Source organism: Euprymna scolopes, chromosome 8 (genome assembly GCF_053919585.1).
Source record: "Euprymna scolopes isolate OS-2025 chromosome 8, ASM5391958v1, whole genome shotgun sequence".
Lineage (NCBI taxonomy): Eukaryota > Metazoa > Mollusca > Cephalopoda > Sepiida > Sepiolidae > Euprymna > Euprymna scolopes.
This window is the reverse complement of record NC_136489.1, coordinates 3,021,644-3,165,822: the sequence shown is the minus strand read 5'-3', so window position 1 is coordinate 3,165,822 and position 144,179 is coordinate 3,021,644. Positions and strand designations below refer to the sequence as shown.

General features: G+C 33.1%; 3 protein-coding genes across 9 annotated transcripts in view; 1 reads left to right on the top strand and 2 right to left on the bottom strand.

Annotated features, from left to right (window-relative positions):
* Nucleotides 1-32,383: 32,383 nt before the first annotated feature.
* LOC145283486 (RING finger protein 145-like) lies at nucleotides 32,384-105,358 on the bottom strand. Of its 4 annotated transcripts, XM_080132309.1 has the most exons (5): nucleotides 105,221-105,355; nucleotides 104,556-104,604; nucleotides 92,201-92,298; nucleotides 64,369-64,700; nucleotides 32,384-43,279 (listed from the first exon to the last, which is right to left on the bottom strand). In XM_080132309.1, exons 4-5 carry the CDS (start codon nucleotides 64,562-64,564, stop codon nucleotides 41,286-41,288), a joined length of 2,190 nt encoding a protein of 729 aa, XP_079988435.1. In that variant the 5' UTR covers nucleotides 64,565-64,700; nucleotides 92,201-92,298; nucleotides 104,556-104,604; nucleotides 105,221-105,355; the 3' UTR covers nucleotides 32,384-41,285. The 4 variants fall into 4 exon arrangements, with proteins under 4 accessions (XP_079988435.1, XP_079988436.1, XP_079988437.1 ...); XM_080132310.1 differs by lacking the exon at nucleotides 104,556-104,604 and having other exon boundaries at nucleotides 105,221-105,350; XM_080132311.1 differs by lacking the exons at nucleotides 92,201-92,298; nucleotides 104,556-104,604 and having other exon boundaries at nucleotides 105,221-105,358.
* Nucleotides 105,359-105,681: 323 nt separating this feature from the next.
* LOC145283488 (leucine-rich repeat-containing protein 51-like) lies at nucleotides 105,682-110,942 on the top strand. Its single transcript, XM_080132312.1, has one exon. The coding sequence runs from the start codon at nucleotides 106,181-106,183 to the stop codon at nucleotides 106,937-106,939; it is 759 nt and encodes a 252-aa protein (XP_079988438.1). The 5' UTR covers nucleotides 105,682-106,180; the 3' UTR covers nucleotides 106,940-110,942.
* Nucleotides 110,943-126,675: 15,733 nt separating this feature from the next.
* LOC145283482 (short-chain dehydrogenase/reductase 3-like) overlaps nucleotides 126,676-144,179 on the bottom strand; it is a 77,126-nt gene continuing 59,622 nt past the window's right edge. For all 4 annotated transcript variants that reach the window (XM_080132303.1, XM_080132300.1, XM_080132302.1 and 1 more), the window contains exons 3-6: nucleotides 140,488-140,628; nucleotides 137,473-137,714; nucleotides 131,686-131,811; nucleotides 126,676-127,003 (exon numbers count right to left, since the gene is read on the bottom strand). In XM_080132303.1, coding sequence (XP_079988429.1) covers nucleotides 126,862-127,003; nucleotides 131,686-131,811; nucleotides 137,473-137,714; nucleotides 140,488-140,628 — 651 coding nt within the window. In that variant the 3' untranslated portion in view covers nucleotides 126,676-126,861. The remainder of the gene's footprint in view (nucleotides 127,004-131,685; nucleotides 131,812-137,472; nucleotides 137,715-140,487; nucleotides 140,629-144,179) is intronic.

Genomic DNA, 144,179 nt, shown 5'->3' with positions numbered 1-144,179 from the left:
CGACACTTTGCCGCCGTTCCATCTCAGTTTTGAAGATTATCATATATATATATATATATATATATATATATATATATATATATATATATTATTTTTTTTATTATTTATTCAATTTTCACCCCAAACAAGGCACAGTGCCACTTTAAAGCAGGGGGCTACTATCAGGGATTTAATTAGCGGGGTCATTATGAAGGGAGATGAGTAGAAAGATGTTTGTTGACATTACACTTGAACTTCTGCATATCGTTGCAGTTGGGAAAACAGAATCCCGGAAGGGAGTTCCAAAGACCCGCAGTTCTGGGGAAGAAACTATTGGAGTAAAAGGCTTTCTTGCACCTAGGGATCTCTACTGTAAAGGGATGAGACTTAGTAGCTTGTCGGGTTTGTCGGGGGTAGTTACGTCGGGGAGGTACAAGTGTTTGCAGTTCGTCAGAGCATTCACCATTGAAGTATTTGTAGAACAGGCAGAGGGATGCAACATCTCGTCGATGGGACAGAGGCTGAAGCCTAGATGACAGTTCAGGACCTATCAGGTTGGCGACTCTCTTTTGAACCCTGTCCATGAGTGAGAGACAAGAAGCAGATGCACCAGCCCAGATGTGACAACAGTACTCCATACATGAGCGAATGGTTGCCTTATAGAGGTATAGGATACTGGCAGGCGTAAGTAGTTTTCTAGCACGGTAGAGGGAGCCAACCTTCCTTGCAGCAGCCTTGGCAATGCTCTCAATGTATCTATTCCAGTTCATATTCCCTGTAAACGTTAGGCCGAGGAGTTTAAAAGAAGTACTTTCAGGTAATGTATTCTTAGCCATTGCTATTGGTGGTAGAGAAGGTTTCTTGTAGTTATTGAAGGAAACAAGCTTAGTCTTAGTAGCATTGAATGTGACCAACCATTTTTGTCCCCATTCCACTACGGATTGGAGGTCATCCTCTAGCGTTTCTGCCATTTCCTTGGATATGTGTTCATTTGTTTTCCCCTCATATCTGTTATAGAGAGTGGTGTCATCGGCAAATATACCCATCTCCGAAACAATTTTATCAGGGAGGTCGTTTATGAATATCAGGAATAATAGAGGTCCAAGGATAGACCCCTGAGGTACTCCCGCATTTATGTCGTATTGTTTGGATGTACGACCGTCGAGGACAACTTTGATTTTTCTATTACTTAAGAAGGATTTAATTACATTATATATGTGTGTGTGTGTGTGTGTGTGTGTGTGTGTGTGTGTGTGTGTGTGTGTGTGTGTGTGTGTGTGTGTGTGTGTGTGTGTGTACAAACGCAAACATACATATACACACACACATATATATGCTTATTAGTTAGTGTTTTTATTTGCCGGGAACTACCGGTCCGATCTGGCGGAAATTATGTATGGACTTTTGTTATGATCAGATGCAACAACTAAGGAGTATGGCATTCGCTCGATGCACACTTCATAGGTATGAGAATTAGTGAAAAAATAAACACAAATTCAACCATCAATTTCACAAAAAGTATTTGTTCTTAGTCAATGCCTTATAACTTTTTCGCGTTTTTCACGGGTCCAAGGCGTTATATATATATATATATATATATATATATATATATATATATATATATATATATATATATATATATAATACTTGTTTATTGTTATATAAACATGCTCACATCCCGCTGCTACAAATAGCCACTTGTTTCAATCAAACAACAGATATCATCAGGCAGCGACTTGACTATTCAAAAGTTCAATGAATAATGGATTTTTATTTTAGGTAGGAACTCTTTAGAAGTTGGAGTTAAAAAACTTAAAACACAGAACTTTAATTAAATAAAAAAGTAAAAAGGGAGAGGCAATTTAAATAAAGTTAAAAGATTACAATGGGGAGAGAGTGATTGAGAAGAGAAAAAAAGGAATAGAGACAGAAATAGAGAAAGAAAATAGAGAGAAAACAAAATAGATAGAAAAAGAAGAGAGAAAATATATATATATATATACATATATATATATATACATAAATATATATATATATATATATATATATATATATATATATATATATATATATATATATATACACACATATATATATATATGATATGGAGAAGAAAAGAAAAAAGATATAAATGGTTATTATAAAAAGAATAAGAACTAGAAGGAAAAGGAAAAAATAATGAGATCTAGTTAAATAGAGAAAGAGAGAAAGTAAGAATTTGACAGTATATAGAAAAAGAAAAAGAAAAAGAAAAAGATCTGCGTGTCAACCAATTTATGAACAATTATACAATTCAGTAATGAAACATATTATTACAAATACAAACAGAAGATACAATCCAAGCGTCAGAAATGAACGTGTCAAAAAATGTATTCAGCTAGCATATTTATCCTCTTACATACGTCCACGAGTAAAATCAACGCAATTCAAACATACGTCTACCATTAATTAGGCCCTTTATGCTAAATGATATAAGTTTAAAGTTTTCGCGTTTTTATTAGATAAATATATGAATAAAAGAAGAAAATAATGATAAAACAGTATTAAAATTATTATTAATAACAATAAACATAATAGTAATGATAATAATAATAATAATAATAATAATAATAATAATAATAATAATAATAATAATAATAATAATAAAAACAGAATAAAATTAATATTTATTATCTTTTTAATATAACATATTTAGCCATAAGAGGGGATTAAATAAATTAAATAGGTCCAATAATTATAAATAAAAAACTACTAATATTTATGTATATAAAAAGAATACAATACAAATATGTATATACACACACACACATATATATCCATATATACACACACATACACACACATATATATATATACATATATATATATATATATATATACATATACATGCACATAAGTAAAGGTGTAACTATACTATTAAGTTGGAAGTTTAAGCTATTTAAGTATAGATATAAAGTCATATTAAATCACAAAATAATACATTCAAGACCAGATTACTAATAACACAGATACAAGTACACTTACCTATAAATATATAAATATATTCAGGCAAAAGAAGTAATTAAATCAACGAAATACTCAAAAGTAGCGACGCACAGGTAGATAGTACCCAAATTAAAAATAATAAGATACATATGTATATACCCACAGAGAACCAACCGACATACAAATAAGCATATATATATATATATATATATATAATCTTATGTATACACATACATACAAAAAATACACAAATATATGCACACAATCATATACTAATAAACAACAACGCACACACACATATATATACTCACACATAAATATGTATAATTTACATAAATTATATATATAGAAATACATAAGAATACAAATAATTTGGCAAGAGTACAGATAGATGCATACACACATAGAAACAAACAAATGGATTGAATAAACATGGGAGGGTATACCAAATAATATAGAAATATATAGATCTAAGTACACACGGTCATAAAATAAATACATAGACACATACATATACACATAGACACACAGGTATATAAGATAGGAGAAGTAAAGAATGAAATCAGGAGAGGAGAAAGTATATTAATAGTATTTTAATAAATTATAGAAATCAGTGACAATTTTTAATTTATTTAAATTTTATATCTAAACTAAATTACTTAAAAGATGGTTTTTATGATGTTTGCAATTAATTGAATTTTCGTGCTTCTTATTTAGTAATTTATCTCTTTCTCTAAAAGTAAGTATAAATAATTTCTCATAAAGACATAGGTAGCAAGGCGAGTTTAAAGATGAACAGGTTTTCGCTTTCTTTAAAATTTTCCAATTTACTATTGGGGAGTAACCTTGCTCTACTAGTTCATTGTAATATTTAGACAAGGAAGTTCTATTTTTGTACTCATTATTTTCAAAAGAGCACTTGTGACCGGTAAATCTTTCTTTAAAATTGTTATTTGTCATTCCTATGTAATATTTTTTTCATTCGGATTTTCCTTAGTAGAAATAGTTGCTTGGTACACTACAGAAGTAATTTGACAATTTCCTTTAAGAGGGCATTTTGATTTAATTCTACAGTTACAACTTTCGGTAGCAATGGGTGTGCTATTTTTGTTTAATATTTTGTTATTATGTTTTTTAATTATTTTTTCAAGGTTTTCATTACAGCTATAACTAAGTTTTATTGTATTTTTGTTGAAAATTTTATGTAGTATGTTATTAATAGGGAAGTGCTTTTTAATTAAGTTTAAGAATTTCATTCCTAGATTTGTTTTAAGTTTCAGATTAAAAGGGGGATTGTACCACAGGATTTTTCTCTTACGGTTTCTATTTTTATTTGTGTTTGGGTGTGTTGGTTCTATGAACTCGATTTGGGTGTTTTTGTATCCACTATCCTTAAGGGCCCTGTTATAGAAATATTTATGTTTATTAAATGTTTCAAGATTGGAAGAATTGTCACTGATTCTTTTACTAATTGATTTGGGGATATGCCTAATGATAGATTTTGGGTGATTTGATAGGGGGTGTACATAAATTGGGTTTGAGTTTTCCTTCCTATATGGTTGGTAGATGCCTTTCCTTAAATCAAAGTTCACATCCAAAAAATTTACAGTTTTAACATCTGATATAATATCCACTTTTAATTTAATTCTACGGAATTCATTTAAGATAATCTTTTTGTTTTTTTTACATTTAGGGCCGTTGGATTCCTTGATGATCATCAGTCCATCATCACGATACAAGCCTATATCCATGACATTGATGTCTTTGGTTAAGTTGTATAGTATGAATAGACCTACTAATTTATGTACACCCCCTATCAAATCACCCAAAATCTATCATTAGGCATATCCCCAAATCCATTAGTAAAAGAATCAGTGACAATTCTTCCAATCTTGAAACATTTAATAAACATAAATATTTCTATAACAGGGCCCTTAAGGATAGTGGATACAAAAACACCCAAATTGAGTTCATAGAACCAACACACCCAAACACAAATACAAATAGAAACCGTAAGAGAAAAATCCTGTGGTACAATCCCCCTTTTAATCTGAAACTTAAAACAAATCTAGGAATGAAATTCTTAAACTTAATTAAAAAGCACTTCCCTATTAATAACATACTGTTATATAGTTATTATTATTATTATTATTATTAGACGATACCACTTGTGCGCGTATGTTACGTGAGTTCTTATTAGTAATGATATGAGTCTTAGTGAGAGTTCTTGTCTTATTACATATGATGTTGTATCTTAGAGAGAGAGATGTTGTTGTAATGACATTTTATACACAGACATATAATAACAATACAATTTACCTTTTTGTAGAAATCACAACACAAAGATGAGCTTTATCCAAAACACATGGTGAATTTATTTAATACGACCGGTCGGGATTTCCTCATTAAGAACTCAAAGTTTCACATCTTAGTTTCTGAAGTGACGTCTCGCTTCAGACGTCCGCCTGTCTCTGTCTCCCCTGACTGTCTCTCCTGACTGTCTCTCTGACTGTCTCTCTGACTGTCTCTCTGACTGTCTCTCCACCAACTAACTCGCACCTGCTATATTGAGAACTCCATGCATCCCGGCCACGTGAGCAAAATTCACGTGTCTCAACATGCGCGACTTTGCACGTTTTCGACATTGATTTCCCAATAACCTATTTTCCTTGTTTGTTTCCACAAAGGAATTTAACCTACATATCTAATTTATTTAACTCATATTTTATTATCCACATTCTTTTAACAATTGAATAGTTTATTTATTATTTATTTCATCCGAATTAACATTTTACTGGACATTCCATTTAAACCTATTGTTCTTTAAAACTTATGTCCAGGGTTCGATTTCTGCTTTCTCTTATTTCCATTTTAACTAATCTCTCTATTTTTATACTTACATGAACAGGGGACAGCCCTTATCATGTAACAATACTACATAAAATTTTCAACAAAAATACAATAAAACTTAGTTATAGCTGTAATGAAAACCTTGAAAAAATAATTAAAAAACATAATAACAAAATATTAAACAAAAATAGCACACCCATTGCTACCGAAAGTTGTAACTGTAGAATTAAATCAAAATGCCCTCTTAAAGGAAATTGTCAAATTACTTCTGTAGTGTACCAAGCAACTATTTCTACTAAGGAAAATCCGAATGAAAAAAATATTACATAGGAATGACAAATAACAATTTTAAAGAAAGATTTACCGGTCACAAGTGCTCTTTTGAAAATAATGAGTACAAAAATAGAACTTCCTTGTCTAAATATTACAATGAACTAGTAGAGCAAGGTTACTCCCCAATAGTAAATTGGAAAATTTTAAAGAAAGCGAAAACCTGTTCATCTTTAAACTCGCCTTGCTACCTATGTCTTTATGAGAAATTATTTATACTTACTTTTAGAGAAAGAGATAAATTACTAAATAAGAAGCACGAAAATTCAATTAATTGCAAACATCATAAAAACCATCTTTTAAGTAATTTAGTTTAGATATAAAATTTAAATAAATTAAAAATTGTCACTGATTTCTATAATTTATTAAAATACTATTAATATACTTTCTCCTCTCCTGATTTCATTCTTTACTTCTCCTATCTTATATACCTGTGTGTCTATGTGTATATGTATGTGTCTATGTATTTATTTTATGACCGTGTGTACTTAGATCTACATATTTCTATATTATTTGGTATACCCTCCCATGTTTATTCAATCCATTTGTTTGTTTCTATGTGTGTATGCATCTATCTGTACTCTTGCCAAATTATTTGTATTCTTATGTATTTCTATATATATAATTTATGTAAATTATACATATTTATGTGTGAGTATATATATATATGTGTGTGTGCGTTGTTGTTTATTAGTATATGATTGTGTGCATATATTTGTGCATTTTTTGTATGTATGTGTATACATAAGATTATATATATATATATATATATATATATATATATATATATATATATATATATATATATATATATATATGCTTATTGGTATGTCGGTTGGTTCTCTGTGGGTATATACATATGTATCTTATTATTTTTAATTTGGGTACTATCTACCTGTGCGTCGCTACTTTTGAGTATTTCGTTGATTTAATTACTTCTTTTGCCTGAATATATTTATATATTTATAGGTAAGTGTACTTGTATCTGTGTTATTAGTAATCTGGTCTTGAATGTATTATTTTGTGATTTAATATGACTTTATATCTATACTTAAATAGCTTAAACTTCCAACTTAATAGTATAGTTACACCTTTACTTATGTGCATGTATATGTATATATATATATATATGTATATATATATATATATGTGTGTGTATGTGTGTGTATATATGGATATATATGTGTGTGTGTGTATATACATATTTGTATTGTATTCTTTTTATATACATAAATATTAGTAGTTTTTTATTTATAATTATTGGACCTATTTAATTTATTTAATCCCCTCTTATGGCTAAATATGTTATATTAAAAAGATAATAAATATTAATTTTATTCTGTTTTTATTATTATTATTATTATTATTATTATTATTATTATTATTATCATTACTATTATGTTTATTGTTATTAATAATAATTTTAATATTGTTTTATCATTATTTTCTTCTTTTATTCATATATTTATCTAATAAAAACGCGAAAACTTTAAACTTATATCATTTAGCATAAAGGGCCTAATTAATGGTAGACGTATGTTTGAATTGCGTTGATTTTACTCGTGGACGTATGTAAGAGGATAAATATGCTAGCTGAATACATTTTTTGACACGTTCATTTCTGACGCTTGGATTGTATCTTCTGTTTGTATTTGTAATAATATGTTTCATTACTGAATTGTATAATTGTTCATAAATTGGTTGACACGCAGATCTTTTTCTTTTTCTTTTTCTTTTTCTATATACTGTCAAATTCTTACTTTCTCTCTTTCTCTATTTAACTAGATCTCATTATTTTTTCCTTTTCCTTCTAGTTCTTATTCTTTTTATAATAACCATTTATATCTTTTTTCTTTTCTTCTCCATATCATATATATATATATATGTGTGTGTGTGTATATATATATATATATATATATATATATATATTTATGTATATATATATATATGTATATATATATATATATATATATATTTTCTCTCTTCTTTTTCTATCTATTTTGTTTTCTCTCTATTTTCTTTCTCTATTTCTGTCTCTATTCCTTTTTTTCTCTTCTCAATCACTCTCTCCCCATTGTAATCTTTTAACTTTATTTAAATTGCCTCTCCCTTTTTACTTTTTTATTTAATTAAAGTTCTGTGTTTTAAGTTTTTTAACTCCAACTTCTAAAGAGTTCCTACCTAAAATAAAAATCCATTATTCATTGAACTTTTGAATAGTCAAGTCGCTGCCTGATGATATCTGTTGTTTGATTGAAACAAGTGGCTATTTGTAGCAGCGGGATGTGAGCATGTTTATATAACAATAAACAAGTATTATCAGCTCTTTTTATTGAGCACTATCTAACAACCTCGTTGAATTCATTAGTCCATTACTTTTGAATATAAAAAAACCCGAGTATATATATATATATATATATATATATATATATATATATATATATATATATATATATATAGTAACTTATGGCAATTAAGCTACACGGAATATTCGTTAGGATTCATCAGGCTAATGCGAGGAATTGTGCTTGTCATATATATATATATATAAATTTGTTTTTCTTTGTGTGTATTGATATTCATATTAAACCCCCTGTTTTCTATTTATTTAAAAAGAAATACAATTTTGTCATATGGGTTTTGGGATTGCATTCGCTAGCAAATATTCTTTTAAACATTCATTTTAATTAATTCCCTATTAGTTTTTTTCCGGTTTTCTCATGAGATTATCATTTTTAGTTTACTATTACGCGTAATTATATTCATGCAGATATTCTACATGATTTATACTTGCATAATATTGCGTAAAATGTTTACAAGAAACACAAAATTGTTTCCATATATATTTATGTATACGTATATATTTTTGTTTATCTATCTATATATCTATCTATAAAAGTGAACGTGTATGTGTGTTGTGTGTCTGTCTGTGTGTCTGTGTGTCTGTCTGTCTGTGTACATTTCCCTACGCAATAACTCTGTCAATTTTCAGTCTACAGACTCGAGATTCGAATAAGGAGTATTGAGATTTGGGAAAATCTTTTTGATTGGTTTTTGGCCAGAAATTTGGCTGGTAAGGGGTCAAAGATCAAATATTTGACCTTTGAAAACTCTACCACCAAACTCTTCCGCCAATTTTGGGTATAAACCCTTGAAATTTTAGATATAGATTACTTGGACATGGATCTAACTTAATAATTTGATTTGATCCCCAAACAATAAATGTTAAGGGGTCATTATAGGGATCAAATTCTAAAGAATTTACCTTTTTTTTATTTTATTTTCTCAGCACACACCTCCAAACACCCGGACAACACCAGGCAACGCCGGGAACCCATGCTAGTATTTCTATGAAAGTGAAAGTGTCTGTGTGTCTGGGTACATTTCCCTACGCAATAATTCTGCCAATTTTTAGTCTACAGACTCGAAACGATTTGACCTTTGAGAACTCTGCCAAACTCCTCCGCTAATTTTGGATCTAAACACTTGAAAATTTTAGATATAGTTTCCTTGGACATGAATCTAACTTAATAACTTTATTTGAACCCCAAACAATAAATGGTAAGGTGTCATAATAGGGGTCGAATTTAAAAAATTGACCGCTTTTTTTTCAACATACCCCTCCAAACACCCAGGCAACGCCGGTCATAAATACTAGTATATATATATATATATATATATATATATATATATATATATATATATATATATATATATATTGGTCGTTATTTTTGTTGTTCATGTCCGTTAGAAGCGCTGAGTGAAATATGAAGAATAAAATACATATTAAATACGTTAGAAGCCAAAACTGCAACGCGAAATTCTTTATAAAATAAACGCGTGTTTATTTTTTAAGAAATATATTTCGGAGAACTTCCTTTTTCTACTCGACATCATGGCGAAGAAAAGGAGAAAAAAAGAAAAAAGATTGGCAAAGGAGTATTACTAGCGAAATAATGGATATCCTGGGAGGAATGTCAATCCACCCTTTGCCATATCAATCAGTATGACAACTTCTATCACATGAGATGCATGCCTTTAACACACAATCTTGCTCCATTGCATAGTCGTGAAGCATCAAGATCCCGGAGAAATATAGCTGAGCATTTAACTTTCAGCTTAATTTTTCTGTAAATAACAGGCATTTCTAATGATTTCTTCTTTTTTTTAATCCTGTACAGCATGTTCACCATTGATAGTAGAATCAAGAAAACTGAAAGTTTGTTCCTCGCTTGGAATTTCATTTCATTAAACAGTTGCTGGTTATTGACATTATCAGTTATTAAAGAATTGTCCTCTCCACTGTCAGTTATTCAGGATGCGTTTTCGGTTTTCAGTTTTATTTGAGTAAAATTTGATACTAAGTTTTAGCAATTAATTCTTTTGTTTTCAATATTTTATCGGCCATTTTTCTTTCATTTACTTCTGACATACTTTCTGTCTCTCTCTCTCTCTCTCTCTCTCTCTATATATATATATATATATATATATATATATATATATATATATATATATATATATATATTCTGCAGTTTACAATCCGTTTCTCCGTGAGACTTGCTCGGCGGACAACCTAAGCCGTCGGTTATACTGAGCGCATGAAATTCATTTAGAAAAACGACCATGAAAACAACCTACTCTAATCAGTTTATAGCTTTTACTATTTTTTTTTTTTTTTTCAACGAAAACCGTCGGTCGATACCAAGCGAACAGACCTCATTACAAAAACAACCAAAAAACTACTAATTAATTCGTAAGTTTTGCTATTTTTGATTATTTACTTTAACTTTTCCTACTATTTTTTAATGTTTTTTAAGGTATTTTTTACATTAACTCCACCTCCTCAATTTTCTTTAAATCGATAAATTTTCATAAGTTTCCGATTTTAAAAGAATTCGATTAAATTTTTTGAAGACAAGTAATTTTCTGCATATCAACACGCATGCACGACTTCTTTGTGGTAGGCGTGTTTCTGTGTCCGTGTGTTTGTGTGTTCGTTATCTACCTAAATTTAGCCATATCGCAGTAATTGTAAATATCGTAAATTCACGTAAAAATAAAGAGGACCAATGTGTTTTATTTCATATATTAAAGGTCTGGTGTGTTTTGTCGGCATGATGTAAGAAAAGGGAACACAGCAATGTACTCATAGGGGAAAAATAGGTATCATTGCGACGTCATATTTGAATGATAGGTTAGCGTGTTATATACTGGGTGATATGGCCGTGACGTCTATTTTGTTAGCACCATCTATATTCTAACTATCCGAGATTTTTGAATATCTCAATAGATAGAGAGATAGTTCGTTTGTGCATATATGCATATGTTGTAAGTCGTCTAGTGAATGGAATGACCGCTGTTCATTTATCTATGAATAACGAGACGTTTTGTTATAAAACAATTTGATTTATTTAATAACAACATATACACATCATACGGCGGTGGAGGAGAGTGTGGCGGGAGGGTGTGGTTGCGACCGTGACAGGCAGTTGAGCGTCGTCTGTTCTTCCCTCTGCTGTCACACTCTATCTCTGGCTGTCTTGACTTGTTTATGATCGCTTTTTATGAATTTTCCCGTTAATCAATTTACGTAATCGACCCACAGTCTGACCCTGTTGATGTTTGCATTTGGTCTTACTTGCGGCCGAATTACGTCATCTTATTCCCGGGTTTCATTTTTGTCGGTCAGGGTTTAAGTTCATCCGAACTTTGCTCCATTCAAAATCTGACCCATAAACCGACTTGCGTCATAGGACGAGGTCATCCAATTCCAGTTCATTCGCCCCTCCCCTCTTATTGTACAAGCGTTCGTTTATGATAAGGATGCCGTTAATCGCGAATATAAGAATGGGCAGAGCTTAGCCAATCACAATGAGCGGAATAAGGATAGGGAGACTTTATTATTTGTGAATCGAAAAGTGGAAAGAGTATGTTATGTGTATATATGTGATAACTTGAACTTGTCCCGGAGTCAATTGGTAGTGGTGAGCGCACTGAATATCCAGAGAGAGAAACAGGAACTCTTTCCTTAATATGTGTAACGATTGTGATCGTGTTGCTTATCGGACATAATGTAGTATTTAATTAGTACGAGTGAATGTGGTAGAAATGGTGGTCGTAAGCTACATAAGATAGTGGCTATCAGGGTAGATATCTGACCCATAAACCGACTTGCGTCATAGGACGAGGTCATCCAATTCCAGTTCATTCGCCCCTCCCCTCTTATTGTACAAGCGTTCGTTTATGATAAGGATGCCGTTAATCGCGAATATAAGAATGGGCAGAGCTTAGCCAATCACAATGAGCGGAATAAGGATAGGGAGACTTTATTATTTGTGAATCGAAAAGTGGAAAGAGTATGTTATGTGTATATATGTGATAACTTGAACTTGTCCCGGAGTCAATTGGTAGTGGTGAGCGCACTGAATATCCAGAGAGAGAAACAGGAACTCTTTCCTTAATATGTGTAACGATTGTGATCGTGTTGCTTATCGGACATAATGTAGTATTTCATTAGTACGAGTGAATGTGGTAGAAATGGTGGTCGTAAGCTACATAAGATAGTGGCTATCAGGGTAGATGTATTGAATTTGTATGTGGCATCTCTTGTTGAAAACCTGCGATACTTTGGTCCAAAGGGGAATTCCTGCAATCAAAACATTATATATGGAGATAAGTTTTCCAAATTATCACAACTAATTAAGCTCAATAAAAATAGATTTTCATGTTCAGAGCATATATATTATTAGTCAACATTACAAAACCAAATAACTCCTAATATTTTTATATTTTTTTTCATATTTTTCTTATGTTTCATTTTATCAACATCCTTTTCCATTCTAATGGGAAAAACAAACTATTTTCTGATGATGATGATACTTTTCTCTCTGGTGTTTGGTGGACCCCCACTATTCAATGAAACACGTGTAAGATGTACTATATAAAAATAATAATTAAATATTATGAGTGAGAATTAAATACATTTGCTTTTGGAATGTGACTAACAATATATAAGTTTTAGGCAGGTGGAAAACAGGCAAACGGAACAGAGTTCCACAGTCGTGCAGTTCTAAGAAAGAAGCTTTGTTCATGGAATCCGCGTTTTGATATAGGCACAGATATAGAGTGGGGGAAATTTTTCACAGTGGATTCAGCTAGACGGGTGTTTCTCGTGAAAGATTGGCGAGGGGGGACCAGATATTGGAGTTAAGACGAGCATCTGCCATGGAAATAACGATAAAACAAAGATAGGCTCGCAACGTCTCTTCAGTGGGAGAGAGGTTGCAGGGTAGAGAAAAGGGCACCCCCCCACTAAGCCACGAAGTCTATTTTGTACTCTGTCAAGGCATGATAGGCTGTTTTTAGCAGCTTCTGCCCAGATATGGCAACAGTATTCCATCCTTGGACATACTTGGCTTTTATATAGATAGAGAATTGCATCAGTAGTGAGATATCTTCTGGAGCGGTAGAAGGATCCCACCATCTTTCCAGCGACCTTGGCAACAGACTTGATGTACGTGTTCCATTTCAGATCAGGAGTAAAGGTCAAACCCAGAAGCTTGTCAAAACATGGAGCCTCCCCAAGATAAGAGCCATCGATTTCAATTGATGTCAGATGGGGATCAGAGCGTTGATGATGTAAAGATAGAAGCTTGGTTTTGGATGCATTAAAAGTTGCCAGCCACCTCTTCCCCCCACTGTACGATGCGCTCAAGATCAGAGGAGAAAGAATCCGAGAGAACTTTATCATTTACGGCCTTTGATGTGTTGCCGTAGATGGTCGTGTCATCAGCATAGATGTCAACGAATGATTTAAGTATGTGTTTTGGGAGGTCATTGATGTAGATCAGGAAGAGAGTTGGGCCTAGGATTGACCCCTGAGGGACTCCAGCATTTATATTGCAGGCCTCCGATTTTTATCCATCTACCACTACTCTTATGAGCCTATCGGAGAGAAATGATTTAATGATTGAGAAAACATTTCCAGTTATACCGTAGCTGGCATTTAATGATTGAGAAAACATTTCCAGTTACACCGTAGCTGGAAATCTTGTGAAGTAGACCCTTATGCCATACCTTGTCGAAGGCCTTTGATATGTCAAGAGCAATTGCCCTAGAAAGGAAGCCTTTGTCAAGGGATTCACTAATCCTATGAGATATAACCGTTAGCACATCTGCTGTAGATCTTGCAGAGCGGAAACCGTATTGCATGTCACTAAGAAGGTTGTTTCTGCTGAGGTGGTTGACTACTTCTATATTTAATATGGATTCCAACAGCTTACTCATGACACACAGGAGACTTATTGGTCTGTACTGAGAGGGAGATGACTTATCACCTGAATTCTTAAATACAGGGCATACTGATGAGGTTTTCCAGGGTGTTGGAAAGCACTTCTTAAGGCAACGCTTAACAGTTTTGTAAGTATGGGGGCAAGTTCTAGTTGGAGCTTTTTCAGCACTATAACTGGAATGCCGTCAGGGCCAGTTGCTTTACTGGAATCAAGGTTCTTGATTAGTTTAGCGACCTCATGCACAGATATTTGTATGTTGCATAGCGTGTTGTCTGTTATAGGGGGAAATACAGGGAGTTGATGGCCTTCGTCGCATAGGGTAGAATTAGCTGCAAAGTTCTTTGCAAGTAGTTTGGCCTTGTCTGACGCTGACGAGATGACCTCTGGTCCATTGATAATGGTTGGGATAGAACACACACTTCTGTTCAGGATCCTATTTGTTATTTGCCAAAACTGGTGGGATCCAAGCCGCTGATCAGCTACCTTGGATTTAACAGACTGGGCATATAGCTCTCTTGCATTTTTTATTACTCTTTTACAGTGGTTTCTGGCAGACCTGAAAGCAGCTTTAGTCTCAGTGCATCTATTACGTTGGTAGCTATGGAAAAAGTGATTTCTGTGCGCGATAGCAGCAGCACATTCTGGGGAGAACCATGGCTGGCTGTTAGGTTTTTGTTGGAATTTTTTAGATGGTAAATTGGTCTATGCCTACAATTAACCATTCGGTCAGGTCTGATACTATAGAGACACTTCCTTTTTAAACATGGAGTGCAGAGGTAAATCAGATATGAATGTACAGAAACTATCCCAGTCAGCCATAGAGTATCGGTATACAGTACGGTGGAGGGGTACGTCTGGGGGCTTCTTACATTTCGTTTTTATCTTAACTGATATGACGGAGTGGTCGGAGGATCCTAGAGGAGAATGAACGGAATATGAACATAGCTCAGGGGAAGTTGAGAGAAAAAGGTCTAAGAGGCTTGCATATTGACCGGGTGTATCGGGCACACGGGTGGGTTCGCGAACAATCTGAATGAGGTCATAAGCAATGGCAAAATCATGACAAAACCTCCCCTCATCATCTGTCTTATTTGAATGGGTCAGCCATTCCACGTTATGGACGTTGAAGTCACCACAGATGTGGATGTTAGCCGAGGGATGTGAAGACAGTATGTGGTCTATTTTCTCAGATATGCTCTTAAAGATAGTAACTCCGCTGTTGTGGGGCCTATAGAGGGCAAATATAAATACAGTGGTGTTAGCAAGTGCAACCCTGAATCACATATAGGGTAAATTAGGATCTTCTCTAGAGATATCCCTGCCACACGGGAAGCCATCCTTAATGTAGGCACATATTCCATGCCCATGGCGATCTTGGGTGTCAGATTTAGCTGTTAAATTGGAGTATCCATTAATTATGAACTCATCTAGGGAAGTGGTCGGCCCTATTCCAGTTTCACATAGAAATAATATGTTCGGTTTCGTCTCCTGTAATTGGGTTTCAACCTCTGGAAGGTTGGAATGTAGACCCCTGATGTTGGAGAAGGAGACCTGGTAGTAGGGGTCTACGTTGGAAGATGGGGTTCTGAGTTTAATCGAGTTTTTATTCTTATTATTTATTTTATTTCATGTTGAGGTTTTGGGATTTATTTTATTTCATGTTGAGGTTTTGGGATTTGTGGAATAGGTCGGCATACTTGGTTAGAGCAGTACAGAGAGGGAAAGTAAGAGAGAAAAAGACAGGAAAATTTTTTTTTGTAGCACACGAAAAGGTAAAGCCGTAACAATTACCCACTAGTATGGCATCGAGAGGCCCCACCAGAGACTACTGCATGGTCCAGATCCACTCACCAAATGGCAATACAGCAGTCCCAGTACTTTGCGCCTGCTGATAGGACAGCCTCCTTAGTGGTTAATCCAATGTTCGGGTCCCTGACTATCAGGCAGATAACGTCAGCCCAGACAAAACGTTTACCTCCAGCACCCTTACTAGTGACATGGCCACAAGGACAGACAAAGACAGAAAAATTTCCGACATCTCAGACTACTGTTCACCAAGTACTACCGACCTTTAAGCAGCTTTTTCTTCACCCTTTAGCAGAAAAATCACTCATTGAATGAGGACTGAATAACAAAATAGGAGAAGCGAGAGTTACTGGAGCTGCCGATAACACATCCACTGTATTATCTACTCTCCATTTAAAAAAAAAAAAAAAAACGGGGGGTGGGGGATGGGGACAAGTGATTTATTTATATATCTAAGTATTAAGTCCGGTTCTAAGTTAACAATTCAGGACACTTTTGATGATAATCTCCCCTCCCATATTAATGGGTGGAAGTTTGTCGTTATCTATCGAGTTTAAATCATTAGAGTTTCATCTTATAATTAATTAAAATCCAATAATTAACTATTATCAATTTGTAAAGTCGGCTTAATATTAATTTACATTCGAGTTTAGATAATTATTCAAGGTTTTACTTTAGGAGGTTCGTTTTCATGAGTAACTGTTTCTTTGCACTGTATTATATTTCGAATGTACTTGAACATAAGGCTAACTATATTAGATGGTTTTATTGGCCAGCAAGGAAGCAATTATTTTCAATACAGGCAAGCTTTAGGATTAGTTTTAAAAAAAAAAAAAAAAATACTTAAGGTTTTGCACTAGAGATTCCGTCCGCCGTCTTTTTGTCAACTGGTAGCTAGCATATGTCTTTCTAGAGCGAAAGAAGATTTCTACTTCCGGATAACTGGTCGAGTTCCTATCTATTTATAGAATAAAAGTCGTTACGTTCGGATGTGTAAAATATTTCATTTACATTTTTGTTTTTATTGTTAAAAAGTTCTAACCTTTTTTTTTTTTTTGCTTAAAAGCTAAAGTAATTACGTGTTTACTATTTAATATCCCATTTTGCTGTTTCAGATTATTTTATTAAAGTAAGTAAAGCTTCATTATTTTTCAAAACTGTTTTTTTTTTCTTTGTTTTTCGATATTTTGTCGATATTATTTAGTAAGAGTGTTTAGCAGAAAAGCCAACAAGTGACTACCCGAAAAAATAAATATTCAAGAAATAAATGCTACCATATTTTAGTGGTGAATGCTCTGACGAACTGCAATCACTTGTGCCCCCACGACGTGAGCACCCTCGACAAACCCGACAGGCTGCTAAATCCCACCCCCACACTGTAGAGATCCCTAGATGTAAAAGATCTTTTTACTCCAGTAGTTTCTTCCCCAGAACCGCTAGACTCTGGAATTCCATTCCAGGTCCCTGCTTCCCCAACAGTACTGACGTGCAGAAGTTTAAGTGTAACGTGAACCGACACCTTGCTGCCCAAATCCCTACATAGTACCCCAGTAGTTGTTGCCCCTGATAGTAGCCCCCTACACCAAAGTGGCAATTTGCCTTGTTTGGGGTGAAAATGTAATAAAAAAAAAAAATAAATAAAAAAAGTCAATAAAAGTTCAGTTTATGTTTTTTTTTTGTTTTGAAATAGTTTTTAATGCTCTTTACTTGAAATAATTTCAACGAACCGAAATTAAAACGAAATTTGAGGCGATAACTACTTAAATGAATTTTTATATAAACTACACATGCCATAATCGAATATTCCTCAAGCACAAAATAACGGAAAACATTAAAATATGTTTATAAATATTCCTTACGTTGACGGAACTCTCTTAAATTGTTAACACAGAATGCTCAGGTGCCCCTCCTTCAAATTGAAAACGGGGCTCTCCATTTCAAAGTCGCTGCCATTTTGATTTTTTTTCTTTTTAAACCAGTTCGTGAATCAAAAAAAAAATGTTTTTTACAAACTACTTAAAAATACAAACCAATGAACTTTTCTACCATAAAAGTAACTTTTATTGACTATGGTAACATTTATTTCTTGTATATTTATATTATTATATATAACATTTTCTCTTTGTAATGAACATCATTTTGTTGGTCACTCTTGGCTACGAATGGAAACAAAGTTGATATAAAAAAATATATTTTTGCGAAAATTATCTTTACTTCCATCATATTTTGCTTAGGGTAAAATTTTTGAGTATCAAAACCTATCTCTTTACAACCTCCTCCTTTTCATAACCTTTCATACTTTCATCAATCACAGTCCATTTTCTGTAGACTGTTTTTGAACACAGTCAACGACAGGTACTTCTGCTAGTATATATACATATATATATATATATATATATTGCAATCATGAAGGGAAGAACTTTTATTATTCATGATTAAACGTAAAATACATAAAACATGTTTTTAAAAAAAAAGGGGGGGTGCAGGAAATGAGAAATTCGCCAAGTAAATCAGCTCAACAGTCCAAAAATGTTATTTTGCTTTAAATGTGCGTGTTATGTTCTCTATAAAAACCTTAATGCCATCCTATTGAGAAGATGTTCTACCAACCGCCATCATAATATTAATGTAACTAACAATTTTATGTGTAGTTGCAGTGGCAATTACGTGAGTCGTACAACGTTGAGATTGGATGGGAGAGTCTAACAGCACGTACATACCAAAATCAGAAAATTGCATATACCAAGCAACTGACACATACAGGTACTTGCCAACACATATGGGTCTTCGATAACTGACCATCTCTTTAAAAAACCTCATGTGCAGCGAACTTCAGCACAAACTCTTTTTCAATTTTCAGTCGTACTCACTGCACATTGGATGGAATGTCTCTAAGCGTGGTTAACCTCTAGCATCTTCGAAAATACCATAACGTTACTTTATTTTAATCGCTTCCCTGTGTTTGGAGTTTGTTTTTTTGTTTTTCACTCATGAACAGAACGCAACATAACTTTATTTTAATAATTTACATATTTTCGATTTTCCTTTTTAAATCCCTCGATACAGCTTTGAAGTGAGGGGGAAACCAGTCAGCTGATTCCCTCTTTATTTTTCTTTCCTCCTCTTCTCCCTTTTTTAAATGTGTTTTACAGATTTTACTTTTAATTATGAATAATAAGTTTTCCCTTCATGATTGCCATACTTAAATTTTGTACCTCTCAAAAAATCATGAAAAAAAAAATTATATATTATATATAGTAAGTTATATAAAAATATATATGACAACTAAGCTACACAGAATATTCCCCATTTCATTCTCGTGAGAAATCGTCAGGCATAAGCGGAATATTCTGTGTAGCTTAATCGCCATATAGATTTTATAACTTACTACCTAGCTCTACCTACGTATTGAGCACTGCCGAAGTAAATACTAAAAATTTACTCATAAAATTATATCTTCATATATTAATTTATGTGATTAAATGAAGTAGTCATATATATATATATATATATATATATATATATATATATATATATATATATATATATATATCATCATCATCAGCAGCATGCAGTCCTTCATAGCTGAAGATGACTAATCAGGGAGTCTCGGTGCTTTATCTTATAGTGTTGTAGCATTCCACGCTCAGTGTGGAAAGTTTCTCCACAAGTAGTGCATGGGTAGTTACCAGGGTTGTTGCCTTTGGTAATGTTTTGTTCAGTGTGTGCATTTGGATTCTTAATCCGGCAGAGGATGTGATGCGTCAAGTGTCTTAGGTATAAGTTAGTGTTAAGTTCATGCTTGCATGCCTTCCTGCTTCCAGCTTACACTGCTGACTAACCTTGCGGTGAAAAGGGAGCAGATATGCATAAGTCTTCCCTGCCAGTACATAGCCTCTCCATCATCAAGACTCCTGGAGTGCTTTCACATTGGCCAAACATGGTAACTGGGTGCCTTATGGCCCCAGGCTAAACTTGTAGGAGATCTCGGAATAGTAGGGGATCCCAGAGGTAGTGCGTTACGGACCACCAATGTGTGGACACGCCTTGGCACACTACCAACCCCTACCCCACTGTCTTGTGGGTGCCCTTGGTTGGGCGAAAACTAGGAGAACCAACCCCAAAATCAAACACCACTGCTTTGTTGGCTTTATCACAGCAAAAGGCTAAGAGATGGGAACTGACTTCAAATCCTACTGTTGCCTTGCAGTTTTCCTTAAAAGGCTATGGAATTCATTCAGAAAAAAAAAGGCATAGTAGCGGACACGATAGGGTGACTGTTTACCTCACTGAGATTAATTTTGGCCAGAAGCTGCGGCCTCCTCTGCTGCCAGTCGTCGCGGGTTCGCTCCACTGGATATGAGCATTGGAGGTTTAGAGTGTGTCTATCTGATGTGCCAAAGATACTGTACCTAAACTGCGCAAGCAAGTTTGGAGCCAAGGTGGAAAGTTCTGTGGCGATGGAGTGAGACTATGCTAACACCGAGGGATAAAGCACTGAGGCCCCAATTAGTCATCGTCAAGACTGACGGACTGCATGATGATGATGATATTGATGATGATGTCCAGACCTGGCCTTTATTTCTGCCTTTCCTTTGTGAAGGCTATTTCGCAAGCAACTTAAGTCTGCTGCTAATTCTTCCCAATTTTTTTGTGTTCATATTCATTGCCTTTAGGTGGCGTTTTGTCACATCCTTGTAGCTGAGTTTCTGCCCACCCCCACCGATCTTTCTGTGCGCATTTTTTAATTCTCTTAATACAATAGCAATTTTAGATTGACATTATTTTCCATTCTGGCTACACGTCCAGTTCATCGCAGTTGTGTGGTGGCGGGTACGTCTTCTATGCTGTCCATGTTATATATATATATATATATATATATATATATATATATATATATATATATATATATATATATATATATATATATATATGGTATGGTAGTTTTCTTAATACATTAGTGGTAAATAAGTATATAGGTATTTAAGGTTGTATGCAATTCGAAAAAAAAAAAAACAGTGAATTAAGGGGGAATAACTCGGCCTTTTTCTTTTACTGGAGAAGATGATTTTATAGTGTGATTGTTTTTCCGTTATTTTTTATAAATCAGTTATTTTTCTAGTTTTAATAACTAATTTGTATTTAACGTAGAAGATATTTTACATGTAAAATAATGTGAATTGATTAATTTAATCCAAGTAGGGTGAATGTAAGCACAAATTCGCTTTCGTATCACTCCAAACATAAAATCAAAAAATGTTAACAAAATAAAGATGTCAAGGGAGATAACTACCATTTTAATTCTTAAGGGGAAATAACTCGTTAAGAGTTATATTTCTTGTTTCTTTAAATCTGATTTCTTCACAAACATTCAGACTTAATTTAGGTTGATATTTCTTTTCTTTTTTTTCACATAGGCATCACCACTTATCAAGGCTAAGAGGCCACTCGAGTATAATGGTTAAAGAGTTTACAGTAGTCAATTGGACAATATAGTAATCGTTAGTAATGGAAATTTGGTAAATTTGTTAACTTAAGGGGAACGGCTCATCAAGAACTTATTTACGTTAGACTTGAAGACAATCATATTGTAGTGAGCTGGAAAGCAGGAAACAGAATACAATTCCACAGGCGTGCACTTCTAAGAAAGAAACTTTGTTCATGGAATCTACATTTAGGTTTAGGCACAGATAAAGAGGGGGGGCGACTATTTAAAAAAAAGTCAGGTTTGTATTACTGTACACATAGATTCAAAAAAATTGTCAAAAAACAAATATAAAACAAATAAATGTTATCAAAGGCAAGTTAAGTTACTTTTCTACCTAACTGGATAATTTTTTAGTGTTTTTATTTAATGTAACATGTTCATTCAGTTTGAAAAACATACAGTCTTTACTGATGTATTGGAAAATTAAAAAAGGCACCAGACTTTCTGTTAAACACAGTAAGTTTGGGAAAATGAGTTAAAATAAATAACCATAAAAAATACTGTTAAAACCCACTGAATATATGTCAGCCTATGTCACGGTAACATATACTGAGTGAGTTTCTAACAGTACTTTGTATAGTTTTTTATTTTTAACTCATTTTTCCAAATATGTTAAACAGAGTGTTCGGCACCATTTTTAATTTTCAAATACATCGGTAAAGACTATGTTTTTCATCCAGTTAGGTAGAAAAGTAACTTATCTTGCTTTTGATAACAATTATTTGTTATATATTTGTTTTTTGACAACTTTCTTCAATCTACACTCGTGAGCAACAAAAATGGGCCAAACAAATTTTATACATTTTATTGTACTAAATGATATATTGAGCAAAAACAATTGAACAAGGAAACTTAAACGAAACTAATAACACAGAACAAGACATTTACTTTAATAAATGCTTAGGATGGAATCGCATTCCCTTTCGATTTCTTTAAAAGATCAATCCTTTTAGACATGCTCTCAACCAAAGTGGAACACTGAAGAGGAGATGCTATTCCATTTGCTTTGCACAGCTTCCCACAGTTTGTCATTGTTTGAAAAAGTTCTTCCATCCAATGCACGAGATATTATGGACCAAATATTCTCGATCGGGTTTAAATAGGACTTTGACCTGGCCAAAATATCACATTAATTGAATTATCAGAAAACCATTTTTTTGTAACTTTAGCAGTGTGTGCAGGGGCAATATTGTGTTAAAAAAGAATGTTCTGGGATATTCCCAGCTTCTGAATACTTAGTAACAGTCCTGTTTCTAATATTCGAATGTATTCCTTGCATTGAGTGACTTCTCACATCTAATATGTTCCCCAACTCCTGCTGCAGTAAAAGTTCCCCATACCATTTATCTTTACATCATCAACGCTCTGATCCCCATCTGGTATCAATTGAAATGAATGCCTCTCGTCTTGGGGAGGCGTCATGTTTTGACAAGCTTCTGGGCTTGACCTCTACTCCTGATCTTAAATGGAATATGTACATCAAATCTGTTGCCAAGGCCGCTGGGAAAATGGTGGGATCCTTCTATCGATCCAATAGATATCTCACTGCTGATGCAATTCTCTATCTATATAAGAGCCAGGTACGTTCAAGGATGGAGTACTGTTGCCACATCTGGGCAGGAGCTGCTAGAAAGGACTTATCCTGCCTTGATAGAGTTCAAAATAGACTTTGTAGCCTCATAGATGTCCTTTTCTCTTCCCTGCAACCTTTTTCATAGAAGAGACGTTGCGAGTTTGTCTCTGCTTTATTGTTATTTTCATGGCAAGTGCTCGGCTGAGCTCCAATCTATGGTCTCCCCTCACCAGACTTTCACAAGAAACACCCGTCTAGCAGAAAACACTATCACTAATTCCCCCCACTCTTTATCTGTGCCTAAACCTAAAAGTAGATTCCCCTTCTCAGGTACATGCTATTATAAAAAACCTAGACACCTCAAAAGCATGTGGACCAGATCTCATCCCGGCTGTGCTATTAAAAAAATGCTCTGCCGAGGTTGCTCCAGTTCTCTCCAAACTTTACAATAAATGCCTTAACGAATCTTGTTTTCCCGACTGCTGGAAAACCGCCTCTGTGGTACCAGTCTTCAAGAATTCTGGTGAAAGAACTGACCCACTAAATTATCGCCCCATTAGCCTCCTCCCGCTTTTCGCCAAAATATTTGAGTCCTTAGTTAATCAAGCCCTAGTCCAGCACCTAACAGCTGCTAAACTCCTGACTGACAAACAATATGGATTCAGGCAAGCCCGTTCAACAGCAGATATCTTAACTGTAGTTTCTGAACGTATATACCGTTCATTGGATAAAACAGGGGAGGGTAGAGCGGTGGCCCTTGATATATCTAAGGCTTTTGACAGGGTATGGCACGATGGTCTTCTAAGGAAAATTAGATCATATGGAATCACTGGAAGAATTCATAACGTAATTAAATCCTTCTTAAGTAATAGAAAAATCAAAATTGTCCTCGACGGACATACATCCAAACAATATGACATAAATGCGGGAGTACCTCAGGGGTCTATCCTTGGACCTCTATTATTCCTGATATTCATAAACGACCTCCCTGATAATATTGTTTCGGAGATGGGTATATTTGCCGATGACACCACTCTCTATAACAGATATGAGGGGAAAACAAATGAACACATATCCAAGAAAATGGCAGAAACACTAGAGGATGACCTCCAATCCGTAGTGGAATGGGGACAAAAATGGTTGGTCACATTCAATGCTGCTAAGACTAAGCTTGTTTCCTTCAATAACTACAAGAAACCTTCTCTACCACCAATAGCAATGGCCAAGAACACATTGCCTGAAAGTACTTCTTTTAAACTCCTCGGCCTAACGTTTACAGGGAATATGAACTGGAATAGATACATTGAAAGCATTGCCAAGGCTGCTGCAAGGAAGGTTGGCTCCCTCTACCGTGCTAGAAAACTACTTACGCCTGCCAGTATCCTATACCTCTATAAGGCAACCATTCGCCCATGTATGGAGTACTGTTGTCACATCTGGGCTGGTGCATCTGCTGCTTGTCTCTCGCTCCTGGACAGGGTTCAAAAAAGAGTCGCAAACCTGATAGGTCCTGAACTGTCATCTAGGCTTCAACCTCTGTCCCATCGACGAGATGTTGCATCCCTCTGCCTGTTCTACAAATACTTTAATGGTGAATGCTCTGACGAACTGCAAACACTTGTACCTCCCCGACATAACAACCCCCGACAAGCTACTCATCCCTTTAAAGTAGAGATCCCCAGGTGCAAGAAAGCCTTTTACTCCAATAGTTTCTTCCCCAGAACTGCGGGTCTTTGGAACTCCCTTCCAGGATTCTGCTTTCCCAACTGCAATGATATGCAGAAGTTCAAGTGTAATGTTAACAAACATCTTTCTACTCTTCTCCCTTCATAATGACCCCGCTAATTAATTCCCTAATAGTAGCCCCCTGCTTCAAAGTGGCATTGTGCCTTGTTTGGGGTGAAAATTGAATAAAAAAAAATAAAAAAATAAATAAAAAAAAATGAGCAAAGCTTCTTTCTTAGAACTGCATGCCTGTGGAATTGTCTCCCATTTTCCTGCTTTCCACCTGACTACAATATGGTTGTCTTCAAGTCTAACGTAAACAAGTTTTTAATGAACTGTTCCATTAAGTTAACAAATTTACCAAATTTTCATTACTAACGATTACTATATTGTCCAATTTCTACTGTACACTCTTTAAACCTTATCCTCGTGTGGCCTCTTAGGCATCACCACTTATCAAGGCTATGTAAAAAATAAAATTAAAAAAAAAAATACCGTTAGCTCTCCATTCCCGTGTTTAACTGTCGTTTTTATGCAACTTGGTGAAAATCTTTCTCCAGTTCTTCGATTGCACCATTCGGGAACATCAGGAGCATCAATAACAAAACGAAATCTTAATTCATCTGACCAGAAAACATTCCTGAACCAGTCTATCTTTCTTGCCATAATATGAGAAAAATCTCTTTCTTAGATAAAAATTGCTTCTTTGAACACCTTTTAGAAGAAAATCCCATTTCTTTCTTTCGTCTAGATATTGTATATCTAGAAAGAGAATTCCCAGCCCATTTTGAATTCTTTGCTATGGTTTGCTTTGCATAAGTTTTCTTTCAATTCTTCAAAACAGTTAATTAAAGCCTGTGGTCGTCCTTCAAAGTGAATGCTCTAGGGCGACCAAATCCAGATTTCCCTTTTACCAAGCATTCGACTTCTAACCTTTGACCAATTCGCTTCACTACAGAAAGAGATGTTTTTACATTTTCTTTTCTTAAAATATCAAAAATCTGCTTGTAAGTCATTTTGGACTTCCTTAATCCTGCAATTCGATTCTTTATATCCTCGCCAAGATGTGGTCCTACCATATTTAGCATTAATTTTTCCACTTATTATTACATGCTATAATAATAATGATCTGTAAAATAGACATTTTCAGTTAAAATTATCAAAATTCATGGAAAAATAATGAAAAATAAATTTCTTCCTTCTTTCACTCTTGGCCCATATTATTGTTTTTGCCCATGAGTGTATGTGTAAAGTAAAACAAACCTAAAAAGTATGTGTAAAGTAAAACAAACCTAAAAAGTATGTGTAAAGTAAAACAAACCTAAAAAGTATGTGTAAAGTAAAGAAAACCTAAAAAGTATGTGTAAAATAAAGAAAACCTAAAAAGTATGTGTAAAATAAAGAAAACCTAAAAAGTATGTGTAAAATAAAGAAAACCTAAAAAGTATGTGTAAAATAAAGAAAACCTAAAAAGTATGTGTAAAATAAAGAAAACCTAAAAAGTATGTGTAAAATAAAGAAAACCTAAAAAGTATGTGTAAAATAAAGAAAACCTAAAAAGTATGTGTAAAATAAAGAAAACCTAAAAAGTATGTGTAAAATAAAGAAAACCTAAAAAGTATGTGTAAAATAAAGCAAACCTAAAAAGTATGTGTAAAGTAAAGCAAACCTAAAAAGTATGTGTAAAGTAAAACAAACCTAAAAAGTATGTGTAAAGTAAAACAAACCTAAAAAGTATGTGTACAGTAAAACAAACCTAAAAAGTATGTGTAAAGTAAAACAAACCTAAAAAGTATGTGTAAAGTAAAGCAAACCTAAAAAGTATGTGTAAAGTAAAGCAAACCTAAAAAGTATGTGTAAAGTAAAACAAACCTAAAAAGTATGTGTAAAGTAAAGCAAACCTAAAAAGTATGTGTAAAGTAAAACAAACCTAAAAAGTATGTGTAAAGTAAAACAAACCTAAAAAGTATGTGTAAAGTAAAACAAACCTAAAAAGTATGTGTAAAGTAAAGCAAACCTAAAAAGTATGTGTAAAGTAAAGCAAACCTAAAAAGTATGTGTAAAGTAAAACAAACCTAAAAAGTATGTGTAAAGTAAAACAAACCTAAAAAGTATGTGTAAAGTAAAAAAACCTAAAAAGTATGTGTAAAGTAAAACAAACCTAAAAAGTATGTGTAAAGTAAAGCAAACCTAAAAAGTATGTGTAAAGTAAAGCAAACCTAAAAAGTATGTGTAAAGTAAAGCAAACCTAAAAAGTATGTGTAAAGTAAAGCAAACCTAAAAAGTATGTGTAAAGTAAAGCAAACCTAAAAAGTATGTGTAAAGTAAAGCAAACTTAAAAAGTATGTGTAAAGTAAAGCAAACTTAAAAAGTATGTGTAAAGTAAAACAAACCTAAAAAGTATGTGTAAAGTAAAGCAAACCTAAAAAGTATGTGTAAAGTAAAGCAAACCTAAAAAGTATGTGTAAAGTAAAGCAAACTTAAAAAGTATGTGTAAAGTAAAGCAAACCTAAAAAGTATGTGTAAAGTAAAGCAAACCTAAAAAGTATGTGTAAAGTAAAGCAAACCTAAAAAGTATGTGTAAAGTAAAGCAAACTTAAAAAGTATGTGTAAAGTAAAGCAAACTTAAAAAGTATGTGTAAAGTAAAGCAAACCTAAAAAGTATGTGTAAAGTAAAACAAACCTAAAAAGTATGTGTAAAGTAAAGCAAACTTAAAAAGTATGTGTAAAGTAAAGCAAACCTAAAAAGTATGTGTAAAGTAAAACAAACCTAAAAAGTATGTGTAAAGTAAAGCAAACTTAAAAAGTATGTGTAAAGTAAAGCAAACCTAAAAAGTATGTGTAAAGTAAAGCAAACCTAAAAAGTATGTGTAAAGTAAAGCAAACTTAAAAAGTATGTGTAAAGTAAAACAAACCTAAAAAGTATGTGTAAAGTAAAGCAAACTTAAAAAGTATGTGTAAAGTAAAGCAAACCTAAAAAGTATGTGTAAAGTAAAGCAAACCTAAAAAGTATGTGTAAAGTAAAGCAAACCTAAAAAGTATGTGTAAAGTAAAGCAAACCTAAAAAGTATGTGTAAAGTAAAGCAAACCTAAAAAGTATGTGTAAAGTAAAGCAAACCTAAAAAGTATGTGTAAAGTAAAGCAAACTTAAAAAGTATGTGTAAAGTAAAGCAAACCTAAAAAGTATGTGTAAAGTAAAGCAAACCTAAAAAGTATGTGTAAAGTAAAGCAAACCTAAAAAGTATGTGTAAAGTAAAGCAAACTTAAAAAGTATGTGTAAAGTAAAGCAAACCTAAAAAGTATGTGTAAAGTAAAGCAAACCTAAAAAGTATGTGTAAAGTAAAGCAAACCTAAAAAGTATGTGTAAAGTGAAGCAAACCTAAAAAGTATGTGTAAAGTAAAGCAAACTTAAAAAGTATGTGTAAAGTAAAGCAAACCTAAAAAGTATGTGTAAAGTAAAGCAAATCTAAAAAGTATGTGTAAAGTAAAGCAAACTTAAAAAGTATGTGTAAAGTAAAGCAAACCTAAAAAGTATGTGTAAAGTAAAGCAAACCTAAAAAGTATGTGTAAAGTAAAGCAAACCTAAAAAGTATGTGTAAAGTAAAACAAACCCAAAAAGTATGTGTAAAGTAAAGCAAACCTAAAAAGTATGTGTAAAGTAAAGCAAACTTAAAAAGTATGTGTAAAGTAAAACAAACCTAAAAAGTATGTGTAAAGTAAAGCAAACTTAAAAAGTATGTGTAAAGTAAAACAAACCTAAAAAGTATGTGTAAAGTAAAGCAAACCTAAAAAGTATGTGTAAAGTAAAGCAAACTTAAAAAGTATGTGTAAAGTAAAACAAACCTAAAAAGTATGTGTAAAGTAAAACAAACCTAAAAAGTATGTGTAAAGTAAAGCAAACTTAAAAAGTATGTGTAAAGTAAAGCAAACTTAAAAAGTATGTGTAAAGTAAAGCAAACCTAAAAAGTATGTGTAAAGTAAAGCAAACCTAAAAAGTATGTGTAAAGTAAAGCAAACTTAAAAAGTATGTGTAAAGTAAAACAAACCTAAAAAGTATGTGTAAAGTAAAACAAACCTAAAAAGTATGTGTAAAGTAAAGCAAACCTAAAAAGTATGTGTAAAGTAAAACAAACCTAAAAAGTATGTGTAAAGTAAAGCAAACTTAAAAAGTATGTGTAAAGTAAAGCAAACCTAAAAAGTATGTGTAAAGTAAAACAAACCTAAAAAGTATGTGTAAAGTAAAGCAAACTTAAAAAGTATGTGTAAAGTAAAGCAAACCTAAAAAGTATGTGTAAAGTAAAGCAAACCTAAAAAGTATGTGTAAAGTAAAGCAAACTTAAAAAGTATGTGTAAAGTAAAACAAACCTAAAAAGTATGTGTAAAGTAAAGCAAACTTAAAAAGTATGTGTAAAGTAAAGCAAACCTAAAAAGTATGTGTAAAGTAAAGCAAACCTAAAAAGTATGTGTAAAGTAAAGCAAACCTAAAAAGTATGTGTAAAGTAAAGCAAACCTAAAAAGTATGTGTAAAGTAAAGCAAACCTAAAAAGTATGTGTAAAGTAAAGCAAACCTAAAAAGTATGTGTAAAGTAAAGCAAACTTAAAAAGTATGTGTAAAGTAAAGCAAACCTAAAAAGTATGTGTAAAGTAAAGCAAACCTAAAAAGTATGTGTAAAGTAAAGCAAACCTAAAAAGTATGTGTAAAGTAAAGCAAACTTAAAAAGTATGTGTAAAGTAAAGCAAACCTAAAAAGTATGTGTAAAGTAAAGCAAACCTAAAAAGTATGTGTAAAGTAAAGCAAACCTAAAAAGTATGTGTAAAGTGAAGCAAACCTAAAAAGTATGTGTAAAGTAAAGCAAACTTAAAAAGTATGTGTAAAGTAAAGCAAACCTAAAAAGTATGTGTAAAGTAAAGCAAATCTAAAAAGTATGTGTAAAGTAAAGCAAACTTAAAAAGTATGTGTAAAGTAAAGCAAACCTAAAAAGTATGTGTAAAGTAAAGCAAACCTAAAAAGTATGTGTAAAGTAAAGCAAACCTAAAAAGTATGTGTAAAGTAAAACAAACCCAAAAAGTATGTGTAAAGTAAAGCAAACCTAAAAAGTATGTGTAAAGTAAAGCAAACTTAAAAAGTATGTGTAAAGTAAAACAAACCTAAAAAGTATGTGTAAAGTAAAGCAAACTTAAAAAGTATGTGTAAAGTAAAACAAACCTAAAAAGTATGTGTAAAGTAAAGCAAACCTAAAAAGTATGTGTAAAGTAAAGCAAACTTAAAAAGTATGTGTAAAGTAAAACAAACCTAAAAAGTATGTGTAAAGTAAAACAAACCTAAAAAGTATGTGTAAAGTAAAGCAAACTTAAAAAGTATGTGTAAAGTAAAGCAAACTTAAAAAGTATGTGTAAAGTAAAGCAAACCTAAAAAGTATGTGTAAAGTAAAGCAAACCTAAAAAGTATGTGTAAAGTAAAGCAAACTTAAAAAGTATGTGTAAAGTAAAACAAACCTAAAAAGTATGTGTAAAGTAAAACAAACCTAAAAAGTATGTGTAAAGTAAAGCAAACCTAAAAAGTATGTGTAAAGTAAAACAAACCTAAAAAGTATGTGTAAAGTAAAGCAAACTTAAAAAGTATGTGTAAAGTAAAGCAAACCTAAAAAGTATGTGTAAAGTAAAGCAAACTTAAAAAGTATGTGTAAAGTAAAGCAAACTTAAAAAGTATGTGTAAAGTAAAACAAACCTAAAAAGTATGTGTAAAGTAAAACAAACCTAAAAAGTATGTGTAAAGTAAAACAAACCTAAAAAGTATGTGTAAAGTAAAGCAAACTTAAAAAGTATGTGTAAAGTAAAACCTAAAAAGTATGTGTAAAGTAAAACAAACCTAAAAAGTATGTGTAAAGTAAAGCAAACCTAAAAAGTATGTGTAAAGTAAAGCAAACCTAAAAAGTATGTGTAAAGTAAAACAAACCTAAAAAGTATGTGTAAAGTAAAGCAAACTTAAAAAGTATGTGTAAAGTAAAGCAAACCTAAAAAGTATGTGTAAAGTAAAGCAAACCTAAAAAGTATGTGTAAAGTAAAGCAAACTTAAAAAGTATGTGTAAAGTAAAACAAACCTAAAAAGTATGTGTAAAGTAAAACAAACCTAAAAAGTATGTGTAAAGTAAAGCAAACCTAAAAAGTATGTGTAAAGTAAAGCAAACCTAAAAAGTATGTGTAAAGTAAAACAAAAAGTTGACTTCAAATAAACTATTTGTGATTGCGTAAACAATAATTCTCTTCCAATATTATTGTTAACCTAGACAGAGATATTTTAGTTCGGAAGCTAATTTCTAAAAGTTGTCCAACACATGCCAGCATCTAAAAATGGACATGATGATGATGAAAAACAATGCAGGGCAGCTATATACTCTTTAAAATAAACGTTTGAAAGCAATTATTGAACAAAACTCACATAAAAAAGTCAGAAATGACGGGAGGCACTTAATGCCAGTATTTTAATTTGGCCTGATCATTTAAATCAAAATATTAAAAGGTACAAAATGGCTCAATATGAGGTCAATACATGTCAATAAATTTGGTTTTTGAAATTAATCATTTTTTTTTCAAAGAAGCTATCTTTTTACAATTACCTGTGTTATAGTTTATTTTAATTGAAAATTGTGGATTTTTTAATATTGCTTTTTCATCTATTTACTGTTGTCTTGTATCAAACAGAATTTTTAACCAAATTACATATGCACTGCCTTAAAAAATAAATAAAAATAAAAATTCAAGTTAGCTAAATACAAGTATAAAAATAAAATCTCAAAATAGAGAGAGCATACACAAGGGAGATAATCCATAAGAAAGGGGACTATTTGATGTGATTTCAACCAAATAGCTCAATTTCACATATTAATCACTTCTACATTTTAACTCCGAAATCAAAAGAGGCCTCTTCTTGGAGTTAACACTTGATCTCTATATGAGATATATAGATATTCAAGCATTTCCAAACGTTGAGTTAATAAAGAAATGAAGATTATTTTTCATCTCATTAATTAACCAGTTAACTGTGTTATAGTTTATCTTTGTTGTGCTTTCTATTAGTCTTGACAGATTCCAGGATACGTATTCTTCTAATTTGGTGGAGGATCCAGATTAGTGCTGCTAATATAGACAACATCACTGGAAAATTCCTTATATATGCCAGTATGGGGTAGTCATACTGCGGGGATCTTATTCGGGTTGCAAACATATGCGATATACATGATATATATATATGTGTGTGTGTGTGTGTGCATGTGCATACTTACCGAGATAAATATCGTGATGGCGTAGCAGATCAATTGCAAATCTTTCAAATAAAAAAAAAAGCTTGAAAACCAGTTTTACAGGATGAAATATTTTTATTGCGTTAACTCATGCCTGTTTTTTTTTTTTTTTTTTTTTGCTCATCAGAAGAAAGAGAAATCAATCATAATGGCAAACAAATTAGAAAATGCCTTTATAGAAAACACATTTCTTGTCATCGATTGGCGGATGCAACAATTGTTGAAGGGAAAACGCTTAAGTGAACACACATAGTAAAGAAAAGAACAGCAAAATGAGGAAATCATTTTGCCGTCACAAACTCATGAAGGTCAGCAAAAATTTTAAAGTTTAAATTTTGTTTCCAAATTGGATTAAACTCTTTTTCTCCTTGCACTTAAAACATTTCTTGCATTCCCAAAAACGTCTCTATTCTTCCTATTACATAAACATTCTTACAACCTTTTCGAGAATCTTTTTCCATCACTCAACATTCTACAAATTATTGTAACTCTTCACCATGACATTTTCCTTAGTTTCTTTTTACTCCCACCTTCTAATATGCACTCTCTATGCTTAACCGAAATACTCTCCCCAAGTAATCACATGTAAACACACATCTAACGTTGTCTTACCACTAACCCTCACTCATTCTCACCTTCACCACGACCAGCATTATAGATAGCCCTTTCACTAAAGTTACATAACCTGCTGATGCGGCTAAGACATGCACTATTATCAGCATCTAACCCTTCCCTCTTTCTATAAGGGTCACATGACCATTCAAAGATAGTAATTTTGCAACATTGTTCAAAATGAAAACAGAACGGATACTTATTTTATACCCAAGGAAATAAAGCTTGCAAAAACAATGGCTGAATCATTTTCTGTATATATGTAGCAATGTTAGGGTTGTATAAATAAAACTTATATAGACACTATTTCATTTATACACATCAGCTGATTATATATATGTATACATACACAGATTTTTTTTTAGCATTTACTTCAACAATGCTTAAGATGCAATTAGGGGTTATTAGTAAAGTATAAAAATATTACAGGGATGAAACATGGACACATCTGCGTAGCTCAACTGCCATAAGTATAATTTCATACTTTACTGTAGAGCTCTATTCATATATTAAACATTGTTAAAATAAATTCTGAAAACCTATACACAATATCATATCACCTTGTAATATACATAAAATAATGTATATGTAATAAGCCTGATAATTTCTTGCGGGAATGAAATGCAAACACCGCAGTAAATTTTCATTTTATATATACATACATATGATTACTACTTCTTGACAGAAATTTGCCATCTCTTCAGTTAAGTGTTGTGCGTCTATGTGCATCTAGGTGACTTTTTAATCCAGCTTTAGTCCTACATGAAAGTACACACACACACATATACATATACACACACATACATAGAAACATACACTATATATTCACATCTATATAACACACACTACCAATTTCTGACCAACTTAAAGAATATGGTTATTTATCATATTAACCAAAGGCTAAAAATAAACTTTAAAATAATTTGAATCAATATTTCATTATCATTGTTACAGTCGCAACTTGCTTTGTTAAATCTGATCTCCAAAATAGAATGTTACTTGTTTTGTTGATGAATAAAACTTTGATATAAATCAGTTTTCTAAACAGTTGATCTCAGCAAACAATTCTCATGATTAGAATAGTAAAATAATCAGAGTAAAATAAAGTTGAAACTTGGCAAATACCACGATTGCCCTTTTTTAAGGAAACAAAAAGTGCAGGTTCTTTGATACGACTGAAATGTAGATGACAATTCATGTTTTCCCTTGGTCTAGAAGCACAATTAAACCATAATACTTGACTATTTGCATTTGAACTTGACTTCAAACCAAAAATTATTTTTTTTTACTTGATAATTTAATGGTTTAAAAATCACTTCTAAATTTCGAGGGTCCACAAAGACATATACACACACAATCAGCCATCTTAATTTATCATTAATTGATAAAAAAATATTTTTAAATGGCATTTGTTTACCTCCTGATTGTTCAACATTTGAAAAGTGATTAAAAACTCATTTTTGGCTTAATTTAGAATCAAGTATTACAGCTCAATTGTGCTCCTAAACCAAAAGAAAACTTGATTTGTTTGTTTTGATCATTCGAAATTTGAAAGTGATTTTGGAGCAATGTAACTGCATATTAGAAATTAATTTCTTGCTAGAATTAAAGTTTGAAAAGTTAAGTATTATGTTTTAGTCGTGTCCCACAACAAAATGTTCACATGCACATCCATCATATCAAACAAAAAAATGTCTTTTGAATTAAAGTTTACCTATTATCGGAATAAAAGAAAAAAAATGCTTTCTCTCTCAACTGATACAGCCATTTTGAGTGCAACATAATTAGCATAAAAATAGCAGATGAGAGCAAAACCAAATTGTTCTCAAACCAATTTTGTACCCCCACTAATCAACCAACCAAACTGCGATCATAGACCAATTCAAACGTCTTTTTCATTTGTAATATCAAAGATAAAAAAAAAAATTTTGTTAACTGGAATAAAACAATAAACAGAAATAAAATAAATGTAATTTAGATAAGAAAATATAAACATGATAAAAACGTTTATCAATTTTTGTATACAACAGAGGCGCATCAGAATATTTCGTTTAGGAGAAAAATAAGAATAATACTTGATTTGCCTGCACATTTAATACAAGCTAGAGGTTAACAGTTTCAAAGTATCAAATAAGAGGATCACAATAGTAAACCTGTGTCAGCCATTTTGTAACATTTTATTGATGGATTAAAAAAAAAAAAAATGGGTGACATATTTTTACTATTTGAAGCTTTTAAAAGTAATTTCTGGCTTGAATTAAAGTTTCAACGAAAAAATGTAAAGATTCAGTAATGCATATAAACAAAAGAAAAAAATTTAAAAATTGCATGCACTTCTTTATAAAAAAAAGAACGCATTTATCTTTATTAATCAAATTCAATCACAAAAATAAAAAGCTTTTAATAATTAGACAATACATTTTTCTTTATTTTTGAACAGAATGTCCACAGAAATTAATTTAATATTTTTTTTTAACATTATAAAAATATAAATATTTTGGGAGCCTTGTTACAATCAATACACCATGAAAAAAAATAACTTTTTTTAAATGGTCTAATTTTGGGGTGAGTCTTAATTGTTAGAAATTGTATGAATCTGAATGCATTCAATAATCAATATTTAATCTTTAATATATGATAGTATTATGACTCATCAACAAATGGGAAATGTTAAGATATTTAAATTTTATAATTATTTTCTAAAGTTTCAGAGTTTATACAGCAGAGTAGTACCTTTCCCTGATCTTCTTTGACGTCATTGGCTGATCTCCGTGCACCCAGCACTATGTGATGCATAAAATAATCCATTTTTGCAACATCCTTTCTATAGTGAATGACCATCTATAACACGTGATGAAAAGTTACCTTTCAGAGACAACCCTGTTGATATGCATCGGCAGAACACAATGGATCTAGGAGTAAATCCCAAACTGTTATTCTCATGGGTAGGAGTAATTCCTGTGACATCTAACAAAAGTGTGGTAGTCGGACAGAGAACAGCGTGGTTGGGCAGATGATCATATTCTTGACAACGGACAAGTACAATGCGTCATTTAGCGGTGAACTATGGCAAGATGGTGTCGTAACAAAATATTCATCTCAGAGAGGTTAGTGTTAGAAATGATATCCAACCACATCATTTTTTTCTTCAAATAAACTATGGCTGTTCTAAGTAAGTTTGTTGAAAAGATATCCGAGAAGCTGTCAAAAGGTCGAGTCATGTAAGCAACGGAAACTTGTCTACAACTGGATAAGATTTTCAAAATAAAAAGAAATTACAAACATTTTCTCATTGAAAAAATTTAGCAAAGCCAAATACATTCTCAAAGTAGTGAAAAAATGCCAAGCAAACTCTTTTTGTGAGAGTTTTTTTTTTTTTGTCATTTCTTTTGACACGGATGAAGCAAATTTGTGAGAAAAGCCAGTTTCATTTCAGCGCTGGAAGACGTGGTATGGTGGTCAACTCAAAACAGTGTAACAGGATGTAGAACTTATTAGTTCAAGTATTTTTGATGTTCGCGGATCAAGAGTGGCCAACAATCATTTGAAATGGGCTGTTGTGCTTCATCAGTCTATATTTGGGACTCTATGAACTCACTGGAAGGAGCCAGATCAAATAAAGTCAAAGTAGTGAAAACTAGGTTCACCAAGCACCCAAAGGTCAATATTAAGCATTTTTTGTTGTTATAGTTGTTCTAGAGAAAGACAATATGGCTGACACTAGTAATATTTTATCTTTATATAAAGTTATGTTTATATTTTTATATGTACGGGATTCACTCGTAAACTGATTAACCGATCACCAGTATTTTAAAGAGTTTTCAGAAAACATGAATTTGATCTATAGTCATTAGACATCAATTAAGCAAGCTTCTGAATTTTTATTTCTGAAGGCATTCAGCATAAGACTTAAATTGTAGACATTTTCTAAACTAAAAATGATGTAATGATTTAGATCAAAATTAGAATATGGATTCCAGACACAAGGTTTTGTAGCAATATGTATTTTAATTTGTATCTCAAGTTAATGTGATGCAAAGCCATTTGAGCAATTTATTTTCCTGCCATGGGACAGGTGTTCAAGTTATGGATGAAGTTAAACAAAAAAAGAATATAAAATTTATATTCTTTTTTTGTTGAAACGCAGCAAAATTTTTAAGAGTATCCTATTAGATTATCCAGCAAGAAATTGGTCCATTAAAAAATTAACAAAGCAGTTTTTCATGGCTGTATCATTGTAAAAATGCACCTTTTATTTTTTGCACATACGAGAAAATTGGCCAAATATTTTTTGTAAATAAAATTTTTTAAATTATAAAATTAAATATTTAAAATATCTTAAATGTAAATTACAATAAGTTATTTTATAACAATACTTTTTTTAATTAAAATAAAGAAAAATTATACTAAATAAAAGTTTTAAAACATTAAAATAAATTAAAATAAAAAAAATTATACCAAATAAAAATCATTAAAATAAATTAAAATAAAAAAATTTATACCAAATAAAAATCATTAAAATAAATTAAAATAAAAAATTATACCAAAAAAATCATTAAAATAAAAAAAATTTATACCAAATAAAAATCATTAAAATAAATTAAAATAAAAAAAATTATACCAAATAAAAATCATTAAAATAAATTTTAAAAAAATTATACCAAATAAAAATCATTAAAATAAATTAAAATAAAAAAAAATTATACCAAATAAAAATCATTAAAATAAATTTTTCATAAAGCTCTATTTGGGTAAACATAAGTTGTGTAAGCAAAGAAAATATCAAAAAAAAATTATACCAAATAAAAATCATTAAAATAAATTTTTCTATTTGGGTTAACATAAGTTGTATAAGCAAAGAAAATATCATTTTGATAAAAAAAAAAAAAAAATTCGAAGCAATTTCACCCATCAATGGAACGGTACTAATATGTTACCGTCCCTCCAGTTGAAAGAGGAATTTATTGGCTATACAACTTTTGCTTTGATTGTGGTTCCACATTAAAAGACAATTTGCAAGGTTGAAAAGAAACGACCTCCTGCAGAATGGTTGCATACTGAAAAACAAAAAAAAAAGTGTACAGATGTGCACTCACCTAACATTTGCTTTTTCTTTTTCACGTCTTAACAAAAAGAATGAAATTGTTTTGAATTGTGCCTTTACCAAAAATATTTTTGTCAATAACTTTTTGAATTTTATATTTTCCAAAGTGAACTTAATCATGAACCTTTCAAAAATCATTTTAATAAAATATATTTACAAATGTAAGAATAAAATTTTTGAATACGCATAGTAATCAATTCCTTTGAATTATTATTTAAAATTTTGCTTTCAAATATAAAAAATTTCAAATTTAAATACAGAGTTATCTGTCCTTTAAACAGCTCCCTCCCATTTTCTTTTATCTTCCCTTAAACATCAGTTTACATTAGTTGAATTCGTTTCAAATTTATTTTGAACTAAATTCAGAAATAATAAACCAATAATATATCAGGTCTTATAACAAGTTTTAAACTTTTATATATAATTTTATATATAATGGCTTGTAACCTTGGAACAGATAAGAATATAAAGTTTTAAATAACACTCAAACTTTGTCAATAGAAATTTAATCTTGCAAATTTAGTATTTCCAAAATTAATCAAGCACTTGTAATTAAATGTTAAAGTCAAGTAAAATTACTTTCAACATCAACTGTCAATTATTTTTTAATTAAATTACTATAATTACAATTAGATAAAATCAATTCATGAATTTTAATGAAGTTTCTTATCAATTTGTTCAAGCTATGAATGGGGCATCCTACCAGATGCCAGATATTCACCCGCTATCTAATATTCCAATCGAGAGATCTTTTTAAGATTCTAACCGTCCCTTTACGTACAAGAGCTCTTGCACTTGGTTCACTGAGTATATTTGCCAGGTAGTTTTTGAAATTCTATTCCATGAGTCTAGTTGCTCGTATAATTACTGGAGTAACTGGCAAATACACTCAGCTCAGTGGACCAAGTGCAAGATTATATGTGTGTGTGTGTGTGTGTGTGTGTATGTATTGTAACATAAATGTACTCGTATCGATCAAAGTTCTTATCAGCCATTTTAGTTTTGAGGGTATTTTTATACCATTTTCATGCCATGCTTCATTTTTAAGGTAAAAATAAAAAAATAAAAAAATGAATAAAAAAGCACAATTTTTCTACCAATAGAAAGGCAGAATATTACATAACTTCTTTACATATGAAATGTCCTCAATTATCAAAATTTTGGTTAAAAGTTAATTGTAACTTATAAGAATTCATTTTTTTTTACCGTAATTTAAAACACTAAGCATTTCATTAGTTTGTTTTTTTTAATGAAATATTTCTATTCTCATTTTAAAATGTTCTACGAACCAATTGGATTTTGAATCTCTGCTTTAAACACTTGCCACATCTACCCACACCGAAGAGAAATGATACAGCAAAATAGTTGTCAGCAAACGACTAAGTTATCATGAAATTGAAATTGCATCATTTTGTAGAATCTCATTTTTAAATTTGTAGGTTTCTTGAGTTATTTTCACTCCTTCCAACTAAATTAAAGTTTGTTAGAATTACTTATGCAAACATGTCTACACAAAAAGGCAATGTAATATATAATACAGTGCTTCCCTTCACCTCCCCCACCCTGTTTAATGATTTTCTTCTATATTTTTTCATTTAATGAATATGATCGGCTGGTGTAAGCCATAAATACAGTCATACATAGCAGCTTCGGGGGAGATGTTGAAAGGTATGCCGAAATCCTAAAGATTAAGCATATAACCAGTTATGACTACGAACAACTGTTTATTAAAGCGAAATATTACAAGACTGTAATAATAATAATATTATTATTGTAACATTATATTACCATATTAATATAGCCAAGACAACAGCTACTTCAAATATATACTTTTCCAGGACATTTTTCATACATTCTGTCTCTACGATCTTTCATTTTACAATAGATTGAGTATTTTATTCTCATATATAACACTATATTTCTTAGCTTCGCATTGCTATAGTTTCTTTAAATTACTAAAAAAAAAAAAAGAAAAAATTTATTTGATATTATATTTAAAAGAAAGTTGACAAACAATTTTTTTTAATTAACCTTTTTTTATATATAGATTTCAAATATTTGGATTATTGTCCTTATCTTGACTTTTATTTTCACGTTTCGGTTGATATAACCTCTGACCTTCTTCAAGGGTATCTAGTTAAACTTAGGAATCTGCACAAAATTCCAAACATAATCCTTTATTTAATCCATGGGGGTAGCATGCTCTTGTTCCATCAGCCATGACTTAAGTAATTCGCAATTGTATTTTTGAATGTGGCTTAAACTGAGGATTGAATTTCCAACTTCTAGAAGAGTGTAACTTACAACTGAATGTTACTAACTATTTTATCCACTACGCTACAAGTGTGTAATAACTTATGGCATAATAGATAAAATTTTTGTTACGTTTCAGATTTTTTTTAGATGAAGATTGATCATTTGCTTTAGACTATTATTCTCATCACATTTCAAACAATAAAACCTCAAACTTTCTTCAGTTCAAAAAAAAAAAAATCTGAAAATCGGATGTTGTATTGGCTGAAATGTTGTAAACATGGCAATCAAGATGCAAATCATAGCACAAATAATAAAATTCTCCTTTCAAAATGTCTGAAACAAATCTGTCATTGTTGTGACACTTGTGAACCCAGTAAATAGATTGAAAAAAATCTCAAATGTAATAGAAATAAAAGTATGGAAGTTAAAAGCAGAAATAAAATAGAATCATTATTTGTAAATTGTGAAGCTATCAAAATAAATTAATGGCCTGATGAGATCTGTGATCGAAACACAAGTCCATTTATGTAGTCATTAACCATATTTTATGTTATTATAATGCTCTAATAATGTAGCGAGTACAATTGAAATAAATCCAGATAATTGCAGGAAGATATTTTGGATTTCTATAAGAAAAAAAAATCTGATACTGACATTTGTGAACTCATTAAAATGAATTGAAAGATCCTCAAAAATCACGATTAAATACCTTTTTCTAATCATGTAAATTAAAAGCATAAAAAAGAATTTTTGATTGAATTTTTTTTTGTTTAAAAAAAAAAAAAGTCATTTTAAATAAAAAAAAATTAAAATAGAAAAAATAAAAATTTTAAAAATAAAAATTTTTTTTGGTTGTTGTTTAAAACAAAAAAATATTATGTCCAGGCAGGATCAAAACTCAATCGAGCAAAAACACCTCATTCGGTCGAGCAAATACTCCACACTCAGCTGATGTCATTTATTCTTTTAGCAAGACATTTTTTTTTTAGTTTTGCCCAGCAACTGGGCTTCCATAGCCTTCAGCAGGTTCAGATATAATCGGATCACAAGTTGCTGGCATCTGTTCTTCTAGTATTCGGACATTTTCAGGTTTTGCAGTTTCTGTATGATCTCTCCTCAAAACGACCTCAGCAGTAGTAGAAGTAGTAGTTGTAGTAGAAATAGTTTTAGACAAGAATTCTTTTGAGTCTCTTTTGTCAATGGAATTGCTTTTTGTATCAGACATGTCAGGAGACAATGTCGACAGTGGTGTTGAGACTGGTTTTTGCATTTTATGTTGTTCAAGATCCGTTTCCTGGTTGTTGTTTGTTACTGAGGACACCATTGAATCTACTCCTGTAGGAGAATTGATGACACTGCTTTCTGTATCGTTGGAGTTTTTATTTTGCTCCATCTCCTCAGTGGACGGGGAGACTTTCTGGTGACACATAGGACAAGCATCTTTGACATAGAGCCACTTGCGTAGACAAAGCCCATGGAAATAATGGTTGCACTTGGTGATACGAGCAACAGTCATTTCTTGAAAGCAGATCGCGCAGACGTCACCATGAGCAAGCAGTTGCTCTTCAGTGGCGGACGGCATCATTTCCAACATCTTCACTGCCTCTCGTCGCTGGAGAAAGCTCTTCCATCCACTCTGCAACCTTTGCCACACATTGAAATAACAGTGAATAATCAAGATGGAAGAGTTTATCCAACTCCACTCGCCAAACAGAGTCTCTTTAACTCCGTAGCATACAACAAACACAGCCACGATGAATTCAAGCACACGAGTCATCGAGCGGGCGTAATAGATAACATCATCCAGAGATTCCCAGGGTTCGTTGCGCACAAAGTCATACATAAAGAGGACGTAGATGGCCAGTGATCCGATGACCTGTACAGAGGTAAGCAGACAACTGGAGATGATTACCAGAAGCCAGAAATCCAAGTCAAGGTACTGACAGATCATATAAGTCATGTAGAGGGGGAACATCCATAGAAAAGTGCAAAGGGCTACAGCTCTAAGGTGTTTGAAGATACTGCCATTGCGGGAGGCACTCAGGGTGAGTAATATTGGATCGGTCATCTCGTACATGGACTGAATAAGTGAGGAAGCAACAATAAAAAGTAGGATGCTCATCAGGAAAGCGCGCTGCAAGGGTCGTAAATCCAGGAGTCCAGTTTGCATAGCTATCAGCAGCATGGTAAATCCCTCGGTCCAGCCTCGCATGCCATCGTTATCATGGCCGACACCTTCCCAACCTTGTAGATAAAGCTTCGTTAGTGTGAGGATGTAGTAAGATGCATAAGAGATTGTAACACAAAGAGCAAAGAGGCTGACAGGAGTGGCACAACATTCGCCAATGCTTGCTAGGACCATCACCAACCAACCCTCCTGAATAATAGGGTTATTTTCAGCGCTCAAATAGATATACAGCTGCGTACAGAAGAGGACCATCCAAAAGAGGAGTAACTGCGTGGGTAGCATGATAGTATGCCAAAAGGTAATCACGATCGGTAACCAGCCGGTGGCATTGATAATCTGCCAAATGCGCTTCATCTCGGACTTTACAAAATCCAAGGTGTAACTCAGGCCGTTGAAGAGGTGCACAAGAATTACGGAGATGATGAGCGTCGAGGCAACATTGTGAACTGTGCTGAGGTTATCCACAGGGATTCCAGCCAGGTGGGCGAGCATCGGAATAGAGAAAGCCAGAGTTAGATATTTTGTGCGATTTCGGATATCAAGCAAGTAGGCAATCAGGGCTCCAATCAACCACTGAACGCACAGGTAGAGGAGGAGTTTCTGCACACGTGAAGAGTTATCTGGCAAATCGTTGAATGGCGATCGGTCAAGGCCAGAAGCTTTCTCGTCTTCCACATATGAGAATGATACATGATAGCCAATGACAAGTAGAATAGCACTGACGAGGTACATGTAAAAATTGACCAGTTTCTTTAATGGAAGAACCGCAAGAGTTATTGCCAAGATGAAAGCTGAAAAAGACAAAAGAAGAGTACGACTTCAGTAGGCATATCTATGTACGTATATGAGAATGATTAGAAAACGCAAAGATCCAATAAAGTATTATTATGTACAACTTGTAGCAAATTTATATAGTGTTGACCTTATGCTCTCTTCAAAGCCAAAGTACTTTAAGCATTAAACTAGATATGTTAGCGTTGGTATGCATTGTGATGACGGGTTTTAAAATGGTGGTTCAGGGATAACAAAAAGATATAAAGCAGATATGAGAAGATTTCTCCAAGACATAGTGATCATCTTTGTATAGAGATCTTTTTCATTGCATATACGCCACTTAAATTTACTACAAACTGTGGTAATTTCCTTCATAAAATATCGATTACTATTGGAGATTTAATATCTGAAGCCAAAACTATATTCTTACTATTGATTGTATTATGTTTTAATGTTAAATTCGGGGGGGGGGGGGTAGTGTAGTACGTGTTCTTTTGACATGGGACCCTCTTCCTAGGTATTGCTTTCATCTAAGATGTGTGTGTGGAGGGGGAGGTTACGTTAACAAGAAATTGTCATAATCTGCTGTACATTAGCAATCCCAACATTTACATTCCTACAACTTTTTTTGTGTGTATTGATATTTATATTAAAAACACTTTTTTCTATTTATTTAAAAAGAAAATACAACTTTTGTTATATATGGGTCGTGGAATTGCATTCATCTGCAAAAGATCTAGCTAATTTGCATATTCTTTTAAACATTCATTTTAATTAATTCCTTTAATTAGTTTTTCCGGTTTTCTTATGGGATGATCATCTTTAGTTAACTATTACGTGTAATTATATTCATGCAGATATTCTACATGATTTATACTTGTGTAATATTTGCATAAAAAGCTTATAGACACAAACCTCTTCCTATATATATATATATATATATATATATATATATATATTTATGTATGCGTATATATATTTGTTTAAAAAGTTTTGCCTACAAAACTCACATCATTTTTGTGGTCTAAAACATGAAACTTAACACATAGGGTATTCAAATCTATATGAAACATTATACTTGGCTTTTAGCAGCGGAAAATTGGTACAAAAGTGTGAAAATTAATAAAAATAGAATTTGCCAGGTGAAATTTGAACAATGGTATTACGAATATGCATGCATAACGTAATAGCTATTGGTTCATGTTTTAATTTTTAGCCTTGCAGCAAACATGTCTTCATAGCTCAAGCATTAACATCAAAGGAAAAAGTAAATTGTAAGCTAAATGTTTGGTTTCGATTTTCGGTGATGGCACACAAGTCATTTTTATTTATTTTTTAACTTTTTAAATCATTACTATTAATGCAGATTTCATATTTTTTTTTAACTTTTTAAATCATTACTATTAACGCAGATTTCGTATTTATTATTATATTATATTGGACCAAATATATTGAGTCCAATATAAAATAATAATAAATACAAAATCTGCATTAATCAAAATATCATGTTTAATTGTTTTTACAACCGGACAATGCCGGGTGCCCTGCTAGTTATCTATAAATATAGATAATAAATATGGTAGTCCTCATCCCTGATCACGTAGTCTTTTATAGGTAAGGTGTTCACATGTAACAGAGCCACTAGTGCTTGTAACAGCAACAGCTGCATAGCACATATGCAAATGACCGAATCAGTGTGCGAAGTGACATCACAGTGGAGAAAGAGAAAAACAGGCAAAAAAATGCATTACATGGTGAGTCTCAGAGAAAATGAACTTTTCGCCAGTGTTTGTGAAAACTTAACTACATGGCAGACAACATAAACTAAAAGACTTCTAAAATGAGATGCAATGCATTATTTTGAAAGAACTATGAATAAATGCATTTCACTTCAACTGAAAATGCAGAGTTGAATTCTTTTTGTTTGCTTCCTTGCGATTGTGTCAGACAACATGTGGGTGTGAGTGTTAAAATGTAATGACACCGTTTAAAAAGACGAACGACTACGTTACATGCACGAATCAGTTGTCGATGATCAATCTCAGTGTAAAGCCAAAACCATTTTTTTTCTGACAATATTTTGGTTTTTAAACAACAAAAAAAAAAAAGAAAAGAAAAAAAGAAAAAGAAAGCATTTTTTTAAAATTAAAATTCAAAGAACTATATGATGCATAAGAGTCAAATATGGGTAGTGTTACCCCATCTGGGGAGGTGCTGCTTTCTCCTACTTTGTAAGCACAAAATCAACTTCAGAATCTAATGATGAGCCCTCTTTACTTTCCTGCAGCTTCTTTCACTACAGAAGAGATGTTGCTAGTCTTTCTAGGCTATCATATTCATTGTAGATGCTTAACTGAGCTCCAATCTCTGGTTCCCCTCCCCACACGTAAAATATTCACTAAAAAACAGTGCCGAATCCTGCTCCCAAATTCAGAGTCTACTAGAGGCCACCTGATCGTATCAGGAGATCACCACACTCTTCAGCACATCTAAGTACACTCTGGTGTTGATTTTCAAGCTGACTTCAAAGATGTGGTGACATGATGTGGCCTTCATTTGAAACCATACCAAAGACCATAACCATGGCTCACCCTAGGCATCTCTGTTATTCATGGGAATCCAACGATGCATTTTGAGGGTGCTAGCAATTATCCTATTATAACTTGGATCAGTACAGGGCAGGAGTTGTACAACAATGCCTCTCTGATCTGGCTCATTGAACATTGTGCCACTTTCAAACAGAAGGCTCCTATCGCTTTTGGGACTTGTACACTACTGGCCAGCTAGTAGATGGTCTGCAACAAAAAAAGAAAACCAGTTTTCATCAAACAGAAATGGAATCATGTCGTCTTTTCTAGAGCAACTATTTTAGCGTTCCACTCTGTATGATAAAATGTAAAAAAAATACAATCTAAGATTCTAATAAATAAAAATAATCATAAATATATGTTTTTCTTTTTTTATTACCGTTTTATCTGTTTGGTTACATATGTTTCGGATGTTGGACCATGTTTCAACAGCCTCGTCAGACCTTACAGAAATGGTTGTTAGTATTAGGAAGAAGTGTTTTAGAAGAAAATTTGCTCTGCAATAGTATTGAGCACTCTTCAGGTTTTTACTAATTACCAGTTTTACCATATATATATATATATATATATATATATATATATATATGATACTTTTGTTTAACGTTTTTTTTCTACTAATCTTACAAATGTTAATAAAATTTAATCTAAGTAAAATCTAAAGAGCGTTTTTCAAAGAAAGTTTCCAATACAAGTGAAACTTGATAAAACCACCCATCACTGCATTCACTAACTGACAATATCGTATGACAAGTTGTAATTATGCAGAAAATTCAGTTAAAAATTTAATCAAAACAAATAGTGTGTTTCTTATTTAACATTTTCTTCTTTTTTTTTTTAAGATTTTTACATTAGAAAAATTCAAAAAGCCGTACTTGTTAAAGAAAGAAAACGCCATCAGAATAATTAGAAAGAAAAGATAAGTTTTATTCAGATGAAGTCTTCAAAATGCCATCTTCCACGTGAATGTTAAGCCAAGGAGTTTGAATAAAGTACTTTCAGGTAAATGTGTCATTAGCCATGGCAATTGGTGGTTGAAAAGGTTTCTTGTAATTATTAAAAGGAAACAAGCTTAGTCTTGGCAGCATTGAATGTTACTATCCATTTTTGATCCCATTCCACTACAAACTAGAAGTCTTTCTCTAGGGTTTCTATTATTTCCTTAGATATATGTTCATTCGATATGTTTTTCTCTCATGTCTGTTATACAATGTGGTGTCATCAGCAAATATATACTCATCACAGAGACTATTTTATCAGGGAGGTCATTTATAAATATCAGGAATAATAAAGATTCAAGGATTGACCCCTGAAGTACACCTGCATTTATATCATTGTTTTGACGTACAACCATCAAGGATAACCTGGATTCTTCTATTAAGAAGGATTTAATTATGCTAAGTATTCGTCCAGTAATACCATAGGATCTAATTTTTTTTTTTTTTTTTTTTACATAGGAATCACTACTCATCGAGGCCCAGAGCCCACTCGAGGATAAGTATTAAAGAGTGTACAATAATCAATGGGACAATATCATAATCGTTAGTAATGTAAATTTGGTAAATTGGATTACTTAAGGGAAACGGTTTAAGAATTTGTTTACATTCGACTTGAAGAGGACCATATTGCTGGAAAGCAGGCAAACAGAAAACAGTTCCACAAGTGTGCAGTTCTAAGAGAGAAACTTTGTTCATGGAATCTAAATTTAGGTTTAAGCACAGATAAAGAGTGGAGGAAATTAGTGATAGTGTTTTCAGCTAGACGAGTGTTTCTAGTGAAAGTTTGGAGAGGGAGGACCATAGATTGGAGCTCAGAAGAGTACTTAACGATAAAGCAGAGAAAGGCTTGCAACATCTCTTTTGTGAAAAACAAGCTGCAGGGAAGAGAAAAGGGCATTCCCTACTAGTAGCAATACCACACCTTTTTTTTTCTTTAGATCGAATCAACTGAAATCAAGCATTATTGAAAAAAGCATAAAAAACAACGAAATATTATCTCTAGCTTTTTAAAATTGGCCATTAGAACTGGAGTTATGACCATTCCCACCTGACTACAACTTGGACATCTTCAAGTCCAACATAAACAAACTCCTGACAAACCGTCCCCTTAAGTAAGATACTATCAAAACCCTCAATACTAATGATTACTACAATACTATCTCATTGATTACTGTACACGCAATAACCCTTATCCCTGAGTGGCCTTCGGGCCTTGATAAGTGGTTACCCCCATGTAAAAAAAAAAAAAAAGAATTCAAAGTATCAAAAAAATGTGTGGTTCACTGGACATTTTGTCTCAAGTCAGTCCAATTCAAATGCATATAAGTTTGTGACTGAAAATGGTATCTTCAGATCTTTTTAAGATATTATGATGAAATTTTGAACATATAATACCATAAAGGTTCAGTTGGCGTTATTTACGCCCATCTTACTTGGTAACTTGCATACTAATTAGCATATTTCAGTTTCATTTTAACGGCTTTAAGTAGAAACATCATAAAAACAGCTAAAAAAAAAAAAAAATGGTAAGGCTTTATTCTGATAGACATGATCATTTGTGATTATCACATCATGAAAAATCCAAGACAGCAACCAGGAAATTCAAGATGGACACCACAACACAATTCAAAGAAATTATTAACAAATATTTTTTTTTTTTACATTTTCACCCCAAACAAGGCACATTGCCACTTTGGTGTAGGGGGCTACTATCAGGGGCAACAACTACTGGGGCACTATGTTGGGATTTGGGCAGCAAGATGTCAGTTCACGTTACACTTGAACTTCTGCATGTCAGTACAGTTGGAGAAGCAGGGACCTGGAATGGAATTCCAGAATCTAGCGGTTCTGGGGAAGAAACTACTGGAGTAGAAAGATCTTTTACATCTAGGGATCTCTACTGTGTGGGGGTGGGATTTAGCTGCCTGTCGGGTTTGTCGATGATGTCTACGTCATGGGGGCACAAGTTTCTGCAGTTCGCCAGAGCATTCACCATTAAAATACTTGTAGAACAGGCAGAGGGATGCAACATTTTGTCGATGGGACAGAGGCTGAAGCTTAGATTTCAGTTCAGGTTGGTTGGTTGTTTTTGTTTTACGGCATATTAACCTTTTTCAGGTTATTTAATGCCGAATCTAGTTATTTTGAGGAACGATTTTTAATGGAGTATATTTTTTTTTTTTAAGTCAGATTCTATTTAACCCATAGTTGGGACCCTAACAGGTACTACCACTCCAGGTCAGAGTGGACCTGGGAGCAATGGCAATTAGAGGGTGGCTTCACACTCCCCAAGGCCAGCAAGGTGAGGCCTCACCATCGGATAGTTTTAGGTCATATCCAGGACCGTTGTATAAAGGGTTCTTTTTAAAAAATTTTAAGATATGAGAGTATGGTGTGGGAATTGTTTTTATCAAATAACTCTTTAATATTGTTTTCTTTGTAGAATTGATTTCTTAATGTTACAAAATCAGTACATTCAATTAATATGTTTGATTGTGAGTGGTGTTTGACAAGGTATACAGATGGGTTGACACTCGACATTTATTTTTTTTAAACAGAACTAGCCGTACCCAGCCACACGTTGCTGTGGCTTAGTGAAAATGAAAATAAAAATGGTGAGGGTTATGGGAATGCCCCCCCCCCTCTGAAATCCACAGGTTTTTATTTTATCATATTAATCTCATCGCTTACAAATGTAACACCCGGGAGTTTTTAAAAAAATGTAACACCCGGGAGTTTTTAAAAAAATGTAACACCCGGGAGTTTTTTAAAAAATGTAACACCCGGGAGTTTTTTAAAAAATGTAACACCCGGGAGTTTTTTAAAAAATGTAACACCCGGGAGTTTTTTAAAAAATGTAACACCCGGGAGTTTTTAAAAAATGTAACACCCGGGAGTTTTTTAAAAAATGTAACACCCGGGAGTTTTTTAAAAAATGTAACACCTGGGAGTTTCTTAAAAAATGTAACACCCGGGAGTTTCTTAAAAAATGTAACACCCGGGAGTTTCTTAAAAAATGTAACACTCGGGAGTTTCTTAAAAAATGTAACACCCGGGAGTTTCTTAAAAAATTTAACACTCGGGAGTTTTTTAAAAAATTTAACACTCGGGAGTTTTTTAAAAAATGTAACACCCGGGAGTTTTTTTAAAAAATGGAACACCCGGGAGTTTTTTTAAAAAATGTAACACTCGGGAGTTTTTTTAAAAAATGTAACACTCGGGAGTTTTTTAAAAAATTTAACACTCGGGAGTTTTTTAAAAAATGTAACACCCGGGAGTTTTTTTAAAAAATGTAACACCCGGGAGTTTTTTTTTAAAATTTAACACCCGGGAGTTTCTTAAAAAATGTAACACCCGGGAGTTTTTTTAAAAAATGTAACACCCGGGAGTTTTTTAAAAAATTTAACACTCGGGAGTTTCTTAAAAAATGTAACACTCGGGAGTTTTTTAAAAAATTTAACACTCGGGAGTTTTTTAAAAAATTTAACACTCGGGAGTTTTTTAAAAAATTTAACACTCGGGAGTTTTTTAAAAAATGTAACACCCGGGAGTTTTTTTAAAAAATGTAACACCCGGGAGTTTTTTTTTTAAATTTAACACCCGGGAGTTTCTTAAAAAATGTAACACCCGGGAGTTTTTTTAAAAAATGTAACAGCTGGGAGTTTTTTAAAAAATTTAACACTCGGGAGTTTCTTAAAAAATGTAACACTCGGGAGTTTTTTAAAAAATTTAACACCCGGGAGTTTTTTAAAAAATTTAACACCCGGGAGTTTTTTAAAAAATTTAACACTCGGGAGTTTTTTAAAAAATGTAACACCCGGGAGTTTTTTTAAAAAATGTAACACCCGGGAGTTTTTTAAAAAATGTAACACTCGGGAGTTTTTTAAAAAATTTAACACTCGGGAGTTTTTTAAAAAATTTAACACCCGGGAGTTTTTTTAAAAATTTAACACTCGGGAGTTTTTTTAAAAATTTAACACTCGGGAGTTTTTTTAAAAATGTAACACCCGGGAGTTTTTTTAAAAATTTAACACTCGGGAGTTTTTTAAAAAATGTAACACCCGGGAGTTTTTTAAAAAATGTAACACCCGGGAGTTTTTTTTAAAAATTTAACACTCGGGAGTTTTTTTAAAAATTTAACACTCGGGAGTTTTTTAAAAAATTTAACACCCGGGAGTTTTTTAAAAAATTTAACACCCGGGAGTTTTTTAAAAAATGTAACACTCGGGAGTTTTTTAAAAAATTTAACACTCGGGAGTTTTTTTAAAAATGTAACACCCGGGAGTTTTTTAAAAAATGTAACACTCGGGAGTTTTTTTAAAAAATGTAACACTCGGGAGTTTTTTAAAAAATTTAACACCCGGGAGTTTTTTTAAAAAATGTAACACCCGGGAGTTTCTTAAAAAATGTAACACTCGGGAGTTTTTTAAAAAATGTAACACTCGGGAGTTTTTTAAAAAATTTAACACTCGGGAGTTTTTTTAAAAAATGTAACACCCGGGAGTTTTTTAAAAAATGTAACACCCGGGAGTTTTTTTAAAAAATGTAACACTCGGGAGTTTTTTAAAAAATGTAACACTCGGGAGTTTTTTAAAAAATGTAACACTCGGGAGTTTTTTAAAAAATGTAACACCCGGGAGTTTTTTTAAAAAATGTAACACTCGGGAGTTTTTTAAAAAATGTAACACTCGGGAGTTTTTTAAAAAATGTAACACTCGGGAGTTTTTAAAAAAAGAAAGTTATTTTTTTTTTTACATATGATTTTTATTGTTGAATTTGATGGGTTTTTTTCTTTTGGTAAATGTTACAACAGGCCGAATGATTGCAAAAAATAGACTTTGCAGTCATCAAACTTAAAAACCGAAACTCGAAATAAAATGAAAGGTCAAATATTTATTTATTTATTTAACTATTATCATTGTTGTTGTTGTTTTTGTTGCACTTTTCTTTATTAAGGCACGCATTTACCAGGAAAGAACGAATAACTATTTCGCTATCCTTACTAATACAAAATTGTTATTTCTAGTATTTTTTTCATGCGTACCTGCTCAAATTACTATTTTCGGTTCTCCTGACCCTTGTGTCCCCCAATTTTTTGAAAAAGAATAACTGACAATGACCATGCTTTTAAATAAGTTAGAATACACAGTTAAGTAAAAGAATAACTTTTATTGGTTTGTTTTATAATCCACAGAGGTATGAAAAAGTGGGAAAAAAATATATATATAATAAATAAATGTTACGAAAGGCAAGTACTCTTCTACCTACCTTCTAATAAATTTTTGGTGTTGTAAATGTTTTTTCCGTTCAAAAACAACAAGTAGTGTTGAGCGTTACATGAAAACAAGAAAAAAATGGCCGCGATGTCTCTTGACGTTTCGACAATGACTTAAAAATAAAAAATTATACAAAATATGGTAGAAACTCACCTGATAATTTTCACGGTAGCTTGAAGCCATTAAAAATGAAATTATTCTAATTAGGTTAATGAACTTGAAAACAGTATAATTGTAATCTGTACAAAATTTCCTTTAATTTGATATGCTAAAAGCCATATTTTGTTAATAATTCCTTTGACTTGTATTGTGGTGGCCATCTTGGATTTCCTGGTTGCCATCTTGGATTTTTCACGGTGTAATTATGACAAATGATAAAGTCCACCAGAATAACTTTTCGCATGGTGATAAAGTCTTACCACCCATTTTTTAAATTGTTTTTTATGATGCTTCTACTGGAAGCCGTTAAAATGAAACTTAATTATACTAATTAATATACTAATTAATATACTAATTAGTTTAATGTACTTGAAAACATAATTCTGATCTGTACAAAATTTCCTTTCATTTTATATGCTACAAGCTATATTTTGTTAATAATTTCTTTAAATCATGTCGTGGTGGCATTTTAGATTTCCCGGTCGCCATCTTGGATTTTTCATGATGTTATAATGGCAAATGATAATATCCATCAGAATAATATTTTCTATGATGATAAAGCCTTACCATTTTCTTAGATGTTTTTATGATGTTTCTACTTAAAACTTAAAATGAAACTGAAATATGATAATTAGTTACCGAGTGAGATGGTCATAAATAATGCCAACTAAACCTTCATGGTATTATGATATGTTCAAAATTTCATCATCATATCTTAAAAAGATCTAATTTTTTAAAGATGGGTTAATCTGTAAATTCTGCAAATTTCCTACCATTTTCAGTCACAAGCTTATATGCATTTGAATACGACTGACTTAAGGCAAAATGTTCAGTGAACCACACATTTTTGAGACTTTGAATGGTCATAACTCCAGTTCTAATGGACTGATATTAAAAAACTAAAGATATTATTTCTTTGGAGTTTTTTTATGCTCTTTTTAATAATGCTGGATTTGAGTTTATTCGAGCTAAACAAAAAATGGTGTGGTATTGCTAATTATATATAGGGATAAACATTTACAACACCAAAAATTTCTCGAGGTAGGTAGACGAGTAACTTGCCTTTGGTAACATTTATTTGTTACATTTTTGACCACTTTTTCATACCTTTGTGCATTGTAAAACAAATCCAATAAAAGTTATCTTTTACTTAACTGGATAAATGGTTTGCATACTTTAACTCGTTTAAAAGTGTGGTCATTGTTATTCTTTTTCAAAGAATTTATTTTTTTAAATATTTTTTTCCTTTCCATAATTAAAAACTTGTTTTGTTAATAACAAAACTAAAATGAATACTTCATGTTCGTAAGTTGACAAACGTTTTGTTTACAGATTTTTTGTGCATGTCACGCCGCACAACAATTCTCATGTTTATATGCAGTTGTCATTACTTCTATCGATTCATGCATAAAAAGTTTTCATCCAATTTTTTTCATATTTTAGAACAAAAGAAATTAATATATTCACTATTAAATAGCATTTGAATACAGTTTTTATCTTTAATTATCTTTCTACTACAAAGCGTCAACTCTGAGATGTTTTATTTGCGACTCTAAAACCAAGAACAAAAAAAAAAAAACAATATTCATTGTCACTTATTCTTTTTCAAAGAATTTAAGAATACTTTATGTTCGTGGGTTAGTTGATGAGCACCTTGTTGTTTACAGATTTTTTTTGCATGTCACGACGCACAACTCTCATTTTTATATTCATTTGTCACTATTGTCACTATTGATTCGTGCATAGAAAGTTTTTATCCAATTCTTTTCAAATTTTAAGACAAAAGAAATTAATTCATTATTAAAGCATTTGAACAGTTTCTATCTTCACTTATCTTTGTACTACAAAGGGTCAACTTTGTGATATTCTAACTTTTGACTGGAAAGACGCACGTGTTGTGTTCAAATTCCATAGCAAAGACAATTCTTTTCTTTGATTTGCTAAAAAAAACTAGAAACGTCGTCGATGGGTACAACTTCCGCTTCGAGTATTTATGTGAACACACCCTGACCGCTTATTTGCAAAAAGTGATCTACCGCCAGCAGGCATGCTATGCTGGCATGTATCGTTGTTAATAGTCGGATTTAAATAGCGATTTCTTTGAATATACAAATCATAAAATATTAAAATACCATTTTAAAGTAAATTTTATTGTGAATCCAGTCATAAGTTTTATTTTGATGGAGGTAGGAGAAATTTACTTTTTACTGATTTAAAGACTATGAGTGTCAAATTAAGTAGCAGTGTGTGCCTTGTCCAGCGCTGAAAGTTATGGTTTCTGGTATTGCTACTACTAGGCTACCAAGTCTATTTTGAACTCTATCAAGGCAGGACAAGTCCTTTCTAGCAGCTTCTGCCCAGATGTGGCAACAGTACTCCATCCTTGAACATACCTGGCTCTTACATAGATAGAGAATTGCATCAGCAGTGAGATATCTATTGGATCGATAGAAGGATCCCACCATTTTCCCAGCGGTCTTGGCAACAGATTTGATGTACATATTCCATTTAAGATCAGGAGTAGAGGTCAAGCCCAGAAGCTTGTCAAAATATGACGCCTCCCCAAGACGAGAGGCATTCATTTCAATTGATGCCAGATGGGGATCAGAACGTTGATGATGTAAAGATAGAAGCTTGGTTTTAGATACATTAAAAGTAACCAGCCACTCCTTTCCCCATTGTACCGCGTGCTCAAGATCAGAAAAGAGAGAATCGAAGAGAACTTGGTCATTTACCGTCTTAGATGTGCTACCATAGATGGTAGTGTCATCAGCATAAATGTCTACGAATGATGTAAAGATGTGATTTGGAAGATCATTAATGTAAATCAGGAAAAGAGTTGGGTCCAGGATGGACCCCTGAGGGACTCCAGCATTAATACTGTGAGCTTCTGATTGTTGCCCATCAACTACTACTCTTGTGAACATATCAGAGAGAAATGATTTAATAATTGAGAAGACATTTCCAGCTATACCATAGCTGGAGATTTTGTGAAGTAAACCTTTATGCCATACCCTATCAAATAGGAAGTAAAGATGACCTCATACAGATAAGACGACATCTATGCAATTCAAAACTGGGGACATACAATAAAAAGATCCTGCAAAAAAAAAAGTAGCAAGACAATTCAAATGTGTGGAAAAGTCTCAACAAGTGGTTCCCAACCTTTCAAATATTTTATGTATGCATTCATTTTTTCTACAACTGCCATATAGTGTTGTTAATTGAACTACAGATTATTTGTTAAGGAATTATACTTTCCGTCAAATTTTAAATTTATTTATAAAAAGTTCTAAAAGCTGCTACAAAAAATTGCAAATTAATTTTAAATTATTTGAACCAATTTCAGCAATTATGTAAAGTATGTTTAAAAATTGACCTTAACGAACCAGCTTATAATGAAATTGTTTTAGATAGCAATTCTATGCTGAGCTCCATTGTCAATATGGTGCACCTCGAGTCGTCTTCCACATTTGATTTCAGCGTTTTAAAAAAATGTGAAGTTGGGAGAATGTTGCTTCACATAAGTTATTAGGAACGGCAACAAATTCCTTATTGCGATTTTTGATATTACGGAGAATTTTGCAGAAATTTTGCCCAAAATTCTTGTAGATACTCTTTGACAATGTTTTATTAACTCAAAATCAATTGACAACCCTATGACATTGGTGCCACAACCTCAAATGAGATTGCAACCCATAAGTTGGGAACTATTAATCTAAACAGTGGAGTCAAATAAGTGTCCACATGTAAATGATTGCTAGTAATGGAATCTAAATTAGTCTCACAAAAAGCAACAATGTGAAAATATTTGTGCAAAAGAAAAGACTGAACATCAGGAAATTTTAATCCAAGACTTCTGATGTTACTATCGAATATAGTAAGGTGCTTGCTGTATGGGTTTGTAGAAGGCATTATAAAATCTATATATCTATAAAAGTGAACGTGTCTGTGTGTGTGTGTGTGTGTGTGTGTACATTTCCCTACATAATAACTGTCAATTTTAAGTCTACAGACTCGAAATTTGATATACAGGGTACTGAGATTTGGGAAAATCTTTGCGATCGGTTTTCGGGCTGTTAAGAGGTCAAAGTTCAACGATTTGACCTTTGAGAACTCTACCAAACTACTCCGACAATTTTGGGTCTAAACACTTGAAATTTTAGATATAGGTTCCTTGGACATGGATCTAACTTAATAAGTTGATTTGAACCCAAAACAATAAATGTTAAGGGTCATAATAGGGGTCGGTCATAATAGGGGTCAAAGTTAAAAAAATTGATCGCTTTTTTTTTTCTTTTTTTTTTTTGCTCAACATACACCTTCAAACGCCCTGAAATGTTAGTAAATAAAAACTATAAGAAAGGTAGAATCACTTCAATACAAATAAAGCCTGAAAGAGACCCCACCTACTCCAAACAGATTAGCTAAAAACACAAGCCCTTCAAGAGACCAATAGAAAGGGAAGGGGTTACTAAGTTGGCCAACAAAAAAAAGTCGATACCTAAACTAGTCATGTGGCCAACCAGAAACTAGTGTTTTCTTTTTTTTTTTGTGATACCAGCAGATGGCCTTGTCCCCAAAAGGTAAAATACTAGACTGGCATTTTAGAAGACTCAGTGTCAAGACTGGCCAGGGATTATATAATACAAGTGAAGAGGGTCAGAGAAATTAATATACAAAAGAGAAAGAAAGTTGTGGTAGACGCAATACAAACACGTAGTAAAGATTCAGCAAAATGAGATTGATGTCCTCAAAAATGCTGTAAATGATTTGAAAATGGATACAACAAAACAAGACTATTTTGTTTTGGTAAAAAAGTAAAAGAAATTAACTTGTATCATCCAAGTGGTGCAGTAGAAATAAATGCATTCATTTCATTTGACGGATAATGCACACAATATGCAATTTCAATAGAATTTGAAGATTCACTTCAAATGATTCTCCCTCTTGTTATTACCCCGGCAGTTTAGACAGACATAGTTCAAAATCAGATTATCCCTTTTTTTTTTTTTTTTTTTTTTTTTTTTTTTTTACAAGCAGGATTTTTTCCACATTAAAAAAAAAAAAAACCTTATGTCTCTTCCTACCCTCGTGGGGAGGCAAATCCTCGTGGGGAGGCAAATAAATAAGAACAATATCAAGTGGCAGACCATGGGATATTTTTTTTAGCATTTTGAAACATTAAATTTGAGGCCCACTCTAAATGCAATCAATGACTTAAAGGTTGAAATGTCTGCTGCAATAATTATTGAATTTAAATGAGATAATCAGAGTTAGATTTTTTTTTTTTAATCTCAAGAGTCAAGTGTTTAAACTATTGACAATGTCACAGCCTTGTTTTCTGTCATGCATCAAATTTTTTTATTATTGAATTCTTTAGAACCGATTCATAAAAATAAACAAGACATTGCATTCACAAAACTTTGAAAACTATAGCTGTTCTGTTTTCTCTTTGTGTCTGCCCGTTACACTTTTTCCCCCAGAAACTAATGAGTGTTACATGATAAGGGCTGTCCCCTTTTCATGTAAGTATAAAAATAGAGAGATTTAGTTAAAATGAAAATGAAATAGCATAGACGAAATTCGAACCTCGTAATTTAGGTTCAGAAATAGATTACGTGTGAGAATTAGAAAATGGAATGTAAAACAGCTTAGAGATAAAATAGTTTCAAGAAAAGAATGTGCACTCTCAATTTTGTTATGAAAATTCAATTGAAAGAATGCAGCTACAATTTAATAAACATGTTTTTAACATATTGGAAATATACGTTATTGAGTATAGGTTAAAATTCCTTTTGTAAAAAAAGGAAAAGTTTTGGACACGTATGTCCAGAACACGTGAAAGAAGAGACATGTTTTAACAATGTGTATGACGTCATGGAAAAATGGGAAGTTCTAGATATAGTTAGAAAACTTGAGAGTTAAGGAGAAACTGGGAGAAACTCAGAGGGAGTTTGAGAATGACAGACGATAGTCTGCAGTTTGGATTTCGAACGTCTAGAAGCGAGACGGTCACTTTGAAACTTACTATGTGAAGCTTTGAATTCTTGATGAGAAAACCACGGCCGGTCATGAGAAGAAATAAACCCATCATGTGTTTGTATAAACATCGTCTTTGTGTTGTGATTCTACCGAAAGGTAAAGTGAAAATTGTTATTATATGTCTATATATCTGTGTTATAAAATGTCATGACATCTACATCTCATATCTACACTAAGACTGTCTGAAGACTGTCTACACAATGTCTGAACACTATCTCTTCACTCTAAGAGCTTCCATTACTCCTAAGTAATGAACTTTTAATATATATGAATCGTCATAACACGAACACGGAACGCAACAACAATCTCTCTTACACAAAATCCCTCTTAATAAAAGACTCTCTCACTAAGACTCTCTTTTAATGAAACCCCTATATAACACTGAGCAGTTTTGCCTAAAATTTTGTATGGACCTTTATTATGATAAGGTGCAGCAAACTAAGTATTATGGTATCCATTCAATGTACAGTTAAGGATTAATAGGAATTAGTCACCGCAATATCGCATTTACTATACAAGTTTAACAGAAAGCATTCATTCTAAGTTGACAGGCTATGACTTTTGCCCATTTTTTTATTTTTAATGGGCTAAAAAGTCTAATAAATAAATATAATTGGGAGCTGGAGTCTGGCTTTTAAAAATTTCAAGAGTAGAATCAAATGTTTGAACTATTGGCTCCCATACTAAAAAAATGAAAATAAAAACTTCTGTACAATACCAGATAGGTTCAGATAGTAAACATATATATATATATATATATATATATATATATATATAGCGGCACTGATGAGTTGTGATACAATGAAACAGGAATATATGTCGAGGACTACATATATATATATATTAGTTTGTGCGTAAGCGTATACTATCTATATGTATATGTACATATGTATGTCTGTCTGTGGGTATATATGTGCTTATATTTGCACTTATGTTTAGGTTTGACAGGTGGATATACAAGTAATCATTATATAAATAGTTAAAATCAACCACACTTGGGCAGCCCCACATTTAAATCAATTCTCCCTTTTATAAAAATATCTAATTAACCACAGTATATAAAGCACTCACTCAAACATCAATTCCAACTCAATGAACAACAAAACAAACTCATTTATAGATCGCCTCCAAACAGAAATATATGTATTTTACATAAAATTTAAACAAACTTAATTAAACCAGATCACACTACGACAACAAGCGTATTTAACTGACTTATCTCAACTAACCAAGTCACCTTTAAAATATACTCAAAATTAAAAGAACCCAACCTTAAAATCATTTAATTAAGTAACCCTCCAAACATTCCATATTTTCACACCATGACTCGTCTATCTCCACCCGATCCGCTCACCCATCCGCACAGCAAAAACAACACACCCACCCCTTATCATGCACACCCCCATTGAAAATCACAAGAATATCCATTTCCCACTTGAACTTAAAATCAAGAGATGCTCGCCCAACTTTAACCTTCCCCCCTCTCTCTTTACCCTCTCTACTTCATCCCACTCTCCTCTTTCTCTCATCTAAAAGGCTTCTCTCACCCACTATAAACAAGAAAACAAACTATTTTCCTACAGAGACTCACACCTGAAGCAAACCGTCCAACGCACCGTTCTGAATATCATCTCCAGGATTATTTTGCTATTTTGATAACTACACTACTGATTTCGAGGTCCATTGCACACTTAACTCAATGCTCAAATTCTATTATTCATGCGGATAATTACAATGGAATGGTATATCCAATTAATTTCAGATACTCTTTGTCAATACCGAAAAAGCATTTGGACTACATCAACCAACACACACTCAACGCAACAACGAATAAGGCTGCAGAGTATACTTTTCGAAAAATCAATAAGAAGCAATACGTTTTCGCAATACGTTTTCGCTATATGGGAATATCACTTTCTCCCATGGGCCTATTTTCTGCCCACTTGGATTTATAACCCCGAACGACATTGGACTCCTTCCAATAATGGATTACTCAGGTTGTATAGACTTTTCTTTTCATAGAATTTTTTCCATATAATTATCCACAACAACTCAAAAAAACAATTTTCAATAATTGTGCTGAAAAGCAAAATAGCATCCATTCGCAGCTAAACATTTTGCTAACTGCATTTCATTTCCTCTGATGATATGAGCCATTGTTGAAAATCCATGGATTAAGGAAATTAAAATAACCCCTTTTATATATATATATTCCTTTTGTCAAACAATAAATTCTGAAATCGAATATACGTCTCTATATGTTGTTTTTTCAGAATTTAAAATTTAACCACGAAACTTATAAATTGCTCTATTCTTAAATATTGAGCTTTTCCTTTGTGGCTATGATCTCCTTCAAAGTATTACTTTAAGTAATATCTATCAGGATTTTCACCTGAATTCTATCATTGTCTTATGTTGCTTATATATATATGATGATTCCCAAAAGGATGAAAAACTAGTGTCTGTAAATATTAAATAATTATTATAGTAAATAATTATGTCAGCCTCTTTACGAAACATTTCTTATTGTTGAGCAGTTTCAGTTAAATTAAAGTCGGTCAATTTAGCTCTTATGCGCAAATCATCTTATAATCATTAGATCACTTTGACCGACATAAAAATAAAATGTTTAAATTCAACAGCATTTCTTGCGGTTAATGGTAGCCGAATGGATTAGGTCGTTGGTAATGAAGCCAGAGATGGCTTCTGCTGCCGGGTTTGATTCTATTGACTGGTGTTGATCATGACACCCTGCACTGATGATTCCCAAAAGGATGAAACACTAGTGTTTGTAGGTATTTAATAATTATTATAGTAAATAATATACACACACACACACACATATATATATCAGTAAAATGAGAACACGGACACAATTTTATCAATATAGCTAATTCTTTTATTAATGCATGTGCAATGTGTATGTTTCCTAAATTCTGAGTAAAAAGAAAAATGTGCCAGACTGACAAAACTGACTTCAAACATATGTGACAGACAAACAAATTGATGATGGTTCTAATAGAAATGCTTGGAAACAAGAGGTTTCCATTCAACCTGCGTGTTTATGTGCTGAAAATGCTATTTTTAACTGAAGGAAGTTCAACCAACAAAATCCTTTCAAAGATAAACACTGACGCACCACGTAAAAAACAAAATAAAAAACACGAACCAAGGCAAAATGCCAGGAAGTATTCGAATATGAAACCAATGTGTATGAATAATCTTTTCTTGAACTCCTTTTTTTTTGTTTTAAAAAAGTATTTTTATCTCAGCATATCAAAGTACATTGGTTGGTTGGTTGATATTGTATTACGGCATATCAACCCTTTTCGGGTTATTTAATGCCGAATCCAAAGATTTTGAAGAAAAATTTTTTTTAATAGAATATATATGTTGTTTTCACGTCGGTTTCTATTTAACCCATAGTTGGGACCCTAACAGGTACTACCACTCCGGGTCAGAGTGGACCTGGGAGCAATGATGATTAAAGGGTGGCTCCACACTCCCCAAAGCCCACAAGCTGGGGCCTCACCACTGGATATAGTTTAAGGTCATATCCAGGACCCCCATTGAGGGACTTTTACCCTCTGCAGGGGGGCAGTCGGCGTATTCTAATGCCCTACCGACAGGGCCACAAAGTATATTGATAAAGTTGAAACATAAACAACAGACGCGTAGATTTAAACATCTTTAATGCGTAATGCATTTAATGCGTACAGATACTTCCTTTCTCATACAAGTTTGTTTTTCTGTTTTATGACATATCAACACTTTTTGGGGTTATTTAAGGCTGAAAAATACATTTTGTAGATGATTCTTGTTGATAGCTGGGTTTTTTACTTTTATGACATATCAACCCCTTTTTTTTTTACAAAGAAGCCAACACTTATCAAGGCCCAGAGGGCATTCGAGGATAAGAGTTAAAGAGTGTACAGTAGTCAATGGGACAATATAGTAATCGTTAGTAGTGTAAGTTTGGTAAATTAAGGAGAACGGTACATCAAGAACTTGTTTATGTTGGACTTGAAGACGACCATATTGTAGTCAGATGGGTAGCAGGAAAACGGAAGAGTTCCACAGGTGTGCAGTTCTAAGAAAGAAACTTTGTTCATGGAATCTATGTTTAGGTTTAAGTACAGATATAGAGTGGAGGAAATTATTGATAGTGGTTTCAACTAGACGAGTGTTTTCATGAATGTTTGGGGGGGGGACCATAGATTTAAACTTTAAACTCAGACGAGCACTTGCCATGAAAATAACGATAAAGCAGAGACAGGCTCTTCTGTGGAAAAGATGTTGCAGGGAAGACAAACGGCTACAAAGTCTATTTTGAACTCTGTCAAGGCAGGAGAAGGTCTTTCTAGCAGCTCCTGCACAGATGTGACAACAATACGCCATCCTTGGCTCTTATACAGGGTGACCAAAAAAGAAAAACAAAAGCTAAATGGAGGCCATCTAGAATATATGCTGTAGAATGGAGAAAAAAGACCAAAGACCGTTGTGCTTTGATGTGATGTTTTGAATATAACTAGTTATGAGCAAAGTTTCATTTCATGCGTACAAAACACTAAGAAACGGGGCCTAATTAGAGTTGGGGCCCGTTTTTTGGGGGGGGTCATCCTGTATAGGTAGAGAATTGCATCAGCAGCGAGATATATACTGGATTGATAGACTTTAGCAACGTATTTCTGGGTTATTTGATGAATTGAGTAATTTTGAAGAAAGTTTTTATATGCACCAAGTTTTTTTATATTTTCAAATAGTTTTTTATGGTGTTTTGCTGGTTGATTTGTTTTATGGCATATCAACGTTTTTCAGATTATTTAATGCCAAATTCAATAATTTTGGAAAAAGATTTTATGCGTCAAAGTCTTTATATCTTCCAATATTTATTCATGCTGCTTGGTTTTGGTTGTTTCGTAGAAGAAAATTGTTTTGACTTTGCAAACATGATTGTGTGTTGCAAAGAGAAAGGGAAAAAATAACATCAATGATTGGTACCTTTTAGGTTAGGAAGCCAATATCTTCAGATAGCCTGATCTGGTAGCCTCGGAATCCATAATTGAAAAGGGGCGTACATTTTTTTTTATTACATTTTCACCCCAAACAAGGCACATTGCCACTTTGGTGTAGGGGGCTACTATCAGGGGCAACAGCTACTGGGGTACTATGTAGGGAGTTGAGCAGCAAGATGTCGGTTCACATAAAGCACAAACTGGAAAAAAAATTTTTTAAATAAAAAGCTACACTTATGTTATTTTCTATCCAAACCAACATATTTTGTCTTCTCACACAACTCATCTGATCTCATTTTCGACAAGTTTTGCTTCTTAATTTAGCCAAGTGTCCATAAGAGTAAACTGCCTAAACTATGCTAACTCCTTACTTATGATACATCCTGTTTACATTAAAATCTCCCTACAATCATAATTCAACCAAATGATTATGAGCTGATATATCCACCAATATTTAACAACTTCCTTTTTAAAGCTAAGTGGCTGACCCAAAGGCTTTCTTTTCATTAGCTGCTACAACAAGGTAGTGTGCCACTACATTCTCAGGATTACTCCACTTGTTCTTGATCCTACATTTATAATGCTGAGTTTTTAGCAAGAGCATCAAGTAACATTTGTTTAAGTCTTTAGTACGATTAAACTGAAGATGAAAATCCAGTCTCCTGGTCCATTTGTGAACATTCTTATGATAGTCGTGTTGAGGCGAAAAACATACAAGAGATAATTTCTTTATAAATGCCAAGGTCTGTGTGTGTTCCTATAGAAACAAAGGTTAGACAATCCATATAAAAACAAAAAATGTGGAAGAAAACAGAAGTGGTCCTGAACCTCTACATGCCCTACCTCAAAAGAGCTGTGGGGGCAGATCCCCAACCCCATACAAAAATTTAAATTCTGGGTATGTATTTATAGAAATTAACATGTAAAAGTAATAAAAATGTAATATGGTGTAAAAGGCAGAAGGAAATATACAATCCCAGGTAATATTGGGTTTTCCTGCTATAGAAATTAAGAAGAAATGAGCTTACCTGCATAATAGATAAAATTGGCAACCAGGTGTATATCTTTAGCTTTGGCCTCGACTGGAACACCTTTCAAAGGGTCGGTACGGAAACAGAGTTCAACAATAAATAAGGATGGAATCCTTAAAACAATGGCAACTCCCGTTTCCAGCTGTTCACGAGGGATCTTGGATAAAAACCGTGTTAAACAGTGAGGAATCATGTTTGGTTTGTGAAGAACTTTTCCAAATTTGAGATAATTCTTTAAAAGTGTGCTGGAGGTTTTCTTGTGTCGTTTACAGATGACAAGAACTCAAGAAAAGACGAGTCAGATGAAGGCAATAGTTTAAAAGAGGATTCTGAAAAAAAAGAAAAAGATTGTTTAGAAATTGTTCTTTTAAATGAGGACAGTTAATAATTTGGATTATTATTAAGACTGCTGTTCTCATTCAGTTTGTTATATTCACAATGTTTTAAATGATGTAATCTCTGACCATTGGACCTCGCAAACTACTCCCTCTCTGACTTTCCTTTGCCAACTGATACCACACTAGATGATCCAAAAATGACCTCTTCTTAGGTGCATGATATCATAAAAAACCTAGACACCTCAAAAGCATGTGGACGCGATCTCATCCCGGCTGTGCTATTACAAAACTGCTCCACTGAGGTTGCTCCAGTCCTCTCAAAACCATACAACAAATGCCTAAACAAATCTTGCTTTCCTGACTGACGGAAAACTGCTTCTGTGATACCAGTTTACAAGAATTCTGGCGAAAGAACTGACCCATTAAATTATTACCCCTTTAGTCTTCTCCAGCTTTTCGCCAAAATATTTGAGTCCATAATTAACCAAGCTCTAATCCATCACCTTACAGCTGTTAAACTTCTGACTGACCAACAATATAGATTAAGCTCATCCTACAGTAGATATCCTAACTGTAATCTCTGAACATATATACCATACACTGGACAAAGCAGGTGAGGGTAAAGCGGTAGTCCTAGTAAGGCTTTGACAGAGCATGGCATGATGGTCTTCTCAGGAAAATCCGATCTTACGGTATCACTGGAAGAACACTTAACATTATTAAATCTTTCTTAGATAAGAGAAGAATCCAGGTTATCCTCGACAGTTGTACAGCTAAATAACATGATATAAATGCGGGTGTATCTCAGGGGTCTATGCTTGGACCTTTATTATTCCTAATATTCATAAATGACCTCCCTGATAAAATTGTTTCTGAGATGGGTATATTTGCTGATGACACCATACTCTATAACAGGCACGAAGGGAAAACAAATGAACATATATCTAAAGAAATGGCAAAAACACTAGAGGAAGACCGCCAATCTGTAGTGGAATGGAGACAAAAACTGATCGTCATATTCAATACTGCCAAGACGAAGGTTGTTTCCTTCAATAATTACAAGAAACCTTCTCAACCACCAATAGCTTTGGTTAAAAATACATTACCTGAAAGTACTTCTTTCAAACTCCTCAGCTTAACGTTCACAGGGAACACGAGTTGGAACAGATACATTGAGAGCATTGCCAAGGCTGCTGCTAAGAAGGTGGGCTTTCTCTACCATGCTAGACAGCTACTTACGCCTGAAAGTATCCTGTATCTCTACAAGGCCACCATTTGCCCATGTATGGAGTACTGTTGTCACATTTGTTCTGGTGCATCTGCATATAGTCTCTCCCTTCTGGACAGCGTTCAAAAAAGAGAGTCGCCAACCTGATAGATCCTTAACTGTCATCAAAGCTTCAATTATTGTCGCATCAATGAAATGTTACATCCCTCTGCCTGTTCAACAAGTATTTTAATGGTGAATGCTCCGACGAACAAGCCCTTGTACCCCTTTGATGTAAATACCCTCGACAAGCTCCAAAATCCCACCCCTACACAGTAGAGATCCAGAGATGTAAGAAAGCCTTCTACTCTAATAGTTTCTTCCCCAGAACTGCTAGCCTTTGGAACTCCAGAGTTCTTGCTTTCGCAACTGTACTGACATGCAGAAGTTCAAGTGTAATGTGAACAGACATCTCGCTGCTTAACTCCCTACATAGTATCCTTGCAACTTATGTCCCTGATAGTAGCCCTCTACATCAAAGTGGCACTGTGCCTTGTTTGGGGTGAAAATGGAATTTAAAAAAAAACCTTCAGATGCATCTGTTAAACTTGGAAATCTTTGTCAAAGTTAGGAACTTGGATGGGATTTCAAATCAAACCCTTTACTGAGTCCATAAGGATAGGTTGTTCTTATTCTATCAGTCATGGCTAGGTAGGAAGTGTTCATTTTCATCTGATTCTTAGCTATTATTGTCAGTAACAACTATTGAATCTTCAACCTTAAGACTGTCACTTAGAACTGTTAACCAACCCTATTAAACATTAAGCCATGAGTATACGTGGACAATTCAGTACTTCCACCACCTAGCCCAACCTTGCATCAGCATCTTTTAGCATATTACGGTAAGCAGCGGGAAGATGCTGAAGTATCAATCAGCAATCAGTTGTCAACAGACGACAAGTCTCAATGCATTGCAACACAAGAACTTTTTAAACTGAAAATATAGCATCGTTAGTGAAGTAAAAATAAACCATTCTCTCTAAAACTTTTGTGAAAACATTTTGAAGAAAATCCCCCCTCGCCACCACCAAAAATGATTTAGCAAAAAAAAAATGTTAAAACACTTGAAAAAGTACTTCATCTTTTTTACAATTGTTTCCATGTTTTCACTGTAAAAAAAAAATATTTGCAAGATTTCTGATTGCAAAAAAAATTTGGAACTTTTCTTTAAAAAAAAAAAAATTTTAATAATTTCCCCCACTCTTTATCTGCGCCTAAATCTAAACATAGATTCCATGAACAAACCTTTTGTCTTAGAACTGCTGTCTGACTGCTTTCCAGCTGACTACAATATGGTAGCCTTCAAGTCCAACATAAACAAGTTCTTGATAAACTCTCAAGTAATTCAATTTACCAAATTTACACTAGTAACGATTACTATGATCTAGTCCCATTGACTACCGTACACTCATTAAACTTTATCCTCGAATGGCCTTCGGGCTTTTATAAGTGGTGATTCCTTTGTAAAAAAAAAAATTAAATTAAAAAAAATGGCTAACAAAATTAACATTACTTGGTTATGGCTGATGGAATGAGAAAAATCTACCCTCGGTGGATAAGATAAAAGGGTGCTTCTAAACTTTATTGCCAAAATTGGAGACGCCATTTTATTTCACGTACCTGCTGTCCAAATCCAGGGGAGAAATCATATTATAAACTATAGCCGAAGCATGAAATAAATAACAAAAAAATTAAACTGGCGAATGACTGCTTCCGAAAAGGGAAAGAATAAATTTATCTAAAATTAACATTTATTATATTGACCCCTCAAAGTTTCTTTAATTAAAAAAAAAAATGTATAAAATTATTTATTTGTTCGAAAAAAAAAAAAACACACAAACAAAAAACTATTTTATAAAAATCCATTAAAATTATATTTTTTTACGCAAACATTTCAATAAATGCTTTTCACATTATATTTTGATAAATATTTATATAATAAATGTTTGGTTTTGTTTTGGCTTTCAAATGGCGCTCGCCCAGTTTAAACTATTAGGAATATGTCATTTCATTTTCTGTTTTTAATAATAAAAAAAAAAGTTCCATGAAAAACTTTCCCATTCCCATTAATTAAATCGAAACATTTCCAATCAAACAATTATGGGTATATGTTCTTTCACTTTCATTATTTTTTTTCATAGTTCTTTCCGGAAGTTTAATTGTTTCTTATTTATTTCATGCTTGCTTCGGTCATAGTTTAATATAGTGATTTCTTCTCTAAATTTGGACAGCAGGTGCGTGAAATAAAATGGGGTCTCAAATTTAAGTCTCCTGTGCGTCATGAGTAAGTTGCTGGAATCTGTGTTAAATAGAGAAGTAATCAACCATCTCAGCAAAAATAACCTTCTTAGTGACACACAATATGGTTTTCGTACTGCTAGATCTACAGCAGATGTGTTTACAGTTATATCTCACAGGATTAGCGAATCTCTCGACAGAGGTAACCTTTCTAGGGCAATTGCTCTTGACATATCAAAAGCCTTTGATAGGGTATGGCATAAAGGTTTACTTCACAAAATCTCCAGCTATGGTATAGCTGGAAATGTCTTCTCAATTATTAAATCATTTCTGATAGGTTCATAAGAGTAGTAGTTGATGGGCAAAAATCAGAACCTCACAGTATTAATGCTGGAGTCCCTCAGGGGTCCATCCTGGGCCCAACTCTTTTCCTGATCTACATTAATGATCTTCCAAATCACATCTTTACATCATTTGTAGACATTTTTGCTGATGACACTACCATCTATGGTAGCACATCTAAGACAGTAAATGACCAAGTTCTCTCCGATTCTCTCTCCTCTGATCTTGATCACGTTGCACAATGCGGAAAGGAGTGGCTGGTTACTTTTAATGTATCTAAAACCAAGCTTCTATCAACGTTCTGATCCCCATCTGGCATCAATTAAAATGAATGGCTCTCGTCTTGGGGAGGTCTCAAATTTTGACAAGCTTCTGGGCTTGACCTTTACTCCTGATCTTAAATGGAATACGTACATCAAATCTGTTGCCAAAGCCGCTGGAAAAATAGTGGGATCCTTCTATCGATCCAGTAGATATCTCATTGCTGATGCAATTCTCTATCTATATAAGAGCCAGATACGTCCAAAGATGGAATACTGTTGCCACATATGGGCAGGAAAAAAAGACTTGTCCTGCCTTAATAGGGTTCAAAATAGACTTCGTTGCCTGGTGGGAGATGTCCTTTTCTCTCCGCTGCAATGTTGCAAGAGATGTTGCAAGTTTGTCTCTGCTTTATCGTTATTTTCATGGAAAGTGTTCAACTGAGTTTCAATCTATGGTCCCCACTCGCCAAACTTTCACAAGAAACACTCGTCTAGCTGTAAACACCATCAATAATTCCCCTCACTCTTTATCTGTGCCTAAACCTAAACATAGATTCCATGAACAAAGCTTCTTTCTTAGAACTGCACGCCTGTGGAATTGTTTTCCTGCTTTCATCCTGTCTACAATATGGTTGTCTTCAAGTCCAACATGAACAAGTTTCTGATGAGCCGTTCCACTTAAGTTAACAAATTTACTGGACTTCCATTACTATCGATTACTAGTATATTGTCCTTTTGACTACTCTACACTCTTTAACCCTTATCCTTGAGTGGCCTATCGGCCTTGATAAGTGTGACGCCTATGTAAAAAAAACAAAGTGTAGAAGCACCGATAAAAGATTTAATTGAAATTCTGTGCAGGTTCACATGTTCAAAAAGATGTACTTAATCAGAATTTACATCAGCTTAAAAATGTGAATCGCAATTTTAAACAAAAGTTTCATTCGATAGTTCAACAAATGAAAGTCAAATTTTCTTTATCTTGAAAAATCATCTGTTAAGATTAAATTATATTTACTGAAATGTTTAAATTGAAATCAAAACCTTCAATTTGAGAAAAAATCTTAAATGTATGGATTTCTAACAAAACCGTCAAGAGAGTTTATCAAGAACTTGTTTATGTTGGACTTGAAGACGACCATATTGTAGTCAGACGTCAGTTCTAAGACAAAAGGTTTGTTCATGGAATCTATGTTTAGATTTAGGCGCAGATAAAGAGTACTCTTTTCTTGTCTTTGGTAACATTTATTTGTATATTTATTTGTTCATCCCGCTTTTTTATTGTTTTGTTGGTTATTGTGAAAGAAAATGCTGCAAATTTCGTAATTTTAATATGGTATTGATTAATTGAACAAAATTGTTAGTTCTCAATGGAAGTCGGGTTTGTACTACAATCCACAGATGTACGAAAAAGTGGTCAATTTTTTAAAAAATATATAACGATGCGGATGCGCTATACTTTTGTCAGGTTAAATTCAATTTCACGATTTTTTTTTTTTGGGGGGGGGGGTATTTTTTACAACCTGACCCAATATAAACACCCCGACCTCCCCATGTTAAGAACGGCTTTTGGAATAAACAGCCCCAACCTCGAAAGCCGTTCTTAACATGGAGGTTGGGGGTGGGGAGGTATTCCGAAAGCCGTTCTTAACATTCGCAGGTTGACTATGTTTATACTACGCTGGGGCAGGTTGTAAAAGAAAAAAAATTTTTTTTTTAATTGTTAGGTGATTGCCCAGAATATTTACAAAACACCTTCCCCTCCCATATTAAGAATGGCTTTCGAAAGACCGTTATTTCAGCGCAGTACCAAAAATACACAAGTACTAATGTAACAAATAAATGCTATTAAAGGCAAGATAAGTTACTCTTCTACCTATCTGGAAAAGTTTTTAGTGGTTTTAAAACGTTTAATTGGTTCGAAAATCATACAATGTTTATGGATATATGTGAACAAGACAAATAGCGGCACGATGATCCCTTGTAAATATGTAAAGTTTGAAAATGAGTTTAAAAAATTAAAAAATTGTACAAAATACTGTTAGAAACTCACCCAATATATGTCACGGTAACATTTTAGAGGAGTTTCTAACAGTATTTTGTGTTTTTTAACTCATTTTCAAACTTTACAGATTTACAAGGGATCATCGTGCCGCTATTTGTCTTGTTCACATATATCCATAAACATTGTATGATTTTCGAACCGATTAAACGTTTTTTTTTTTTTTAAATCACTCAAACTTTTCCAGATAGGTAGAAGAGTATCTTGTCCTTGATAACATTTGTTAGATTTTTTCATTTTTGGACACTTTTTCATACCTCTGTGGATTGTAATACAAACTCCTTATTGTTCCTATTTACAATGCCTCCCCACGGGACAGAGTTAGACACCAGTGTCGTTTTTTAACGTGGAGAAAAGGAACAAAAATAAAAATTGTCTCAGTCTTGAAGGATTTCTCCTCCACTGACAGAGAACAAGAAATTGAAGTGCAGCAAACTGCAGCATCTGAAGAACAGGTGGGAGTACAGAATAGTTACAAAACATCCCTCACTATGTTAAAAATGGCTTTTAAAATAACATTAAGTGCCAAATAAATTTATGACGTTGCCGTGAAGAGTTAAAAACAGAAAGGGAAACTTAACTTTTATTATTATTATTATTCTGATAAAATAAACGTCTTACTACGTTAGCATTTAAATTAGGACAGCTCAAACATAGTTAAATTTAAATTGAATAACTGCAAATGGAAACATATTCATTCATTTTTTTTTAATTATACTTTCTATTTTAAATCCAAACACCCGAAAGATGGAAAACAAAAACAATGTTTCTTACATTTGTCTTGTTTATGTGTTATGGCGTTTTATGTACGACTTTTTAGTGGGTCCGGTTTTAGTGTCTACATTTCCATAGAATATCCAAACAGAAATCAATTATGGTCTTTTATTTTGTCACCAACGTCCAGTTGCCACATGGATTTCTGCCAAGGCGGTTCTCGATTCGAACTAGACGACAACGCAGTAGATTTGTTTCGTGGATGACAGAAGATCTGCAGTGAGAGAAATCAAAACGCCACCTTGGTAGCCATCTCAGCTACTACTGCGCATGTGTAAAAACATTCTTCCGGTTCCGGTTGGAAAGAAAAACGTATAATCTTTTTCTTTTTATTTATTGTTTTTATTAAAAACGAAATTACGTGACGAAACTCACACGTATAAGCGTGTGTTTCTTGCCACTACGTGACTTACACATTTTTATTATTTAATCAATTATTTATTGAAATAAAAAATAGTAATATAGTTTATTTTTAAATTCTGCTTAAAAAATAATAATTATAAAATTTGATCTATCAGAAAACATTTCGGTTTCTTTGTAAATGCCTCGGCCATGTTAATAGTTTTTTTTTTTTAAATAAGAATTTTTTTTAAATAAGAATTATTTTATTATTATTTTTTTAATAAGAATTATTTTAAGTAAATGTTTATTTTAAGTGTAACCCAACGCCGACCAGTTTGTGTTTTTAACGTGTTATCGCGGCCGCTGAAAACGAATCTGGCATTTTTTTTTTTTTTTTTACAAAGGCATCACCACATTATCAAGGCCCAGAGGCCACTCAAGGATAAGGGTTAAAGAGTGTACAGTAGAAGTTGGTCAATATAGTAATCATTAGTAATGAAAATTTGGTAAATTTAATAACTTATATGGAACGGCTCATCAAGAACTTATTTACTTTAGACTTGAACAAAACCATATTGTAGTCAGCCGGAAAGCAGGAAAACGGAAGACAATTCCACAGGCGTGCAGTTCTAAGAAAGAAGCTTTGTTCATGGAATCTACGTTTAGGTTTAGGCACAGATAAAGAGTGGGGGAAATTATTGATAGTGTTTACAGCTAGACGAGTGTTTCTTGTGAAAGTTTGGCGAGGGGGGACCATAGATTGAAGCTCAGTTGAACACTTTCCATGAAAATAACGATACATCAGAGACAAACTCGCAACATCTCTTCTGTGAGATAGAGGTTGCAAGGAGGAGAAAAGGACATCTCCTACGAGGCTACGAAGTCTATTTTGAACTCTATCAAGGCAGGACAAGTTCTTTCTAGCAGCTCCTGCCCAGATGTGGCAACAGTATTCCATCCTTGGACGTACCTGGCTCTTATATAGATAGAGAATAGCATCAGCAGTGAGATATCTACTGGATCGATAGAAAGATCCCACCATTTTTCCAGCGGCCTTGGCAACAGATTTGATATACGTGTTCCATTTAAGATCAGGAGTAATGGTCAAACCCGTCGCAAATTTATCGTTTGCATGGTATTAACCTCTGGACCCTGGGACTATTTTGCGCCATTTCGTCGCTTTCGTTAACGCTTTTCTTACATGATGATGCGTTCGCGTAGTAAAGTGACTTGTCACATCTCGGAGGAATCTTTAGCGGACATTTGTAATTAGAAAGTTTTCACAAAAAATGTTCATTTTTTTGTATTTTAACGTAGTTTTTCCTGCTTTTTAATTGATCTAGAAGATTAAGTTTTTATGAGCGGTTTACAAAAACATGTTTTTCGTTCTTTTTCTTTTTTTTTTTTTTTTTTTTTTTGAACTGAGGTATTACATTATAGAACTTGTAAATTTTTTAACAGGTGTTTCTGTTTCTGCAGCTTAATTAACCGTTTTTCTGTAAGTAACTCGCCGGCATGACCCGAGCAGAAGAACCGTTTAATATTTCACACAAATTCTGTTTACATTGGGGAGGGGAGCAGCCAGACAACACTCCCTGCTTCTCCACCGTCTCCCTCTCAATGTAAACAGAATTTGTGTGAAATATTAAACTGCCCTTCTGCTCAGTTAATGTCGGCATGTTAAAAAAAACAAAAAAAGGGTTAATCAACCCCCAGAACCACCTGTTAAAAAATTTACAAGTTCTTATGGAAAACCGGTTAATTAAACTGCAGAAGCACCTGTTAAAAACTATCCAAGTTATATAATTGAATATCCCCCCCTCCAAAAATAAGAACGAAAAACATAAAAATATGGTTTTGTAAACCACTTATAAAAACGTAATCTTTTAAATCAATCAAAAAGTATTAAAAACTATGTAACACAAAAAATGAACCAGATTTTTTTTTTTAACTTTCTTATTTCAAATGTCCACTAAAGATTATTCCACGATGTGACAAGTCACTTTACTACACGAACGTATCATGTAAGAAAAGCGTTAACGAAAGCGTTGAAATGATACACAATAGTCCCAGGATCTAGGGGTTAATACCATGCAAACGGTAAATTTGCGATGGGTTTAAATGATAGATTCATTTTCAGCGGTCTGGATAATCCCTAACAACACAAACTAGAAAGGTCGATTGTGTGTTGCAGTTAAAATAAAATCTTATTTTATGACTCTTCCCAATTTGAAAAGAATTTGGAAGTCTTTAAGCTATCGAATAGAAAGTAATTGTTGGTATTATTCATAAATTTTTTGGAAGCTTTTTACATCCAGTAATTTTATAAAAAGAGATTAAACTGACATTCCGATATCGGATTCAGTTATAGTTTTACAATAATTTCGTTCAATTCAAAATATGACTAAAATTATTTAGTCAAATGTCAATAATTAATAATAACTAAATTTAATTTTGAAAATCCTATTTAAAAATGATAATGAATGAGTAAAAAAAAATAAAAAAAGACAAAAATGAAAGTATTCATGGAAATCGCGGCTAAGTACACCTAATTTTTAAATAAAATAAGTAATTACATTTTTTATATTAGTTTCGCTTAACTGGGATGGATATTTACCTATTACTAACCCTAAGTCTGTGTGGCAAGCTCCCACACTTATAGAATAGTGTATATATATATATATATATATATATATATATATATATATATATATATATAATTAAATAATAATTATTCTTTTATACCTACAGACACTAGTGTTTCATGCTTATGCAATCATCAGTGTAGGGATGACAATTACTACCAGTCGGGAGATTCAAACCCAGCCATGAAGCCACAAATCATTACCTCAAAGCCACCAAACAATTGTCTCCAAAATAAGGGGTTTTAATAATTAATAAACGTACAATTTGCAGAGTGCAGACATTAGACAATCCAGAGCGTTTTAACAGCAGAAGTCACGAATGTTGCATAAACGCTTGTTGACTGTCTCTTAGTTTATAATTTTCAGGCAGTGCTCATTCTTAAGTATTCTTAAAAGAGCTTTATTATTATAATCAAATAATAATTATTATTATAATTAAATAATTATTATTATTATAATTAAATAATAATTATTCTTTATGTGACCTACATTGGTTGGATTTTACATTAATACCGGTTATAATACAGCTTTTATTATTTTAACAATCCCGGGCAATTCCCTATTGCCTTGCTGACTCAATTTGTTATGTCGATGATGAAACCGAAAACAAGGAAAAATAACTTCAGCTAGCATATTTGGGATTGATAATAATATATTAATACTAACATTATCTTGATAATAATATATTAGTACCAGCATTATCTTGATAATAATATATTAGTACTAACATTATCTTGATAATAATATATTAATACTAACATTATCTTGATAATAATATATTAGTACCAGCATTATCTTGATAATAATATATTAGTACTAACATTATCTTGATAATAATATATTAATACTAACATTATCTTGATAATAATATATTAATACTAACATTATCTTGATAATAATATATTAGTACTAACATTATCTTGATAATAATATATTAGTACCAGCATTATCTTGATAATAATATATTAGTACTAACATTATCTTGATAATAATATATTAGTACTAACATTATCTTGATAATAATATATTAATACTAACATTATCTTGATAATAATATATTAATACTAACATTATCTTGATAATAATATATTAGTACCAGCATTATCTTGATAATAATATTTTAATACTAACATTATCTTGATAATAATATATTAATACTAACATTATCTTGATAATAATATATTAATACTAACATTATCTTGATAATAATATATTAGTACTAACATTATCTTGATAATAATATATTAATACTAACATTATCTTGATAATAATATTTTACTACTAACATTATCTTGATAATAATATATTAATACTAACATTATCTTGATAATAATATATTAATACTAACATTATCTTTATAATAATATATTAATACTAACATTATCTTGATAATAATATATTAATACTAACATTATCTTGATAATAATATATTAGTACCAGCATTATCTTGATAATAATATTTTAATACTAACATTATCTTGATAATAATATTTTAATACTAACATTATCTTGATAATAATATTTTAATACTAACATTATCTTGATAATAATATTTTAATACTAACATTATCTTGATAATAATATATTAGTACTAACATTATCTTGATAATAATATATTAGTACTAACATTATCTTGATAATAATATATTAATACTAACATTATCTTGATAATAATATATTAATACTAACATTATCTTGATAATAATATATTAGTACCAGCATTATCTTGATAATAATATTTTAATACTAACATTATCTTGATAATAATATATTAATACTTACATTATCTTGATAATAATATATTAATACTAACATTATCTTGATAATAATATATTAGTACTAACATTATCTTGATAATAATATATTAATACTAACATTATCTTGATAATAATATTTTACTACTAACATTATCTTGATAATAATATTTTAATACTAACATTATCTTGATAATAATATTTTAATACTAACATTATCTTTATAATAATATATTAATACTAACATTATCTTGATAATAATATATTAATACTAACATTATCTTGATAATAATATATTAGTACCAGCATTATCTTGATAATAATATATTAATACTAACATTATCTTGATAATAATATTTTAATACTAACATTATCTTGATAATAATATATTAATACTAACATTATCTTGATAATAATATATTAATACTAACATTATCTTGATAATAATATATTAATACTAACATTATCTTGATAATAATATATTAGTACCAGCATTATCTTGATAATAATATTTTAATACTAACATTATCTTGATAATAATATATTAATACTAACATTATCTTGATAATAATATATTAATACTAACATTATCTTGATAATAATATATTAATACTAACATTATCTTGATAATAATATATTAGTACCAGCATTATCTTGATAATAATATTTTAATACTAACATTATCTTGATAATAATATATTAATACTAACATTATCTTGATAATAATATATTAATACTAACATTATCTTGATAATAATATATTAGTACTAACATTATCTTGATAATAATATATTAATACTAACATTATCTTGATAATAATATTTTACTACTAACATTATCTTGATAATAATATATTAATACTAACATTATCTTGATAATAATATATTAATACTAACATTATCTTTATAATAATATATTAATACTAACATTATCTTGATAATAATATATTAATACTAACATTATCTTGATAATAATATATTAGTACCAGCATTATCTTGATAATAATATTTTAATACTAACATTATCTTGATAATAATATTTTAATACTAACATTATCTTGATAATAATATATTAGTACTAACATTATCTTGATAATAATATATTAATACTAACATTATCTTGATAATAATATATTAATACTAACATTATCTTGATAATAATATATTAGTACCAGCATTATCTTGATAATAATATTTTAATACTTACATTATCTTGATAATAATATTTTAATACTAACATTATCTTGATAATAATATATTAGTACCAGCATTATCTTGATAATAATATTTTAATACTAACATTATCTTGATAATAATATTTTAATACTAACATTATCTTGATAATAATATATTAGTACTAACATTATCTTGATAATAATATATTAGTACTAACATTATCTTGATAATAATATATTAATACTAACATTATCTTGATAATAATATTTTAATACTAACATTATCTTGATAATAATATTTTAATACTAACATTATCTTGATAATAATATATTAATACTAACATTATCTTGATAATAATACCAAGGACTTCTCAGCGTGAGAACACCTCGATAGAAAATTACCTTGAGAAGCAATTATGTACACTTGGCACCGAACCAATCAGAAGAGAAGGAGATACGATGCAGTGATCACAGATTGGCTAGAATGGACCTGAGAGTCTAATCCCTAACCCAATCACCTCATTATATTAGCTTATGCACAAATGATTTTAGAGAGAACACAGAAGAGATCAGAGTTGATTTTGAGTTTTAGAGAATAAATATTCGCCGATGTTGAGTATCGCTGTCATCTCTTCTCCCTCTAACAAGCCACAAAACTCCTGGTTGAGTACGTCATATTATGGTACTTACAGAAAAATAACTTTGTGGCTAAAACTTCCATGCTGTTAGAAACAATTCATCACTTTGACGCTATCGCTGACAGAAGCCTCCCCTTACCCCGTATAAGCAACTGATGGTGACAACATTCAAAAAGAAGAAAGAAAAGACGAACTCACTTATTTGTGGTTGCTGATTATTCCATCCATATCGAGATTTATGTTACATGAAAAAGCTATTTCTCCAAAAGGACTATTAGCATCACTGTTGCAATATTTTTGACTAATGAGGGGTATAGTCCCTCACAGTCAGGAGATTCTATTTATAAACGATGTTGCTATGAACTGACGAATCAAATTAATTCACATTCTGCTGATCATCTGTAAATTTGGGACATTTTTGTTGGAATTTTCAATGTGATATAGATTTTAATCGCTATCATATTACAATCCTGTGAAAGTTATTAGCTAATGTAAATGTCTCCTCTCATCACCTAGGACATAAGCTAACCAACCCTCTTCTCTATTGTTTTAGAGTGTAGAGTGAACAGCATTCTTTAGTGGAACTTGGAGGATGCACTCAGACTACATCAAGATCGTCAGTCTCTTCGCCAATTCCTCATCGACTAGGGAAAGGTGTGCTACTCATCTATGCTGTTCTACGACTACACATCGTCCGAATCTCGCCACTTCTGAAAGCAACTCATTACACCTGAATAAATAATGAGCGACAAAATTGAAGTCACCTGCCCAGTTACTGGATGTGGCTGGAAATCCCAGAAACTCCCTGAATCCCTCAGTAACATGCTCATTACCTCCATAAACCTTCATGCCCAAACTGCCCATCCAGCCCCGATGGCCAACCCCCAACAACCAGCAGCTCCCAGGCTTAAACTCAAGTCCCCATCTATTGGTGCTGAAAGCATCCCCGATCAATGGTCATCCTTCAAGCGACAATGGTCAATATATAAGATTTTGCATGGCTATCACTGATGCTATGTGCGCTTCGGCCCTCTTTCACTGCTGTGATGAGGACCTCATGAATGACCTCTTGAGAGACTTGCAGGAAGATGTGTCATCAATGACCGAGGCAGACCTCCTTGCTGCTATAAGGCGCCTGGCAGTCAGGGAGGACAGCACTCTGGTCCACCGCATCAAGCTCAGTAGGATGATACAGGCCCCTGGTACCCCTATCAGAACCTTCCTTGCCACTCTCAGGGGTCAGTCCAACTTATGCCAGTACACAGCAAGGTGTAAGGAACCGGGCTGTGGCCACACTTATGATTATAGCAGTGAGATTATTAGGGATAATCTCATTCGTGGTATTGCTGATCCAGAGATCCAGAGATTCTTTCTGATCTGTTGGGTGATCCCAAAACAAACCGAACCCTGGAGGAAATTGTTGTCTATATAGCCCAGAAGGAACAGGGTAAATCCACCAGGGCAGCTGTTGGAGAAACTGTCAAACGAATGCTGATGGATAACAACTCAGCAGGCGGGTCCATCAATGTGGATAAGTTTCAACGGGCGATGCTAATATACCACAACTCCATCGACCCAGAGACGAAGGCATCTCCTGCTCTTATAGTTTTCGGATGACCCATTAGAGATCCCATCCCGATTCCAATGGGTCGGTACTGCCCCCACCCCACATGGTCTGAAACGCTTGTAAACAGGGAGAAGGCACTAGCAAAACGTCATTCCCTTGAGCATGAAAAGTGGAGCGAGCATACAAGATCTTTGCCCCCTCTAATCATGGGGGATCACGTGTATATTCAAAACCTAACTGGAAATCACCCTAAACGCTGGGAACGAACAGGCACAGTTGTGGAGGTGAGACAATTTCACCAATATGTGGTCAAGATAGATGGCTCTGGGAGACTTACGCTCAGAAACCGACAACACCTTCGGAAATTCAAGCCTTTCAGAACCACAACTAATGAAGACGTGATAGAGTCCTTCCTACCAGTCACCAGGCTGCCGGAAGACGCCTCTGTCAGCACCATACCAGGGGCGTCAGAGAATTCTCCTGCCACCCTGCCAGAAGTCCATGCTAGTAATCCAACAGATAGTCCCATACGTAAGTCCAGCAATAAAGATTTTTATGACGTGCCATTGAGCCATTCTGAGATCCTTCCAACTACCCCTCATGCTTCTAACCCAGCTAGAGATTCTGCCACTCCCAAGAACGCTGGAGCTGGAAATGACACCGCCCCCAAGAACATGCATACAATTTCCAAGAAGGCCCCCAGGGCCTTGAGCCGACTGATGCCACACAACGCTCCTGGTGCTTCAGAGACTGCACCAGCGAGTAGGTTGCGGCCCCGGCGAACCAAGACCAGTGATTCCATCACAGTGTATATAGCTTCAGAGGACTTTTGTACAGGATTTTTTTGTCGTGCCCGCAAAAAACTCACCGTGGGTGGGGGAGATAGCTAATGTAAATGTCTCCTCTCATCACCTAGGACATAAGCTCACCAACCCTCTTCTCTATTGTTTCAGAGTGTAGAGTGAACAGCATTCTTTTTCACGTCACTCACCCGAAATTCCTCGTGAACTTGTGAGGGAGAGGAATGCATGTCGAGCAGGTTTAAATTACAGTTGTTTATGAGCAAATACTTTTTGAAATGGGACCTTTCAGTTTTTGCGCAGTTGAGAATAGTCTTAACAGCGCTCATTGTGATATAAATGGAAGAAACTGTCAGCGGCTGAATTGGGTTCAACATCAGAATTTTGATTGTCCATGCTCATGTTGTGAAAAAGAACGCTCAGCATTCTTTAGTGGAACTTGGAGGACGCACTCCGAATACATCAAGATCGTCAGTCTCTTCGCCCATTCCTCGTCGGCTAGGGAAAGGTGTGCTACTCATCTAGTTATAGGAGTTGTCTCCCTTTTGACAGTTTCAGATTTATGATTTTTTTCAATGACACAAGCTTTCCTTTTGTTTATGCAAACGAGTAATTCCGCGTATTTTGTGTTAACATGTGAATAAAGACAGTCTCTCTTGTCTGTGTGTGTTAAAACTAAAGCATGCTACGTTTTAATTGATTTCTTTTGTCAACGTCAATATGATTTCCAGTGTGAATCTTGTTAAAAACAAGCACGGTATGTTTTTTATGTAATTCAATTTTAACCAATAATTATTTGGTATTTCTACTTTTTTGCGAGAATTCTGATGATGAAAACAATAGTATTTTTGTTTCTAATTTGATGCTTTTAAAAAAAACAATAAGCAAAAGCAAAAAAATGTTCATAAAAATAGTCTACTCAACAGTAACAACAAGCCATCGATCATCATATCTTATTGTTGGCATTGGTTTCCCTGATATTTTTCTAGTCAGAATTCTTTCTAGAAAGATATCAGGAATTACAGGAGGGATCACAAGAAGGTGTCCATCATCTTAAGTGGAAGTGATTTTTGGAATGAACATGATTCAAACTTGGGGCACACAGGTTGTCAGTCAGTGTCATTAACCACTTGATGACCGTCTACAGGATTAAATTCACTTGATGGAAAGAGTGAATAAGAACAAAAAAGATGGCTATCGCTAAGACAAGCGATGCCTATTTGGCTTAGTCTTGAAAAGACCAAAGTTATAGATAGGAAGAGAACAGTTAGTAGGAAGAGAGTTCCACAAACTTGCAGTTCTTGTAAAAAAGCTACTGGGATCGGAAGCCGAATTATAATGAGGTATGAAAACAGGGAATTGATGGAAACTATTAAACCAATGAGTTAATAAAGGCAAAATAAAGGAAGCAGGAAATAGATCAGACAATTCTGAAGAACATATGCTGTAGAAAGAGTGTGACCAATGAAATTACAGATATGTTTTTGCACCTTACCACGAACCATGAAATGGGATAGAGATTGATTAGTACAAATGTGACAACAGTACGCAATACCTGGTTTGATAGTAGACTTGTAGAAATAGAGAATAACATCAGATGTGAGAAAGTGTTCAGAGCAATTGAAAGAACCAATTTTATGAAAAGCAGAAAAAAGCAACGGATTTAATATACGAGATACCAGCAGGCCGCCTGGCATTGCCCGGTCATAAAATATGTCTAAATATGATATTTTGATTAATGCAGATTTTGTATTCAGTATTATATTGTATTCAACCCGATATATTGCAATGATTTAAAAAGTTTTTTTTAAAAATGACTCATGCGCCACCGCCGAGAATCAAAACCAAAACGATTTACTTTTTCCTTTGGTGTTAATAATGCCTCAGCTGTGAAGAAATGTTTGCTGCATGGCTAAAAATTAAAATATGAACCAATAGCTATTATGTTACGCATGCATATTTGTAATGGCGTCGTTCGACCTTCACTCACAAATTCCATTTTTTTCAATTTTTACACTTTTGCACTGATTTTCCTCAACTAAAACCCAAATATAAAGTTTCACATGGGTTCGAATGCCCTGTATATTAAGTTTCATGTCTTTAAACAAAAAACTTACAGACGAGTTGTAGGCAAAATTTTTTAAACAAATATATTCACGCATAACAAATATATATAGAAAGGGGTTTGTGTTTACTATAAACTTTTTACGCAAATATTACACAAGTATAAATCATGTAGAATATCTGCATGAATATAATTACACGTAATAGTTAACTAAAGATGATCATCCCATAAGAAAACCGGAAAAACTAAATAGGAATTAATTAAAATGAATGTTTAAAAGAATATGCAAATTTGCTAGATCGTTTGCAGATGAATGCAATTCCATAAACCATATATAACAAAGTTGTATTTTCTTTTTAAATAAATAGAAAAAAAGGGTTTTTAATATGAATATCAACGCAAAAAAAAAAAATTTATAGGAGTATAGATTTGGTGAGAAAGAAAAACCAAGATGTTTCAGGTCGATTTATCCTCAAGAGGAGAGCCATCTATGAACATCCCAGAAAGATGTGATGGGAGGAGGAGGAGGACAAAAAGAAATTTACGAAAAAGCAAATATTTATCGCACATGTGACAAGGGTAAAAATAAAAATATACACAAGGAAGAATACAACAGCATGCAAGAAAAAATGACTATGGACACCAGTGATAACGTTTTAAAGTTAATTTTATTATAAAAATTAAACTATGGTGGGGGAGAATGAGATTAACCAAAAATAAAAAACAAATTATGAGGGTGTGGAAGGGGTATCTTAATCTGAAAATGCTAACGAGAAATATATTGATACGAAAAAATACATAAATACAAACAAAACAATGGCAAAATGAACTTGCCAACTTTATATATGAGAGAGAGGTATGCAGCGAGGATTTACAGTTTTTACTTTTCTTTTTTTTTCTTTTCTGCTCATTTCTTTCGCAGTTAATGGGGGGGGGAGAGGTCGACATTATCTGTTGTCGTTGTTGGGTGGAAATTTTCCACATGCGCTCGTCTCGGCAGGTTGGCCGAGTGTTCCCCACTCGGCGGATCGACTTTCAGTACTCTTCTTATCCTCCTCTTTTTTCTTGGTTTGCTTAGTAACTAGCAGGGTACATTTTTTGCCGGCCTAAAATTAAATTTTTTCATTTTTGTTTAAATACATAATCCAATTTATATACATTATATATATATATATATATATATATATACTAGCAAAAGTAGCTGTCGTTGACTGGGTTCAAAAACAGTCTACAGAAAATGGACTCTGATTTATTAAAGTATGATAGGTTATGAAAAGGAAGGGTTGTAAAGAGATAGCTTCGAATTTGGGGGTATCAAAACCAAAGCAAAATATTATGAAAGTAAAAATAAAATAGATAAACCCCATAATTTATTATACCATACCTGTTCACACTCAAACACTTATCACAATATTCTGTGGATCTATATTAAAAAACTTTGTTAAACTTTGTGACATATTTCCATTCTATGGAGGTCAGGCGTGTATGAACACCCCATAATTTTATTATACCATATTTCTTCAAACGGAAACATAATTATCAAAGTATACTTACGCAGATAGATATTAAAAGTCTTTATTAAAGTTTGTGCCTATTTCCATTCTATGGAGGCCAGGCACGAATGCAGACCCCCACAATTTTATTATACCATCCCTATTTAAGTTAAAACATACTTATCAAAGTATTATTATGTATATCTATATTAAAAACACTTGTAAACATTGTTTTTTTAATTTTTTAATTTTTTATTTCCATACTTTGTGGACCAGGTGCTTACGCAGACCCTACAATTTTAATGAATCATCATTATGCCAGATCAAACATACCCATTCCTGTGTCTCGATACATCTTCTATCATTATATGTGATCAATTTTCTATAATAGTCAACCATATAGGAGCCTATTCGTGACCAGAAACACACACAGACGTTCAGCTTATATATATATATATATATATATATATATATATATATATATATATATATCAGATTAACAAGAAGGTTCTTGCGGATTTAACTTTTAAATTCAGATAAACATATCTCGGCTGAAACAAAAATTTATTAATTAAAAGAAGCACCATCAGAATCAACACATTTTTGCCAACGCAAAACAAGTGTATTTATGTCAGCAACATAAAAATCTTACGTTCTGGTGGCGATGAAGCTGCTGAAGGCGTTTTTGATACCACTTAGGTTTTTTAACCATTTCTCATGCATAAAGTGGTAATTGGTAGGTTAGAGGTCTGGAGAGTATGGTGGATGAGGCAGAGTTTCATAGCCCAATTCGTTCAACTTCTGTCGGGTCAGTTTAGCAACGTGTGGTCGAGAGGAGAATTGGGCCTTCTCTGTTGACTAATGCTGGGTGTTGTTGTCGAAGTTTCTGATGCATTTTATCCATTTGTTGACAGTACTTTGCCATCGTAATGGTTTCACCTGCATTAAAAAGAACTGTAATCGGTGAGACTAGGTGCAGAGCACAATACAGCATGACCTTCTTTTGGTGCAATAAGTCAAAACCGGCCGTTAAATGGGTCGTTCTTGTTGCGTAAAAGAAGGGAAGATGACACTTCATCATAGCGTTTCTTTTAATTGTTGTTCAATCTGTGAGGCACCCATTCATCAAGTTTTTTTGTCTTTCCAATTCCTCTCAAGTGGTTGGAAATTTTTGTCTAACTTAAAAGCAAGGCATGAGGTGTTTATTATTGCATCTCATCTGTTGCACCCTCGTTAGTAAAGCAATGCCAATCGGACTATGCAGGTGATTGATGTGTTGCATATTTATGAATGACCCTAAAAATATAATGGATTTATAAAGTCAGACAACCATCTCAAACTTACTCTACCTTTTTTATAGTTGTTTCAATCCAAACATGGCACAGGGCCACTTAGACATGAGGGTCAACTATTTGGGACAAGATTTGCAGGGATACTATTTATGGAGTTGAGCAGCGAGATATCTGTTCACATTACACTTGAACTTCTGCATGTCAGGACAGTCAGGGAAGCAGGGGCCAGGAGGGAATTCCAAAGTGTAGCAGTCCAAGAGAAAAGCTTTATGACATCTAGAGATCTCTACAGTGTAGGGGTGGGATTTTGCTGCTTGTCGGGTTTGTCAAGGGTATTGCTGTTGAGCGATTACTAATGATCGGAGTTTGTCAGAGCACTTGTCATTGAAATACGTGTAAAACAGGCAACAAGGATGCCATGTTTCAGTAATGAAACAGAGGTTGGAGTTTAGTTGATAGTTCAGGACCTGTTAGGTTGACGACTCTTTCTTGAACCCTGTCTAGGAGTGAGAGACTAGTGGCAGATGCATTAGCCCAGATGTGGCAGCAATACTCCATGCATGGGTGAACTTTGGCCTTCAGAAAAAATTCTTTATCCTAAATAAAAGGCGATTTTTTTTAAATCATCAGAATAATAATGATAATTATGCATGTAATAATAATGATAATTATGTATGTAATAATAATGATAATTATGTATGGAAAATTAAATTATTGACGTAATTCTATAATTTTTTATGACTATTCATGTGAACACTGATTATACATAAGTTTTCCCCATCATAATTGATTTCTGATCTTTATACATAACGATATTTTTTTTTCATTGATGATAGATGTTAGCAGATTAAGTGAGCTGTCTAGCCAATATTAGGCTTTTGTATGGCAATAAAGCCACCAGAATCTAGCCTATTGTTGAGACGGTTTGTTCCCTATTGGCTGAGGTATACGAATCTGCACCTGTGCATTCCTACACCCAGGCTTTGCTTTCTCACACTTTGAAAAGTGCTTAGAGTATTGCTAATCTCCTGAGGCGTCCTTACTGGGGAATTTTAATGGGGTTACTCAAGCATTTTATTTTAGGTCAGAGTACTTTTCCTTTCCAATCCCTACTTTCCCACCCTTGTATCACATCTTCCAGCTGTGAAAGGAAGGTAAATACATCCTGTTTTTCTTTGACTGAATGGGTTATCTCCCTTTGATCAAGTTTAATACAGGGTGACCCAAAAAAAAAAACCAGCTAAATGGAGACCATTTAGAACATATGGTGTAGAACGGAGAAAAAAAGGCCAAAGACCCTAGTGTTTTGATGTGATGTCTTGAATATAATAAACTAGTTATGACCAAAGTTTCATTTCATTCGGACAAAATACTAAGAAACGGGGCCTAATTAGAGTTGGGGCCCTTTTTTTTGGGGGGGGGGGTCACCCTGTATTTACAAGTGGTATAGATATAATCTGAAACTATGGTGCTTATTGCATAAAAAGGTAAGGGTGGGAGTGAAGGGAGATGCAGAGGGAAGTGACTCATAGACAAAATCTTAAGCAGGTGGTGGTGGTGGGAGGAAGATGTCAGTTTTTATGTAGTATTCACTGAACCAGATATTTCTTTAATTTTTTTTTAGATAAACGTTGAATTAATTATGGAATTTTATTTCTCATCACGTACGGTAAAAAGAAATGTAAATGTTCAAGTCTCAAAATCATACAGCGTCTACTATGAGCATGTTATTCATACAGCTGTGTACCTAGCTATTAAGCCTGCCATAGTGATATGGGACAAGAAGGAGAAAGAAGCCACCTTAGTAGAAGTTAGTGTCGCTAATGATGCTGGGTGAACAGGGCTGAGATAGAAAAGATAACGAAATACCAAGGAATTATATACGACATGAAAAGAAATTTTACGAAGATCTCCACCATTCCAGTAATTATAGGAGTAAACGAACTCATGAAAAGAAATTTTACGAAGCTCTCCACCATTCTAGTTAATTATAGGAGTAAACGAACTCATGAAAAGAAATTTTACGAAGATCTCCACCATTCTAGTTAATTATAGGAGTAAACGAACTCATGAAAAGAAATTTTACGAAGATCTCCACCATTCTAGTTAATTATAGGAGTAAACGAACTCATGAAAAGAAATTTTACGAAGATCTCCACCATTCTAGTTAATTATAGGAGTAAACGAACTCATGAAAAGAAATTTTACGAAGATCTCCACCATTCTAGTTAATTATAGGAGTAAACGAACTCATGAAAAGAAATTTTACGAAGATCTCCACCATTCTAGTTAATTATAGGAGTAAACGAACTCATGAAAAGAAATTTTACGAAGATCTCCACCATTCTAGTTAATTATAGGAGTAAACGAACTCATGAAAAGAAATTTTACGAAGCTCTCCACCATTCTAGTTAATTATAGGAGTAAACGAACTCATGAAAAGAAATTTTACGAAGATCTCCACCATTCTAGTTAATTATAGGAGTAAACGAACTCATGAAAAGAAATTTTACGAAGATCTCCACCATTCCAGTAATTATAGGAGTAAACGAACTCATGAAAAGAAATTTTACGAAGATCTCCACCATTCCAGTAATTATAGGAGTAAACGAACTCATGAAAAGAAATTTTACGAAGATCTCCACCATTCCAGTAATTATAGGAGTAAACGAACTCATGAAAAGAAATTTTACGAAGATCTCCACCATTCCAGTAATTATAGGAGTAAACGAACTCATGAAAAGAAATTTTACGAAGATCTCCACCATTCTAGTTAATTATAGGAGTAAACGAACTCATGAAAAGAAATTTTACGAAGATCTCCACCATTCCAGTAATTATAGGAGTAAACGAACTCATGAAAAGAAATTTTACGAAGATCTCCACCATTCTAGTTAATTATAGGAGTAAACGAACTCATGAAAAGAAATTTTACGAAGATCTCCACCATTCCAGTAATTATAGGAGTAAACGAACTCATGAAAAGAAATTTTACGAAGATCTCCACCATTCCAGTAATTATAGGAGTAAACGAACTCATGAAAAGAAATTTTACGAAGATCTCCACCATTCTAGTTAATTATAGGAGTAAACGAACTCATGAAAAGAAATTTTACGAAGCTCTCCACCATTCTAGTTAATTATAGGAGTAAACGAACTCATGAAAAGAAATTTTACGAAGATCTCCACCATTCTAGTTAATTATAGGAGTAAACGAACTCATGAAAAGAAATTTTACGAAGATCTCCACCATTCCAGTAATTATAGGAGTAAACGAACTCATGAAAAGAAATTTTACGAAGATCTCCACCATTCCAGTAATTATAGGAGTAAACGAACTCATGAAAAGAAATTTTACGAAGATCTCCACCATTCCAGTAATTATAGGAGTAAACGAACTCATGAAAAGAAATTTTACGAAGATCTCCACCATTCCAGTAATTATAGGAGTAAACGAACTCATGAAAAGAAATTTTACGAAGATCTCCACCATTCTAGTTAATTATAGGAGTAAACGAACTCATGAAAAGAAATTTTACGAAGATCTCCACCATTCCAGTAATTATAGGAGTAAACGAACTCATGAAAAGAAATTTTACGAAGATCTCCACCATTCTAGTTAATTATAGGAGTAAACGAACTCATGAAAAGAAATTTTACGAAGATCTCCACCATTCCAGTAATTATAGGAGTAAACGAACTCATGAAAAGAAATTTTACGAAGATCTCCACCATTCCAGTAATTATAGGAGTAAACGAACTCATGAAAAGAAATTTTACGAAGATCTCCACCATTCTAGTTAATTATAGGAGTAAACGAACTCATGAAAAGAAATTTTACGAAGCTCTCCACCATTCTAGTTAATTATAGGAGTAAACGAACTCATGAAAAGAAATTTTACGAAGATCTCCACCATTCTAGTTAATTATAGGAGTAAACGAACTCATGAAAAGAAATTTTACGAAGATCTCCACCATTCTAGTTAATTATAGGAGTAAACGAACTCATGAAAAGAAATTTTACGAAGATCTCCACCATTCTAGTTAATTATAGGAGTAAACGAACTCATGAAAAGAAATTTTACGAAGCTCTCCACCATTCTAGTTAATTATAGGAGTAAACGAACTCATGAAAAGAAATTTTACGAAGATCTCCACCATTCTAGTTAATTATAGGAGTAAACGAACTCATGAAAAGAAATTTTACGAAGATCTCCACCATTCCAGTAATTATAGGAGTAAACGAACTCATGAAAAGAAATTTTACGAAGATCTCCACCATTCCAGTAATTATAGGAGTAAACGAACTCATGAAAAGAAATTTTACGAAGATCTCCACCATTCCAGTAATTATAGGAGTAAACGAACTCATGAAAAGAAATTTTACGAAGATCTCCACCATTCTAGTTAATTATAGGAGTAAACGAACTCATGAAAAGAAATTTTACGAAGATCTCCACCATTCCAGTAATTATAGGAGTAAACGAACTCATGAAAAGAAATTTTACGAAGATCTCCACCATTCTAGTTAATTATAGGAGTAAACGAACTCATGAAAAGAAATTTTACGAAGATCTCCACCATTCCAGTAATTATAGGAGTAAACGAACTCATGAAAAGAAATTTTACGAAGATCTCCACCATTCCAGTAATTATAGGAGTAAACGAACTCATGAAAAGAAATTTTACGAAGATCTCCACCATTCTAGTTAATTATAGGAGTAAACGAACTCATGAAAAGAAATTTTACGAAGCTCTCCACCATTCTAGTTAATTATAGGAGTAAACGAACTCATGAAAAGAAATTTTACGAAGATCTCCACCATTCTAGTTAATTATAGGAGTAAACGAACTCATGAAAAGAAATTTTACGAAGATCTCCACCATTCCAGTAATTATAGGAGTAAACGAACTCATGAAAAGAAATTTTACGAAGATCTCCACCATTCCAGTAATTATAGGAGTAAACGAACTCATGAAAAGAAATTTTACGAAGATCTCCACCATTCCAGTAATTATAGGAGTAAACGAACTCATGAAAAGAAATTTTACGAAGATCTCCACCATTCCAGTAATTATAGGAGTAAACGAACTCATGAAAAGAAATTTTACGAAGATCTCCACCATTCCAGTAATTATAGGAGTAAACGAACTCATGAAAAGAAATTTTACGAAGCTCTCCACCATTCTAGTTAATTATAGGAGTAAACGAACTCATGAAAAGAAATTTTACGAAGATCTCCACCATTCTAGTTAATTATAGGAGTAAACGAACTCATGAAAAGAAATTTTACGAAGATCTCCACCATTCTAGTTAATTATAGGAGTAAACGAACTCATGAAAAGAAATTTTACGAAGATCTCCACCATTCTAGTTAATTATAGGAGTAAACGAACTCATGAAAAGAAATTTTACGAAGATCTCCACCATTCTAGTTAATTATAGGAGTAAACGAACTCATGAAAAGAAATTTTACGAAGATCTCCACCATTCTAGTTAATTATAGGAGTAAACGAACTCATGAAAAGAAATTTTACGAAGCTCTCCACCATTCTAGTTAATTATAGGAGTAAACGAACTCATGAAAAGAAATTTTACGAAGATCTCCACCATTCTAGTTAATTATAGGAGTAAACGAACTCATGAAAAGAAATTTTACGAAGATCTCCACCATTCCAGTAATTATAGGAGTAAACGAACTCATGAAAAGAAATTTTACGAAGATCTCCACCATTCCAGTAATTATAGGAGTAAACGAACTCATGAAAAGAAATTTTACGAAGATCTCCACCATTCCAGTAATTATAGGAGTAAACGAACTCATGAAAAGAAATTTTACGAAGATCTCCACCATTCCAGTAATTATAGGAGTAAACGAACTCATGAAAAGAAATTTTACGAAGATCTCCACCATTCCAGTAATTATAGGAGTAAACGAACTCATGAAAAGAAATTTTACGAAGATCTCCACCATTCCAGTAATTATAGGAGTAAACGAACTCATGAAAAGAAATTTTACGAAGATCTCCACCATTCCAGTAATTATAGGAGTAAACGAACTCATGAAAAGAAATTTTACGAAGATCTCCACCATTCTAGTAATTATAGGAGTAAACGAACTCATGAAAAGAAATTTTACGAAGCTCTCCACCATTCTAGTTAATTATAGGAGTAAACGAACTCATGAAAAGAAATTTTACGAAGCTCTCCACCATTCTAGTTAATTATAGGAGTAAACGAACTCATGAAAAGAAATTTTACGAAGATCTCCACCATTCCAGTAATTATAGGAGTAAACGAACTCATGAAAAGAAATTTTACGAAGCTCTCCACCATTCTAGTTAATTATAGGAGTAAACGAACTCATGAAAAGAAATTTTACGAAGATCTCCACCATTCCAGTAATTATAGGAATAAACGAACTCATGAAAAAAGAATTTCAAGCAAATACCTGGCAAATATACTGAGTGAACCAAATGCAAGAGAGATACAAACAATTGCACTTAAAGGGACGGTTAGAATCTTTAAAAGATCTCTCGGTTAGAATGTATGAGGTAGTGGGTGAATGTCTAGCATCCGGTAGAATGCCCCAACTCCAGCTAGAACAAAATGATAAATTTTTTAAAAAGCTACTGTTTGTCGGGCACAGGAGACTTGAAACTGCTAACAAGATCGCAAGTGTTTTGTTGAGATTGAAGGAACAGACCTGGCTGCAATCTATTACTAATGGGGTATAGTTGCTTAACCGACACCCAAGAAAATATCAATACTTACGTCATCAACAGCGAGTTTCACCGAACACTTCCAAGACTCGCAAACAATCACAAGTTTTGCTTTTGGGTGGAAAGGAGTATTGCAGTTTATGGACTGTGCTGAAATAATAATTTTATTAGTTAGAAAGCTATTCTTAACAGGAGAGGCACTTTGTCATAAAGCCATTCTTAACATGGGGATGGTGGGAGCTCTGTTAACTATGAAGTGTATTTTATTTGGCTTTCTCTGTTCGTAGTTGGAATTGCTATGATTTGCCAACGTCACGCATGCAAATCTTTGGGTGTCTATTAAACATCATCACCACTAATGGATATTTAGTATCTGAAGTCAAAACTGTTACTTCCATATCTTGTAATATTCAACTCAATTTGCTGTACATTTTCAGGCTTTCAATGCTCAATTAATGGAGTGGCTTAGTAGAGTATCTGTTTCAGTGTCATGATACCATCCTCCCAGGCATTACCTCCTCATTTGGGAGAAGTAGAATGTTTATTCCTCATTTATATTAACAAAATCTGCCAGCAAATATAATAGCAGGATACAATGGAATTAAATTGCAATAACACAAACTAAAACAAAAAACATAAGTTCATATAATAAAAAAAGTGCCAATAATCAAACATTTCACAGCAAAACAGAAAAGAGTTCAAAATAAAGTAAAATCATAATCAAATATGAGTACATGAGCAATTAATAGGATTTTCAAGGTAAATTCGATTTTTATGGAATCTTTTGCTTCTTAAATTATGAAATGAAAGCACAGGATATTAATTAAACTACCTCCCCACCTATTGTTATGAATTGCTTCCTATATATTAACGTTATTTTTTTTCAGCATGGTTCTTAACTAACAAGAAACTAAATATGTTTTTTTTTACAAAAGAATCACTACATATCCAAGCCCAGAGGTCATTCGAGGATAAGGGTTTATGTGTGTATGGTAGTCAGTGGAACAGTAGTGTAGTAATCGTTTGTGGTAGAAATTTGGTATAATTAGATTATTTACAAAGACGGTTCAATAATTTGTTTATATTGGACTTGAAGATGACAATATTGTAGTTAGCTGAATAAGCAGCCCAGCAGAACAGTTCCATAAGCGTGCAGTTCTAGGAATCCACATTTAGATTTAGGCATCAATAAAGAGTGGGGGAAATAGTCTTTTTGGCAAAATGAGTAATTCTTTTTGTGAAAAATTGGCAAGGGTGGAACAATAGAGCAGAGACGGGCTCGCAATGTCTCTTCTGTGGGATAGAGGTTGCAGAGAACAGAAAAGAGCATCACCTACTAGATTACAAAGTCAGTTTTGAACTCTGTCAAGGCAGGATAAGATGCTCCAAGCAGCTACACCCCAGATGTGGCAACAGTACTCCATCTTAGGATGTACTTGGCTCTCATACAGGTAAACAATTGCATTGGCAGTGAGATATCGACTGAAGCAGTAGAATGATCCAACCATTTTTCCATTTTGCAACCACTTGACAACAGATTTAATGTATGTGCTCCATTTCAGATCAGGAGTGAAGGTCAGACCAAAGAGCTTGTCTAAACATGGAGCGTCCGCAAGGTGAGAAGCGTTCATTTCATTTGGAGCCAGATGTGGGTTAGGGTCAGAGTGTTGATGATGGAAAGAGAGAAGCTTGGTTTTAAATGTATTAAAATTAACCAGCCACCTTTTTCTCCATTGCGCCACATGCCCAAGATCAGAGGATGGGGAATCAGCGAGATCTTGGCCATTTCCGCCCTTTGAAGTGTTGTCACAGGTGGTAGTGTCGTCTGCACAAATGTCTATAAACGATCTAAAAATGTGATTTGGGAGATCATTGATAAAGATCAGGAAGAGAGTTGGACCTAGGATGGAACCCTGAGGGACGCCAGCATTAATACTGATTTCTGATTAGTGCCCATCAACTACTACTCTTATGAACCTATCAGAGAAGACATTTCCAGCTATACCATAGCTTGTGTAGTAGACGTTCATGCCACAGTCTATCAAAAGTCTTTGATATGTCATTGCCCTAGAAACGACGCCTGTGCCAAGAGATACACTAATTCTGTGAGATATCGCTGTTAGCACATCAGCTGTAGATCTGACAAAATGGAAACCATATTGCATGACACTGGGTAGGTTGTTTTTACTGAGGAGGTTGACCACTCTTTTGTCTAACATGAATTCACGTAACTTACTCATGACACACAAGAACTGATTAGTCTGTTTAAGGAAATGACTGATTGAATGTTTAAATATGGAGCAAACTTATGAGGTTTTCCAAGGTGTTGGGAAGCATTTCTTCTTAAGATAACATTGAAAAAAAGGAAATGTATAGAAAATAAAATATTACGGATCAAGTAAAGATTAGATACCCCGTAGCAGACGACAAAGATAGGCGAACAATTCAAGGGACACCGGTTGTTCGACCTTGACATTGCCGTTAGTTGTTTGTAAACTTGTAAACAGGTCAAATAGCAGACATATTCGAATGTTCGCAAGCAAGATTTTTTTAAAATATATTTACAAAACTTTTAAAGATTTAAAAGAAAATATATATTTACAAAACATTTCTTTAATATTAAATATTTACAAAACTTTTAAGGATTTTTATTTACGCAAAACTTTTTAATGTAAGTAACAAAACGAACATATTTAAACAAAATATATTTAAATAAATGGGTGTTTTTCTGAGTACGTTCTTTTTTTATATATTTACAGAACTTTTAATAAAACTATTATTATTATTATTATTAATAATAATAATAATAATAATAATAATAATAATAAATGGTAATTTTTTTACGACGTGCCCCAGCATATTATAAACACTCAATCCTCCCTATGCCATTTGTCAAAGGCAGCATGCGTTCCGCAGATTCAACCGACATAAGTCCAGCTCAAATAAACAGAAGTTTATAGAAGCTAGAAATAATTGTAAGAGAGTGATAGACACAGCTAAGTCAGATTACTCTGATACCACCAGAAAGCGCATCGAAGCACAGAAATTAGGAACCCGGGATTTTTGGAAAATCTACAACAGCGTAGTTAATAATGGACAGTCAATTATTCCCCCACTAACAAACAATCATGAGGTTGCTTGCACGGCAACTGACAAGGCTAATCTGCTTGCCAGTCGGTTTGCCTCAAACTCCACACTGAACTCGGTACACCACTCACTCCCTGATTTTCCTCTGCGAACAGACGCCACACTTGACGACTTGAAAATCACCCCTTCTCAGGTACATGCTATTATAAAAAACCTAGACACCTCTAAAGCATGTGGACCAGATCTCATCCCGGCTGTGCTATTAAAAAAATGCTCTGCCGAGGTTGCTCCAGTTCTGTCCAAACTTTACAATAAATGCCTTAACGAATCTTGTTTTCCCGACTGCTGGAAAACCGCCTCTGTGGTACCAGTCTTCAAGAATTCTGGTGAAAGAACTGACCCACTAAATTATCGCCCCATTAGCCTCCTCCCGCTTTTCGCCAAAATATTTGAGTCCTTAGTTAATAAAGCCCTAGTCCAGCACCTAACAGCTGCTAAACTCTTGACTGACAAACAATATGGATTCAGGCAAGCCCGTTCAACAGCAGATATCTTAACTGTAGTTTCTGAACGTATATACCGTTCATTGGATAAAACAGGGGAGGGTAGAGCGGTGGCCCTTGATATATCTAAGGCTTTTGACAGGGTATGGCACGATGGTCTTCTAAGGAAAATTAGATCATATGGAATCACTGGAAGAATTCATAACGTAATTAAATCCTTCTTAAGTAATAGAAAAATCAAAGTTGTCCTCGACGGACGTACATCCAAACAATATGACATAAATGCGGGAGTGCCTCAGGGGTCTATCCTTGGACCTCTATTGTTCCTGATATTCATAAACGACCTCCCTGATAATATTGTTTCGGAGATGGGTATATTTGCCGATGACACCACTCTCTATAACAGATATGAGGGGAAAACAAATGAACACATATCCAAGAAAATGGCAGAAACACTAGAGGATGACCTCCAATCCGTAGTGGAATGGGGACAAAAATGGTTGGTCTCATTCAATGCTGCTAAGACTAAGCTTGTTTCCTTCAATAACTACAAGAAACCTTCTCTACCACCAATAGCAATGGCCAAGAACACATTGCCTGAAAGTACTTCTTTTAAACTCCTCGGCCTAACGTTTACAGGGAATATGAACTGGAATAGATACATTGAGAGCATTGCCAAGGCTGCTGCAAGGAAGGTTGGCTCCCTCTACCGTGCTAGAAAACTACTTACGCCTGCCAGTATCCTATACCTCTATAAGGCAACCATTCGCCCATGTATGGAGTACTGTTGTCACATCTGGGCTGGTGCATCTGCTGCTTGTCTCTCGCTCCTGGACAGGGTTCAAAAAAGAGTCGCAAACCTGATAGGTCCTGAACTGTCATCTGGGCTTCAACCTCTGTCCCATCGACGAGATGTTGCATCCCTCTGCCTGTTCTACAAATACTTTAATGGTGAATGCTCTGACGAACTGCAAACACTTGTACCTCCCCGACGTAACTACCCCCGACAAACCCGACAAGCTACTAAGTCTCATCCCTTTACAGTGGAGATCCCTAGGTGCAAGAAAGCCTTTTACTCCAATAGTTTCTTCCCCAGAACTGCGGGTCTTTGGAACTCCCTTCCGGGATTCTGCTTTCCCAACTGCAATGATATGCAGAAGTTCAAGTGTAATGTTAACAAACATCTTTCTACTCTTCTCCCTTCATAATGACCCCGCTAATTAATTCCCTAATAGTAGCCCCCTGCTTCAAAGTGGCACTGTGCCTTGTTTGGGGTGAAAATTGAATAAAAAAAAAAAAAAAAAAAAAAAAATGTTAAGAACGGCTTTCGGAATAAACAACCTCAACCTCAAAAGCCGTTCTTAACATGGGGAGGTTTGGAGGGGTTTATTCCGAAAGCCGTTAACATGGGGCGGTTGGGGGTGTTTATACTACGCTGGGGCAGGTCGTAAAATAATACCACATAAATGAATAAACCAACGTTATAACTGAGAATTTCGGATGATGTCAATTAAAAAATACATCATTTTAAAAAAAAATGAAATAAAATTATTATAACCAAACTTTTTAATGGCAGAAACAAATATAAAATAACTGACTTGTTTGGATTTTTGCAACCAAGATTAATTTTTATGTACAGTGTGTGTGTGTGTGTGTGTGTGTGTGTGTGTGTGTGTGTGTCTTTATTCGTGCGTTCTTAATACAATTCAATATTTATTTAAAGTGCGATGTATGTAGGTGTGTGTGTGTGTGTGTGTGTGTCTTTATTCGTGCGTTCTTAATACAATTCAATATTTATTTAAAGTGCGATGTATGTAGGTGGTCAGTGGAGGAGAAATCCTTCTAGACCGAGGCAATTTTTATGCATAATAAAATCACAAGTATAAACAATCGAGGTTTTTAAAAATATATTTTATTCACATATCTTTTATAACTTTTATTTTTATAAAGATGAAGTGTAGTATCACAAGATATAAATCTTTTTATATTTTTTTTTATTTAAAAAAACAAAAAAACTTGCTATTTGCTTACTTCTCCATAAAGACAAATTAAGTGCAAGTAAGTTTAGCGTCCGAAAATTTCAATTTCCAATGTTTTGCAATTAATATAGGTCATTCATTTTATTTTTTTATTTTTATTATAATTATTATTATTAGTTTTATTAAAATTCTGTAAATATATTTAAAAAAAACGCACTCAGAAAGACACCCATTTCTTTGAATATATTTCTTACATTTACGTTCGTTTTGTTACTTACACAAAAAGTTTTGTGTAAATAGAAAAAAGTTTTTTTTAATCCTTAAAAGTTTTGTAAATATTTAATATTAAAGAAAATATTTTGTAAATATATATTTTTTTCTTTTAAATCTTAAAAAGTTTTGTAAATATATTTTTAAAAATCTTGCTCGCGAACATTCGAATATGTCTGCTATTGGACCTGTTTACAAGATGTCAAGGTCGAATAACCGGTGTCTCTTGAATTGTTCGCCTATCTTTGTCGTCTGCTACAGGGTATCTAATCTTTACTTGATCCAATATTACTAATAATCAAATATTTAAAAGTAAAAAGAAATTGTGCATGTATTAAAAATAAATAAATAAGTAATGATTTTAAAAGAAAAAATAAATGCATAGAAAATAAAGTATTACCAAATATTTGCTAATAGCAAATATTTAGAAGCCAAAAAAAATAGTGCATATACAGAAAATAAAGTATTACTAAATAATTAAATATTTAAACAAAAGAAAATAGTGTATGTATAAAAAATAAAGTATTACCAATGTTCAAATATCTTAAAGCTAAAAATTATGTATGTATAAAAAATAAAGTATTACCAATGTTCAAATATCTTAAAGCTAAAAATTATGTATATATAAAAAATAAAGTATTACCAATGTTCAAATATCTTAAAGCTAAAAATTATGTATGTATAAAAAATAAAGTATTACCAATGTTCAAATATCTTAAAGCTAAAAATTATGTATGTATAAAAAATAAAGTATTACCAATGTTCAAATATCTTAAAGCTAAAAATTATGTATGTATAAAAAATAAAGTATTACCAATGTTCAAATATCTTAAAGCTAAAAATTATGTATATATAAAAAATAAAGTATTACCAATGTTCAAATATTTTAAAGCTAAAAATTATGTATATATAAAAAATAAAGTATTGCCAATGTTCAAATATTTTAAAGCTAAAAATTATGTATATATAAAAAATAAAGTATTGCCAATGTTCAAATATCAAATGCCTAAAATTAAATATTTTAAAGCAAAATAAGTAAATGTACAGAAAAAAGTATCCACAAACAATCAAATATTTTTTAGCAAAAAAATAGTGCACGTAAAGAAAATAAACCATCACCAACAATCAAATATTTTTTAGTAAAAAAATAGTGCACGTAAAGAAAATAAACCATCACCAACAATCAAATATTTTTTAGTAAAAAAATAGTGCACGTAAAGAAAATAAACCATCACCAACAATCAAATATTTTTTAGCAAAAAAATAGTGCACGTAAAGAAAATAAACCATCACCAACAATCAAATATTTTTTAGCAAAAAAATAGTGCACGTAAAGAAAATAAACCATCACCAACAATCAAATATTTTTTAGCAAAAAAATAGTGCACGTAAAGAAAATAAACCATCACCAACAATCAAATATTTTTTAGCAAAAAAATAGTGCACGTAAAGAAAATAAACCATCACCAACAATCAAATATTTTTTAGTAAAAAAATAGTGCACGTAAAGAAAATAAACCATCACCAACAATCAAATATTTTTTAGTAAAAAAATAGTGCACGTAAAGAAAATAAACCATCACTAACAATCAAATATTTTTTAGTAAAAAAATAGTGCACGTAAAGAAAATAAACCATCACCAACAATCAAATATTTTTTAGTAAAAAAATAGTGCACGTAAAGAAAATAAACCATCACTAACAATCAAATATTTTTTAGCAAAAAAATAGTGCACGTAAAGAAAATAAACCATCACCAACAATCAAATATTTTTTAGCAAAAAAATAGTGCACGTAAAGAAAATAAACCATCACCAACAATCAAATATTTTTTAGCAAAAAAATAGTGCACGTAAAGAAAATAAACCATCACCAACAATCAAATATTTTTTAGCAAAAAAATAGTGCACGTAAAGAAAATAAACCATCACTAACAATCAAATATTTTTTAGTAAAAAAATAGTGCACGTAAAGAAAATAAACCATCACCAACAATCAAATATTTTTTAGCAAAAAAATAGTGCACGTAAAGAAAATAAACCATCACCAACAATCAAATATTTTTTAGCAAAAAAATAGTGCACGTAAAGAAAATAAACCATCACCAACAATCAAATATTTTTTAGCAAAAAAATAGTGCACGTAAAGAAAATAAACCATCACTAACAATCAAATATTTTTTAGTAAAAAAATAGTGCACGTAAAGAAAATAAACCATCACCAACAATCAAATATTTTTTAGCAAAAAAAATAGTGCACGTAAAGAAAATAAACCATCACCAACAATCAAATATTTTTTAGCAAAAAAATAGTGCACGTAAAGAAAATAAACCATCACCAACAATCAAATATTTTTTAGCAAAAAAATAGTGCACGTAAAGAAAATAAACCATCACCAACAATCAAATATTTTTTAGCAAAAAAATAGTGCACGTAAAGAAAATAAACCATCACCAACAATCAAATATTTTTTAGCAAAAAAATAGTGCACGTAAAGAAAATAAACCATCACCAACAATCAAATATTTTTTAGCAAAAAAATAGTGCACGTAAAGAAAATAAACCATCACCAACAATCAAATATTTTTTAGCAAAAAAATAGTGCACGTAAAGAAAATAAACCATCACTAACAATCAAATATTTTTTAGTAAAAAAATAGTGCACGTAAAGAAAATAAACCATCACCAACAATCAAATATTTTTTAGCAAAAAAAATAGTGCACGTAAAGAAAATAAACCATCACCAACAATCAAATATTTTTTAGCAAAAAAATAGTGCACGTAAAGAAAATAAACCATCACCAACAATCAAATATTTTTTAGCAAAAAAATAGTGCACGTAAAGAAAATAAACCATCACCAACAATCAAATATTTTTTAGCAAAAAAATAGTGCACGTAAAGAAAATAAACCATCACCAACAATCAAATATTTTTTAGCAAAAAAATAGTGCACGTAAAGAAAATAAACCATCACTAACAATCAAATATTCAAAGCAACAAAAAATTAAGACAAATAAAATACATAGTTTTTTGTTTTTTTTTTTGCAAATTAAATCCAAGGTAAATACATTCATCTCAATAACTCAATTAGGTCAAAATTTTTCTTAGCTTCTCCTGACTCATCCTCTGCAATCATTTCTGTCAGACATCATATATAGATCCTTTAGATGGCATCAAGAATCTTCTACAAGTTGGATTATGTAGGTGCGATGAGGTAATGAGTTAAACATAGACAATGAAAACGAAAGATCAGCAGAAAATGTCGACTTCAAGACATTTTTCTTGAAGGCCACAAGAACAATGGAAATGTGTATAGTATTTTTTTTAGAGATAAGTTACTGTACAACTTTTAATTCATTATTATTTAGCATTTTTTTGTTGCTGTTTTTTTTGTACAATGTCCGTATTAGAATAAGTTTCAAGAAATTCCCCATTGAAATGACTCAAGGAATTAATTATTATACTCCAAGAGTCCCTTTGCCCTCTAGAGGAGGAGCAGTAGCAATGAATTATTTCATCCAATATATCTTGGTCAAGAATAGTCTAGCAGCTCCCTCTCCAGACTACATAGAACATCCACCATCTTGTATTACCAAACGTTCACCCATTTTAGCACTGATCAGGCTCAACATTGCTTAACTTCGATGATCCAACAGAAACCATTTTGTCAACATGATTATGCTTCTTATTATTATACTAGATATGCGTAAATCAAATGTTTTCCTTAAAGTTTTCTTTTTTTTTTTTTACAATATATTTTAATCCCACAAAATACATACTAAAATATTCATTAGTTTTGGGATTGATTTATTTTTGAAAAATGTTTCATTTCATTTAGTCACAATTTTCATTTAACTCACAGAGTGATCAATCTCTTACTAAATAAAAGTGAGGCATTTTTTAACAAAAGCCAACAAAAAAAGGGTGAAAACATAAATATTCAACAAATAAATGTTAACGAAGGCCAGATACGTTACTCTTCTAGCTTCCTGGATAAGTATTTTTGTGTTATAACTTATTTTAAAGCATGTTTTTGTTCAATACAAAACTAGTGTCAACTTTTTTTTAGATTGGGTCCACCCACCTCCACAATTTTCTTTTAAATGACAACTTTTATTGGTTTTCAACTATGCTGAATCCGAAAATTGCATTGAAATTTTGCAGAAATAATTATATAATATCCAGATATAAAAAGTTGTATTATGCATTGTATTTTTTGGCAGCCATCTTTTTTACACGCGTGCAATGTCAGTCATAGATGAGTAGATTTGTTTATGGCGCGCGCACGCGCGTAAAAAATGGCCGACAAAGAATACAATGCATAATACAACTTTTTATATCTCGATAACTACTTATTTCTGCAAAATTTCAATGCGATTTTCGTATTCAGCATAGCTGAAAACCTTCCAAGTCGTCATTTAAAAGAAAATTGTTGAGGTGGAGGTGGACCTAATCTGAAAATTTACCATCGAAAATTCGGGTTTGTATTACTGTACACATAGATTCGAAAAAGTTGTCAAAAAACAAATAAATGTTATCAAAGGCAAGATAAATTACTTTTCTACCTAACTGGATATATTTTTTGTGTTTTTATTCAGTGTAACATGTTTATTCAGCTCGAAAAACATGCAGTAGCAGTGTTTACCGATGTATTGGAAAATTCAAAATGGCGCCCGACTCTCTCTCGAAGAGGGTAAGTTTGAGAAAAGGTATTATAAATAATAAACTAGACAAAATACTGTTAGAAATTCGCTCAATATATGTTACCGTGACATAAGTTGACATATATTCGGTTGTTTTTTAATAGTATTTTGTCTAGTTTATTATTTATAACATCTTTTCCCAAACTTACCGTGTTAAAGAGACAGTCGGGCGCCATTTTGAATTTTCCAATACATCGGTAAACACTGCATGTTTTTCGAGCTGAATAAACATGTTACATTGAATAAAAACACGAAAAATATATCCAGTTAGGTAGAAAAGTAACTTATCTTGCCTTTGATAACATTTACTTGTTTTTTTTTTTGACAACTTTTTCGAATCTATGTGTACAGTAATACAAACCCGAAAATTCAACAGAATCAGAGCTAATAACTGTCACTAATTGTGCGAAAATGTATATTTTATTGCTAGCATTTTTGTGTAATTTTAGATTTTAGAGCGATCGAACCCCACTGTTGTCACCTATTACTTTGTTTTTCAAACTTTTATAAATATTTGAAAATTTTGATGGGGTATAAAAACAGATAAAAAGATGAGGTACTGGTCGCGGTAAGAGTTCCCTGCCGAACACCCTCCAAAAACAATGATGTCTCCCGTTTCTCGCGCAGCCGCAAAGGACATGTTTTAGTTGCCATAGTAACAACACTTTTTATCGACATTGTTTTACTGTTTAAAGACATTACTACACATTTATTAATAATATCTCACTTTTAATCACTTTTATCGACTTTTTAAAACTTTTTTTTTACTCTTTTTAAATGACAACGTTAATGTTTATGAATATTGAAATAAAACATTACTACACATTTATTAATATCTTTTTTTTTTGATCCGTGCTGAAATAACGTTATTATTTAAAAAGCCATTCTTAACACGGGGAGGGTGTTTTGTACCTATTCTCTACTTTAACCTTACAATTGAATAAAAAAAACATTAAACTTTAAGCTTAGAAATACGATTTAAAATATAGCGCGGATCATAAGTGCACTAGCACCCATTTTCTTATTAATAAATGTTTAGTAATTATTTTTCTTTTAATATTCATAAACAGTAAAAACGTCGTCATTTAAAAAGAAAATGCTATTTAAAAAAGAAAATAACATTGATTAAACGTAAGTAAATTTATTATTCTATCATCATTTTGTGGTAAGTAAATTTCAAGAACCGCCGATAAGTTTCATAAAAGAAAAAGTCGATAAAAGTGACACAAACAGTAAAACAGTAAAAAAAAAAAAGATATTATTAATAAATGTGTAGTAATGTCTTCTATTTCAATATTCAATATAAGAAAAAAAAAAGTCGATAAAATTGACACATAAACAGTAAAGAAAAAAAAGATATTAATAAATGTGTAGTAATGTTTTATTTCAATATTCATAAACATTAACGTTGTCATTTAAAAAGAGTAAAAAAAAAGTTTTAAAAAGTCGATAAAAGTGATTAAAAGTGAGATATTATTAATAAATGTGTAGTAATGTCTTTAAACAGTAAAACAATGTCGATAAAAAGTGTTGTTACTATGGCAACTAAAACATGTCCTTTGCGGCTGCGCGAGAAACGGGAGACATCATTGTTTTTGGAGGGTGTTCGGCAGGGAACTCTTACCGCGACCAGTACCAAAGATGAATATCAAATAACAAAAAATATGAATATTAAATAAAAAAAAAAAAAACAGAAAAAAAACGTATGTCACATAAAAACAAAAACAAGATGTGCAGTAGATTAAAGCTTTCCCTTTTGTTTCTTATTCGTTCAGCTTCCTCTTCTTTCTTCTTTCCTTTATTGGATATTTACTTCGAGCTATGATTGGGATGAATACTAAAAAGCAAATGGTTTTACTTACTACCTTTTTTCTTAATCCTTTCCATTGGGATTTGCTTTCTTCATTATTCCTAAAAGCAAGAAGTTTTCACAGAAACATGTGAACTGAAAATATTTTCCAACAAATAAAAATTATTTTAAACTCAAAAAACAGTAACAAAAAATCTACAAGCCTATTAAACAGTGGTTTGATGAACAAAAATTCAAAGTTCTTCTGGGGGCACCTTCTATGCGACACAGTGTGTCCTGACTCTCCAAACCCGGTCGAGATGATTGGAATGCAACAAGTCGAAATCCCTTGAGTCTGTACCTCTATCTCCAGTGAACACGTGACACCCAGAAGGTAAACGCACACACAGACACACACACGCACAACTTTGAAATAAACTTTGCTTACTACTTATCCAAGAACTTCAAAACTTCTTAACAATCTTTGGTATTTTAAAGTATATTTGTCATTTCTTTAAAATTGTTGATATATAAATAAAATATATATAAATATTTTTTGTTTGTTAATTAATGTTTTCTCATTTCATTCATAAAATCCTGTCATTGATTTAGCACTTTAATTGGTGAAAAGAAAGATCACCAGTTAACAATTACATATTTGTTAGCACTGTTTCTTGGCACTTTCCAAAGATTTATTACCATCAAAAGACACAACATATAGCCAGGAATGGCACCTACCTCACATGTTTACATATGTACACATTTGCAGTGGGTTGAAAGTTATCTTATGTTCCTGTACAGGTGATATTTCATATTGCAGAAAGTTTGGAAGGAGAAAACACGTTGACACAATGAATGAAAACACAGGTCAATAAGTTGATAGTGTGTGAACAATATGCGTGTGTAATTACTATTGGAAAAAAACGGGGGGGGGGGATTTTTTACGGTCTTCACCGTCTCGTCGATAAAGCCTTTGTCCAACACGGGAATGCTGAACTTGAAGATAACCGACTTTGTTTTCTTTTGTGCGGACGCAACTCTCCTAAAAAATGAAAACAATTTATTTGCTTGGGACTGTTAAACTGCATAAGTACCAATTTTTACAAACTTTCTATTAAAACATGTTTTAAGTTAATTTTTTTTAAAAGTTATTTAATAGTAATCTCGAAACTCTAAATAATTTGCGTGACTGAAATAGGAATTAACCAAATTTTTAATAATTTTTTCTGTTTATTTTTCGTTTAGAATCGAAATAAACAACAATTGTTAAACACAGTTGCTACACGACGGAAAAGGGAAATAAACAATGTCCGTTATGAATATGAGCCAATCAAATCGCTCGGTTCGGATTCAACTTGTAAATTCGTGGCGGATGGCCGCGTATTTTTCGAACTCCTCTCTTGTTGCTAACGGCAACAGTTTGGACAACTAACTGCAGTCTAATTTTTAAAACTTTTACCTATATTTTCAAATAAGTTAGACAACATAAAAAAAGGTGACAAGTCATTAATAAGGACGACATTAGCAAATTGACTTTATTTTACGCATGTCGTGACCGTGTTTTTTGTTTTTTTTAATAACACGAATTACGACCAGTCTTTTTATTCGGGTATTTTTTGAAGAAAAAAATATTTGCAGGCTGTGAAGTCTCAAATAACGTGGAGATAGAAGTTTATTTAAAAAAAACAAAAAAACAAAATGGAACCTTCTACCGGATCTGTAAGCTTCAATCATCCTCTGAAGTCTATAAATAATGCTTCCTCTAATCGGAATAATACAAGTCCTTTGGATTTTTCATTTCGGAGATTGAAAGATATTTCTACCATCATGGACGACGAACAGGCCTCGCTTACTACACCAGTTGACAACAATAATGAGGATAATTTAACACCAACTGACCACACGAGCGCGACAACAACAGTTGCAGAAGAAACAACCGATTATTCAGATCCGGCAAAAACAGGTGACTTCCCCAAACCAACCCACAGACGACACAAATCTCGAAGCAAATGCCTTCGTTTAAATAACAATTCCCTAACAAGTGTCGATGGGTTGACTAATATCATATCTTTCTTATTTCAGCATCCAATGTATCTCTCCTGGTTGGATTTCTCTTTTAACAGGTTGACAGAGATCTCCACGGTCTTCTGTGATTTGCCCTACCTGCAAATTTTGTACCTACACGGCAATTGCATTGCGGAGTTGTCCCAGGTGGAAAACCTTCGCGCCGCGACCCGCCTGAAGAAACTGACCTTACATGGTAACCCGATTGAAAATGTTAAAGATTATCGGAATTCTGTGCTGACAACCATCCCGTCCCTCAACGAATTTGATTTCAGTTGTGTTGTGAAATCGGACCGAACCAATGCCGAGGTTTGGTGCAAGAACCACCAAAATCTGATGGCCAGAAAGAGAAATGCAAAACGTAAAAAAGCCCAATTAGAAAATGGGGTTTAACTCCCCCCCCCCTTTTAAAGGTCAACAATTATTAACATTTGACAATCATGAATTGACTTTAAAGTTAAATTCTTAAACATGAAAATATGTCGCTTTATTCTGTTTGCGAAAATTTAACTTGGCAAAGATGACATAAACTTTGTAAAGGTTGTCGCGATACAGGGTGTGGAATCTGTAATTAGTGCCCTTCATTAACGCAACAAGCACTAACATTAAGTCCGGTGACAATACGCCAACCCAGACTTGGTGATTTCTTTAAAAAAAAAAAAAAAAAGTCCTCCATCCTTGTTTCATTTTTCTGAAGGCCACCTACAGATTCTGCATGCGGTTTTGCTGCGGTGACATTATGTGAACTTTTGGTTTTTGGTTCTGGACCCTAAAATAAACACCCATCAATAGTTCTCCCTTGTCTTAAAAAAAAAAAAAGTGAAATCCTGAATATAAATTTTTATCGAAAAAACTGTATACAGTTTTTTCGATAAAAATTGTATTGAAATATTCTCATGCTTAATGTATTCGCGTTAAAATCATGAAATATAAAAAATAGCTTTCACTTTAACTCGCTAAAAAACTATTTTTTTTTTTTTTTGCTTTGTATTAACTGAACCTTGTTCCAAGTTTTAGATTAACTAGCTTTTCTTTTCCTATTTCATATGTAAAACTTAATTGATTTTTAACGCCAATACATTCAGCATGGTGTGTGTGTGTGTATAATATATATATATATATATATGTGTGTGTATATATATATATACACACACACACAATGCTTACACTAAAACCCGGTTTAGAAGATCAAACAAAAAAAAACATTGTTTGGGAATATCGAAATTCATTGCACTAAATAATTTAGGTGACTGAAATAAGAATGAACTTTTTTAAAGATTTTTATTATTAGTAAACCATTAAACCATTAAACCAATAAACCATTACATATTTTTAAAAAATTGATGTCGCCTGAATTTTCCTTTAAAAAAAGTGAATATTTAAATGGGAAGGGGTTTATTGGAAATATTTTTAAAGTAAACATTTTTAATCTTTGCAAAGGTGCTTGTACAGATCCCTCCTTAACATGGCCGTCAACATCAGCTGGGCGAAATCCAGTAATGCCTTAATAGCCAAAAGACAACTACACGAAATGAAACCCGGGTTCTTGAAATCGAAAAGGTACTAATTTATTTACATTGTTGATGCCTACATTATATCTTTTTTTCGGCGCACGTATGGAAGCGATACCCCCCCCCCATCTATTTTTTTATTTTCGTTTTAATTTTTTTGCGGATTATTATCGAATGGACACTGGTCTACTAGATTATAAAAAAAATTAAGTCAATATTTATAGGTAGGGGTGCTCAGTTTTTAATGCAACGTTTTAAGAAATCAATCACCCATTTTAGAACCACTCAACGTTTTTAGACCAAATTTCGCGAATTTAACCTTTTTTTAAAAGCAGTTTAGCCAATTTTTTTTAAGATTATTTTAAAAAGTGAAAGTTCAAAAAGGCTAAATTTTCAAAATTTGGACTAAAAACATTGTTCTGAAATGGGTGCTCGATTTACTAGAACGTTGCATTATAAACTAAGCACCCCCTTTAAATATTTAAATATTGACTTTGAAATAAAATTTGATAAAATTGTAAGCTGGTGTCCATTCAATAATAATCTGCTGAAAAAAAAAACGAAAATAAAAAAATGCAGGGGGGGGGGGTACCGCTTTCATACGTGTGCCCCTTTTTTCACACAAGGAAAAGTTGCTTCTGACTGTTGGAAGGTGAAGGCGCGACGCTGACAACAAACGGCGCAGAAACAAAAAGCAAATTACAAATGTAATACCTATTTAGTAGTCGCACACATACATGCATACATAATGATGATCACACAAGAAACAATAAAATATAATTACAAAAAGAAAAAGGCGAAGTTGACTGTCTTGAATTCTTTTTTTTTTTTTTTTCGTAAAGCTAATGTTCCTGATAAAAATGTATTATATATGAAAAAAAAAATAATGTGGGACGGGGTGTGTATGTCCCTCGGGGCCCCCAAACCACCAGAATCTAAGCCATTGTTGAGTTACCTCAACAATCTTGTCTGGGGGATGATTTTGTGCATTTCTAGGAAGTCCACCCTCATAGGCCCTGTATTCTCTCTTTGAGAAGGGCTTAGTTTATGGCTAATCGCCTGAGGCGCCCCTACTAAGGAATGCTGCAGGTTATTTGATATGATAGGGGCGCATTTGAAATGAATGTTTTTGTTTAAGGCACAATTGTACCATGATACATAGCTTTTGCATTTCAAACTTTAATTCAAGCTGTTATATATAAAAAATAATTTTATAAAATCAACGGTATATTCTCTACAGTGCAATGTAAACTATAATGTATTGTGAACTAAGTCGCTGCAGGGAGGCATGTGATGCTTCCTCCCAGTGCACTGCGATGGGTCTCCAACTAGAGCAAGCAATCGACTTGATTGAAAAATGGGCGATTTTATCAATAATAAAAATATGGGAGTGTGAAATATTTGTTGATTATTCAATCCTGGGCAACGTCGGATCTCCCTGCTAGTAAATAAAACAAATAAGCGAAAAATAAAATGTGACAATATAATTTTTTTTTATTATTGTTCACCATTAAGCCTAATTTGTATGAGTTTATTTAAATCTTACCAACGTTATTTGGAAAAAAAAAACAAAAAAAAACGGTGATATTGAATTTTCTTGTTCGCGTGCCTCTATTCCAAATCCGTGGCCATCGGCTGCTATTAGTGGATTGTTTCTATTATATCAAACGATCATAAACAACGTTTTAAGTTCAACTTGGACGGTTTCTAACTGAAACAAACACTAAAAATAATTAAATTAAAAAAAATAATTTCTTTGAATTATTTGATGGTTTTCTATGACCAATTAAAAATTCCATTTATACTAGAAATTTAATTTTCATTTTTAAAAAACTTATTAAAGCAAATTTAATAAATTGCTAATTTTGAAAATTTCCTGATTTTATCATTTTCTTTCAATTATAATTGCTTAGTGCAGGAGGCGCTGTCTATTGATGGTGGCCCACAACCACGAATTCAGAATTGGAGTGTGTGAGCAAGAAAATTTAATATAGCAAAAAAAGATAAACTAATAGAAAAGTAATTTGAAGTATATATTTTTATTTATATAATTCGACAATCTCCAACTTTAAAATTTAATTAAACTTGGGAAACTAATCTTTTAGTAAGTTGTGTCCCAAGTTCTTTGTGTGTCATCACTTATTAAGGCCACAAGCCACTCAATCATACGGCTTGATAAGATGTATAGAACGTCAGTTGAATGATTTTAAACAAAATCTGCTTATCAATATGGTTTATGACATTTGTGATAAATGACTTAAAAACAAGTATATTTTAAAAAATTTTCATGTATTTGTATTGGTTTTGTTAATTTTGCATTTTCACACAATCAGATAAAGTTTTTACAAATTATTTCTTGGAAATTTTCTGGGGTTTTTTATTTTTTAAATTTCTGTTTTAGTCACATGAATTGTTTATTGAAATGGTTTTCAGCATTTTCAAACAACTAAGAAAAAACATGTTTTAGCAACAGATTAAAAACATGGATAATGGACTTGTCTGCAAAACCTGTTAAATTATTATTTACTTGTAGAAAGATGGTGTACATGTCAAAGTTTTAGAAACTACTGTCTTTCATTTTTCTGAATATTTTAGATGAGGATTGATAATTTGGATTATTTGGACGTTCATTCTCATCACGTATCCATGTGGCGTAATGGATAAAGTACTTGGTAAATTCAGTTGTAAGTTACACTCTCCTAAATATTTGAAGGTTCAATCTTAAGTATGGGCGACACTCAAAAATTGAATTGCAAATTACTCAAATGGAAGGAAGTGTTTTTTTTTTTTTTTTCTTTTTTACTTTTCATGTGGTGTTGGTGTGCCTTTGTATGAAGGTCACAGTTTGTTGTATATTTAAACCGATATAAAATTTTACCATCAGAGATGATCAGATTCCAAGGTAAATATTTGCTGAAAAATGACTGCATTCCTATTTATTCACTTGTCCTGTCATTCCATTTTAAATTTGAGTTATCTCCCCTTTTTTCTTTTATAGTAAAATAATTTTATGATTTATTCTTAACAATCACTTATTGACCAGATAGTTTGTTTTTTTTTCTTCCTCTATCTGCAGGCAAAAATATTGGCTCTCTCAAAACTCGTTTCAATGCTTGTCCATAATTCCAGTCTTTTCAAAAAAAAAAAAATTAAACTAAAGAAAACTCCTTGTCATATATGTACCTGTTACAGAAAGAAAATGTTGTACACCAAAAATCATGTATATTGATGAAGCCTTTTATTTTTAAAAAAGAACATAATTTTAAAACGAATGTGTTTTTCCAATGCTCTCCCCCTCCCATGTTAAGAATGGCTTTCTAAAATCTCAGAAAAGTTTGTATTATTTGGAATTATTTCCCTTGTCTTGCAAAATTCACTGAGAATCATTGATTGTTGCTTAGCTATAAATTTGATTTTTCAAAAAAAAATTTTTTTTAATATAACTACCTGATGAATTTGTTAAGTTCGTCATCTAACATTTTTTTTTATTCTTTTTATCATCCCTATCTTCTATAGTCTTTTACCTTCTAAAGTGTAAAGTTATCCTGTCCGATTTTCAAAGTCAAACCCAAATAGCATTGAAATGAAAATCAAAGTCAAACCCAAATAGCATTTAAGCTGAAAATCAAACTTTGCTTCTGACAAGTCAAGTTTTTAATAATAGTTATTTTGTATTATTGGCTGAATAATACATTTCCCTACAATTTATTTTAACAGTTATTTTGTCAAACTCAGACAATCTGATAATATGTAACATTTTTAACTAATCCTAATGTAAAGAATTAGATTCAGCAAGGGGAATAATTCACAATTATTAATTTAAGAATCTAATAAAATAAAATAATACAATGAATCAACTCACACTAGTGCAGTTTTGTTTCTACACCATTTTCCTTTCCTTTCTCCTCGTGCACATTAATTAATGTTTCATGTGAGTGATATGTTATTTTGTTTAAACTCTTCTCCTTTAGTATCCCTGCCCCGGCAACACCAAATATCCTTTCTCATCATCATATTCAATTTAACATCTATATGCCATGCTTTATCATATGATGATGCTTTTAAATTAATTTTTCACTGGCTATGTTATCTTTATCCTTATAATGTCATCCCATGTTTTCCTAAACGTTCACCAATGAACAGACCCTGCTACCTTAACTGTTCTACATCTACTAACCCAAGAACACTCCTCCATTCTTTCAATGTGGCTAAACCAACAATTTCATGTTCTGTGCACACATTTCCCTATAATGTCCAGATTCAATCTTTCTCTGATGTCATCAGATCTAAGCCTGTCTTTAAGATTCACATTACATATTCATCTTATCATTCTCATATTATTTCTCTCCATGCAACACATATCCTCAACCCTAACTGGCTAGGTTTTTCTTTATACAGCATTACACTGCGGTTATATGCCTTCACTTGGTTAACAATGGTAATATTTTGCAAGTGAGTAATGGCAGAAGTTCTCTGAATTTAACCTATCGGCTCATAATTTTTTAATAACGCTAATATCGGCTCCTTCCTGCGTTTGAATGACATCATTAAAGTAATCAAACTTCTGAACAACTGCAATAGCTTCATCTAAATATACTTTTTTTTTTTTTTTTAAGGTAATCACCACTTATCAAGGCCCGGAAGCCACTCGGGGATAAGGGTTATTGCGTGTACAGTAATCAATGGGATAGTATCGTAGTAAGCGTTAGTATTGGAGATTTGATAAAGTGTCTTACTTAAGGTTCATCAGGAATTTGTTTATGTTTGACTTGAAGACATCAGGTTGTAGTCAGATGGGAAACAGGCAAACGGAAGAGAATTCCACAGGAGTGCACTTTTTTTCTTCTTTTTTTTCTTTCTTTTTCTTTCTTTTTTTTTTTTTTTTTTCTTTCTTTTTTTTCTTTCTTTTTTTTTTTTTTGCACAAAAATTGATTTTCTCTTAATCTACCTGTAATTCTGCTGCAGTTCTTGTCTACTTAATGCTTACAAGTCTCTCCTCTCCCAAAACTGAGTTGATCCTAATTTCCTTTTCACAAATTGAGCGGGAGAGCTTTCGGTGCTTATTTGTAATTACGCTTTTAACAAAAATGCATAAAAATCTTTGATGTACTACAGAACAAAGATGTCATATTCCAAAAATCACTTTACCTAATCAAGTATTTTTATATATCTAGAAAATTAGAGTATATTGTATTTATTACAAGGTTGACTTTGATGCCGAGAGGTCAAATCGAGTTATCTCAATTTCTATCGGGCTGATTTTTGAGGAACGATTCCCGACCGGTATATAACATATCAGCAATTAATTGCTCTTCCTTACTTTTACGTCATCGTTCATGGATGAAAAGTGTGCACGATGACAAGCAAGAAGATAACAGCCCAAGTTTTAATAGCAACTAGCAGTCCATCCGGCATTGCCTGGCCATAAGATATGCTAAAATATGATATTTTAATTCATGCAAATTACATATTTATTATTATAGAGACAATTATCTCTTGATTATTATATTGTACCTAATATATAGTAATGAGATAAAAACTAAAAAATCACTTGGGTGCCATCAGCTAGAATTGAAAACAACACCTACAACTCTCCACACTCATTCTTTAGCCTCTCAGTAATGCCCATATATAGTAGCAGGCTGCTTGGTCGTAAAATACGCACAAATCTTTTAACTAATACAGAAACTGGCACATGTACAAGCGAGTATTAGGTTTTTCTAAACAGTCCGCTTCTTGTAATTTAAAAAAAAAAATATTCGAGCTAAGATTGAAACCAAAATCTAAAAACAGTCAAGTATAATAACTATTCGACCAGCGAGTCATGATCTTTAAAAAGTGTTTTCAAACTGACTTATATTTAATATAAAAAATCTGTAAAGTGACCCATTCACGCATGCGCAAATGTGGAGGAGTTAGCAAACAGACAAAAATCTGATGACTACCACATACCAATTTTTCAATTTTGACTCCTTAAAAACCCCTTTTTTCCAGATGAAAACCTATTAAAAAGTTTTCCACATGTCTGAATACCCTATATAACAAATTTCAAGTCTGTAGTTCAAAAAAACTCGTTGAGTATATAGGTTGAGAAGTCCATACACACACATATTCCAACTTTAATAGATATAAAGTTATATAAAAATTCACTTGTCATCCCTTTTTTAAAAGATGAAATCACCCGATCCGCAAAGACAAGATTCAAGCAATCAGCAGGCATATATATATATATATATATATATATATATATATATATATATGGATGGCCGACCTCTAACAACGTGGGGATGGAATTTCTTTTCCCCAAATGAACGCACCAGTTTTATCATGTACAAAATTAACTTTTTGTTGGTAACATCGGATGGAAATCACATCTGACGAGTTGATGAAAAAGAAAATTTTTATGAAAACAAAATTGTCATCCCATTAACGAAACGGCTGTAATAAGGAGATCCAAGATGAAATTAACAAAAGTTATATAAAAGAAAAAATGTAAGTTTTGGAATTTAAACAAAATTTTGTACTCGTATATATATATATATATGTATGTATGTATGTATGTATATTTTTTCTTATAATATATACCAATCCTTATTTAAGAAACAATATAATCACAGAGCAATATAGTGAATAAATGACAAAAACACTATGTTCGAAAATTCATGGTAAGCATCTTATAATTTATTCTTTTAATTATATATATATATATATATATATATATAATACACACATCATCTCTTTTTTTTTTAAGCTGGGATCGCCCGATTAGCAAAGACAAGATGAAAGGGGGTCATCTTGATTTTAAAAAAATATTAACTTCATAAAGGGTGTGTTTAGTTTGTTTTTGGAGTGAGATATACAGACATTTGCCTTTTATATTATAGATGTCCTGCTTTTATTTTTGTTTTTGGATCAAGTAAAGATTAGATACCCCGTAGCAGGTGACAAAAATAAGTGAACAATTCAAGAGGCACTGTTTGTTCGACCTTGACATTGCCGTTAGGTTTTTCTAAATTTGTAAACAGGTCAAATACATAAAAAGAACGTACTCAGAAAAACATTTATTTAAATATATTTTGTTTAAATACATTCGTTTTATTACTTACATTAAAGTTTTGCGTAACTAGAAAAAAGTTTTGTTTTTAATCCTTAAAAGTTTTGTAAATATTTAGTTTTACTTTTAAATCTTTAAAAGTTTTGTAAATATATTTTTAAAAAATGTTGCTCACGAACATTCGAATATGCCTGCTATTTGATCTGTTTACAAGTTTAGAAACACCTAACGGCAATGTCAAGGTCAAACAAACGGTGCCTCTTGAATTGTTCACTTATTTTTGTCGCCTGTTACGGGGTATCTAATCTTTACTTGATCCTTGTTTTTTTTTTAAAAACACTTCATTAAACTGCAAGCTATAGCAATAATATAAATGTGCATGATAACATGGCGGTTGTGTTATAATGAATGATTGAATTTGCTGGCAATCATATGATGACAATTCAATGTGAAATCTTGATCAGTCGTCTAGTTAGAAGTGGGTACACATGCTGTGGACTTTCATTAGTCATACGGTCATGTCATGTGTATGATTAATTAGGATTATACAGGAACAATTTTTCTAATACAATTTATATGAGTTTCATACAGTTATTTTGCCCGAGAACAACAGATGATTTGTTTATAATGGTGAAGGCTTTGTGTAGAACCATCTACATATTATGTAACAACTGCCAAACTCAATCGGTGCAATTAATTGCCAGACAGAGCAGATAGTAAGCCTCAAGTTTTACATCAGTTTTCCTTTTTCTAGATTTCTGTTTTAACAAAAACTGAGGGTGCATCTCTCCCAGTGGTTTTAAACACGATCCCGTATGCAAACCTGGAAATTCCCATGTTCTTGTAGAATATATGTCTATAATTCTTGGTTCGGTTGAGCAGAAAAAAAATCAAATGAAGAGTTGATTATTTAATGATAAAAAGAGCATAATATTTATTTACAACCCTAGCAGGACCCATGTACTGGCATTGTCTGGTGGAATTAATTATGCTCCCCACATCACATGAAAAACAAAACAAATTAAACTATGGTTGTAAGTGAGAGCGACTGCAAGTTCAGTAAAATAGCAGGCACTGGTGCCCATGGGCAAAATGAATGTCCCGTGCCGAAGTAACATCGTTATTATCCATTCTTAACATGGGAATTTGATTATGTGCTGTTATTATTCTGTGCTTTCACCTAACGTATCTGTGGACCTGAACAATGATTCCCGTGGCCTTTAAAGTTTTTCTTTTAACTTTGTCATAATTTTTTCTGACAATTATCGAGTACAGGCTTAATTTTCAGATTAAAAAAAAAAAAATTTAATGCAGTATTTTTAATGACTGTAATAGTCAGGGATTTTTTTTTTTTTTTTATAAGGTGGTCACCACTTATCAAGGCCCGGAAGCCATTCAGGGATAAGGGTTATTGCAAGTACAGTACGTTAGTGTGAAGATTTAATAAAGTGTCTACTTAAGGGGGCGGTTCATCAGGAATTTGTTTACGTTGGACTTGAAGACATCCAGGTTGTAGTCAGGTGGGAAGCAGGCAGATGGAACAGAGTTCCACAGGCGTGCAGTTCTAAGAAAGAAGCTTTGTTCATAGAATCTACGTTTTGATTTAGGCATAGATAAAGAGTGGGGAAAGTTTTTGACAGTGGATTCAGCGAGAGGGGTGTTTTTCATAAAAGATTGGCGAGGGGGGACCAGAGATTGAAGTTCAGACGAACACCTGCCATGGAAATAACAATAAGACAAAGATAGGCTTGCAACGTCTCTTCTGTGGGAGAGAGGCAGGATAGGCTGTTTTTAGCAGCTCCTGCCCAGATATGGCAGCAGTATTCCATCCTTGGACGTACTTGGCTTTTATATAGATAGAGAATTGCATCAGTAGTGAGATATCTTCTGGAGCGGTAGAAGGATCCCACCATCTTCCCAGCGACCTTGGCAACAGACTTGATGTACGTGTTCCATTTCAGATCAGGAGTAAAGGTCAAGCCAGAAGCTTGTCAAAACATAGGGTTTCTCCTAGACAAGAGCCATCCATTTCAATTGATGCCAGATGTGAATCAGAGCGTTGATGATGTAAAGATAGGAGTTTGGTTTTAGATGCATTAAAGGTAACCAGCCACGTCTTCCCCCACTGAACAACTTGTTTGAGATCAGAGGAGAGAAAATCAGAGAGAACTTTGTCATTTAAAGCCTTTGATGTGTTGCCGTAGATGGTCATGTCATCAGAATATATGTCAACGAATGATTTATGTATGGGTTTAGGGAGATCATTGATGTAGATCAGGAAGAGAGTTGGGCTCAGGATGGACCCTTGAGGGACTCCAGCATTAATACTGCAGGCCTCTGATTTTTGTCCATCAACCACTACTCTTATGAGCCTATCGGAGAGAAATGATTTAATGATAGAGAGAATATTTCCAGTTATACCGTAGCTGGAAATCTTGTGAATTAGGCCTTTATGCCATACCTTGTTGAAGGCCTTTGATATGTCAAGAGCAATTGCCCTAGAAAGGAAGCCTTTGTCAAGAGATTAACTAATCATATGAGATATAACCGTTAGCACATCTGCGGTAGATCTTGCAGAACGGAAACCATATTGCGTGTCACTAAGAGGGTTATTTCTGCTGAGGTGGTTGACTATTTCTCTATTTAATATGGATTCCAGCAACTTACTCATGACACACAGGAGACTTATTGGTCTGTACTGAAAGAGAGATGACTTATCACCTGAATTCTTAAATACAGGGCATACTGACGAGGTTTTCCAGGGTGTTGGAAAGCACTTCTCCTTAAGGCAACACTTAAACAGTTTCGTAAGTATGAAGCTTTTTTAACACTATAATTGGGATGCCGTCAGGGCCAGTTGCTTTACTGGAATCAAGGTTCCTGATTAGCATGGCGACCTCATGCACATATCTTTGTATGTTACCTAGCGTGTTCTGTGTTATAGGAGGAAATATGGGGAGTTGATGGCCTTCGTCGCATAGGGTAGAATTAGCTGCAAAGTTCTTAGCAAATAGTTTGGCCTTGTCTGAAGCTGACGAGATGACCTCTGGTCTGTTGATAATGGTTTGGATAGAACGCACACTTCTGTTCAGGATCCTATTTGTTATTTGCCAAAACTGGTGGGAACCAAGCCGCTGATCAGCTACCTTGGACTTAACAGACTGGGCATATAGCTCTCTTGCATTTTTTATTACTCTTTTACAGTGGTTGCTGGCGTTCCTGAAAGCAGCTTTAGTCTCAGTGCATCTATTACGTTGGTAGCTATGGAAAAAGTGATTTCTGTGCGCGATGGCAGCAGCACATTCTGGGGAGAACCATGGCTGGCTGTTAGGTTTTTGTTGGAATTTCTTAGATGGTATGAATCGGTCTATGCCTACAATTAACCATTCGGTTAGGTCTGATACCATAGAAGACACATCTTTTTTAAACATGGAATGCAGAGGTAGATCAGATATGAATGTACAGAAGCTATCTCAGTCAGCCATAGAGTATCGGTATACAGTACAGTGGAGGGGTACGTCTGGGGACTTATTACATTTCATTTTTATCTTAACTGATACGACGGAGTGGTCGGAAGATCCTAGAGGAGAAAGAACGGAACATGAACATAGCTCAGGGGAAGTTGAGATAAAATGGTCTAGGAGGCTTGCATATTGACCTGTAGTATCGGGCACAAGGGTCGGCTCACGAACAATCTGAGTTAGGTCAGAAGCAATGGCAAAATCATGACAGAACCTCCCCTCATCGTCCGTCTTATTTGTGTTGGTCAGCCATTCCACGTTATGGACGTTGTAGTTATCACAGATGTGGATGTTAGCCGAAGGATGTGCAGACAGGATGTGGTCTATTTTCTCAGATATGCTCTTAAAGATAGTAACTCCGCTGTTGTGGGACCGATAGAGGGCAAATATAAATGCAGTGGTGTAAGCAAGTGCCACCCGGAAGCACATATAAGGTAAATTAGGATCTTCTCTAGAGATATCCCTGCCACATGGGAAGCCATCCTTAATGTAGGCACATATTTCATGCCCATGGCGATCTTGGGGGGTTAGATTTAGATGTTAAATTAAAGTATCCGTTAATTATGAACTCATCTAGGGAAGTGGTCGGCCCTATTCCAGTTTCGCTTAGAAAGAATATGTCCGGTTTCGTCTCTTGTAATTGGGTTTCAACCTCTGGAAGGTTGGAACGTAGACCCCTGATGTTGGAGAAGGAGACCTGGTAGTAGGGGTCTACGTTGGAAGATGGCGTTCTAGGTTTATTTGAGTTTTTTTTCTGGAGATGTTTCATGTTGAGGTTTTGGGATTTGTGGAACAGGTCGGCATACTTGGTTAGAGCAGTACAGAGAGGAGAAAGTAAGAGAGAAAAAGACAGGAAATTTTTTTTTTTTGTAGCACATGAAAAGGTAAAGCCGTAACAATTACCCACTAGTATGGCATCGAAAGGCCCCACCAGAGACTGCTGCATGTTCCAAAATCCATTCACCAAATGACAATACAGCAGTCCCAGTACTTTGCACCTTCTGATAGGACAGCCTCCTAACGTCAGCCCAAACGAAACGTTTACCTCCAACACCCTTACTAGTGATATGGCCACAAGGATAGACATAGAGAGAGAAAAATTTCCGACATCTCAGACTACTGTTCACAAAGTACTACCAACCTTTAAAGCAGCTTTTTTTCACCCTTTGTCAGAAAAATCACTCATTTGAATGAGGACTGAGGAACAAAAAAGGAGAAGCGAGAGTTACTGGAGCTGCCGATAACACATCCACTGTATTATCTAAGTCCTTTAACTTTACACAGACCTAATTAATATATTAAAAAAAAGTTTTCTTTAAATAAATACAGCCAAATCCTTGCATCTTCTTGTCAAAAGAAATTAATATATATATATAAAGATGAAAAAGTACTTTTATGTAGCTGGATAAGTTTTTGTGTTTTGTACTTATTTTAAAGCGTTTGTTTATTGAATTTTCAATAAAACAACAATAGAAATGACAAAAATTACCATCAGAATATATAATTGTTGCTTATCAGGATTCCTGGCATCCTGATATTGTGAAAGTTACATCGAGGATTCATGTAAAGTACGATTTATGGTTGCATCTCAGAAAATAGGGGTATATTTTGGGCCAGATAGAGAGGATTTATAAAATTCTGGTCGATTATGGGAATTTCCATCTTTTTCAGAAATCCAAAATCTATATGAAAAATTTTTTTCGATTTATTTCTGAGATTAATTCATATCTACTCAATTTTTTTTTTTTTTTTTTTTTTCTAATAAATGGAACACACCCTTAAGGTCCACCAATTCTTTTGGTTATTTTAATTTTGTTGCAGTTTGGAAGTTATGTGTGTTTTAAAGATTCTAAAAGGGTAAACGTGTTCAATAGTTGACCCTAATTGGGTTGCCATACTTCAGTAAATATTTGAAGCTAAATCTATTAGGAAAAAAGGCCAAATTGATAACTATAGCCAGAATTTCACAAACAAGTAGAAAAAACTGTGTGTGCATAAACATATTTATTTTCACGTCGTTATATTTTGTGTGCTTGTGTAGATTGGTGATGTTTTAAACCGACGCATTTTATATATATTTATATATTGAAAAGTTTAGCTTCCAAATAATTGTGTGTTTTTTATTACGATTTGTTCTGAAAAAAAAGAAAAATTACAGAATTTTATTAAAAGAACTATATTACGGAAATAGAATAGTTAGCCAAAAATGAATTTGTTTTATTTCGTTCGATAAACTTATATATTTTGTTGCAGCATAAGAATTTGAAGAACACAAATATTTGGGAGGAGCTAACCTGTTCAGTTTAATCCAGAATATTTATTAAAAGAAATATATTGTGGAAATGTAATTGTCGACAAAAATAAGTTCGTTTTGTTTTATTCAACGAACTTCTGGTTTTTTTTTTTATTTAAAAATATTTTTTGTTAAATAATAATAAAAAAAACGCAAATATTTGGGAGCTAATCTTTTCAATTTAGTCCAGAGTAAATCACACGTCGTTATAGTTATATTTTGAGTGCTTGTGTAGGAATGTGATATTTTAAACCGACACATTTTGTCTATATTGAAGAGTTTAGCTTCCAACTAATCCCATGTTGCAATTACAGTTTGTACTGAAAAAGAAATTACTGAATTTTATTGAAAGCAGTATGCTGTTGAAATAAGATAGTTGGCAAAAAATAAGTTTGTGTTTTTTTCGTTCAATAAACTTTCCTATTTTTTACCTATAAATGTTGTCAATTCACATGGAAAAAATAAAGTGATAAACTTCTGTATATTTTTAATTAAAAATTTTTTTTTTTCCTGGGGAAATTTAATCTACACAACGCAAATATTGGAGCTAAATTCTTCAATGTATAAATATATATGAAATGTGTTGATTTGTAAAGTCCATCGCAGGGGCTGTTCAATTTATTTGCTGTTTTGACGAAGATGCAATATGTTTATTAGTGACACCATATTTTAATGTTAATAAGCATTCATTTATAAAGGGAAGAATTAGATTACGGAATATGAGAATTTTTGAAGATCAGCCAATCAGAATGAATGGACTTCGGAGAGGGAGCCTTTATTATTTATGCTTGGAAACTAGAAAGATTACGTTAGGACTATGTATGTATTAGCCAGTTACGATCAGTGAAATCACAGAATCTGTGGTATGTGTAAAATTTGTTGGGTGGCAACTGGTAGCAATGGTAGGACTAAATATTTAGAGAGGAAAATAGGGACTCCTTCGTCTGTAGATATTGTGATGGTGTTGCTCATAGGATGCAATGTAGCATTTTATTTTTACAACTGAATGTGTCTAAATTGGTGTTCGAAAGCTACATGAGAATAGTGGTTATTAGCCAAAGTGTCTTGAATTATTGTGTGGCATCTGTTGTTGCAAACCTACAATATTTTGGGCCAGAGGGGAATTTCTGCAGTCATTTTATTATATATCGAGTTAACAGAAGTTCAGATTTATATGGTATTTTAGGTTTCAAGTTAGGAGAGTGACTCTAACCAAAAGAATTCTGTATAATTATAAACGGCTTTCTGGTCTTCATCAGCCATCTTTTAATCTGTGAGGGTTATTCATAGGGGAAGTTGATTGACTTCTGGAAAACATTAATTTTTATTTTCTGGTAGGTAATTGATAACGGTCCTCTGGAAAAAATCTTGAAAAGGAATTTAGAAAATATAATTAAGAAAATTACGATTTCCTCCAGGGGTGAATTCAAACAGGATAGATTTGACTGTTATTTGAAAAAAAATATATTTTTTTTATTGCTTTTTCTCATATTTTTTCCAGTAAATACTTGGTGTTGGGTTTTTCTAGAAAATGTTTTTGAGAAAACTGAATATACACGAGTTGTGTCTGAGATTGGATTTGAAAATGACCATGTTGTAGTCTGCAAAGAAGTAACCCCATAGTAATGTGTTGTACAGCTGAAAAATTCTTAGAAAGGATTACGGATCATCTGTATTCTCTATTTTAATGAATCATCCTTTTCTTACTTCATCATTTATGACATTATAAAAAATTTCACCTGCATTAGTGGATGGGGGGGGGTCATTGTTTTGTGAGGGGTTTTATACAATGAGTCATCATTTATCACAAGTGACTAAATGAAAAGGTATAAGGTTCTCTTAGCTAATTATTTACTTAAATTCTTTATTATTGATTTATTTGGGGGAGGGGGGTGTCATCACTTATGAAGGCCCAAAGACCATTAGAGGATAAGGGTTAATGAATGTAAAATAGTGGTGTAGTAATCGTTAATGGTGTAAATTGAGTAGAATTTGATTATTTATAAGGACAGCTCAACAAGAATTTGTTTACATTGGATTTGAAGGCTGCCATGTTGTATTCAACTGTGAAGCAGGACAGGCAGTTCCACAGGCAGGCAGTTCTGGGAAAGAAGCTTTGTTTATAAATCTTAACTGAAATGAGAGACACAAGGACAGCGATATTGAGTTAACATTTTGTAATTAGTGATTAATGAATGTTTTCTATATTATTGGTCGTCTCGCACAATCCATGATCGACTCACCATATTCGATATCTCATGATTGACTTCAACAGACTGAATTTTTTGAAAATCTTTGTTTCTCCCAACTTGAAAAACGTGACGTCATTCGTTATATCATTCGCTTTTGTCTAGACCATTTAGTTTTAATTTTACATGTCAGCCGTAGTTGACTCAACCCTGGCAACATTTCTGCTTTGCATGCACTCAGTGTGACCCCAATCAAAATTTACATTAGCTGACTCAATCATTATAGTTGTGGCAATTACTAAGGCTACTGCAATGAAGGTGGGCTCGCTCTACCGTGATAAAAGGCTGCTCACACCTGAGAATATTCTGTACCTCTACATGCATGGAATATTGTTGTTACATTTGGGCTGGTGCATCAACCACTAGTCTCTCGCTCTGTGACAGGGTTCTGAACTATTAACTAAACTCCAACCTCTGCACAGTGGGCTTAATTAGAGGGGGGGGTCAAGCAAACATTTACCTATGTATACCTATAATGTAAGTGGTTATGCTTCTTTTTTTTTTTTGTTTTAGCTCTTTGAGTTCATTTTTGACATCAAATAGGGTGGTATACCATGGTAGGATGTTGGAAAGTTTATATTCTACATAAAAATCGTTCTTTTTAAGAATCCAAGGATCCAAAATCATAAATTTTCTGGCAGACAAAATTTAGGCAGTTATGGACAAACTTTAAATGCCTGTATCTTTAAAACTATTGAAGCTAAGAAGACAAATGAGATGTCTATTTGATACTGCATGAAACAAGCTTTTCAAATATTCAGTTAGAATGAGAAAATACATTACTAAAAGGTTACACAACGAAAAACTAGTTTATTAATTTAATGTATCAGATAACTCATCATCATCATCATCATGAAAAAGCACAACAAACACTCATATTCACTGTTGCAACCATGAATTGTTGTTTTAAGCTGCTCACAACTTCTAATGTTGTGACGTAATCACTTGCAATGTCTGCAGTTTAAATGTTCTCTTGTCTTCATAACAATGTGATCATTTTTGTCCCAGAGTCTGTTAATACAATCTGTTTGTCAAATTGGTTTGTCTTTTGAGACTTGTTTATCCGATACTGACATAGGAACTTATTTGCCTCAATGCCAGATTCTGTATAGTTGAGCAGACCAATGTCGTCATTTTCTGCAATTAACTCAGCACTGTGCCCTGAAACAACATGAGCATTTGGAGTGATATCAATCCATGGAATTGAACCAACATGGAGGTAGCTAGCATGACAAAATTCTTTGAACTCATCAATTTTCACTTTTCTATCTGAGTTAATGATGGTTAAAATGACAGCCATGTGCAATACCAGTTAATCAATCTTGGTTCTTAATTCACTACTATTGATTCTTTGGGTGAGCAGTTTTCGATTGGATCTTGTTGAGGTTGTGGAATGCAGGCAACTGAAGTGATGCTAACAATTGGGCAGACGCAAGTTGCAAGCACTGGAGGTAATGCTACATCACACGACTGTACAGAATTGCAAGTTTTGTACTGTTCGCCTCCGCTCCTTCTTAAATTTCAACAGTTTGTTGTACAATGGAAGAACATCAGATCCAACATCTTTCAGGAGTAAACGAATGTCTGTGTAAATCTGTTGGTCATTTTGCCACTCTCACAGATGGCAGATGCAACCTTCAATGAAACGTGTCGGTCTGAGATGGACTTGTTGCATAGGATAGAGTATTCCACTTTAGCAACCTCTTTGTTTTGAAGGTTTTTGTTCTTCAGATCAAAAGCAAACATTTTGGTGGGGGAAGTGTTCTGGGCTTGAGCAGCAGCTTTGGTCAAATCCATATAGTCGCTCAGTCATCGGCGTTGTAGATGGTCACTGATTTGCTCCAGAGGATGCTTTGCTTTCGGTACATTCGTGTGACGTTGAAGCACTACCTTCTCATCAAATGATGAAAAGATGAACTGAGCACTGAACAATTCTTGTTTTGTTGCTGCTGAAAGTCTTTGAACAAAACTTTAATGTCAGATAGAAATTTATCACTAGGTGGGACCTCTAGCTTGGATGAGACCTGTTTCACAACTTCATCGAAGTCTGGCTCTTTGTCGAATCAAGATGTCTTGCAGTTCTTGAAAATCTCAATGAGAGCAATGTTTATCACGTCATTCATTATGATTGTGTATCAGAAAGAAAATGTGAGATACTGAAAATGAGAAAAATGGAAATCTTCAATTATGGATAAATTTGGAAAAAAATAATTTTTTCTGATTTACAGCCAATATTTAACTGAAAATAGCTTTAAAAAAAGGGTAAAAAAAACAGGGTTTTTTAGAAAACAGTGCAGTTTCATGGTTTTCTGATGCTAGATTTGGATTCTGCATCCAAAAACCGCCGGAAAAGTGGTCTGGATGATGAAATTTGAGTAAGAATGACAAGAATTATTTGGATTTATAGTTTAAATGGTCATGGTGGGTTGTCCAAAATTACGGAAAAATAGGCAAGTTTAAATTTTTTCAGTATGTTAGAATTAAAATGGTTCCCGAAATTGATTTTTTTTTCACCCAATTGAATTATGATAGCTTTCTATGTTTAGATTCTTGTTTGTGAAACATGAGAAATTTCATCTCTGGACTTTTTTGCAATCTTTCATTAAAATATACCAGCTGGGGGAAAATTTTGGGCTTTTTTATGTAAAAAAAAATGCTCATTTTTATAGTAAATTTTGTGAAAAGATTAAAAAAAAAAAAAAATAGGTCAAAAACTTGTTTATATGTTTCATTTTTTATAATGAAGTAAATTCAGGGACTCTGGCATTATCTAAGGGCGTTATAGGACATATTTAGGGGTTCCTGGAAGAAATTTTGACCAATTCTTCAGGTGCACCCAAATTTACTTCTTGGTAAGGTGACTGTTGTTGCAATTTCACAAAAATTCGAAATTCGCAAACAGAATATCTTGAGAAATAATTGGAGTTAGAAGACAAATGAGCCCATTTTTGCAACCTCAGAATCTGAGCTATTCAAATACATAGGTTTCATAATGATTTGAGGAAGTTGCTAAAAATCCATATCTCCTCTTGCTCTGTCCCATTGCTGAAACGTGACATCCTTATGCTTGTTTTACAAGTATTTCAATGGCAAATGCTATGACGAGCTAGTATCCCTTCGACAACAATACTCTTAACAAACCTAACAAGCAACAAAATCCCACTCCTACGCTGTAGAGATCCGTAGATGCCGTAAAGCATTCTACTCGAATGACTTTTTCCCTCAAACTGCTGCATTTGGAATTCCCTCCCATGCCCTTGCTTCCTTAACTGTACTGACATGCCGAAATTCAAGTGTAATGTGAACAGATATCCTGCTACCAAACTCCATAAATAGTATCCCTGCAAATCTGGTCCCAAATAGTAACCCTTCACAACAAAGTGGCCCTGAAGGGGTGAAATGAAAATAAAAATTTAAAAAAAGAGGTCCCTAATATGTTACGCATGTACATATGTCCATGTCTATATAAATCATTTCTTATTTACAAACTGACAATGTGTATATCTTTACATCATTTTTATTTATTGTATATCTTTACATCATTATTTTAGCATTTCTGTTTTAAACATTGACCATTGCATTCATACGAATCCATTTCCCATGAATGTCGGTCAAGATTGAAACGTTCATGTTAATCCAACTTGATTCTTTCTCAGGCCGTTCCAATTCCATGGCTCTGATAATGTTTCATTGTGAATGTTCATATTCTTTGATTGGGACATGTAATTCTTCAAGTTTTGGATGGATACTGTGTCCTTGGAAATTTTCCATTGCTGTCGGCATTCCACAAAATTCACCAATAAGAAAATCCACTTCCTGTGGTAAGAACCTAAAAATGTAAATATGCAAACATGAAAAAGGTGGAAAGAAATATTTTAGACATTTTCAAAACGGTAGAATATGTAGTAATGGTTGTCGGGTACAAAACACTAAGTTGATGCAAATGTTTGTGTGCAATATTATGCAAAGATGCAAAAACACTGTCAGAAAAAAATCAGCAACAACACTGAAGAATTGATAACATGGAATCTTTAAGACATCCAGCATATCGCTCAGATGTTGCTCCATCTGCAGACTTTGCATTCCAATCATGCAACACTTTATGAAGAGCTCGGATTGAAGTCATGCAACAAAATTGAAGAAACCTGTGAAGGATTTGTCAATTCAAAGCCAAAGGATTTGTAACTTGACCAAATGTGAAAGCTGGCAGGTCTTCGAAAAAACTTTGTTGAGAATGATAATAATTTTGAAGAACGATTATTATTTTTGCACAAATTCATGCGTAATAAACCATTATTTTAACACAGCACACATATTTTCCTCAACGTTACATTAAATACTAGTGTAAAAAATGTTAAAAAATATTTTAATTCATACAGATATCGAATTCATTATAACAGAGCTAATTTTTTATTGAATAATAATAATATATATATACAGTACTAAATTCAAAAGTTAAAAAAAATGACTTGCTAGAATCGAAACCAAAACATTTAGCACTCCAGCCGCATTCCCTACTGTTGGAGCTATCAACAGATAAATAATAAAGATTTAAAATTAAACCATTTCAAGCACTGAATGAATTTGCACAAAACTAATACAAACGTCAGCAAGTTGAAATGGACATTTTGCATTTCAACTTGTTGACATATTTCTGTATGTGTTATTCATTCAAGCAAAGATTTTACTTGTTATAAACAATCCTTGTTGTATGATTAATATTTCTTGTTAACTTCAGTGTTATGTAATCAGTAGTTTAAGAGTTTATCGGTTAAATGTTTTCAGACACACCCACATACATACATACATCTACTGTTTTATTTATATCGGTTGATAAATCCTTAATACAATGTTGTGATGTTCATGGCTGTGAATGATTTATATGATTCATGTTTGCATTGGATTTTAGAAGCCAGCAATTGAGGTGTAAGTGTCTGTAATAAGTTAAGTGTCTACTGGACACTATCCTCAAGTGTACTAAGTCTCTCTGTACAGTGGTTTGTCAAGACAACCTGGCATATTTTTGCCTAGAAATAAACTCTGACCAAATATTCAAAGTTGTATAGTGTTCGCGGCCCAAATGAATAATAATGTATGTGCATTAGAAAGGGCTTTTTTTGGAGGGAGAGGTTCATTGTTAATCCAAAGCAACTGATTGTTAGCCTCCTTTTGAGAAAAGGGGCCCCTAAAAGTGAACTCTTTCCAGAAAAAGAGTATCTAAACCAAAATGGGTTTAAAAAAAAAAATTAAAAAAAAAAAAAAATTAATCTAAACCAAAATGGGTTAAAAAAAAAAAAAAAAAAAAAGAAAAAAAGGTATCTAAACCAAAATGGGTTTAAAAAAAAAAAAAAAAAAAAAAAAGGTATCTAAACCAAAATGGGTTTAAAAAAAAAAAAAAAAAAAAAAAGAAAAAGGTATCTAAACCAAAATGGGTTAAAAAAAAATTAAAAAAAAAAAAAGAAAAAAAGAAAAAAAGGTATCTAAACCAAAATTGGTTAAAAAAAAAAAAAAAAAAAAAAAAGGTATCTAAACCAAAATGGGTTTAAAAAAAAAAAAAAAAAAAAAAGAAAAAGGTATCTAAACCAAAATGGGTTAAAAAAAAAGAAAAAAAAAAAAAGAAAAAATGAAAAAAAGGTATCTAAACCAAAATGGGTTAAAAAAAAAAAAAAAAAAAAAAAGGTATCTAAACCAAAATGGGTTTAAAAAAAAAAAGAAAAAAAAAAAAAAGGTATCTAAACCAAAATGGGTTAAAAAAAAAAAAAAAAGAAAAAAGGTATCTAAACCAAAATGGGTTTAAAAAAAAAAATAAAAAAAAAAAAGGTATCTAAACCAAAATGGGTTTAAAGAAAAAAGTAAAGTTCCTAATAATCTCTCAACTCAAACGCTCGGGTGAATTTAAAAAAATTGAATTTCTTAAATAATAATAAAAAAAATCATTATTTTTACTCACTAAAATTTTTCACACCGACCAAAGAACTCTCTTTGAAAACAACCTGTAGTGCTCCCTGGAGTCATGAGTGACAACAAGTCTCCCCAGAATTCCAGTACTTATCACTTCTTCTAATAACCTTTGCAAATTTGTTTATATTATCGCAACAGCCATTTACCATTGATTTCTCTTTGTTTATTATTATCCTCTAACATCCGGTGTCACAAAAAACCATCACCATCATTAATTAATGAGAAAAGAATTACCCCCTTTATAGTCGCTCTTTATCAGTTAAAAATCATTAAAACAATTTCTTCTCCAAAAACTTTTGAAACAAAAAATAACATGGCTGTCTGTTTACGGTTTCAAATTGGCGATTTTATTTTATAATTTAACAAAAAAAGTTATGTTCAGACTGTAAGTTTGTTTTTTATTATAGATTTTTTTTTTTAATTAAAAAAAAACTGTGCAAGTGAATTGACATCTGTTCCTTTATAATTTATATTAAAAAATTATTCAGAAAAAATAAAACAATGTTGTGTTGAATTTTTATTGGAAAAAATGTAAATTTTTAAAATTAATTCTTTTTAGCTTCAAAAGGTTTTAAGAAGAATTACTAAAAAAATGTTTTAAATTCGTTATTTATTTTATTTTTTATTCATTTTATTTATAATATGTTTTTAAAATTTTCAACTACCGTGGAATTCCCACGAGTTCTGTTAGTTATTATTATTATATAAAAATATCTTTATTCTTATATATAGAAATAAAGCCACTTATTATTTTATCATCTAATGTATATGTTTGTGATGTGCACAGACACATGTATGTAAATTAGAAACTATGCCAAAAAAAGAGAGTTACTCTTTCTCTAAATACAGAGACATAAGGAAATATTTGAGAATATTTAGAGAAAGACAGAGATAGCTAAGGGAAAAATGGATGAATTGGTCACATAATTATAACCTAATTAGAACAATTAAAAACGATTTTTTTCAAACACAACTCAATCCCAGAATTAAGGTATATTTTAGCATTTAGTTTGTGTCAGTAAAGTATATAGGAAGAAAGCTTTAGAGCAACTAACGTTAACTTATATTTAGTCTAATAATAAATGTTTTAAGATGAAATTATATATATATATAATTTCATATATATATATATATATATATATAATTTCATATATATATATATATATATATATATATACATACATGCATTGGGCGTTCAATAAGTAATGCCCCTGATCCATTTCTCATGACAGTAGAGCAACAAAACACAGTAATGAGTGATTCTCATAACATGGGAATCACCTAGACTTACACATTTTTTTCATCATTTCAACAATATATGTGTTTATGTTTCTGATTTTTTGAGATGAGGATTTGTATTGCTTGGATTCTTCAGACTACTGTTCTCATATCATTTTCACAACGTTTCAGTCACGATCCGTGTTTACTTAGTAAAATTCATTCTTTTGGAGTTAAACGTTCAATCTTCAGTGTGTGTAACACTCAAAATACAATTGCAAAATATTTAGGACTTCTCTGCAGTCATGGTTGAGGAAACAAGAGCATGCAACTTCCATGGATACTTTTTATGGAAATCGCTCTAGACAAGCCATGAAGCTACTTGATGTAAGGAGCAGAAAAAAAAAAGTAAATCAAGGTAAAAAAAACTTGCCGATGATAAGTGTTAGATGGAATAGATTCTGACTCAGAAAACAGTAATTCTTCCTCCTTTATCCGAAACATCGCTCGTGGAATGTGAGGACTAAAGGACAAAATAAGGGAAGCGAGAGTTATGCGATGGTCGAAAGTAAATTCAAGATCCATTTTCTATTTTTGTTGATTAGATAAAAGGTCCATTTGAAATTCCATGCAGATTCTTGTGTTTGACAGAAACATTCCTGAGTTCAAGATACACCTGAAGAAAGTCGGAGATTACATCGACCGAAACGTTGTGAGAATAACACTCAAGATGAAAACTGTAGTCGGAATAATCCGGATAATGCACATGTATGCTTATTTCCAAAAACACAGCATCATTCTAAAATCAAAAAGGGTGCCGCTAACTGTTAAAGTAAAAGTTTATTTAATTTACGTCTTCTCAATAATTTTATATGACCTTGATTGTATCACATGACCTTGACAACTAGGCAATCGCATTGAGGTGTTTTAAAATTATGTAATACATTTCATTACGTGACATCGCCTGATTGGAGAAAACAAGATATCCATCCTCAATCAAACTACTTCCCTGGCCCCCTAAAATCAAAAGTAAAATCCTTAAACCTTTTGGCCATGTGAAACAACGAACCACTGGCCTGTCAAAGTTATGCTTTGACGGTATGTTAGAAGACAAATGGAGCAGAGGAAAGCCAAGGTAAAAGGTGGAGAGACAATGTTTTTGATTGGACATGTTTCAACAGTTGGGCGTCCATCAACCAACTTGCCCTGGATTGGAAGGAATGATGAAAACTGAGTCACGTGGATTCGCAATCGGCACCTGATGATGCTTATTTCATTTTAGTTTGAATATTATGATATCAATGTTGAATAATAAAGAAAACAGGATCTCACGTATGCAAAGCGTAGACAATACAAATATGTCTGGGTATGATTAATGAAAGCGTGTTTGTCAAAATGGCGTTCACTGTTTTTACAGCTGTGTCCTTCTCATCGACCGGCGGGAACATCCAAGGAAACCTGAAATGAAAATTTACAGTTACGATAAGATTTACAAAATTTGTATACTTAATTTTTGAAATGTGAGGTTCATTATTTTTTCTTACATTTCAAGTATTATTTTTGATACATCAATACAAAAATGTGTGTTTACTATGGGAGGGTGAGGGGGGAAACAATAAACTTGGCGTTGTCCAGGAGCAATGACTTTAAAACTGAAAGTTCAGGTGAAATTCTTCAATCTATATATTAGTACCACAGAATCTTTAACATATGTGCATCACAGTTTCCAGATTATGAATTATTCGATCAGGAGATCCTATTTATTAAAAAGGAGGATCAAAAGTGATAACATACTACGAACATTAATGGCCAAAGACTCTTTATCTGAAAGTACTTCTTTTAAATTCCTCGGCCTAACGTTCACAGGAAACATGAGTTGAAACAATTGCATTAAGATCATTGCTAGGACTGCTGCAAAAAAGGTAGGTTCTCTCTACTATGCTAGAAAGCTACTAACGCCCGAAAGTATCCTAAACCTCTATAAGGCCACCATTCGCCCATGTATGGAGTATTGTTGTCATATTTGGGCTGGTGCATCTGCTATTAGTCTCTCGCTTCTAGACAAGGTTCAAAAAAGAGTCGCCAATCTGATAGGTCCTGAACTCTCATCTATGCTTCAGCTTCTGTCCCATCGACGAAATGTTGCATCCCTCTGCCTGTTCTACAAGTACTTTAATGGTGAATGCTCTGACAAACTACAAGCACTTGTACCCCTTCGACGTACATACTCCTGACAAACCTGACAAGTAGTTAAATCCCACCCCTTCACAGTAGAGATCCCTAGATGTAAGAGAGCCTTCTATTCCAGTAGTTTCTTCCCCAGAACCGATAGACTTTGGAATTCCCTTCAGAGTCCCTGCTTCCCCAACTGTACTGACATGCAGAAGTTCAAGTGTAATGTGAACCAACATTTTGTTGCCCAACTCCCTACATAGTACCCCTGTAGCTTATGCCACTGTTAGTAACCCCCTACATCAAAGTAGCAATGGACCTTGCTTGGGGTGAAAATGTAATAAAAAAATTTTTTAAATAAAAAAATGTTCATCCACTTTGATCCGATGCTCCTATTAATAAATAGGATCTCCTGATCACCAAAGATACAATGTAAAAAAATAAATTAAAATTAAAAAAAATTTATATAGCTTTTAGGCTGTATGCGAAACTAAAATATACCTTCTTGGTTTTCTGGCTAGGATCCAAGGGTAGTATCTGTTCTGTCTAAAGATGGTATAATGATATTGTGGGGTTTCCATTTGCGCCGGACATCCATACAAATGGAAATATGTAACAGGCTCCTATAAGGATATGGGAAATGGACCAAAATAACTAGATATAGTCTGACACTACATTAACCAGATTACTTAGATAAATAATTTTACAGTTTTAACAAAAGAGCTACATAATAACGTGGGTCTCCATTCACGCTGAACGTCCACAGAATGCCCAGCAGCAATATATTGCATATAAAAGATGCCGCTGTGGAATTTCCACAGGTCCCGCTAGTTTTTATTATTTTTAATACATTAAAATAAGACAGTGGAAAGGGAAGGGGAGAATGAAAGAAAGGAGGGGGAGATAGGGGGTACAAAGAGGAAAATTTTAAAGAAAGATTTGACACACTTTTTTACTCTTCTATATTGCTGTTTATGCTTCCTGGGCAATGCCACGTAGCCATGCTATTTTTTTATAAGAGGATCTGTCGGTCACACTTGTATATAACTTGTATGTTTAACTGTGATTTAGTTGTTAAAATGTCATGTGAATTTGTTAAACTCCTTATAAAGTTGTTGAAGTTGGACCGGCATTAAAGTTACTTCTAAAAGATTAATTCATGGGAAAAAAATGTGAACTTTAAATCAAGTGAAGGAAAAATGTAAAACACGTTTGGAGGTAATCAATTTTATTGCTGGAATTTCAAATGAGAAAAAAAGTCACATTCATGCCAAAACTTGAATCGAGTGCTGCTCCTGATTAGATTCGAAGAGTAAACATAAAGCTTACACATATATACATACACATGAAATAAGCACATACATGTCTTACAGCTTACACAGTGGCTGTTAGTACTTCAACAGCTTATAGCTTACACATTAGTAGACACATGAAATAAGCAAATAAATCAATTTATCATTAATATCATATGCATCAATGCTGCTGCTGCTGCTTCTTATAAAAATAGATCCTAACGGCATGAAATCACTTGATGAAATGAGCTAAAAAAATACTACTTAACCCTTTATGACCTGAATCATGATGTAGATGATTAAAAAATATTTATTGTTAATTTTAGTTAGTTTAAAGGTAATGATACTATGATTGTCTTCAAACTTGAAAAATTATGAAGTTAAATATAATTAAACTATCACTGAGAATTTTTGCATTTCATAAACTTACCTTGATTATTATCCATAATGCTTGAAAAAGTGTTTTTGTGAAATCCTCCTCTCTGAGACAGATGACAGTATACTGAATGTAAGCAATAGACAGTTGCAATCTAGAGGTATTTGGCATCTACACAGATACTGAACTAATACGTACAAGGTGTGTTTGAATCAATTTTCACTTTATTTATGCCGTTATATTCATTTATTTACGACTGATCAAATTAGTTCAATCAGGTCATATAGTGTTAAGGATAAAAAAAAAAAAACTTGGCAGTGATAAGTGTTATATGGATAAATTCTGGCCCAGAAAACAGCAATTCTTCACCCTTTGTCAGAAAGATCGCTCATAGAATGTGAGAATTAAAAAACAATATAAGAGAAGTGAAAATTATACAAATACCAAAAGGAAATTCGGGATTCACTTTCTATTCTCCCATGTACACACACATCATTAATGCATGTACGTTGAATGTATATATAAGTCGAATGCAACATCATTTCTTATAGATGCATCCATGATTCTTTATTAGAGGTTCTGTCTGTCAGTCTATCTGTCGATTGATCTGTCACACTAAACTTTGAAATAAAATTTCCATTGCTAAATATGCAGACTGAATGAACACAACTTACGAATATCCAATCTTGATTTTTGAAAAAAAAACTTTTGCTGAGGTGCCCATGGAGGCAAGAAGAAATATAAAAATCTTGTGATGTTTATCCCATATTCTTTTTACATGAAAAACTATAAATAATTTAGCATATTAATTATCATATTTAATATAAGAACTTGAGTGAGACTGTATACCTCAACCTGACAATGTAAGGATGGGCCAGAGTCTTATCTGGGCGTTATTTCATGATGTATGGCGGTTATTGTTATCAAAGAGCTTTAGAGCCATGCATTTAATTTGTAAAAATCGGAAGTTGAAATTCTGTGAAAATTTTGATCATGTCTGAACTTTTCAACGTCAAGAGGTAAGGTCATATAACATGTAAGACCTCATTGGTCAAATAGTTAATATATATCGTTGATAATACGGAAGTAAAGAGAAAGTTATTGCCACAAGTGTAAGATTTACATTTTCGTGACTTTTGAAAATTAAATAAGTTTTAAGTTGCATCAATGACCAATATGCATTTTATTTGGATTTTTCACCCTACTCTTCTCATCTTGAGTGTTACTTTTGAACGGAAACCTTTATTTGTTTCATGGGGGTAACATTCTGTCAACCATGACTGGATAGAGGTCTTAAGCAATTCAATATTGTATTTTTCGGTTGCCAACACTGAGAATTGAACCTTCAACCTTCAGGAGTCTATCACTTTCACAATTGATTTTACCAAGTACTCTAACCACTGTGCCACAGATTCCATTCAAAATTTTGTCCAAATTCTCAAATTCAACAGAAACATTCCTGAGTTCGACAAGATGCACCTGAAGAAGGTCGGAGGTTACATCAACCGAAACGTGTGAACTCAAGATGAGAACAGTAATCCGTTGAATCCAAACAATACAAATAACCAATCCTCATTTCAAAAATCCAGAAACGTCATGGCCGATATGTTGACAAATTTTGTGATGATTGGTCAAACGATGATGATGTACACAAACATGTACCAAACATAGAAATCCGAGCAAATACGTTATTTCGCTCACAGTTAAACACATTTTAAAGGATAAGATTTATGTTTCCTCAAAAACTTCATTAAAAAAAAACAAAAAACAAAAAAAAACAAAGCTACAATAATGCATGTTTCGTTTGTTGTAGATAACGATTTATAACGATTGAATTATTCCAACTATTATTTTACGCTGGTTATTTTTTATACAGCGTTTCAGCCAATGTCACGTCGAACCTTCATTGAGCCACAGATACATGCATTGAATATGAATCTGTTCTAGATGGCAGGTTTTAAGGGTTAGAAGATTTAATCATCACTATAGGCAATAATAACTAAGAATAAATGAAAAATTACTTCATACTTGTAACCGCTTGTGGCTGCCAGAACAAGAAAAATACACTACAATGAATTAAATAAAGGGTTCTGTTTGAAATTCTGTATTTGTTTCCAAGTTTGACATTAAGATTCCAGAGTTCAAAAAGATGCATCTGAAAAACGTTGTAAAAAAAAATATGAGAATAATCCAAATAATCTGAATTATTGAATATATATATATATATATATATATATATATATAGAGAGAGAGAGAGAGAGAGAGAGCAAAAATGGTAATTAGTCAAAACCTGAAGAGAGTGCTCAATACTATTGCAGAGCAAATATGTGTTTTATTTTTTATTACCGTTTTATCTGTTTAGTTACACATGTTTCAGTTGCCGGACTATATCTACGACCCAGCAACCGCGTCAGACCTTACAGAAACAGGTTTCTGTAAGGTCTGACGAGGTTGCTGGATTGTAGATATGGTTCAGAAACCGAAACATGTGTTACTAAACAGATAAAACGGTAATAAAAACAATAAAACATATATATATATATATATATATATATATATATATATATATAGTGCTATTGAAAAATATTTGATATTCTATTACGTTTCTGAATTTTTGAGATGAGGATTAGTTATTCGTATTATTTGGATTCTTTGGACTACTGTCCTCATCTTTATTATTATTTTCACAACATTTCGATCGATATAATCATGACCTTCTTCAGGCATATCTTGTCAAACTTCGGAATCTGTGTGTCGAACTAAGGAATCTGCACGGAATTTAGAACTGAGCCCTTTATTTACTTCATGGAATAGCATGCTCTCATTCCATTTAGCCATGACTGAATAGAGGTCCTAAGTAATTCGCAATTGTATTTTCGATCGCCTGCACTGAGGATTGAACCTTCAAAAGAAGGTCACTTTTATAACTGTATTTTTCAAAGTACTCTACTCTAACCACTGCACTATGGATCTTAACTAACAAAGCAATCACGTCAATACACATACATATCTTAATGCCTATTTATTTACACACACGTAAATGGACATGGCACCAGCCAAAACAGACATAAGTATTTAATTCCTCCTTGCAGACAAACACCTTACTTTCTTCAGAACGTTCTTGTATTTCTTGAAATCTGTTTTTATTAACATTTTATTTTCATTGTTTTAACAATGTTTCGTTGAATAAACTAAATTAATTTTGTACAGTTATTCTTTGCTTGGATATTGCCCACCCCTCAACATCTGCATCAAAGCATCTCAGCATGAATAACTTACCTGCTAGAACATCCGGCAAACATTTTATTATTGATCTGAAAAGGGTAGATGACGGTCGTATTTATTCCCGGATAATTTTTATCAATCATGTATGCCAATGATTCTGCGTAAGCTGTCAAACCAAATTTGGAACTTGCGTAGGCACACGTTTGGTTGATTCCCATGAGACCGAGACAAGAGCCAATTGTTACAATGTGACCATGCCGATTTTCTTGCATTGATGGCAAGAAAGCACGCAGTGTCTGAAAAAAAAAAAAATGGTAAATTTGTAGACAAACAGACTCACTCCCCCACCAATAAGAGTCTCCATTTTTTAAACGACAACATGAAAATCTTGGCAGAACAAAACAATTATTTTAAAAGTTTGAGTTGAAGATTATTTTCGTTTATAAATTTACTATTTCTGAACCAAAATTTAGCTCACATGTTAGAAAATTTACAAATCTTGCTTTCCTGATAGGAAAACTGCTTCTATGGCACCAGTTTACAAGAATTATGGCGAAAGAACTGACCCATTAAATTTACACTCTATTAGCCTCCTCCCTCTTTTCGCCAAAATATTTGAGTCCATAATTAATCAAGCTCTAGTCTCCCACCTTACACTTGCTGAACTTCTGTCCGACGATCATTATGGATTTAAACAAGCTCGTTCTACTGCAGTTCTCAGGAAAATCAGATCATATATTATGGACGAATACTTAACATAATTAAATCCTTCTTAAATAAGAGAAAAATCCAGGTTGTCCTCGACGACCGTACATCAAAACAATATGATATAAATGCGAGTAAACCTTTATTATGATATTATGATATTCATAAATGATCTCCCTGATGAAATTATCTCTTGAGATGGCGATATTTGCTGACAAAGGACAGTTTCAGCATCACCATCATATAGTAATGAGTTGTAGGATTGTACATCGATATCCACAGCTTATCATTAAATAATCTTTCTCCAAATCAAAAGTATTCTTCTTTTTATGTTTTAGTAGTTGTAAGAATGTACAAAAAATTGTAATTATTGCAAAAATGACTTACCTTAGAACTGGCCACATGTCTGCTCATTTTGTAAAGTCCAGTTAATAATAGAAAAACCAAAATTGCAATGTGCAATTGATTTTATGCTCAATGATCATACAGAAGTAATGTGAATTCTCACCGTTCGTATGTAAATTAGATGGCACTGGCCTGCATAAAAGGCAAGCCGTTTGGAAAACGTGTAAGTTCATTTTGAAGAAGACGAGTCATGCATTTGTACTGTGCTGAGGTGTCAGGGAAGGCCAAAGGAGACGAAGAAGAAAACTACAGAGACTTATATTCCCCCCCCCCTCTATATCACCATGGAGACGATTGTAGACAATATGTTTCAAGCACAGGAGAAGCAGGACATACACGGTATTATTTAATTATGCTGTTAGGATTGTGTGGTTGCCTTGGATAACAAGCATTTACAAGGTGAAATGATAAAGTTGTCGCCCTTAAGAAACAAAGCTTTATTCTAAAACTTTTATTAAAAAAATCAATTCAGGTAACTTGATTATGTAATAGAACTGACATCTATTTAATGTAGCCGCCTTCAGCCTCAATCAACACCTCAATATGGGTTCAGAACTGGGAGCATGCCTTTACCACAAGAGTCGACAGGAGCTCGGCGAATGTCAGCAATCAGACTGACTTTGGTGTTGTGGGAGGTCATGTTGGTGATGTTCTTGACATGTGACTAAACGAAGTCAACCAGCAGATTCAGAGAGGAGGAAGAGGAGGGTCAGTAAGAGAAGGGTACAATCTTGTAACACTCCTTCTAAAGTCAAGCCTGGGTCTCTTTGAACTTGTGGGCCAGCACCGAGTCCTGCTGCCACACCCAGATTGCCCATCTAATTGCACTAGGGAATCACCACACTCTTCAGCACACTTATGGTACACTTTTTTTTTTTTATTCAATTTTCACCCCAAACAAGGCACAGTGCCACTTTGAAGCAGGGGGCTACTATCAGGAACTAAATTAGCAGGGTCATTATGAAGGGAGATGAGTAGAAATATGTATTTTTAACATTACACTTGAACTTCTGCATATCAGTGCAGTTGGGAAAGCAGAATCCCGGAAGCGAGTTCCAAAGACCCGCAATTCTGGGGAAGAAACTATTGGAGTAAACGGATTTCTTGCACCTAGGGATCTCTACTGTAAAGGGATGAGACTTAGTAGCTTGTCGGGTTTGTCGGGGGTAGTTACGTCGGGGAGGTACAAGTGTTTGCAGTTCGTCAGAGCATTCACCATTAAAGTATTTGTAGAACAGGCAGAGAGATGCAACATCTCGTCGATGGGACAGAGGCTGAAGCCTAGATGACAGTTCAGGACCTATCAGGTTGGCGACTCTCTTTTGAACCCTGTCCAGGAGCGAGAGACAAACAGCAGATGCACCAGCCCAGATGTGACAACAGTACTCTACACATGGGCGAATGGTGGCCTTATAGAGGTATAGGATACTGTCAGGCATAAGTAGTTTTCTTTGCTGTTGACTTTCAAGCCGACTTTGAAGATATGAGATAGCATGATGTGGCCCTCATTTAAAATCACATTAAAGACTATAACCTTGGTTGGAAACTTTGTTTTCACCACCCTGGGGACGTCCCTGTTATTTGTGGCAATCCAGCGATGCATTGTAAGGATGCTGGCAATGGTCCCGTTGTCATAACTTTGACCGGTAGAGAGCATGAGTTGTACAGCGGCGTATCTCCAATCTTGCTCGTTGAACATTGTATCACTTTTAGACATGATAGACGACTCCTATCACTCTTGGGATTTGTACACAATTAGCCAACTAGAAGATTGTCAGTAACAAAAAATGAAAACCAGTTTTCATCAAAATGAAAATGGAATCATGTATTCATTTCTAGTGCGATAATTTTATCGTTCCACCTTGTGTTTTACGTGATTGTCACTTACAAAGCATTAGACTTCTCATTAGAGAAGCGGTAAATACAACAATTTCTTCAAAAGAAAACTATTATTCTTACCCGAAACTGAGCCAAAAGATTGACTGTAAAGATCTTCTCTATATTTTCATCCTTAAGTTCAAGCAGTCTTCCAGGGAAAACGACTCCTGCATTGTTAATGAGTATCGTTACTGGGCCATGTTCAGATTGAACGATCTCTGACTGAAAATTAGAATTAGATAATTTTGTAAATATTTTTTTATAGTGTGAAGATGTATATAATTGTATTATATATATATATATATATATATATATATGAGCAAACAGTTAATAAAATATGTTAAAAATCACTTTGAAATGAGTTAAAAACATATTTAATCTGAAAAGGAAAAAAACTAGATAAATGGATAGTCCTTAATCCGCGGAGTTTCGAAAAAACACTTTCCTTCTAATCAGAGGGTAGGAATAAGCAAAATGCGGGATCGGATTTTGCATGCAGAAGTATTTGATGAAACAACAAGTAAGTCAAAGATCTTATTTGAAAACAAAAAAAGTGAAGCAGAGGGAATATGGTAAAGAAAAAGGTGATTACACATGAATGGATAGTCTGGTGGAAGATAAAACATCCAGTGACGGTAAAATCCAAATGTAAAACTTCAAAAAATATATATATATAGTAATTTATAAAATATATATGTCGATTTTATAAATTACTAACTAGCTCTACCTACGTATTGAGCACTTTTGAAGTAAATACTTAGTTTACGCATAAATCTATACTTTCGTATATTAAATTTATGTGAGTAAATTAAGTAGTTATATATATATATATATATATATATATATATATATATATGTTATTATGTTAGCCCCTTTAAAAAATTCGTTTCTTATCGTTGAGCACTTTCAGTTGAATTAAGTCGGTCAATTTAGCTCTAATGCATAGATCATCATATAATGATTAGATCACTTTCACTGGCATAAAAACATTTAAAAATAAAATGTTTAAATTTCAGCATTATTTCACGTGGTTAATTGTAATCGATTGGATACGGTCCTTGCTAATCAAGCCAGAGATGGCTAGTGCCGCTGGGTTTGAATCTATCGACTGGTATCAATCGTGACACCCTGTACTGAAGATTCCTGAAAGGAAGAAACACTAGTGTCTGTAGGTATTTAATTATTATAAGAAATAATTATATATATAAGTTTAGAATAAACTTATCTCATTTATATATATATATTGTTTACCTGATATAAGCAATGGTAAACTTCAATGGAAAATAAATACCAGTATTTATATACAGATATTTTAAGCCAAATAAAAAAGCTCAACACACAATAGAGAGTAGAGCTTTTTATAAGAGAAAAAAACTTAAAACTGTAAGTTGAAATTTACAATCAAAATTTCTTGTTCGGCTGAATACTCCAAAAAACAATTTACAAAGTCCTTATTCCGCGGAGTTTCAAAGAATGCTACTCTTCTCATCAGAGAACAGAAAGAAATCATCAAATTATATTTGTAGCAATGCTAGAATTTTCTAGTTATGGCATTAAATGAAACCGCAATTTATTATAGTCATAAATTGCAAAAATGTGCATGTCCTTTAAAAACGAGTCAAAAAATGTAGATGTAGAAAAAAAATAAAAACAAACCGGGCATAAAATTCCAGCTTGCACTGTCATGCTTCTCTATATCTCATTCCCTATCTCATGCTTCTCTATATCCCATTCCGTATCTCATGCTTCTCTATATCTCATTCCCTATCTCATGCTTCTCTATATCCCATTCCCTATCTCAGTTGGTTACATTTCCGACACGTTTCCCAGACCAGCACGATCAACATGTCTCACTTCTAGATCTCTTTCTGACAACGGTTCCCAATGACTGTACAACAAATGCCCACAGCCCACTCGGGAATGCTGATCACGCTGTGATAATGGTAGAAATCAGCCTAAATTCTCGCCCCAAAACTGAAGACCCACTACTCAAAACAACGAGGTATTACAAAAAGGCTGATTGGGAAGCCATCAGGGAGCTCATCAGAGATGCCCCATGGCAAAATATCTTTACTCTTCCAGTGGAACAGTGTGCAAATGAGACAACTGAATGGTTCAAAACTGCTACTGAAGCACATGTTCCCGCACGGAAATACTATAGCAAGCCCCACTCCCCCCAATGGTTTACTTCTGCTTGTGCAGCTGCCATTTGTCAAAGGCAGCATGCGTTCCGCAGATTCAACCGACATAAGTCCAGCTCAAATAAACAGAAGTTTATAGAAGCTAGAAATAATTGTAAGAGAGTGATAGACACAGCTAAGTCAGATTACTCTGAAACCACCAGAAAGCGCATCGAAGCACAGAAATTAGGAACCCGGTATTTTTGGAAAATCTACAACAGCGTAGTTAATAATGGACAGTCAATTATTCCCCCACTAACAAACAATCATGAGGTTGCTTGCACGGCAACTGACAAGGCTAATCTGCTTGCCAGTCGGTTTGCCTCAAACTCCACACTGAACTCGGTACACCACTCACTCCCTGATTTTCCTCTGCGAACAGACGCAACACTTGACGATTTGAAAATCACCCCTTCTCAGGTACATGCTATTATAAAAAACCTAGACACCTCAAAAGCATGTGGACCAGATCTCATCCCGGCTGTGCTATTAAAAAAATGGTCTGCCGAGGTTGCTCCAGTTCTGTCCAAACTTTACAATAAATGCCTTAACAAATCTTGTTTTCCCGACTGCTGGAAAACTGCCTCTGTGGTACCAGTCTTCAAGAATTCTGGTGAAAGAACTGACCCACTAAATTATCGCCCCATTAGCCTCCTCCCGCTTTTCGCCAAAATATTTGAGTCCTTAGTTAATCAAGTCCTAGTCCAGCACCTAACAGCTGCTAAATATGGATTCAGGCAAGCCCGTTCAACAGCAGATATCTTAACTGTAGTTTCTGAACGTATATACCGTTCATTGGATAAAACAGGGGAGGGTAGAGCGGTGGCCCTTGATATATCTAAGGCTTTTGACAGGGTATGGCACGATGGTCTTCTAAGGAAAATTAGATCATATGGAATCACTGGAAGAATTCATAACGTAATTAAATCCTTCTTAAGTAATAGAAAAATCAAAGTTGTCCTCGATGGACGTACATCCAAACAATATGACATAAATGCGGGAGTGCCTCAGGGGTCTATCCTTGGACCTCTATTGTTCCTGATATTCATAAACGACCTCCCTGATAATATTGTTTCGGAGATGGGTATATTTGCCGATGACACCACTCTCTATAACAGATATGAGGGGAAAACAAATGAACACATATCCAAGAAAATGGCAGAAACACTAGAGGATGACCTCCAATCCGTAGTGGAATGGGGACAAAAATGGTTGGTCTCATTCAATGCTGCTAAGACTAAGCTTGTTTCCTTCAATAACTACAAGAAACCTTCTCTACCACCAATAGCAATGGCCAAGAACACATTGCCTGAAAGTACTTCTTTTAAACTCCTCGGCCTAACGTTTACAGGGAATATGAACTGGAATAGATACATTGAGAGCATTGCCAAGGCTGCTGCAAGGAAGGTTGGCTCCCTCTACCGTGCTAGAAAACTACTTACGCCTGCCAGTATCCTATACCTCTATAAGGCAACCATTCGCCCATGTATGGAGTACTGTTGTCACATCTGGGCTGGTGCATCTGCTGCTTGTCTCTCGCTCCTGGACAGGGTTCAAAAAAGAGTCGCCAACCTGATAGGTCCTGAACTGTCA

Bases quoted from the DNA above. Each gene is read 5' to 3' on its own strand.
- LOC145283486 (XM_080132311.1), bottom strand. From the start codon at position 64,564: ATGATTCCTCACTGTTTAACACGGTTTTTATCCAAGATCCCTCGTGAA. The intron at 43,280-64,368 runs GTAAGCTCATTT...TGTCTTTTTCAG, and splicing joins CAATTTTATCTATTATGCAG to CTTTCATCTTGGCAATAACT.
- LOC145283488 (XM_080132312.1), top strand. From the start codon at position 106,181: ATGGAACCTTCTACCGGATCTGTAAGCTTCAATCATCCTCTGAAGTCT.